This window comes from Mus caroli, unplaced genomic scaffold (genome assembly GCF_978045245.1).
Source record: "Mus caroli unplaced genomic scaffold, Mus_caroli_1 scaffold_7, whole genome shotgun sequence".
NCBI lineage: Eukaryota > Metazoa > Chordata > Mammalia > Rodentia > Muridae > Mus > Mus caroli.
Genome location: NW_028227262.1, coordinates 26354453 through 26498631, shown reverse-complemented (window position 1 = coordinate 26498631; position 144179 = coordinate 26354453). Strand labels below are relative to the sequence as shown.

The window sequence follows — 144179 nt, the reverse complement described above, 5'->3', positions numbered from 1 at the left end:
CATGCAGGAAAATCATCCATACAGAAAGTAAAGATATATATGCGTGTGTGTATGTATGAAAAAATAACAAGTAAGTATGATCACAATTTCCAAAATCAATTTCCAAAATGTCTGGGACATAAGGACACAATCAAGAGATAAAATCTTGCATCCCTAGAAGAATGACTTAAACTAAACTAAAATCATAGTAAATCTATTCAACAAAATTATAATGAAGATTTTCCTAAGTCTAGAGAAATATATCAACATTCAAGCTTAAGAGTTATATTTTTAACAGTAAAATACCCACATCAGATTTTATTATTACCAAAGGAAATGAGAAAATGCATTCTCTCAAAGACAACATGATCTTTTCATAACTTTAATTTATATAGCCTAGTCTCTAATCTGTTCAGTTTCATTAAGCTCTTTGCTGTTAGGTATCATGTGTGGTGGTTTGAATACGCTTGGCCCAGGGAGTGACACTATTAGGAGGTGTGGCCTTGTTGGAGGAAGTGTAACGCTGTTGGGGTGGACTTTGAGACCCTCCTCCTAACTGCCTGGAAGAGACAGTTTTCTTCTGGTTCGCTTCAGAACAAGATACAAATCCCTCAGTTCCTTCTCCAGTGCTATGCCTGCCTGAACAGTGCCATGCTTCCTGCCTTGATGATAGTGAACTGAACCTCTGAAACTGTAAACCAGTCCCAATTAAATGTTGCCTTTTATAAAATTTGCCTTGCTCATGGTGTCTCTTCACAGCAATGGAAATTCTCAGACACCATGTGTGTTTAGTGGGAAGTGGGGACTGGACTCTCATTATTCCTTTGTACTCTGTGTGTGCGTCTTGCCTGATAGAAAGACTATCCATCCAGCTCACAGGAGAAGGAAACAGGAGTCAAGGGAAAACAAAACCAAAAACTAGGATGTGTTTTAAAATAGACTTCTCCAGTTGCATTTTAAATAGCTAACAATTGTCCCTAACCCTTATCTGGTTTCTTCTCTCTGGCACTCTCTTGAGACTTTCTGAGACTCAGGTATCAGCACAAGACATTATATCCCCAAAGGGAGAAGTGTTAGTTAACTTTCTACTGTCCATTCTGAATGCAATAGACAGATCCTCAAGCCTTTATATTACTCTTGTTATGATCATTAAGGGAAATTTAAATCAAACTAACAGGTTGAAAATAATGAAAACACACAAAAAACCCTGTAGATAGTATCGCTGATCTACCTGTTTTAATCAAGCCCAGTTTTAGTCACTGGTAACAACCATCCAGTCCATTTTTTCCTTCTGCACTGATCCTTGTTTGAGCAGCTGCTGGATATGTTCTCTAACTTCCTGTCAGCTGTTCTTTTGGAAAATCCACATTGATTATCAAGGAGCCCCGTATGCTTGCCAGTGTTGGGAAGCCCTTCCCCTTTATAGAGAAATTTTAATCCAGCAACATAGCTGCTCTGATCATAGCCAGAGGTTTTCTAGAATGCAGACACACCTTTAATCGCCCTGGCTAGAATCCTTTAGCATATACCATTAATCCCTAACAATAATGTCTAATTGAGGGGGTTGGAGTCCATCAAAAGACCCTCACTCACAAAGACCACAGAGACCACCATCGCCGCAAACCACATGAGAATTTTTATTGATCTGACACATTGGGGACCCCCTCACCCCCCAGCACGCAGGCAAGAAGAGAGACCCAGAACAAACAAAGAACATACTTTTTATACCTTGTAAGGGGTAGATTTAAGCAACAGGGCTAGCTGGCCTATTCTAATTGATATAGCAAGTAACCTTTTCAGGCATTGGTTGGTTTGCATAGGGTGACTACCTTTGGTCTAGTGACTCACTCTGCCTGCCCTGATGGTGGGTTATTATGACTAGTCAGCAAAGCAGCAGTACATTTTGAACTTATGGGCTAGCTATTAATGTCACAAGGAATTCTAGCAAGGTCAGGGCAGTTTGTGGTCTTTCTCAGAATTCAGTGTGGAGCGGGGTAGGGGAATTCCTCCAGGAATTGCTAATCTTGTTATGGTTATTTTTCTGAGAACAGTTCATTTTGTTTTGGCAGCTGTAGACTTAGTCATTTTGACCGCTATGTTTCTGAAAGTCCCTTCGGGGTGGGGGGAGGGCTAAGTGGTCTTGAATTTATTTTGGATTCTACAAGGGCAGACAAAAAGACAAATCAAAGAAAGATCTGATAGAATAAATCAGAGATGGGACATGCCCAGCTCTCAGGAGAAAAGCAACTTAAGAGCAACTCAGGGAGAAAGTCAGTTCAGTTCTGTCGGTTGAGTTCATTGAATTGGAGCTGAGTTTGTTCATGGGTTCATGCAGTACAGTGCTGGTCAGCAGAGTTAGTTGAAGCCAGAGAACAAGAACGAGCCAGAAGATTAGAACAAATGCCAGAGTTAGTTTGAGGCCAAGCAGAACAATTCAGTGAGAAGCTGAGAGAAGCCAGATTGAATCAGTCATCTTGGAGAAGAGTTTGAGCCAGAACAGCTGAGTTGAACTAGCCAGCCTGAGTTTAGAAAGAACTAGAAAGAGTGAGCAGTAAGACAAAATTTCATTAGGAGAATAAAAATTACTTTTGCATCTGGTGCCTAACTTGATCAGAGAAGAAGAAAGCCCACCAATGTTGTGGAAAGCTGAGGACATCTGACAGAATTATCACAGAAGACAGGAGACATCTGACAGAAATGTCACAGAAGACAGGAGACATCTGACAGAAATGTCACAGAGGACAGGAAACATCTGACAGAAATGTCACAGAGGACAGGAGACATCTGACAGAAATGTCACAGAGGAGACATTCACCTAGGACCATTTCCAGAGAAGCATCAGTTTTTCAAATTTGGCTGTACTACCAGAGAGACTTCAGAGACTCTGAAGCAGTGGGAACCTCAAGCCCAGAGCAAGAAATAATGGAGGGGCTTCAGAGACAATGAATCATAGTACACCACCCAAAAAAACAGTTTTAATTATATAGATAGACTTTTCCTGAAGTAAAACTCCATTTCAGATCCCTTAACACCAAAGGTAGGAGTTAAGGGGATAGAAAGTTTATTTGGAAAGGTTATTTGGAAAGATCATCACAGGAGGATGGAGAGATGGCTCAGTGGTTAAGAGTGCTGACTGCTCTTCTAGAGGTCCTGAGTTCAAATCCCAGCAACCACACAGTGGCTTACAACCATCTGTAATGAGATCTGATGCCCTGTTCTAGTGTGTCTGAAGACACTACAGTGTACTGACATACACAAAATAAATAAATCTTTAAAAAGAAAAGAAAAGGCTATCACAGTACTCATTGCAACTTCCCGACTTTCAATTGCAATCCTTATATATTTCTTCTAAAAAAAAAAAAAGGTTGAAAAAATAGCTGTACAACAAGAAAAATTAGATATGATTATACAAAGTCTTGAGAGATAAGAAACAGAGGAAAAAAGAGAACAGGATACAAACAAAACGACAACAACAACAACAACAACAACAAAAAAAAACCCAAGAAATGCTTATTTCTTGCTAAGCATTCCTAAGGTACCTAACAAAATTAAGGATCAAGACAATCCATTGAACCTATGGCACCACCTCTTAATGAAACTGAGGAAAGGCAGCCACTCCTACTGGCTTTTCCCAGTTACCTGGGAACAAAAGCTAGAAAATGGTAAAAATTTTAAAAATGAACTAGTCTAGAATCCCTTTAAAACACAAGATCTTAAACATTTTAAAGAAATAATAATAACTTATAGAATGTGAGGTAGATGTTAAATACCTGAGCTACCTAAAACAAGATTATCCCCCAAGACTGGAAAGACTTAGCAGCAGCTGTACTGGAAGCTGGCTCTCAGTTACAATAGCTGATATGGTGGCAAGAAGAAGCTTCAATTATAGAAAATTATGATAAGTCTAAAGGTATTAATACTATGAAAGATCAATTGTTAGATGAAGGTCAATTTTTGATTTATCTATTATTATGCAATGTACTTTAGTAGCTTTAACAGCCTAGGATAATGTGGAGGAACAAGGCAAAGGGTCTATGTCATTCACAAAGATTATGCAAAGCCCCAGAGAGACTTTTACTGACTTCTTACATAGACTAATGTGAAATGGAAATTTCTGGTTTCTTTGGAGACTCAATTGTGTTAAGTGATTTTTTTTTTGAAACTGTCTTATGAAAAGATGTTGTTGCTGAAGCAGAAACATGGGAGGATGTTTTGCAGAAAACAGAGACATGGTGTTTTTCTGGAACTGCCTGGAAAAGGGGCATGTGATGTTTTTGCTAGAGCAGATACTTGAGAGAACATGTGCTGTTTGGAAAGGGTATAAATATAATCCTACAGACAATGCTGTATGGCATTGGTTCGCCTTGCCACTCTTTGCTGACTATCGTTTATTGTGACTTTATAGAGAGAAATGCATCAAAAAATTTCTGTTGGTGTACCAGCATCTTCTTGCTGCTTTTGAGGATTTAGGCAGATTGGAAGAGCCTCTCAGTTTCTTCTGGATCAAACTGCATTTGCTGACTCATAAATTGTGTTTGCAAGTGGATTGAGCTGCCACTGCTAATTCATGTGAACTGAACTGCTGATATCTGACAACACAGATTGGATTCTCCCCAAAGAACTATTTTTAAACAGGTCCACAGGTCCACCTCCTCCTTTGCCTTATTAACCTTTCCTTCTACTACCTCTGGTGGGTAGTGGGCCAGAAGGGAGGTTAAAACATTTAAGTACACTTATTAAAGTAGGTTTTGAAACATATAAACCTACATTAATATCCACTATAAACAGGGAAATACCAGATCCAAATTCAAGGCAGATATTAATTGTAAACAGTAGCTTTCAAAAATGCAAATGCAGAGTGTAAAAAAGTTCTTAGACCTATAAAAGCTTGATCAGCACCTAAGGATGAATGGATTAGAACTACTGCTGATATCGACCCTAATGACTATGTAATTGGACAAGCAATGGCCAATAATCTTAGATACCAAAAAGTTCATTGTTTTATCTGTGGGAGACAAGGTCATTTGAAAAGGGATTGTAGACAAGGCATTCTCAGAGACTTCTCTAGGAAATCTCAGCCTTCTGGGATTTGCCAAAGGTGTGGTAAAGGTAGGCATTAGACAAACGAGTGCAGAACACCAAGAAGTCTGTGAGGTAATCCCTTACTGACGGGGAAACTACTTATGAGATAATCCTATAAATGTGGTAAACTCCCAAAGGGGGTTTGTTTGTACCCTGGCAATAAATAACACAACCCAGGTATTTCCTGACAGCAATCCACAGAACAACTAGAGAAAACTAAATTCAGTATTGGAGACCCAATGCATGCTACAGAAGGAAAGAGGTGCCCTAGACTTAGCCACAAGTAAAGATCTCACTCACACTATCACTAAAAATTCCATGCTATAAAATACCCACTAGAGTTCATGGACCTCTACCACAAAGACAGTAGGGATGGTTTTAGAAAGAAGTAGCCTAGCATCTCAAGGGTTCATTGTGCATCCAGGAATTATAGATGAAGACTTCAAAGGAGAGATTGAAATTATGCTTTATATAAAGAAAAACATGCAATTTTAAGCTGGAGACAGGATTGTTCAGTTGCAACTGTTTCTATTCCTCAAAGGTAAAGCAGCTCCGATGGAAAGAACAAGAGGATTCTGAAGACAGGGATTTTTTTTCTTTCTTTCTTGTAAACTGTTATCAATGGCCGGAGACCAAAATTAAAAGTAAATGGTATTGAAGTTAAAGGTTTTGTGGACAGGAGTTGATGTAACTATAATTTCATGAGAATCTTAGGGAACCACACTGGCCCCTTCAGAAGGTATCTACACAGTTTGTTGGGATTGGAACATTATCCCAAGTACAATAAAGAGTAAGACAAATTAAATGTGTGGGGTCAGAATGTCAAATAGGACAATTAAAGCTTTATGTTGTATATATAGCCATAAACCAATAGGGAAGAGACCTACCACAGCCATGGGGAGCTCAGATTAGTACTCTCTCACTCTCAGAAAATGGATACCTATTTTAACTGACACTGTATATTGACATCTTATGTAATATGGCTTGATTATTTAACAATCTTAATAGATACTTAAATAGGTAAGATGCTCAGCTCAATGGCACGGAGCCAGGCATAGAATGTGAGTACCTGTATAATTTAAAAGGTAAAAAGTGCTAGCTTTTGATATGTATGGATTAGTAAAGATCTAGTTGCACCTTGATAAATGGAAAGGGGGGGGGCTAAGATTAGCTAAACAAACAAACAAAACTGCTGAGTTAGATCAACCTGTACACTGTAAAGATGTTTTAACATCAGAATGGAAGTTGGGGAATGTGTTATGTTGGGGAAAAGGTCTTACCTATATTTCCACAGGTAATAAAAGACTATGGGTTCCATTAAAATTTGACGTTAGGAGTCTCACTGCAAGCCACCCCTGGAGTCATTTGGAAGCACCCCAGGCCCAGCTGTGTTGTTTATAGCTCCTTCCTGTCAACAGTTGCATTTCTGTTTCCCAGGAGCCTGTCTGGCTACTGACCTGTTTCTCAGTACTTCCACAAAATCTCCTCCATACGTTTCTCCCAAAGTGGCTCCTAGATCTATGATGGTATCACTTCCTTTTACACTATTTCTGTCCTGAAGAAAAGGGTTCCTCTAAGCATAAAGAAATATGGAAATAGATGTATCCATGGGAGCATGGGGGGTCCTGATGACCATTTGTCAAGACTTCTTCACCACAAGGGTCACACTGTTGCCATTTTTCACTATTTGGCATGAACCTCATGAGCAGAGCCCAGATTCTAGAACTTTCCCTGGGCTTGGGGATTATCAGGGCTTTGATGAGGCTGTAGAACTAATTTCTCTATATACAAATACACACACACACACACACACACACACACACACATGTATATATACATATATATAAATTATCCTTCAATAAAGTACACAAAATTTTAATGAAGTTTTTTTTTAAATAGCCACTCAATTATTACTAACACTCCAGAAGACTTTCATGAAAATAAAACATAAAATAGGAAAGAATTTTTAAAAAATCAAATGAATAGGCAGAGAAGACAGTTTTTGGTCAGGCAGTGGTGGTGCACGTCTTTAATCCCAGCACTTGGGAGGCAGAGGCAGGTGGATTTCTGAGTTCGAGGCCAACCTGGTCTACAGAGTGAGTCCAGAACAGCCAGGGCTACACAGAAAAACCCTGTCTTGAAAAACAAAACAAAAAAATAAAACAAAAGACAGTTTCTGACATCTCATTTGCTTCTGGGCTTTCTTTCTGGTTTGTGAACCCCTGTGGTCTAGACTTAGCATGTCTTGCTGCAATTCCAAACACTACTGCCTCCTTGAATGAGTCTGTGTGGCCTCTTGCACCTGTGTGTCTGAGCACTCCACGTCTTCCACAGTACACACCGTGCTTCCCTCTGCGCTTTTTTTTTTAAGATTTATTTATTTATTATATGTAAGAACACTGTAGCTGTCTTCAGACACTCCAGAAGAGGGAGTCAGATCTTGTTACGGATGGTTGTGAGCCACCATGTGGTTGCTGGGATTTGAACTCCGGACCTTCGGAAGAGCAGTCGGGTGCTCTTACCCACTGAGCCATCTCACCAGCCCTTCCCTCTGCTTTTTTCTTCCACTTCTTTCTTTGAGGCTGGTTTTGTCTTCACACCTCTGTTCTCCACAGTACTAAAATCCAGTTTGCCATCGTCTTTATTTCCTATAGCTTTAGTCCTTACAAAAGGATGTCACAGAGGTTCTGATAAAGAGGTTTTTCAGCGTAGTTTAGTTTCACAGACTCCATGTACTTACCGATCTCACCTGGCTTATTTTTCTCAGGAAAGCATTTCTCCATCAAAGCTGCGACACTGTCTCTGTATCGAATTTTGGAATCTCTAACGTAGTTAGGATCTTTCAAGTTATCCTCCCAAGGAAGACAGCCGCTGAGCCACTTGATCGTGCAATAACCAAGTATTTCCAAATCTCCACGCCGTGATGGGGTCCTGTCATTGTGTGCATCGATGCAGGTGAACTCCAGGGTGCCGATGTGGTACCTTTTGGGATCTTCCATGTACTCTCATCTGGGCAGTACCGATAAGCAAGTCCTTAGTCTACCAAACACACCTGGTCAGGGTTCTCGTGACTCAGAAGATGGTTGGAGGTCTTGCACGTACCCGTGCTCGTACCTACTCATGCTTGTGAATGTACTCCAGGATAGCCAGAATTCTTTTCTTTTTTTTTTTTTTTTTTAAGATTTATTTATTATATGTAAGTACACTGTAGCTGTCTTCAGACACTCCAGAAGAGGGCGCCAGATCTCGTTACGGATGGCTGTGAGCCACCATGTGGTTGCTGGGATTTGAACTCTGAACCTTCGGAAGAGCAGTCGGGTGCTCTTACCCACTGAGCCATCTCTCCAGCCCCAGAATTCTTAAGCTTAGCAGCAAGACAGTTTTCCTACAAAACCTTTTGACATTTGCTTCATATATTTTCTGAAGGTCACTCCCAAAGTGGTCCATTATCATAGACCTCTAACCTTTTCCATTTTTATCATGTAGACCAGATCCCCAATACTTAGGGACACCAAGGTACTTCAATTTATGTGTATGAATCCATTTCTGAATTTGCTCTGGTTTAACTCTGGTAAAACTTTAATTTAGTGAAAAAAGGTCCATTGTCACTGGGTTCCACTTTCACAACACAGGGCACATCACTGACAACCAATTTGGAAGAATTTTTGTCTGCCAGATAGTTTTAGCCAAAGTCACCTTGGTCAATAGGCAATCCTAATTTCCATCCCTTTCAAGGCACGTCGGTTATGATCGGCAAACTGCTATGCAAGGCGCCTCTTTGCAGGTCTTTGTCTTCAAGCTTAAGCTGCTTTTATACAGGGCATTTTCACCAGAGCAGCCTACTCACTGTCCACAGCTTAGTACGAACTTCCCTCCACTTTCCTTGACTCTAGACTAGCCCACTCTAACGTTCATTATAGTATGAGAACTAATTACTTATGGGCCATTTTAATATCCTTGATCGAGGTACTTCCAAGATCTTACAGAAATCTCTCCTGGTAGCCAGTGCCTGTGTGAGGTACAGCAGCAACAGAAAGTATCCAGGCTATGCAGAGCCGTGGTTCTATGCTGTCTGGTCCACACACTTCCCAGCCTCTAGTCCTGCTATCAGCTGGCCAGTCCTGGAGAAGAACCTCTCCAGGACACATGGTCAAAATGCTATCATGGCACAACAAAGAATCAGCATTAAAAACAGGAAGAGAAAAATGCCGATTCAGGTACTAGGGCAAACCCAGCAGAAATACTAAAATTGAGGAGGACATGGAGTGATACATGGAGTGAGAACATGGAGTTTTGAGATGTAAATAGCAGTAACTGAGAATTACTGTGTCCAGTGAAGTTATCTTTTTTTTTTTATTACATATTTTCCTCAATTACATTTCCAATACGAAGTTATCTTTTAAAATCAATGTAGAAATAAGAACATTTCAGACAAACACAAACTGAGGCGGTCCATGAGCACCAAGCCGGCACTGTAAACTATACTTAAAGGAATCCTAAGCAAAGAATAAAAGACAGTCGCAACCACAAGAATGCAACAGAGAAAAATTTCTGATAAAGAATAGTCAAGCTCTTCTGGCTGGACCAGCACCGGGGTAGCTAGAGCACAGGGTCGGCTGATACCCGCCAGCTACCCACAACACCCGCTACAGGATCTTAAGACTTCTGGTGAGTGGAACACAGCTTCTGCTCCAATCCAATTGCACGCGGGACCTGAGACTGCATTATTTAGGGAAGCAGAAAACTGGCCTGAGTAGGACCACAGGCCTCTTCCGGCCAGACCAGCACTGGGGCAGCTAGAGCGCAGGGTCGGCTGACACCCGCCAGCTACCCACGACCCCCGCCACAGGATTTTGAGACTGCTGGTGAGTGGAACACAGCTTCTGCTCCAATCCAATCACGCGGGACCTGAGACTGCTTTGGTTGGGGAGGCAGAAATCCTGCCTCAGTAGGGCCACAAGCCTCTCCGGTCAGAAAAGCGCCGGGGTAGCTAGGACCACAGGCCTCTTCCGGCCGGACCAGCACCGGGGCAGCTAGAGCGCAGGGTCGGCTGACACCCGCCAGCTACCCACGACCCCAGCCACAGGATTTTGAGACTGCTGGTGAGTGGAACACAGCTTCTGCTCCAATCTTTAAACAGTGACAACGACAACAACTAACCCCAGAGATTACCAGATGGCGAAAGGTAAATGTAATAATCTTACTAACAGAAACCAAGACCACTCACCATCATCAGAACCCAGCACTCCCACTTCGCCCAGTCCAGGGCACCCCAACACACCGGAAAAGCTAGACACGGATCTAAAAGCATATCTCATGATGATGGTAGAGGACTTCAAGAAGGACTTTAATAACACACTTAAAGAAATACAAAGGAACACTGGTAAACAGGTAGAAGACAGTAAAGAGGAAGCACAAAAATCCCTTAAAGAATTGCAGGAGAACACTGCTAAAGAGTTACAAATCCTTAAAGAAAAACAGGATAACATAATCAAACGGGTAGAAGTCCTTACAGAAAAACAGGAAAACACATCCAAACAGATGATGGAATTGAACAAAACCATACTAGACCTAAAAAGGGAAGTAGACACAATAAAGAAAACCCAAAATGAGGCAACACTGGAGATAGAAACCCTAGGAAAGAAATCTGGAACTATAGATACGAGCATCAGCAATAGAATACAAGAGATGGAAGAGAGAATCTCAGGTGCAGAAGATTCCATAGAGAACATCGGCACAACAATCAAGGAAAATGTAAAATGCAAAAAGATCCTAACTCAAAACATTCAAGAAATACAGGACACAATGAGAAGACCAAACCTACAGATAATAGGAGTGGATGAGAATGAAGATTTTCAACTCAAAGGACCAGCAAACATCTTCAACAAAATTATAGAAGAAAACTTCCCAAATCTAAAGAAAGAGATGCCCATGAACATACAAGAAGCCTACAGAACTCCAAATAGACTGGACCAGAAAAGAAATACCTCCCGACACATAATAATCAGAACAACAAATGCTCTAAATAAAGATAGAATACTAAAAGCAGTAAGAGAAAAAGGCCAAGTAACATATAAAGGCAAGCCTATCAGAATTACACCAGATTTCTCACCAGAGACTATGAAAGCCAGAAGATCCTGGACGGATGTTATACAGACACTAAAAGAACACAAACTCCAGCCCAGGCTACTATACCCAGCCAAACTCTCAATTAACATAGATGGAGAAACCAAAGTATTCCTCGACAAAACCAAATTCACACATTATCTCTCCATGAATCCAGCCCTTCAAAGGATAATAACAGAAAAAAACCAATACAAGGACAGGAACCACGCCCTAGAAACAACAAGAAGGTAATCCCTCAACAAACCTAAAAGAAGACAGCCACAAGAACAGAATGCCAACTTTAACAACAAAAATAACAGGAAACAACAATTACTTTTCCTTAATATCTCTTAATATCAATGGACTCAACTCCCCGATAAAAAGACATAGACTAACAAACTGGCTACACAAACAAGACCCAACATTTTGCTGCTTACAGGAAACTCATCTCAGAGAAAAAGAGAGACACTACCTCAGAATGAAAGGCTGGAAAACAATTTTCCAAGCAAATGGTATGAAGAAACAAGCTGGAGTAGCCATTCTAATATCTGATAAGATTGACTTCCAACCCAAAGTCATTAAAAAAGACAGGGAGGGACACTTCATACTCATCAAAGGTAAAATCCTCCAAGAGGAACTATCAATCCTGAATATCTATGCTCAAAATACAAAGGCAGCCACATTCATTAAAGAAACTTTAGTAAATCTCAAAGCACACATTGCACCTCATACAATAATAGTGGGAGACTTCAACACACCACTTTCACCAATGGACAGATCATGGAAACAGAAACTAAACAGGGACACAGTGAAACTAACAGAAATTATGAATCAAATGGATCTGGCAGATATCTACAGAACATTCTATCCTAAAACAAAAGGATATAACTTCTTCTCAGCACCTCATGGTACCTTCTCCAAAATTGACCACATAATTGGTCACAAAATAGGCCTCAACAGATACAAAAATATTGAAATTGTCCCATGCATCCTATCAGATCACCATGGACTAAGGCTGATCTTCAATAACAAAATAAATAATAGAAAGCCAACCTTCACGTGGAAACTGAACAACACTCTTCTCAATGATACCTTGGTGAAGGAAGGAATAAAGAAAGAAATTAAGGACTTTTTAGAGTCCAATGAAAATGAAGCCACAACATACCCAAACTTATGGGACGCAATGAAAGCATTTCTAAGAGGAAAACTCATAGCTCTGAGTGCCTCCAAAAGGAAACTAGAGAGAGCACATATTAGCAGCTTGACAACATACCTAAAAGCACTAGAACAAAAGGAAGCAAATTCACCCAAGAGGAGTAGAAGGCAGAAAATAATCAGATTGGGAAAGGATCTTTACCTATCCTAAATCAGATAGGGGACTAATATCCAATATATATAAAGAACTCAAGAAGGTGGACTCCAGAAAATCAAATAACCCCGTTAAAAAATGGGGCTCAGAACTGAACAAAGAATTCGCACCTAAGGAATACCGAATGGCAGAGAAGCACCTGAAAAAATGTTCAACATCCTTAATCATCAGGGAAATGCAAATCAAAACAACCCTGAGATTCCACCTCACACCAGTCAGAATGGCTAAGATCAAAAATTCAGGTGACAGCAGATGCTGGCGAGGATGTGGAGAAAGAGGAACACTCCTCCATTGTTGGTGGGATTGCAAGCTTGTACAACCACTCTGGAAATCAGTCTGGCGGTTCCTCAGAAAATTGGACATAGTACTACCGGAGGATCCAGCAATACCTCTCCTGGGCATATATCCAGAAGATGTCCCAACCGGTAAAAAGGACACATGCTCCACTATGTTCATAGCAGCCCTATTTATAATAGCCAGAAGCTGGAAAGAACCCAGATGTCCCTCAACAGAGGAATGGATACAGAAATTATGGTACATTTACACAATGGAGTACTACTCAGCTATTAAAAAGAATGAACTTATGAAATTCCTAGCCAAATGGATGGACCTGGAGGGCATCATCTTGAGTGAAGTAACACAATCACAAAAGAACTCACACAATATGTATTCACTGATAAGTGGATATTAGCCCAAAACTTAGGATACCCAAGATATAAGATACAATTTGCTAAACGCATGAAACTCAAGAAGAATGAAGACCTAAGTGTGGACACTGTGCACCTTCTTAGAATTGGGAACAAAACACCCAGGGAAGGAGTTACAGAGACAAAGTTCGTAGCTGTGATGAAAGGATGGACCATTTAGAGACTGCCGTATCCAGGGATCCATCCCATAAGCAGCTTCTAAACGCTGACACCATTGCATACACTAGCAAGATTTTGCTGAAAGGACCCAAATATAGCTGTCTCTTGTGAGACTATGCCGGGGCCTAGCAAACACAGGAGTGGATGTTCACAGTCAGCTATTGGATGTATCACAGGGCTCCCAATGGAGAAGCTAGAGAAAGTACCCAAGGAGCTAAAGGGATCTGCAACCCTATTGTCGGAACAACATGATGTACTAACCAGAACTCCGGAGCTCTTGTCTCTAGCTGCATATGTATCGAAAGATGGCCTAGTCGGCCATCATTGGAATGAGAGGCCCATTGGACTTGCAAACTTTATATGCCCCAATATAGGGGAATGCCAGGGCCAAAAGAATGGGAATGGGTGGGTAGGGAAGTGGGGGGCGGTATGGGGGACTTTTGGGATAGCATTGGAAATGTAACTGAGGAAAATATGTAATAAAAATATTAAAAATTGAAAAAAAAAGAATAGTCAAGTAAAGGGGAGCTAGGAAATAACCAGCTGTTCTCTTCCAACCCCATAGACCAAAACCCTCAACACTGATAGGGGTGATGTAAAAGAACAGACACTGATCTAACCAACCAATAAGAAAGCAATTAAAAACAAAACCATAGGAATCCAGAAACAGTGCTACACTGTTTTAATCCCAGAATTGGGAAGCAGAGGCAGGCAGATATCTCTGAGGCCAGTCTGATCTACTTAGTGAGTTTGACAGGAATCAGCAAATGTCTCTAAAGAAATATTTAAAAGTCAGCAAAACCCCTCAAAATGTAAAAGGGATTACTGGCTTAATAACAACATCCAACTGTTTGCTGGCCACGTAAAACTCACCACACACCTACAGACTAAAAGTAAAGGATAAAAGTACTATACCACGAAAATGGAAGCTGAAACCAAGTCAGAGTGGTTATGCTGTTATCTGATGAAGTCGTCTTCACTAGAAAACTATTCAGGGGAGAGAATTTTTTAAAGAAAGGTCATTACACATTAATACAGAGAACAAGATATATAACAGATATAATGGCTGAGCATGGTGGCACATACCTTTAATCCCAGCACCTGGGATGCAGAGGTGAATCTTTGTGTGTACAATGCCATCCTGGTCCATGTAGTGAGTTCCAGGCCAATCATGACTACATAGTGAAACCCTGTCTAAAAAGTAATAATTATGTCTTAATTAGGGTTTCCATTGCTATGAAGAGATAACATGACCAAGACAACTCTTATAAAGAAAAACATTTAATTGGGGCTGGCTTACAAATTCACAGGTTTAATCCATTATCATCATGGTGAGAAACATGGCAGCATCCAGGCAGACATGGTGCTGGGGAAGGAGCTGAGAGTTCTACATCTTGATCCACAGGGCAATAGAAGGAGACTATGCTCGGCACTGAGCATAGTTTGAACATAGGAGACCTCAAAGCCCTCCCCAACAGTGACATACTTCCTCCCACAAGACCACACCCACTCCAACAAGGCCACACCTCCTAGTAGTGCACCTCTCTATGGGCCAAACATATGAGTCTATAGGGGCCAGACCTATTTAAACCACCACATTACACTCCCTGGACCCAGAAGTGTGTAGCCACAACACCATGCAAAATTTATTTAGCCCAACTTTAAAAGTCCCCATAGTATATCACAGTTTCAACAATGTTTAAAACTCAAAGTTCAAAGTCTCTTCTAAGATTCATACAATCTCTTAAGTGTAATTCCCTATAAAATAAAAGTAAAAAAAATATCACATATGTCCAACATACAATGGCACAGGATATATGTTACTATTCCAAAAGGGAGTACAGTAAGGAGATACTGGACCAAAGCAAGACTGAGAACCAGCTGGGCAAACTCCAAACTCTGCATCTCCATGTCTGATTTAAGATGTTTTGCAGATCTTCAACTCTTTTCAGCTTTGTTGACTACAGCATACGTATTTTGGGGGGACTGGTTCCACTCCCTGTTGGTAGCTTTCCCACAGCAGGTATCCCACAGCTCTGATATGTCTAACATCTTGGGGTGTCCAATGCAATACAGGCTTCACCTGTCACCTTCACAGCTTCACACAATGGCCTTTCATAATTCCACACTATGGCCGTTCTGGGCCTCTATGCAAGGACGCCCCTGCCACATGCTTGGCCTCTTGGCCTCAGTGGATTTCTTTAGTTGTAGATAGAGATTCTTTTTTTCTTTTCTTTTCTTTTTTTTAGGTTCAAAAAAAAAAAAAAAGCTGGGCGTGGTGGTGCACGCCTTTAATCCCAGCACTTGGGAAGCAGAGGCAGGTGGATTTCTGAGTTCCAGGACAGCCTGGTCTACAAAGTGAGTTCCAGGACAGCCAGGGCTATACAGAGAAACCCTGTCTCAAAAAACAAAAACAAACAAAAAAAAAACAACAAAAAAACAAAACAAAACAAAACAACAAACCAAAAAATATGAGTACACTGTTGCTCTCTTCAGACATAACAAAAGAGGGCATCAGATCCCATTACAGATGGTTGTGAGCCACCATGTGATTTCTGAATCACAGGTGAACTCAGGTCCTCTGGAAGAGCAGTCAGTGCTCCTAACCACTGAGCCATCTCTCCAGCCCCAGACAGAGATTCTATAACCCTTTTCTTCTATTCTTGACTCTAAAGCTAGAGCCACATGGGTGAAGCTGCCAAGTTCTGCTGTTTGCTGGAGCTGGAACATGGCCCCCTTGTTCAATTATATCTTCACCAGCTTTCTGTTTTCAATAATTTCCTTTACTGCCTAAGCTTGGCTTTCCTGGAACTTGTTCTATAGACTGACCTTGAACTCAGAGATCTGCAAACCTTTGCCTCCTGAATGCTGAGGTTAAATGTAGGTACTACCACATTTGCACCTAAGCTTTTCTTTAATTCCTTTTCATAAGATGGAAACTTAGCTGGGTGGGATCTTATCTCGAGGTTACTACTCCCTTCATTCCATTTAATATCTTTAACCTATTTATTTCCTTGAACACAGGATTTAGCTCCATTCTACTTCCTGGTGCCCATTTTCTCCTTGAACCATATATTTTATAATTTTCCTTGCTCAGCTTGCTTTAGCACATAGATATCAAAAACACTTTTCATAAGAGCAAACCACAGGACAGAGTCTACAGTAGGCTGTTTTGAGATTTTCTTTGACAGTGTAATTAATCTAAATCTTTTCACCTTAGCCTCAAGCCAATTTTTTTTTGTACAAGGGCAAAAAGCAGCCACATTCTTCACCAAAATATCACAAGAATGATCTCTAAGCAACATATTAAAATTCTTCTGCGCTGAAACCACTTGAATCGTGCCTGCACAGTTCAAATCACCCTCAGCACCACTGTCTTCTGTGCTTCTATTAATATGGCCCATTAAGCCCCATTTAAAGCATCTTGCTGCCTTCTTAATCCAAAATCCATATTTCTCCAAACAAAAGCATGGCTAGGCCTATTACAGCAATACCCCAGTCCCTGCTCCCAACTTCTGTCTTAGTTTTATTGCTGTAAAGAGACACCATGACCACAGCAACTCTTATAAAGAAAAATACTTAAGTGAGGCTGACTTAGAATTTCATAGGTTTAGTCCATTTTCATCATGGCAGGAAGTGTGGCAGCATCCAGGCCAACATGGTGCTGGAGGAGTTGAGAGTTCTACATCTTGATCCACAGGCAGTAGAAGGACTCTGTGCCACATTGAGCATAGCTTGAACATAAGAGGCCTCGAAGCCTACCCCCACAGTGAAATACTTACTCCAACAAGTCCATCCCTCCTAATAGTGCCACTCCCTGTGAACCAAGCAATCAAACACACGAGTTTATGGGGGCCATGCCTACTCAAACCACCACAGCTTGCAAATATATATTCAGCAGGTTCTGATGTACTCTGTGTCATAAAACAAACATTACTCGATGTAAAGGAACAGATGGGGTCATAAAAATTATAGTGGTGATTTTAGTATTCTATTCTCTGTAATAGATAGTATGTGCAAAAAATTAAAACAAACCAACAGACTAAAAAATTTAGCATTGATCTGGACTATGGATCAAATTAACTTAACAAATACCTATAGAATATTCTATCTTACAGATATGGAATCCATATTTTTATTAGCTGGCTAAGGAACTGTGAAGTGGAAACTTCTAGTTCTTTGGAAAGCTACTTATGTCAAATGATGTTTTACAGGGGCACACAGGTGAAAGGTGAAACAAGCAAGTGAAAGACTGTTTTTCCTGAAGCAGACACAGGTGAAAGGATGTTTTGGATATAACAGACACATGAAAGGACGTGTGTGCCCTCCCCAGCCTTGAGTAAGCTAAACAAACCCATGGTGGTTTTACAACCTAACTAGAATCCTCTGGCCTCTCCACATTTGTAATTTCCTACAGGAGATTTGCATTGTTGACCGCCCACTAAGCTTGCTTTGCAACTCAATCCACCTGAAACAAAGGATGGGTCTATGGGCTTTCCCTATATAAACACGGTGCTAAATATTAAACTTTGAGCCTTGATCAGAAACTTTATCTTGGCTTCATCCTTCTCTTGCACCCATCCTTTTTCATTGCCAGCTCCCCCACCCCTCCTTTCAGGTAGATCAAGTTCATCCATGGCTGCTGGACAGCTACAGACTCTTGATGAAAGAGTATAAATATGACCCCACGGACAGTGGGAAACGAGCACTGAGCATTGGTTTGTTTTGCTCTGCCTCACTATTCTTCTCTAAAGACATGTATGTATTGGTTCATCTTACATGGATGTTGAGCTTACCTTGTGATAACTCCAACACTGGGAGAAACTCAACCTAAAACTGCTCTCAAGTTTCCTGTGGCAGCTTCAGTAGCCTCACCTCAGGCTGGTTTGGTGAGGTTCTTCAGGATTGCTGGTTTGTGCCTGATGTCTGCTCTCTGAAAGGCCTGGACTGTAGCTGCTGGTTCGTGCCTGGTGTCTGCCTGCCTAGAAGACTGGTCTGTACCTGCTAAGTTGTATTTGGTGTTTGCTATGGGACTGAACTGTTGCCAAAGACAACTGAGCTCGCCCCAAAAGCTGAACAGGTTCACTTCCGTCATATCCTAATAGCTTTTCTCTTCCACTTCCTCACTCAGTGATGGACTAGAGGAGAGGTTGAACCCTTATTAAAAGCAGGTTGCAAAAACATTTATGCCTACAGAGTTGTCCCTAAAACAGATCACATTGTAGACTGTAAAAGAAATATTTTTAAAAAATCTGATTTCTATATATATATTTTTTTATGGTTTGGAGATGATTTATTCTCTACAAAATGGATTTTTTGTAGGTGATAGTTCCTTTTTTTAAATTTTTTTATTAGGTATTTTCCTCATTTACATTTCCAATGCTATCTCAAAAGTCCCCCATACCCACCTCCCCACTCCCCTAACCACCCACTCCCCCTTTTTGGCCCTGGCGTTCCCCTGTACTGGGGCATATAAAGTTTGCAAGTCCAATGGGCCTCTCTTTCCAGTGATGGCCGACTAGGCCATCTTTTGATACATATGCAGCTAGAGACAAGAGCTCCGGGGTACTGGTTAGTTCATATTGTTGTTCCACCTATAGGGTTGCAGTTCCCTTTAGCTCCTTGGGTACTTTCTCTAGCTCCTCCATTGGGGGCCCTGTGATCCATTCAATAGCTGACTGTGAGCATCCACTTATGTGTTTGCTAGGCCCCGGCATAGTCTCACAAGAGACAGCTCTATCTGGGTCCTTTCAGCAAAATCTTGCTAGTGTATGCAATGGTGTCAGTGTTTGGAAGCTGATTATGGGAAGGATCCCTGGATATGGCAATCACTAGATGGTCCATCCTTTCATCACAGCTCCAAATTTTGTGTCTGTAACTCCTTCCATGGGTGTTTTGTTCCCAATTCTAAGAAGGGGCAAAGTGTCCACACTTTGGTTTTCATTCTTCTTGAGTTTCATGCCTTTAGCAAATTGTATCTTATATCTTGGGTGTACTGGTTAGTTTTGTGTCAACTTGACACAGCTGGAGTTATCACAGAGAAAGGACCTTCAGTTGAGGAAATGCCTCCATGAGATCCAACTGTAAGGCATTTTCTCAATTAGTGATCAAGGGGAAAAAGGCCCCTTGTGGGTGGAACCATCTCTGGGCTGGTAGTCTTGGGTTCTATAAGAGAGCAGGCTGAGCAAGCCAGGGGAAGCAAGCCAGTAAAGAACATCCCTCCATGGCCTCTGCATCAGCTCCTGCTTTCTGACCTGCTTGAGTTCCAGTCCTGACTTCCTTTGGTGATGAACAGCAGCATGGAAGTGTAAGCCAAATAAACCCTTTCCTCCCCAACTTGCTTCTTGGTCATGATGTTTGTGCAGGAATAGAAACCCTGACTAAGACACATGGTGTACTGGCTATTTTTGTGTCAACTTGACACAGCTGGAGTTATCACAGAGAAAGGACCTTCAGTTGAGGAAATGCCTCCATGAGATCCAACTGTAAGGCATTTTCTCAATTAGTGATCAAGGGGGAAGGCCCCTTGTGGGTGGTGCCATCTCTGGACTGGTAGTCTTAGGTTCTATAAGAGAGAAGGCTGAGCAAGCCAGGGGAAGCAAGCCAGTAAAGAACATCCCTCCATGGCCTCTGCATCAGCTCCTGCTTCCTGACCTGCTTGAGTTCCAGTCCTGACTTCCTTTGGTGATGAACAGCAGTATGGAAGTGTAAGCCGAATAAACCCTTTCCTCCCCAACTTGCTTCTTGGTCATGATGTTTGTGCAGGAATAGAAACCCTGACTAAGACAAATTGGTACCAGCAAAGTGGGGTATTCCTGTGACAACCTGACCATGTTTTGGGGAGGACTGTGGAAGGACTTTGGAACTTTGGGCTTGAAGATCCATTCGTTGTTAAGAGCTCTGTCAGATGTTGTGTAGGAGCTTGGAAGATAATGCTGAGAACAGTGCAGAAGATGGAGGCCTAGTTTGTGAAATTTCAGAGGGAAAATTAAAAACTCTCTTCAGGGCCATTGCTGTTTTTATTGTGAAGATTTTGTAGTTCTGGTTAGCTGGGGCTGAAGAATCAGCTGTGATTAACAAGATACCAGAACTACTAAAGCAAAAACTTTGCATTACTGGGACTATTGATGCTGGTTAGCTGGAGCTAAGAAATTAGCGGTGATTAAGAAGAGACCAGCATCGTTGAGGTGACATCTTCTGGGAAGTGTTTTCTGAAAGCAAAAAGAGGCTGTGTTCCAGAGATAGGCAAGGTTGTACTCCTTCTGCAGTGGGACTTGGTAATGTGTAAGGGTCACCCAGGTGGTACTGGTTTTGAAGGCATGAAGGGGTCACACAGAGCAGCTGAGGCTCAGCACTGTGAGAGGCCATGGAAGGCCATTGGTGAAGGTGCAGCCTCAGCTGCAATTGACGGCCCAGGACTGAAGGGGTCATGCAGTGTTTTGGAGATGCCAGTACCATGAGATGACCACCAAGAGCAGCAGCAGCAGTGGAGTACAGGCATCTGGAGCCTAGAGGACGACGTGTGTGCTACAAAGGGCATGGCTGGAGAAGTGACCCAAGCCCTTGGAGGAGCCCAGAAGATTGTGAATTGGATCCCAGACGTTGGATGGTTGGAGATTGATTTTTGCTTTGATTGTGACTGTGCCCTGATATTTTCCCTCTTGAAGAAACTGTTTTAGTAGAGCCCACAGTTAAGAGACTTTTAATTGTAAAAAGACTTTGGATTTTAAAAGAGATGGATATTTTAAAGAGATTGAAATTTTAAGAACATGTAAAGACTGTGGGACTTTTAAAGTTATTTAGATCTTGGGGATGAATACGAATGTAAAGGTTGAGGCTTACTAGTGATGTGTTTGTGTGTCAAGTTGACAAGGGGTCAATTGTACTGGCTATTTTTGTGTCAACTTGACACAGCTGGAGTTATCACAGAGAAAGGAGCTTCAGTTGAGGAAATGCCTCCATGAGATCCAACTGTAAGGCATTTTCTCAATTAGTGATCAAGGGGGAAGGCCCCTTGTGGGTGGTGCCATCTCTGGACTGGTAGTCTTGGGTTCTATAAGAGAGCAGGCTGAGCAAGCCAGGGGAAGCAAGCCAGTAAAGAACATCCCTCCATGGCCTCTGCATCAGCTCCTGCTTCCTGACCTGCTTGAGTTCCAGTCCTGACTTCCTTTGGTGATGAACAGCAGTATGGAAGTGTAAGCTGAATAAACCCTTTCCTCCCCAAACTGTTTCTTGGTTATGATGTTTGTGCAGGAATAGAAACCCTGACTAAGACACATGGGAATGAACAATACTGTCTTGAATAATCAGTGAGTTACTGAAGAAATCAGAGGAAAATTTAAATTCCTAGACTAAAATAAAATGAAAGCACAATTTGTCAGAACACTGGGATGCAGACACGACAGCTCTCGGAGTTAATGTGCAACTGTTTGAATCTGCAATGTCTCACAAGGCTCATGTGTTGAACACCAAGTCATCAGGTGGTATGATCTTTCAGAGATGTAGCTTTGGCTGGGCAGTAGTGGTGCACACCTTTAATCCCAGCACTTGGGAGGCAAATGGAGCTCTTTGTTTGAGGAGTTCCAGGAAAGTCAGGGGCCAGGGCTACATAAGGAAACTCTGTTTTGAAAAAATAAAACAAGAAAAGATGTGTAGCCTTGCTGGGGAAAGTGAATCACTGGGCAACGGGTTTTGAGGATTATTGCCAAGTCCTGTTTCTGGCCTGAGCTTTTTGCTTCCTGGTCTGTTGAAATGTAAAGAAGCTAAGTCACAACCTAGAGCCACTGTGAACTCTGTCTTACCTGCCCTGATAGACGGTATTCCTTAAACTATGAACCCTAAATAAGCCCTTTCTCTCTTAAAGTGCCTCTTTTGGATAGTCTGTCACAATGATGAAGATGTGATCAATAGAAAGGTTTATGGCTCTGCTTGCCTTGAAAAGTCAGAGAGATCGCAAGTAAACAGTGTGAGGACACCCCAAGGGCTTAGGAGAACCAGAGCAAACCAAAGCCAGCCTTAGCTGTGGTCAGGGTTGGACCAGAGAGAAGGCTCGGGGGTTAAGAGTATGTATTGCTCTTCCAGAGGATGCTGGTTGACTCTTAGCACCCATATCAGGCAGTTTACAACTACTTATAACTTGAGCTCAGGGAATCTAATACCTCTGGCCTTTATGGGCACCTGTGGTTCACACACATGTTCCCGTACACATGTATGTGATACTTTTTTTTTAGATAGTCAAGGCATGAGTTAACTACACAGAGACTAAAAGAATATAAAGACTCAATGAAATGGAATTGCCTCTTTGGAAAACCTAAGCAAGACCAACAAACTCTTATCCAATTAATAAAAGTAAAGCTGGGAAGTGAGACACAGCTATGACCCACTTGGTTTTAGGATAGACCTGACTGAAGCAGGGTGGAATGAAGACACACAGCCATGCGTATAGAAAAAGCTGGGATGGGGGACCTTTGTGCTCTGATGGAAACACACCAGCAGCCCAGAACCCTTATATACAGCTGAAGGAAGTGGTAAGTTTATTATATACACAAGAATGAGAAGGTGAATTAGCCGACCTCAGTAGGAAGTCTCTGTAGGAGAGCAGTCTCAAGCTTCGGTCATCCAGGAGGACAAAGCTATGGTTCATATTTTCTCCACACACTCACAACATATAGACCTGGGCCAGAGGATACCTAGCCAGCCACATGGGTCTGAGGCATTGAAGTCCTTGACATGGCCCTGGTCATGTCAGTGATACACATTCACTCAGGACTCCATCTACTTCCCCATAGGACATTATAACAGATACCAATAAAATTCAGAGGGCCATTAGGGCATCAAAATCCTCCAACCATCCTCAGTACACTCTCTGCTTCTTCCGGTTTATGGATCCAGATGTGAGTGCACAGCCTGCTCCCATGCCATGCCTGTCTGCCTGCTGCCACACTCCATACCATGGTGGTCATGAGCTCTAACCCTCTGAAACTGTAAGCCCAAGTAAATGTTTTTTAAAATAATTTGCCTTGGTCATAGTGTATTGGCACAACAATAGAAAAGTAACCAATACAAACCTAACAAAAGCTTACACAACATAATAAAAACTTACAAGACAAAACTGGAGCCAACGTTATACTAAATGGGGAAGGTTTCCTCTAAAACCATGGAAACAGAAAAACGTCCACTCTCTCTATTCTCAGTCAATGCAGTACATGAAGTCATATCTACAGTTACAGCTCAAGAAAAAAAAATGATACAAATAAGAGGAATGGATACAGAAATGTGGTACATTTACACAATGGAGTACTACTCAGCTATTAAAAAGAATGAATTTATGAAATTCCTAGGCAAATGGATGGACCTGGAGGGCATCATCCTGAGTGAGGTAACCCAATCACAAAGGAACTCACACAATATGTACTCACTGATAAGTGGATATTAGCCCAGAAACTTAGGATACCCAAGATATAAGATACAATTTGCTAAACGCATGAAACTCAAGAAGAATGAAGACCAAAGTGTGGACACTTTGCCCCTTCTTAGAATTGGGAACAAAACACCCATGGAAGGAGTTACAGACACAAAATTTGGAGCTGTGACGAAAGGATGGACCATCTAGTGATTGCCATATCCAGGGATCCATCCCATAATCAGCTTCCAAACGCTGACACCATTGCATACACTAGCAAGATTTTGCTGAAAGGACCCAGATAGAGCTGTCTCTTGTGAGACTATGCCGGGGCCTAGCAAACACATAAGTGGATGCTCACAGTCAGCTATTGAATGGATCACAGAGCCCCCAATGGAGGAGCTAGAGAAAGTACCCAAGGAGCTAAAGGGAACTGCAACCCTATAGGTGGAACAACAATATGAACTAACCAGTACCCCGGAGCTCTTGACTCTAGCTGCATATGTATTAAAAGATGGCCTAGTCAGCCATCACTGGAAAGAGAGGCCCATTGGACTTGCAAACTTTATATGCCCCAGTACAGGGGAACGCCAGGGCCAAAAAGGGGGAGTGGGTGGTTAGGGGAGTGGGGAGGTGGGTATGGGGGACTTTGGCGATAGCATTGGAAATGTAAATGAGGAAAATACCTAATAAAAAAATTTAAAAAAATGATACAAATAAGAAAGGAAAAGTTGAAATTATGTCCAGATGATACGACTCTATAAGACCATAAAGACTATAGTCCTGAAAAATACTATTGGCAAAGTAGCAGGATACAAAATCAACACACGAAAATTGCCAATTTTTCTATGTACCAGTAACAAACTCACAAAGGAAGATGTCATGGGGAAATGTTGTTAACAAAAATGAAAGATATATGTTCCTACATCTTCATGTTCACATATATCTGAATAAACATAACTAAGAATGTGGACTGGTTCTGCCATGAACACGGTGAGGCCATGAAGAAAGGAAATTGAGAAAACCACTAGCAAATGGAAAGATCACTCGTACTCAAATTAGAACTCAAATTGTAAAAATGGTTACTTTACTTTAGCCAATATATAATTCAATATAACCACCATAAAAATTCCAACAATTTCTTGTCAATCTAGAAAAAGTATCCTAAACGATATGGTGATTCTGCGGAGCCTTGCTGTTTCTGTTGGATGAAGCCTGAGCTACTGATTCATGCTTGGTGTTGCTATTGAACTGGACGGCTGGTATTCTGGCAGAGAAGAGGGAAACTGCCCCAAGGAACTACTTCTAAACAGGAACTTGCTCAGTAGATCAGGCTGGCCTGGAACTCACAGAGATCTGCTTGCCTCTGCCTCCCAAGTGCTTGGATTAAAGGTGTGCACCAGCACTGCTGGGCAGTATCAATCAATTTTAACCAACTAAGACAACTCCCCAGCCCCAGCCAACCACCTTTCAACAGAGGTCCCTAAAAGCACACACTGGATATCAGCCAATGTCGTGGGGAAACTGGATATTCATCTATAGGAAACTGAAACTAGTTCTCTAGTTTCTCTGAAACTAGTTTCAATCTGTTCAAAAATTGATGAGAAACGGGTTGATCACCTAACCACATAACTGAAACTGACAGGGGAGACCAGGGGATGCGCTTCAAGGAAGTACTCGTACACAGGGGATTTCTGAGAAGAATTCCAATAGCTGATAAGATGATAGCAAAAACTGAGAAATGAGATCGAATGAAATTAAAAAGCTGCCACACAGCAAAGCACACACACACACACACACACACACACATGAGACAAACAATCCAACCTATAAATGACCAAATGGATTGAACAGGCAGTTATTTTAAAGAGAAGAAGGAGGAGGAAGAGGAGGAGGAAGAGAAGAAAGAAGAAGAAGAAAAACTACAAATAGCTTCTTTCCTGATAGCTTTGAGCAACCTTGGCCATCGAGAAAATGAAAATTTAAAAACTGATATTCTATCTCACCCAGACAGAATGGCTATAACCAAGAAAATAAACTATGACAAATATTCCCCAAAGAATGTAAGCTGGCTTCCCACAGAGGTCACTGTACAGCCATGTTTGCTGCAGTACTTTTCACAACAGCTAAGACATGGACTCAGTCTAGATGCCCAACGGATGTGTGGATAAGAATGTGGCATATATTCACATCCTAGGATGAGAAATATAATTATGTCTCCTGGGGAAGAAGATGGGCAAAACTGAAAGTCATCATGGTAAACAAAACAAGCCAGACTCACACACAAAAAAAGAGATTCTCTCTTATGCAGAATCAAGATTTACACACACACACATTGTAATACAGACAAACACACACACACACACACACACACACACACACACACACTGTACTCTGATCCAGTTTCCCTCATTCTATCTCCTCCTCCCACTGAAGCCCTTCCTCTAACAAGCCACTCTTTCCTAGTTGTTTTCTGTTCCTGTGATAAACACCTTGACCAATAGCAACATAAAGGGCAAGGGTTTGCTTCAAGTCTCTTGTCTCAGCTCTGGCTCTCCATCTATCAAGAAGGGAGGGCAGGGCAGGACTGAAGGCAGGAGCCTAGAAGGAAGTACTGAAGCCGAGGCTGTGGCAAAACAGTGTTTGCTTGTTTGCCTCTTGGCTTGCTCAGTTTGCCTTTTTATACTCCTGAGAACTACGCTCCCAGGAACAGCATTTCCACTGTGGCCTAGGCCTTTGTGAATCAATTACCAATTAAGAAAGTCCTCACAGGCCTGCCTACAGGCCAGTCTAAGGGGAGCATCTTCTCAGTGGAGGGTCCCTCTTCTCAGGTGACTTCAGCTTGAGTCAAATAAACTAACAAAAGAACTAACTAGCATATTCTCCTACAAACATGCCACGTGCATGTGGCGTGTGTGTATGTGTGTGTGTGTGTGGTGTGCATGTATGGTGTATGTGGTGTGTGTGTAGTGTGTGCATGTGTGGTGTATGTGGTGTGGGGGTGTGTGTGTATGTGTGTGTGTGTGTGGTGTGCATGTATGGTGAATGTGGTGTGTGTGTAATGTGTACATGTGTGGTGTATGTGGTGTGTGTGGGGGGGGGGTTGTAGGGTGTTTGTATGTGTGTGTGTGTGTGTAGGTGGGGTGGTACGCATGTATGGTGTGTGTGGTGTGTGTGTGCATGTATGTGTGTGTTTGTGTGTATTGCATTTCATTTGGGTTGCTTGTTTGAGTATACATGGAGGCTTATTTACTTTCATGATCTTGAAATTAGTACCAGCCACCAACTGTTGACTCTAAAGAGATTAATTTTAGCTTATATAATAGGTTATATCTGTAATCCAAGTACTTGAGAAACTGAACCAGGAAAGACCCTGGATGGGCAAGGGGAGAGGAGGAGAGGGGGAGAGGAGGAGAGGGGGAGAGGGGGAGAGGGGGAGGGGGGAGGGGGGAGGGGGGAGAGGGGGAGAGGGGGAGAGGGGGAGAGAGAAAGGTCTTTATCACTTCTAGTATCTTCCTCATTTTCTTTCTTCAGTGTCTCAGGGGGCGGGCGGGGGGTGAGTGAGAAACTATTTTTTTTTTCTTATCCAGAGTGGTCCTTCTGGACTGAAGCTACAGCTCTATAAGTAGACCACTTGCTTAGTACTCAGATGCATAAAAAAACATACAAACAAATAATAGTGGTCTTCCTTTTAGAAAAAAAAGTGAGTGTTACACACGCATGCACGCATGTACAGTGCACTGGGTATGTGAGGGTGTGGTACTTTATGTGTGTGTGTGTGTGTGTGTGTGTTTACTGAGATTTGAACTCAGTGTCTTGTGCGTACTAACAATCACTCAGCCACCCAGCCCAGTGGTACTAATCTTTATCAATGTAACTAAAATAAAATGGCTTTGTTCAAAGCAGTGGTTCTCAACTGTCCCAATGTTGCAACCCTTCAATACAGTTCCTCATGTTGTGGTGACCCCAACCATAAAACTGTTTCATTGCTACGCCATAACTGTTTACTACTGTTGAGAATTGTGATGTAAATATCTGATATGCAAAAACCTCCCAAGGGGTCGAGACCCCCAGGTTGAGAACCACTCTTCTAATGTATTCCTCTATCTTTGCGTTATCCTTGGTTTCTGGACGTTGAATTTGCTTCTCAGTGAGGATGGTCTCTATTCCCGAGCCTCCTGGCTTCATCTCCAGAGTGTTGAGATTACAGGCAGGCGACACCACACCGAGTGTTATGTATGCGCTCCTTTGTGCACTAAACCAACAGAGCTATATCGCCAACCCTCTATGTATTTTGTATATTTTCTTCTAAAGTGTTCTGCTCAGGCATATTATTTCCTCATTTCCCCCAACTCTTTCCACTTCTCACATATACCATGGCCTTATGCCTGATAATCTTTATTTTCATTCTCTGTGATGTGGTTTCAGTACGTTCCTAATCCACTTCACTTGGTGGCACCCCAAGGACACCCTGGTACCTTCTGCCAAGGGATGGAACTCTTTCTTGGTAGCCAGGTTTTTATTCTCTTCATTTTAGCAGAGACCAGAAGAGAGAGGCCTCTTTCAGGCTCCCTCTAGCAATGCAGACTCAAGACGACAACCAAATCACAATGCAAGGAAAAGAGAAGGAAGAGCTGGTGACACTTGGCCACTTCCTGATCTCTCTGTGTCCCCTCCATCCTTGAGTCACTGCAGGCTCAGCTCTGTTTACTTTTTCTCTTCAATGTGTCAAAGCTCACCAACAAGTGCACTGGAGCAAGAGAGATGGCCGGGCCACCCCACCCAAGCTTAGATAGTGGTGTGAGAACCAACACTGAACTCCCAAATGTAAGAAAGAAAAGGAAATTTCTGCTAAAAGACAGAAAGAGAAACAAGGAAATCACAAACGCAGGTTGTTCTATGAGAGAAAAATTCTTTGTGAATGAACATTTCTTGAACAGTGTTGTGGGTGAAGTTATGTTTCCTTCCCCAAGTTCACACTGAATCTTAACCACAGCTATCTGATGGGATGCTGCACCTGCACGCGGGTTCAGCCTGGTGGCTTGTCCTGCAGGTTGACTTTTTGAGATTGTTTCTTCCATGTGTGAAAAAAAAAAATCACCCTGGAATTTTTATCGGGATTTCATTGCATCTGTAGATTACTTTAGATACAATGGCCATTTAAATGGTATTAATATTTCCAACCCATTAGCATGGGAGGTCTTTCCAGGCTGCTCTTGAACTCAGAGACCCTCCTTGCCTCTGCCTCCTGAGTGCTGGGATTAATGGTGGGCAGGCAGGCATCCACCACCGCTGCTCAGTTGTTTCATATTTTGAATGGACTCTCTCATTTCATTCAACTTGGGTTTTGCTCTCTGAGGTATGTTCATGTCTTCTTTGAGTTGTCTGAGCAGAGTTTAACTCATTCTTTTTAATTCTTCAGAAGTTCTTCAAAGTCATTTCCATTGGGTGTCATTACTGAGGAGTTAGGAATTTGGGGGAGAGACATGTTACTGTAGTGTTCCATGGCACCTTTTGTTCCTGGGCTGGGGCTTGCACATCTGGGGCACTTTGTTGGTTGAGCACTTCTGTTCAAATCCCTGTTCATGTCCTTAAGGTTTACAACTCTTAGACACTTGCATGAGTCTTAGTTAGGGTTTTATTGCTGTGAAGGGACGCCATGACCAAGGACAAAATCTAATTGGGGCTGGCTTACAGGTTCAGAGGTTCAGTCCATTATCATTATGGCAGGAAGCATGGCAACAGCCAGGCAGGCATGGCACTGGAGGAGCTAAGAGAGAGTTCTACATCTTGTTCCAAAGGCAAACAGGAGAAGACTGGCTTCCAAACAGCTAGGAGGAGTATCTCAAAGACCCCCTCCCCAACCCCCATTGACACACTTCCTCCAACATGGCCACCCCTCCTAATAGTGCCACTCCTTGGGCCAAGCATATTCAAACCACCACAGCACGTTTTATTAGAGCTCAGAGAAATGTCATGTCCTCATAGCTAACTGAAGTTACAGGCTATTGAGAGCCATCCCACACTGGGAACCCGTATGAAGACATCTGCAAGACATCTCTCCAACCCTCACATTTCTTCTCTCGGTGGGTGTGTAATTGATGCTTAGAAGACCAAGTTGCAGGGTGGTTGAAATGTTATTTTCTGCTGTGGGACTGAGGGTTGCAGTTTCACCTTCTGAGACTCTGCTGTGGGTCCTCAAAATCCTGTCAGTACAAACCTGGACCTCTCATCCACTGAATTCTGGTAGGACTTTTCAATCTGCTCATTTAATCCTTGGTCTATCTACCTCTCACATCAGGTGTAGTTGATTGGAAACCTAAAAATATTACCAATTCCCCTGAGTCTAGGGCTTTCCTTCTGAGTTTTGAAAATCCAGCTTATGTGTACTCTCTGTCCTAGCCCTGGGTCCATGACCCTGTCTAGCCAGAATGTACCCCTGTCTCAGCCCTGACCTTCTCTGGTCTATAGCGGCTTTCTGTGCTTTATATACCTTTACATTTAAGTCTCTGTTACACTCCCTAAAACCCATTTGTTTTTTTTTAAGCCGAACTATATTAATTTATCAGACCAATAGTAGTCTTTAGGGCAGAATTTGGGTCAGTAGACTGTTGAGAAATGAAAAACAGGGACTGTAGGGAACTTCCTATGTCACCTCCTTAAGCATTGTGCCAGAAGCTCTCTCCCAATTTGACTGATAACCCTTGGGAGTTAACAGAGCATCTGGTCCTCAGACTTCTGGGAAGTTTTGTACTGGGCATGTGGGTACAAAGTCAAACAGTTCTCTGAGTGGGCGAGCGAGGATGCTTACAAGAAAGACAGAAAGAAGACCCAGAGACAAAGGTTAGAAATCAGGAGGGCTGCAGGTCAATACCACGCCAGCCTCCCGTTTACTTCTCTCAGCCTCTTTATACTTTACACTGCCATGGGAAACAAAGTCACGAGCTAACAGAGACCATGGCTGACGTACATAGGATATCTGTTCCCATCCAGAGGTCTCCATGTTCGTTCCACCAAGATTAACAGAACGTTCAGCCCCTCGCCCTGAGCCTCAAATGTATCCCATCTTAGCATTTCCTATGTCAGCAGGCCAGGAAGTCTGCCAGCAGACACTGACCTGCCTTGACTCTGTCTGACAGGCAGGTTTTCACAGAAGCAGGCAAAAAATGGCTCCCAACATCATTTCATCTCTGTAGATGAAGGTAGAACACGGATAATATCTGCTTCCATTTTGGGGACGTGACTTTATACTACCCTTCATTTTGAATTAGGGACAAAGAGAAAGCACTGGGCAGAGGCAGTGCTCATCTTGGGTTATGATCCTCTTTTTTCAATGGGTGGGAGTCTTACGCCAATGCAGGAAAGTTTCTCTTCCTTTCTCTAATCAGAGTTCTCATGAAGTCTCTCGAAAACAAACATACAGGGTGTAGTGTTGAAGCGGGACTGGAAGGTGCAGAATGAGGCCAGTTCTGCCCGTGAACAGACACTGGTGAATCCCCTGCTTCCGCTTCTCAGTCTGATGAATTCAGGGAAGGCCAGGGCAGAGCATCCCACTGTAGGCTCTAATCACAAGTAGTGTCTCTCTCTCTCTCTCTCTCTCTCTCTCTCTCTCTCTCTCTCTCTCTCTCTCTCTCTCTCTCTCTCTCTCTCTCTCTCCCTCCCTCCCTCCCTCCCTCCCTCCCTCCCTCCCTCCCTCCCTTCCTCCTTCCCTCCCTCCCTTCTCTCTCTCTCTCTCTCTCTCTCTGTTTTTGAGAGCTTACTCAGTAGACCAGGACAGGCTGAACTTGGAGATCCACCTGCCTCTGCCTCCCAAGTACCGGGATTAAAGGTGTGCCTCACTACCACCAGGCTAGTAGGTAATGCTCTTGATCTCTCCCAGCACCCAAATGGCTGCACAGAACCATCTGTAATTCTGGTTCCAGGAGATCTGATGCCCTCTTATGGCTTCCTCAGACACTGCACACGTGAAGTTTTCAGACACATGTAGTCAAAACACTCAGAAGAAATAAGAGTAATTGATTTCTTTTCTTTTCTTTTTCTTTTTTTTTTTTCTTTTTCTTTTTTGTTTCTCGAGACAGGGTTTCTCTGTGTAGCCCTGGCTGTCCTGGAACTCATTTTGTAGAACAGACTGGCCTCGAACTCAGAAATCCACCTGCCTCTGCCTCCCAAATGCTGGGATTAAAGGTGTGCACCACCACCGCCCAGCAAGTAATTGATTTCTTGTAATAACATTTTAATACAGAGGGAGAGGTGGAAGGGCATATTGGTGACTAATCATTAGCATGATCCAAACAGAATTTTTGTGTCATTGCTTCTGCAAAACTGCACTTCTCTTATTTTCTTTCTTTAAATCTATGTCCCTTTAACTCCAGAATACAGTGAGTTTCTCACTGGTCTTCTACAAAGGTGTGCCCAACTTTCTAACTCTTGTTAACCCTCTGTATGCCAGTTATCATGTAGCTAGATCCATTTTTCCTGCCAATGCCTCTGGTTTTATTATCTTAGATGTGTATGGGTGTCTTGTTTATTTTTCAGACAGGTTCTCACCATGTAGCACACTGACCGTTCAAGCACTTACTACTGGAGATCAGTCTGGCTTTGAACTCAGAGATCTGCCTGCCTCTGCCTCTGCCTCTGGAGTGCTGGGATTGAAGGTGTGCCCCACCATGCCCAGCTACAAAGCTGAAATTTAGATTTAACTCTAACTGAAATTTGCATACTACGTCTGTCAAATAATGAGGTCAGATAGTAAAGACTCAAGTGCAGAGACAGCTGGTAGCTTTTTCTGGCTTCGTGATGAACCCCTCAAGCTGGGACACCTGCATAGATGTACTCTGAGAATGACATATTTATACTATATATTTATGTGGCTCAATCAGACCGAGAGCCATTGAGCTCTCCATATAGGAAGTGGTCTAGAATTGTGGTGATCCCTAAGCTAAAACACAAACTGAATCTGTTCCTTGTGGCCAACATGTATTTAACACAAACACATGTTGCTTTATTATAGACTAGCTAATATTAGCGTTATGTTTTCATTTAAAGAGATTATCTTGTAGATTTAGGAATGAAATAGGGGAATACAGTGAAAATATTTAAGACTATAGAACATGGCTTTGGAACTGAGCTGTACTGAATTCTTGGCAGACTCTCTTCCCTTCAGGCTTCTCCTTATGATCTCATATGCTCGTTAGCTAAACCCGAGGTTTGATTATATTTCCCAAGTGTGTGTTCAAATATTCAACTGATTTTATTAAACAAGTGCAAATGACTTTGCTCCTTATGTAGGTCCTTTACAGGCCCCAGATGTTAATTGGACCTGGCAGTTCCTTACTCCTGTCACGTCCATTATCCTCCAGCTGTCTTAGGCCAGGTCCCAGGAGAATTCCTGACTATGTTGGTAGAGAAAAGCAATTTTTTTAACTCATGTTTTTTCTATTGATTCTGATAATTATGACCACATTTTGAAGTTCCCTTGAGACCCAACTATAGTGTGATTCCACAGCCTTCCAGGTGCTATTTTTTTCTTGTATGTAGCTTTGGCGGTCTTGGAACTCATACTATAGACCAGGCTGGCTTCAAATTCTTAGGGAACCACCTGCCTCTGCCTCCTGAAGACTAGAATTAAAGACATGTGTCACCACTAATTGACCAGGTGCTCATTTTCAAACACAAGTATATAGATTCCCAACCCCAAGGATTACTTACTTTTCCAGGAATAGTAATGTGTTAAAATAATTTTCAATTGGTCACCCTAATTAAAGATGCTAAATAAATGTCCTTTCTTATATTAGAATTCTTCGACTGCATCTAAAAATAACAAGATGTAGCAAAAAGGGAGATTTCTTTTTTTTAAATATATTTTATTACGTATTTTCCTCAATTACATTTCCAATGCTATCCCAAAAGTCCCCCATACCCTCCCCCCTCTTCCCCATTTCCCTACCCACCCATTCCCATTTTTTTTTTTTTTTTTGGCCCTGGTGTTCCCCTGTACTGGGGCATATAAAGTTTGTGTGTCCAATGGGCCTCTCTTTCCAGTGATGGCCGACAAGGCCATCTTTTGATATATATGCAGCTAGAGTCAAGAGCTCCGGGGTACTGGTTAGTTCATAATGTTGTACCACCTATAGGATTGCAGATCCCTTTAGCTCCTTGGGTACTTTCTCCAGCTCCTCCATTGGGAGCCCTGTGATCCATCCACTAGCTGACTGTGAGCATCCACTTCTGTGTTTGCTAGGCCCCGGCATAGTCTCACAAGAGACAGCTATATCAGGGCAAAAGGGAGATTTCTTAACACAGAACCAGTACTCTCTCTATAGATAGCTACACCCAAGTAAATTATAATAGAAGCAAATATGGACTACCAAATGCTATTTTAAATGTTGAGAGAGGGCTGGAGAGGAGGCTCAGCAGTTAAGATGACTGTTGTTCCAGGGGTACTGAGTTCAATTCCCAGCAACCATATGGTAGCTCACAACCATCTGTAGTGGGATCCAATGCCCTCTTCTGGTGTGTCTGAAGATAGCTACAGTGTACTCACAAACATAAAACAAATAAATCTTTCAACAAATTAAAAATAAAAATAAATAAAATGTTGAGAGAGCAGTATGATTGCTTGGATGACAAAACATCAGGATACAAGCTACAGAACACTGCTTCTGTTATGACCCAATTGGGTTAAGATGTACTACATACAGGTAGTATGGGGGGCATACCTGCAATCCCAGCTCTTAGGAGACAGAGGCAGGAAGGTAAGAAGTTGAAGTGCATCCTTAATTATATAGGGATTTGAGGCCAGCATTGGCTACATTATCTCCTGCCTCAACAACCCCCTCCAAGTAAGAAATAATTATAAGTGAGCCAGACATGTCATTCTAGTACCTAGGACATGGAACCAGTTGAATCAAGAGTTCAAAGCCAGCCTCTGCTATTTAGTGAGTTCAAGACCAACCTGAGATGCAAGAGATACTATCTTTAAAAGAGAGAAAAAGATAAAGAAATATAAATATGCCAAAAATATGAAAGAAAATGCCAAAAGTGATTTCCTCTAGAACAGTGGTTCTCAGCCTTCCGACTGCTGCAACCCTTTAATACAGTTCTTCTGGTTGTGAGGACCCACCCCAACCACAACATGATTTCTGTGGCTACTTAATATTACTACTGCTAGGATTCACAAAGTAAATATCTGTTTTCTGATGGCCTTAGATGATCTCTTTGAAGAAACTTCTACTCTCAAAGAGGTGGCAGCCCACAGGCTGAGAACCACTGCTCTAAAGTACGACCAACAGGAGGCAAGTAGCAGCAAATTGGTTTTAATATATCTTCTCCTATGGAAAACTGTCTACCATAAACACTGACGACCTCCTGTAACAAAACTCACTGAGAAATAGTGGGGCTACAATGTAGAGTCCCCTCCCCAACTCCCATATTAAAAATACAGCTACTAAACGACCCAGAAATGGCACCACCTTAGGGTATTTATCCAAAAGAACTGAAATCAATTTTTTAAAAAATATCTATGTTTTCATGTCTCTTGTACAATCTTTCAACATAGCTATGGGACCAGCTTCAAATTCGTTAACAGATAAGAATTTCAAAAAATTGCTATATTCATGGAATGAGATGAGAGGTGATTACGCTTTAACTTTTTTTTATTGTTTGTTTTGGGGGACAGGGTTTCTCTGTGTAGCCCTGGCTGTCCTGGAACTCACTCTGTAGACTAGAATGGCCTCAAACTCAGAGATATGCCTGCCTCTGGCTGGTGAGATATGATTAAGTTTTTTTTTAAAGATTTATTTATTTATTTTATTATATGTGAGTACACTGTAGCTGTCTTCAGACACCCCAGAAGAGGGCATCAGATCTCATTACAGATGGTTGTGAGCCACCATGTGGTTGCTGGGATTTGAACTTAGGACCTTGAAAGGAGCAGTCAGTGCTCTTAACCACTGAGCCATCTCTCCAGCCCATAATATAGCTTTTAAAAAAGGAAATGCTTGCTGGGCTATCATGGTGGTGCAAGCTTTTAATCTCCACATTCAAAAAGGCAGAGGCTGGTAGACCTGAGAGTTAGAGGCCAGCCTGAACTGCAAGGGAGTTCCAGGCAAGCCAGGGCTACATAGAGAGACCATGAATCAAAATAAATAAATGTTAAAAACCATGTGCACACATATGCACATATACACACACATGTTCACACACACACACATGCACATGAAATGCTATGACATGAAACACGAAAACCTTCTAGATATGCTATGAAAAAAGATAAGGGCAGAGTCAGGTGGCTGAGGTTGGGGCAGTGGTAAATGATCTGACAAGCAATGAATGAATATATACATTTTAGTTCTACAGGATAAGTTTTAGAAATCTGCTACACAGCACATGCATATAGCTGATACAATTGTTAGATGCACAAAAGACCCACAGAAATCTCATGTCCTTGTAAGACCAAGTTAAACACATAATTAAAAATTTTAAATATGTGTGTGTGTGTGTGTGCGTGCATCTGTTGTACAGACGTGCGTGTCGTCTGATTCTGCGGAGTTGGGAGTCACAGGTGACTGTAAGCTACCTAATGTCTGCTAGAAACAGAACTCAGGTCCTCTGCACAGGCTTCCATTGCTCTTCACCACTGAGTCAGCTTTTCCAACCGTTTATTTTTAAAATCTTGACAAAAAAAAATTAAATTATGCAAGGAACATTGGTGCATACCTTTAATCGAAAGACTCTGGAGGCCGATCTCTGTGAGTTTGAGGCCAGCCTGGTTTGTGGTGCCAGTTCCAAACCAGCCAGACATGCACCGGGAGACCCTATCTCAAAAAGAAGTAATTAAGAAATGTAGTTGGCTAGCTGGCCTCCATCCGCCACTTTTGGGATCCACCTCAGACCCAAAGAAATTTGTTGATATCAGACATCAGACCAGGTAATACTGAACAGACTAGGTAATACTCAGTTATACAATACATATATAATCTCTGATTTAGTAAATCTGGGTTATCTTTTTCTTCTATCAAGAAAGAAAAACAGAAATGTCCCCATCCCTAGGGAATAGACAACATTTATTTTTGCTCTGGGAATGGTTTAATCTTTGATATTCAAGTATGTCCCACAGAATACCCCTCAACCATCTGGAGTTTTAGTTAATCACAATCAACTATGGTCTGAAGGTATGAAATGGAATATTCGAAGAGTCAACAGTTCCTAAGTTTATTTTATTTTATTTTATTTTATTTTATTTTATTTTATTTTAGAGTGTTAAGGTCCTTGTACAAGATAGGTGTGGGCTCTACTACAGGACTACACTCCAGGCCCATTTCCAAAGGTTTAAGTAGCACACTTTTGTGTGTACCAAGTCAGAATTCTGTGTTCTTCTGCTGCCCAACCTAGACTAGGGCTGGGCTGTCCCTCCGACCTGCATATCCACACTGCGTTCTGCCTGTTTGCTCTGGTGGTAGCTATCTTGGTTACTAAGCTGACAGCTTTATCGTTCACTGGTTGTGTCTCAGTAACCTTTATTTCACTTGAGAATGGCCCAGAGCACAAGAAAGGTGCACGGAGGTATTATAACACGAGACACAGAAAAATAAAATTAACTCTGGTGCTGGGGAGCATCCCATTATACACAAAGACCAGAATATACACAGTAATTAGAACTATCTGCCGTTTCAGGCACCCACTGCAGTTTGTGGGACGTAATTAAGCTGCTTGGATAATGTACTACAAAACCCATTTCATTTGTGAAGTGCTAACTGGGTAGAATGAGCATAAGGTAGCCACTACAACAAAACCCTGCTACGATGTATTCTTAGAAGATGTAAAATCTACAAGGATGTAGGATTCCACCAACGTTCTAATATTTTAGGAGGCCAGTGGTCAAGGGTGTGCTGGGAGATGCCTTACAAAATGCAAGAAACATGATTACACTTTTCATCATGTGCTATTAGGGAACAAACACTACTTGGTGATCACTCCAGGTCCAGCGGTAACAGTCTGCCCAGGAACAATGCTTCAACCTTTCTTTGTGCTCAGATTAGAAGACCTGGCTAAGTCTAAGAAAGGGTCGAGAAAGACCAAGGGGAAGCTGCAGGAGATTCTAGGCGAGGTGCCAATGGCTTTGCAAATTGGACTGCATGCCGCAAATCCTAAGAGCATGAAAAGCGACCACGGTAATGGCACGGGGAAATTTCAGAGTTTTATGAAACCACGGAGGGGTTCCCTAAGTGTGTGAACTGTGTCTGTGTAGTACTAAGGCGTGAAACATTGTTGACATGGGCATGTGGCACCCACGACTGGGACTAACACCTGGCTGACAGCCTCTAGCACTCTTGACCCGATGCACCTGTCAGATCAGGCTTCCTAGGGCACACCAGTCAGGCCATTTCTACGTAAGCAGTACTAGAGCACCCTAATGGCTAACCTGCTCAGACTGGCAGGCTTGCGTGCAGATGAGGTCTGTTCTCTCTGCGCCCCCCAAAGCATTCCTGTCTGCTGCTTTTCCCTTTCTTTGTATCTTTTCCTTAAAACTCTCTTGACTATTCAGTTTTTGAGTTTCATTTATCAGCTCTTACGTCATCTACATACACTATGTATGGATTTTATAAACAAGGCTGAGTGAGGGCTGTTGCTGCTTATTGAAGGAGCTGACTATAGGGAACTACCAAAACCAAAAGCAAACAAATCCCCCTGATCTGTCAAAGGTCATGCGTTTCTAATTAAGGTGACATCTACTCAATGTTTAGATTTGATGTTTTGGTACCGTTTCCTTATACCTGGGCATCTTACTATGAAGGGTGGCTTCCTATTTACAGGTTGGGTTGGACTAACTTCATGAGGCATCAACTCTTACTCCTCTTAGACTGTGCCAGAGTCTCAGTTTGTAGGTCATTCCATGAGACATTCAATCTGCTCATTCTTCAACAAATGTTTTATACAAAACAGGACCTAAAAGTTTTGCACTTTCTTGCAGAAATAATTTCAGTGCCATGATATTGCTGGCTTTGGGATACTTCTCATTGGACTGATAATGGCCTGCTACCTGAGGGGTACACTATATTGCTAAGAGTGACACTTTGTAGACCCGGTTGGCCTTGAACTCAGAAATCTGCCTGCCTCTGCCTCCCAAGTGCTGGGATTAAAGGCGTGCGCCACCACGCCTGGCTTACTTTCTTTTGAAATAAATGTTATGGAGACAAATGTGTCCAGAGGCTGTATAACCATTGCTAGGTGTGAAATCCGAGGCAGTATTCCTCAGAGATTACCATACAGCAACAATTAGTCAGCATGAGCACTGTGTGCAGAAAGGGACGGGAACCATCCAGGACTACTGTAGTGCTTGCCTACGTACCAAAGGAGTGCTCACTTCACTGCAAACAGCAGTTTGTTGGAAAGAATGGAAGGAACTCTGGCTGAGTCTAGAATCCTGGACTGAGGGGACTGACACATAAGACAGAGTGGGTACAAATGACAGCTGCTAAAAGAACAAATCACACTCCAACTTTATTTCCATTCAGTGTTTATTAAGAAAAAGAAAACCCACACTGAATGCAACAAGATATAAAGAACCGATTCTTTCTTATTCTGCATTCTTTTCCCCCTCTAAAAGGTGACAAAGATCTATCTTCATCCAGAACATCACTGGTTACATCGAGAGAACCTGGGGGAAAACCAAAATTCATCAATGGGGAAAACTGGAAAAAGAGAAAAGGACAAAAAGCCAACCAGCAATATCAATGTTACCATTCTTTGACTTGGATTAATCTTAGTTAAGATATTTGATGGTCATAATTTTTTAAAACTAGAATCACAGGTCGAATTATAGTATTTTTTAAAGAATGCTATTATAAATGAATGTATCGCTTCAAAAGGAAGCAAAATGAAAATTCTTACATGATAAAATTACTGAACGTGACCCAAAGCCAACATACTTTAATTCTTTAATAACTTTAATCTTACTCATGTCCTCTACGTTAAATTTTCATTACATGCACAATGAATTTTATTTCAGATTAATATTTAAGTTGGTCATCTTTTTCAGCCTTAAAATCTTTTTAACATTTCTATAGTTGGACAAACTGTTATTTTTCAACATTAGGACATCCGGACAGGCGGGTGTCCCACTACTGTGTTACTATTATTACTCATCCTGCTGACTCTACCTGTCCCTCTTAGTTTTAAAATCTTCCAAAGAAAAACCTTCAGAAGAGTTCATCACTGTGACAGACTGACTCATTTTCTAAAACAGGAATGGACTGTGCAACAGAGGCGGGCTTCATGGTATGAATGTGTTCTCTTCAACAGATAGTCTGCAGAGCATCTTTCCTTACTCAGAAGATTTTGTTTTTACTCATGCATATGCATGTGGGTGTGTACGTATGAATGTAAGGCTGGTGAAGGCCCAAAGTTCAGTCTCTGCAGCCAGAGCTGCAGGAGCTTGTGAGCCACCTGAGTTTGCAAAGAACAGGAAGCACTTTCAACTGCTGAGCCAAGTCCAAGTGCACATAAACAACAGACACACATGCCAACAAGCAGAGGCATATGAGCAGTAAGCACACCAAGGTGGTTACCTATGGATTATTTTAGCGAACTTTCTGAAAAGACCCACCCAGGCTTACACTGGTTAGGTACAGCTCCCATTGCAGGGCATGTGTCTGGTAACTACAGATATTAAAGAATGCATGGTGAACAATGTAAACAACATTTTAAAATAGAAGAAAAACAGTGTTAGCTCTGTCTCTATACACTGGGAAGTCTTTTCCTAATTTAAATTATTGTGTCCTTTGTGCAAGTGCATCAAAGGCCAACTCTCTCCGAAGCTGCTTCTCTCCTCCCACCATGAGTTCTGGGGATGAAGCCCAAGTGCAGAGATGTTGCCTGGACTTGCCCAGGACTTAAGAAACCGCTTAGCATGTAAAAGTGCTGGAAGTGCAAACCTGAATAACATAAGTTTGAATCCAATACTACATTTGATAATGTAAAGGTCCATAGTAAAGTGTTTGTGGACCAATAACTCAATCTATTACAGAGCTTAGTAGGAGCCATTAACAATCACCTATCTCTGGATATTCTATTTCTAAGCATGTATATTTGAAAACAATTACTTCCATGTAACACCTAACAAATATGCTTCTGAGAAACATTTCCTGTTTGGGTCAATTGTTTTGGCCATTTATCTGTGCTGTTCAAAGTGTGCATGTCTGCACTCATTGGTAGAAAGCAAAGGATCAGGAATTTGAGGGCAGCCTGGGCTTTAAGACACTGATAAAAACAAGACGTCAAGAAAATGCAAATCAAAATGACCATGAGACTCCACTTTACACCAATCAGAATGGCTAAGATCAAAAACTCAGGTGACAGCACATGTTGGAGAGGCTGTGGAGAAAGATGACTATTCCTCCATTGCTGGTGGGATTGCAAATCGGTACAACCACTCTGGAAATCAATCTGGTGGCTCCTCAGAAAATTAAAAATAGATCTACCTGAAGACCCAGCTATACCACTCCTGTGCATATACTCAAAGATGCTCCACCATCCCACAGGGACTTGTGTTCTATTATGTTCATAGCAATTTATCAGTGATAGTCAGAAGCTAGAAACACAGATGTCCACCCAATGAATAATGCATACAGAAAATGTGGTTCATTTACACAATGGAATACTATTCATCTATTAAGAACGAGATCATCATGAGTTTTGTAGGCAAATGGATGGAGCTAGAAAATCTGAGTGAGGTAACACAGACCCAAAAGAACATGCATGGTGTGTACTCACTAATAAGTGGATAGTAGCCAAAAAATACTACAGAAGATCTAGGATACAATCCACAGAACTCAATAATCACTGGAGACAGAGGGGGGGGGGGCTGGGTAGGAGGGAGGGGAAGGGGGGAAACATGATCAGGTAAAGAAAGAATGATAATGTACCAGTAAGGTCAGACTCAACCTGAAGCAGAAAATGACAGGCATCCAAGTTTTCACATCACCAGGATGTGACAATACAACTTACACAACAGGCAAATATTCCCTCTGGGTTGGAAATACCTTACCATTCAGTAAAGAGGCAGCCTTCCTGAGTCCAGTTTTCATCTGTGCTGCCCCTCGCTCCACTTGGTACGTCACATGCTATCTCTTCTCCTATGTAGGTTTAAGGTCAACAGCCATCAGTCTGAAGAATTCCTTTCTCTGCTGCCACCTACCAGTTTATCTCTCTGCTGCAGCAGAAGGGTATATAGAAAAAGCCCTTGCTTACTGTTCAAATCAAACAAAAGCTTTAGCATTACATTTTCACGTGTGAATCAACACTTTCATATCTTGCCCATCCCACCTCAATAATCAACAGAAAAAAACCCAGTCACAGAAAATCAAGTAAGTAACATATGGTCAGTGTTCATGCTAACCTAGGAAAATTAAAAATGGTAAGAAAGGAAGAGGAACGTCTGTCCACTCTGCAGTCATCGTCTCAGAGCCACCGTCTATTCTGCTGTTTCCTTCCTTACGTATTCCTAGGAACTATGGATAGATATATGATGGAAAATTTATCTAGGTAGTCTACAACTCCTACAAATTTCCTACAACTTCAAATTCAGAGACTGCCTAAAGAACACACACTATAAAGTATTTAAAGTAACTCTAGAAGCTAAGGGTATTGGGTGCTTTACCTGCTTTCAATGTTCTGGACTGCTTATTGCCCAATGGCTCTGAATACATTAAAGCACGAACTCATACGCCACCTACATTTAAAATAGGGTAGCATTTGTATGCCCAGATAAGCATTGGGTATTTTTTTGCAAAAGAGTTAATATTCAATAAGTCCCTTAAAAGGACTGACCATGAATGTATTTGCCTTAAACTATTTACAAACACAGCAAAACTCAGGGTAGGGAAAAACAAACGTGGTTCTAAGAAGACAGAATGATGTCTTCTGCCTTTAAAAATCTAATCCTCATTTCTATTGCCATTCTTTGCCACTGGAGTCTACACCTGAAATTTATTTGAAATTACACACTGAGGAACTATTCCAAGACTGACTAGCAATAATAATGGCTTGTTTTTCCACCCTCCCAAATAAATGTACAGACTTGCCAACTTAAAACAAGCAACACACTGACAGAAGCACCAAAAGCTGGTCAACAGCAGCACTGCAATGCCATAGCCTATACGTTCTCGTTCCTTCCCCCATCTCAAGCCCCACCCTTTTGACCTCTGCATATGGGATGAGCCTGAGCAGGAGAAGCTGGTGATGCCAGGACTGCGCCTTTCCCACGGATGCTCCTAGAGGCCTGCTGTGCTTCTGGGAACTGAGGCGCAGGGATGTCTGTCTGACTGAAACCTAAAACAACAACAGTTCACCCCACCCCTCATGTTCCCCAAACCCCATATTGCAGCCAGGTAAACATACTATATAAGGTCCACCTAGTAACTTTGAATACAATAAAATCTAAAGCAAGATTCCTTACAAGTCAGCAGTATTTAATGGGGCAGCAGAATGGAGGTTGTTTAAATAAACTCTGCACACCCGGTGCTATGCAAACATTGTAATGATGGCCATTCTCATCCAGAGAACAAGAGTCTCCTGAAGGACTCCTCAGAACACTTCATACATCCCTCAGGAATGCAGCTGGGATGGATTCCTTGACAAGTACATTTCAGTTCAGTTCAACAGATAGTTATCAAAAGATGCTAGAGGATGTCCCTATCTCATGTGTCAACTGAAGCACAGAATAGGCTAATGATCATTTATTACACACCTCTATTTAGGTGTAGAAAGCACCAAGGGCTAGGGTTTCTTATGAACTAGTGGTTTCTAAATGCTTACACTCTTTGTGTAAAACATAAGATAGTAGATAAAAAGGTGCTAGCTAATGTCTCTGAAATCCTCTATTATAGATTGCTGCCCCAAATGTAAAATACAAGGACTGGCTTTCAGAGTGAAAACCTTAGAAAGGACGGGAAAGGAGGAACCAGTAAGTAGACAGGGATAGACGAAAAGGGAAGAGATAACTAACAGAAGACTATCAGACTGTCCAACTATACCTCTATTCTGCCTCTAACTTTGCTTTATGACCCTGGCTAACAAATCTGGGTCACCATGCTGTGCTTCAGAAATATTCCTTTACATATTCAAATCTACAATGTGTATGCTTTAGAATCTGAGTCCATTCACATTTATCTCTGTAGGACTAGTGTATCGGGCCACAGCAATTACTTCTGTATACATTCAGTAATGTATACAGAGGTATGCATGATTAAAGTGCTTTCTACTGTGCTTCACAAATCCCTTGACCTCACTATGGCCAAATAAACACTACAGAGTATTTTAAAACCATATATAAACCTAAAACCTAATTTACCTTTACACACCTCTAGTTTTCCATACCTGTCAACTCCTAATTGATGTCTTTAAACTGTGAGCTCACTGTGTATTCGGAACACCAAGCCCTGAAAAAGCTTAAGCCAGAGTAGCACAATGGAAGAAACAAACAAACCCACAACAAAACAAAGCCAAAAAGTCACACTGGGAAAAACTTAATTATAGACATATATGCAAGGAATGGAGACTCTAAATGGCTGAACAAATTCCCACATCCTGAGTTCAGCCCAGCTGACTCAACCTTTTTTACCCCCAAGTCTTCATATTACTTGCTACCATATTTATGCATTTGTAAAAACCAAGATATGATAAACTAATGCTTGCAGATGTTACACAAAGAAAACATTTTTTTAAACTTTTTTTTTAAAGTAAAATGTTAGCCTTCTGATAAAAATTAAGGAGGAATCAATTACCTGCCAGCAGGCTGGGCTGGGCACGGTCCGAGCCACTGCACTGAGCACGCACTGCGCAGCTGCGTTACTGGGGGAGGGGAAGTTTAGAAGGGCACTGACCCCAAAGCTCCCAAAACGTCTCACTCATCAGCAGGAAGGGGGAAGAAGGAAAGTATTTTCTCTGAGTATTTTTTGTTTGTTTGTATTTGTATATTTTGGCTCCTGAAAAGGCTGGCAAAGAACAGTAACAGTGCAAAATATTAGAATACTTCTTTAAAAAACAATTTTAAAAAATGTAAACATTAAGGAAATTTTAGAACCAAACTTTTGTTATCATAAAAAAAAATTCCCTAGAGTTAGGCAGCCACCCCAAAAGGCATGGCAAAGTGTACTGGGATAAAGGAAATAAAATACCACAGAAACCCCAAAACAAAATGAAAACATTTCAAATCTAATCTGGAAGACTAGATGATTCCAACAGCAGACTTCTGTCCATCACTAAAACATTCCAAGGCGCCTATATTATATTAAGTGAAATTTTTTTAAGAAACAAAGCAAAGCAGTGAACCTGGTTATGAATCCTGCAATATATTACATTTTTAAAAATAATCCTAGCACAAGGAAAGTAAATTTTAAATAAAAGCCAACAAACAGACAAACAAACAGCAGCAGAGGTTACCTGTCTGAGCACCTACATGTTCTTAGGAGGGGATCGTGTCTCACCAGCCAAATAGCCCACAAACCTTCTCAAAAACAGCGAACCAGGAGAAAATATAACACAAGACTTGATTTCACAGTGTCTCTAACCCCCCAGCCCCACACTGGGGTCACTGAGTGAAGAGCATTTGGGTTTCCACTCTTCTCCTTCTTGGGTGAGATGATTGATGGTCAGGGACCTTTTCCAGTGCCTCCAATGCTTGTCTTAAAGTCTGATAAAGTGCTTGATGAAAGCAAGTCTCTTGCTGGATTTCTCTAACATGCCAAGTAGTTTCTTATTGATAGCATAGAGAAAGATTTCAAAGTTCATTGGAGAAAAGCCAGCAGAAATGAACAAAGTATCAAAAAAGCTTACTCAATTAGAAAGTTTAAGTGGCATAGTTCATAATGCATGGATCTATGAGTTCAATTCTCATCATAAGTAACATAAAAACAAAATCAGAATCATTAAAATACAATTAACGATTACAATTTTAACAGTGTACAAAAAATTTACAATAATTCAGATATTTGGCACGATTACACAAATTTGATACATTTTGTCACAGTAGTGATGAAGACTATATAAAAGTTATGAATATAAGTCAACTCTCACTTGTTTTGAGTTCTTCCAGAATGATCTGTTCTTATTGTTTACCTTAATTTGAGAGAATTTAAGATGAGCACCTTCCCTACTTACAGTCTGCGTGTGAGTGTGGCACCCGAGGGTGGCTGATGAGAGCTGCACTTCAACACAGTGGCTGTGTGACCAGGAGTGAAACTGCTGGGAAAGCATCTTAGAGCAATGCTTGCATTAAAAAAAAACTATAATTTTCCTGTTTCTTTATTACCCCACCATAAAAAAGTGAATTTTTCAACAAGTGAAGATGTTCTATTTGTTTTCAAATGCATGAACTTACATACATGTATATCATAATGTAAGTGTCAACCAGATGGTCTTAGGATCTGATTACACAGTTCATTTATTTGTCTATACCAAATAGCATGCACCCTGCAAAATATGATCATTGAGCAAAGTACCAAGTACTTTTATTCTGTTAGTGAAGCAGAGGTACGTATGACTCCCAAATAATCCTGTGCAAATCAGAACGTGCAGATGCAATTAAAGTGCCCTAAAGATAAACTCCTTGTGAGGCTTGAGGTGAGATGAGAAGAGTGCACCGGTCACAGGTACTATTCTAGTTGTCAATGAAACCTTTCACTCCACTTTAATACTTAATTCTATGGGGGAAAGCAAGTTTTATTACATTCCTTTTTTAAATGGGAGAACTATACAATTAAGCATGATCAGACCTCTGTTAGAGCTGGTTAATGCTGATGTTTTATTATTGCCTTGAAGTCTCCTTGAAGTAGTGTCCAAGAAATTAGGTTAAAGTCCATCTGAAGAAAAACAGCACTGGGAAGCAAGAAAAGCTTAGGGAAAAATTATGTTGACCCCTGAAGCATCTCCACTTCTTAACACATCTTCCAGACTCATCACTAGATTGTTTTATTCCTTGACTTAAAGGCTCATTTTATATGCAGTTTGGGGCTTTCATCAATTAAAAAAAGAAACAGAGTGGTCAGTACTGAATGAAGACTTAGGTGTGGGGCTATATGAGACTCAATACTTAAATAAATCCCCCCAAAAAACATCCACCCACCTCCCTCCAGATCTTTTAAGCATAAAGAAAATGCACAGCCATAACATTAAATAAAAGCCTGTAGCCTTGAATAAATCATACACCAAGCAATCTACAAAAACAAACACATACATACACACAAAAAAGCTTAAGGAACATCTACTTTCCTGTTGTCTTTAGGGGATAATCTCTATACTATCGAGGTCTAAGGCAATTCATCAGTAAAAAAACTGCTTCCCATCATGCCATTCACTAGAATATATTCTGTTTGGTGTAAACAAAGAATAAAACATGTACACTTGCATGCGACATATATACTCCTTTCTAAAATGTGAAAAATGCAAACACAGAAAGCTAGCATTAAGAAATTGACTTGTCTTTTATATCCTTTAAATGAGAAAAAGAGGAAGGCAGGGAGACTTTTAAATGTGTATGTTTTGAGTGGTGTCTTGTTAACCAAAAGTAGCATTTTGTTTACTTTGGCCATTGTTAAAGATGCAGTCATAGAGCAAGGGTGTTACCAGCATGTATTAAAAATGCAACATTAACAGAGCATATATCCTTCAAAAAAAGACTAAAACACTAACAAATACAAGTCAATGCACAAACTTTTAACTAGTATAACTTTATCTACATTGAGTAAATGTTACTTTGTATACCAGACATTGCAATACTGTTCATTTCCCTTTCATCATGCAAACATGCCAATTTTGTTATTAAAAATCTTTATTGGATTATAGTCACATTACCCTCCCACCCAAATTAAGGGGAAAAAAACAAAGACAAACATGAAAATAAAGAAATTCCAGTCAGAGCCCCTTAGAGTTCATAAACAACTATGCGCTAAATGCTAGCTGAGAGAAACGGCACATTTCAGATTATTTAAAACACTTCTGTATTTTAAATGGATGTTTTCCTCTTTACAAATCTTGAAACTGAAGTCATGCTACTAAGTACTTGGATCAAAACCATTCTACATAAAAACAAAAGCAAGAGACCATGGGGAGAAAAAAAAAAAAAACCTCTCACGTTCCTCATGGCCTATGAGCAGGGTTTTCATTCGTAACTGAAAAGGTTACCATGAGAGCCTGCCATTTCTCTGTGTGTCACCTAGTATTCCTCTGTGAAATCCATAAATGAATCACTACCAGGGGCCTCATCTATTTTCCTTTCTTCTAACCAATCTTACTGTATCTGTAACTCAACCTTCTGAACATTCTCCATGAACAGCATTGCAAGTTGGTTAAAGGGAAGGGGTGGGGTGCAGGGAGACAGTTTTACAAGGGTTTTGTTGTTTAACTATTTACCAGTGGAGTCACTCCACCAGGAGTTTGATTTCATTGGCTAGCAGCTGGTTCATGTTGAACAGCCCCCCTGGGAGCTTGGTGAGCATCTCTCGCTCGGTGGTGCTTTCAGGGTCGCTATCAACAGAGCTGGAACTCGCGCTCATGTTGTCGACAGCAGCGCTGGCAGGGGGACCAAGCTCCGGCTCACTAGTCTCACTGGCAGTGGACACCACAGAGAGCAGGGACATGCGCCGGGTGAGCCGGCCAGCGGGCAGAAGGGAGGCAGCATAGTCTGCTATGATACCAGCTACATCTAGATTACAAGCCTTATCAAAGGCGATGAAACCTACATTTGCATTCGCCTCGCAGACACAGAAGGAGCCGTCATCTTTCATCAACAGGTCAATACCACACACATCCGTGCCCAGGATATTAGACACTTGGATAGCCAGCTGCTTCCCTTGTTCACTCAGTGAGCACATCATCCCCACGCCGCCTGGAAGGGAAGAGGTGGGAGTTTTAGAGGGGAAGCAATACAGTTCTAATGTTTTGCCCTATCAAGACTAGGTAATTATCAGACTACTAATGAACAGAGTCTATAGTGCTTACAACCTGCTCAGGTCTAGAGTGCAATGCCTGATATAATGGAAACACCAGAGTTGTTAAGATGTTATTTTACAATGCAAAAACAACCATTGTAGTTTCCAGTCCATAAATTCGAAACAGTGCCAGGACAGGATGGGGATTCCAGGAGGCTAAAGGAGAGAATGGCTATTTCTTGACTCCTATTGATTTAGCATAGTGTTTGTTTTTAGGAACACTTAGGAAGCAATATACATAGAGCTCTATTCACCTTACTTAAACCACTTGAACCCAAAGATATGGAAGGTTATATTAAAAAAAAACAAACAAAAAACCCCACAAAAAACCCTTTGTATAAAAATAGACCATCTAACTTAATTTAACAAGCCAATCATGTCTAGAGTACAATCCCAGTGGATCTGGGATTTGAGGTCGCCCTGGTCTAGAATACATTCCAGGCCAGCAAAGGCTTTATAGTATGACTGTCTTAAAATAATTTAATACACACATACTAGACAAAGTAGATTGGAGAGAAAGCTCAGCAGTTACGAGCACAGAAGAAATGAAGAGTTTGGGAGAGTGGTGTGTGCTAAAGAGACAGTCAGAAGCAAGTTCAACAACAACCTAGGCTACAGTAAACTCAAAGCCAGTGTCTCAGAACCCAACAGAGCTAAACAAGTACACTCAATGAAATCAAATACAAAACAAAAACAAAACCCCAAAACCTTAAAATCATAAAACAAAGTTGGAAATCTGGGAAATTGTACATAAGTATGTAAGCCATTGAATGAGGAGAGGGCACTGGAGAGATGGCTGGGGGGTGGCAGGACTAGTTGTTCTTACAAAGGACCTAGACCAGCATCCATATGGTAGCTTATCACTTGTAACTGCATTTCAAGGGGACCCAGTGCCCTTTTCATGCCTCATTATTTATGTGTGTGTGAACAAAAAGAAGAACATTTCTGGAAATTTTCTGTCTCCTGAGAGGCCCTTCCAGAGTCAGACATATAAGAGGCAGACACTCATAGTCAATCATTGGATTGATTACAGGGTATCCAACGGAGGCATTGGAGAAAGGACTGAAGGAGCTGAAGGGGTTTGCAAGCCCATATGAAGAACAATATCAACTAACCAGAGCTCCCAGGGACTAAATCACCAACCAAGGAGTGGGTACACATGGAGGGACCCATGGCTCCAGTTGTACATGTAGCAAAGGATACCATCAGTGGTAGAAGAAGCCTTTGATCCCATGAAGGCCCTATGCCCCAGTGTAGGGGAATTCGAGGGCAGGGAGGCAGGAGTAGGTGGTTAGGTGGAAGCACACCCTCATACAGCAGGAGGAGGGGGGACAGAATGGGGGAATTCTGGAGGGGAAATTGGGAAAGGGGAAAACATTTGAACATTTGAAATATAAATAAATAACATATCCAACTAAAAAGTTAAAAGCACCTGTTGCTTTTAAGGTGACAAAGAGACCAGTGGAAGAGAGGCAAGAAAAGCAAGAGTGGCTGAAGACTATGCTAAACATACAATATATAGAAGCATGAAAAACAAAAATGGAAAATTTAAGTTAGCACAAAATAGAGAGTAAATTCATGACCAGTGAAACCCAATTCACTAGCAATGATGCTAGACCTCTAATTCTCATGTGGAAAGCACACTCAATTATAAACCAACAGAAAGATGCTGCAGTATCTTTACCTAGGGAACAGTTGCTTTGCATCCTTCCATCTGTGGAACAACGCAGCATGGTGCCAACTACACGGCCGCCCACAACAATGACTCGTACATCCCTTCCATGAGACTCTTTAATGTATTTCTGGAACAAATATGGAGCTTCATGACGAATAAGGTGGCTTAGATCCGCTAAATGGTGTTTATCTCGTGCCAAGAAAACAGCTTTGCCTAAGATTTAAAAAGAATAAAAATTTACAATACATGCAAGTCATGAAACTGGGTCCCAATATACTCATTCAGAACCAATTATACTTATATGTTTTTATAGTATTCTTTGACTAAAGTGGTTTAGTTGGATCACTGAGATAATAGAGTTAAACTATGATTTTCCCCAAACAAACTTATGGTTAATCATTTACCTTAAGATTATAATGTAGAGGACCTGCACTGTATTCTCCAAAGGTTAGTCAATTTAGCTCATTCTTTAGCAAGCCCCTTTCCCCTGACTTATTTAACTATTACATATTAACAATCTATTACAACACAGTAACATAGCAATATCATAGATAAGTTGTTTCTTAATTGTCTAGTCTGGCCCATTGCTTTGTTTCTTTATGCCAGCAGAAGTAGCTCTTTTTAACATGTGGCTATAATTCTTCTCTGGGGGAACTGATTCTATGTTCCTTTTTGCTGACTCCTAACACTAAGTCGCAGACAGTACACAGCTTTTTTGTTTATTGAGCATTCATCATAGGAGGTCCCAGGTTCTTAACTATCTATCATATTAGAGAAGGCAGAGATAAACAACAAACGCCATGGCTTTAGCGGACTGAATATTGAACCACATGTCCCAGAGTCAAGGTATGCATCATATCCTTGTATTTACTATACTTTCTGCTTAAACCTCAACAGTACCTACCACAGCAATAGGAATCAGAAATAGACTAGAAATAGCTGCTGTCCCAAGCTCAAAGCCTCGCCTAGGAAAATACTCAGAGCAGAAAAGTGCAGTAAGTACAGCAGCATCGGATGGATCCATTGCTGATATGGAAAGAATGTCTAACAGTTGGGATAGGTAGAATGGCAATGTGGCATATATAAAAAGCTGGCACTTTTGGCACAAACATTAGATCTTTGGCCAACCTACTATCACAGTGCAAGTTTCTGAAGACCATATTCTTCAAAAACAATGTTAATATACTGATAAATATTGGGGGATTACAACCCAGAGAAAAGACCTAGTAAAACATCATTCTCAAAAGAATGACTCAAGAAAAATGCATTGCTAATAAAGTAGCACTCTGGGGCAGACAATAAAAACCTACTCCAAATATGGATGCTTGGGTCAAGCATTTATCAAAGTAATGGAAAAACGACTAATACAGAACACTGGTTTTTATACACTTTACACATCGCTGAGGCTGCTCTTCATGATGCATGTGGAAAAAAAAAGAGCACTCTTGACTGTTTCTGTGGGAGTTTGGAAACATAGGAAGCTATATGTTTATTACGCTAGCTCTAGAGATACAACATCAGGTTTCTGGCGGCAATGAAGACTGATATTCAAGTTTTCCAACTAGATAACCTGAGGGGTAGGGTTGATTCAATTATTTATTGTTGAAGAGTATTATTAACTTGGGACTTATTTATGTATGCTATAACACCTCTACCATAACCTCTAAACAGAAGCAGTCATCTTGCCAAATGCAAGTTTGGAGCAATTTCAAACTAAATACTATTACCACAAGTTTTACCCACCTCTATGGCCCCTTGTATTCTTCACTACCATTGGGAACTCCAGCACTTCTGCTTCATCAATCATCTTAGCAAAGTTTTCATGGCCACCTGGTTTGAGGGAAAAAAATTAATTGGCTAATAGCAAAAAAAAAAAAAAGGGGGGGGGGACACCACTTTTAAGCACAACACAAGGAAAGTAGAGACTGGTGGCTAATTTCTGTTTTTCTTGAAGAAAATATGTATTACTATCTGTTGAAAAACTGCACTTTGGAGGATAGAGAGATGGCTCAATGAAAGCACTGACTACTCTTCCAGAAGACCTAGTTATTCCCCAGTGCCCACATGGCAGTTCTTAACTATTCAAAACTCCAGTTTTAGAGGATCTAATGTCCACTTCTGATCTCCACTGGCAGTGCTCACTTGGTGCATACATACATGCAAACAAAACACCCATACACAAAATAATAACTGCTATGTGTGTGTGTAAATTTATATAAATAAAACTATCCACACTATATCTTAAGTGTTTTCCTCTAGTGGTTGCATAGTTTCAGATCTTATACTGAGATTTTAATCGCCGGGTAGTAGTGGTGCACGCACACCTTTAATCCCAGCACTCAGGAGGCAGAGGCAGGCGAATTTCTGAGTTCGAGGCCAGCCTGGTCTACAGAGTGAGTTCCAGGACAGCCAGGGCTACACAGAGAAACCCTGTCTTGAAAAACCAAAAAGAAAAAGAAGAAGGAAAAGAAAAAAAAAAAGAAAGAAAAAAGAAAAAAGAGTTTTTAATCACTTCTGAAGTTACTTTTCTGCTGGGTGAGAATAGGGATTTAGTGTCCTCTACTGTGGCTACCCAGCTTCCCCAGGCTGTATCTATTTTTTACTGTAGAAAAAGTTTCACTAGTTGCCAAAGCTGGCCTAGAACTCACTCATAGTCCAAGCTGTGCTTAACAAATGTGTTTTTACCACCTCTATCTACCTCCTGAGTAGCTGGGATTACTGGCCTGTCCAACTTGAAATTTCCTTCACCATTATATGTCTAGTGAGCAGTTTTCTCCTTCCCAAACTAAAATGCCAAGAGCATTAGGAAATCAGCCTAGGAAATTAGGAAAATTAATGGTTCACACTAATTTTGTATTTTTGTGTAAATGCTAAAAGCAGTAACTGTATGGACACATGGGTATGGGATTCCGTTCTTTATAGTAAGACAAGGAATTCATTTTAAAACCTCACTAAATCATCAAGCATTCATTCTACTGAGCATTATTTGAAGAAATGCTTTTGTAGAAAATTATAGTGTATTTAATCTCAATCTAAGTTCAAGGCCAGTCTGGTTTACAGAGGCCAGGGCTACACAAAAAAAAACCCTGCCTCAAAAAAAAAAAAGAAAGAAAGAAAGAAAGAAAGAAAGAAAGAAAGAAAGAAAGAAGAAAAGAAAAGAAAAAGATACTTCTGTAGAAAGCTGGGTGACATGGCATGATCCAACTGTCGCAGCAGAGAAGCAGAGGCTGGAAGGCTTGAGGGAAGCCTGGCTCCAGAGCAGGCTCAAGGCCATCAGCCTTACACAAACACAATCAACAATCAACATGGTGATATCTATTAGCAGTGCCACTCAAATGTGCCTCTCTGATGTCTGCTGTGGGCAGGTGATCAAGTACAAACACCAATTCAGGCTTATTATGGCTGTGATATTTATATTTCACTTTAGTGATAAAGCACATCAATTTGACAGAGTTGAAGTGCTGCTTTAAAGCATACCGCCCATCTTTAATAAGGTCATCTTCTTAAATAGTATACAAATATTAAGCTATGAAAAACCCAAGGCCTATGGGGTATTTCTGACCTACTGCTTGATTTTACAATAAAGTTTTACTTGAACACAGAAGTACTCATTTGTTTAAGCACTGTAGCTAGCAGCTTTTACTAGTAGTGAAAGTACTAGTAGTGTCCCTACAAAGACTTTATAGAAAACTTGTGCTAAACCTTTTAAACCTCATGTCACAAAGCTAATCTTAAAATGTGATTAACAGAGCAGGAGAGACAGTTCACATTGGTTAAATTCCCAGCTCCCACATGACAGGCTCAAATTCCAGCTCTAGGAAACCCACAATGACCTCTTCTGGCTTCTATGGGCACTGCATGCATGTAGTACAAATGCATACACGGAGAAGGCATTCACTCATAAGAAAACTTCTTGCTTCCGATGTTTCTGTGGCTTGCTTATAATCTAGGCTGGCCTAGAACTCAAATCTTCCTGCCTTTACCTCTTTACCACAACCATCTTGAAAGTTACTTCTATAAGATAAGCTCTTTCTGATCCAATCATTTGTCTATTAGTTAAATATGGGATACTAAACACTTTTTTATTTGTTTCTATGTGTATGTGTGACACATGCACTAGTCCATGTGTATATCCTAGAAGGATGCTAGGGGGGGCTGGAGGATGGCTCAGGGGTTAAGAGCACTGACTGCTCTTCTGGAGGTCCTGAATTCAATTCCCAGCAACCACAACTGGTTATACGGAGATCTGATGCCCTCTTCTGGCATGCAGGTCTACATGCAGATAGAGCACTCATAACCATAAATCTTAAAAAAAAAAAAAAGTATGCCAGGTATCTTATTCTATCACTAGAATGTGCCTTATTCCCTGAGACAATGTCTCACTGAACCTGGAGCTAGACTGGTAGCCAGTGATCTCCTGTCCACCCTGCACAGCACTGAGGCTACAGGATACATGAACACATCCATCTTTCACAGAAATGCAGGCTATCTGAACTCGGGTTCTCATTGATAAAGTAAGCACTCTAACCTACAAAGCCATCTCTTCAGGCCCCCAAAAGATACATTCTTCTTATCTGTTAACTCACCGTAAGAAAAAGTATCTGGTAGAGGCACACCATGGCCAGCTAACTCTTGGAATGTCCAGAATTTATTAACACAGTTAAGGATGGCTTGAGGTCGGTTCATCAAACGGCATCCCATCTTCTCTAGGTGGCGCAAAACAGTAATATCACTGTCACTCTGCACCCACGGGGTTGGAACTCTCACTACCACCACCTGTGGGTAGGCAGAGATTAGCTCTCCACTGATCCGAAGACCTAAAAGAGAATAGTGAAGGAGTGTTATTAACAAAAGGACATGGTGGCTCAATCCTATAATCCACTCATGAGACTGCTGGGTCTCAGTCCAAGGCTAGGACTTTTTCTTTGCAAGTTCTTTACTATTTAAAACGTGAGAATATATTCAATGTAATTCCAACCCAAATCTCCATCTCATTCACAGAAGGAAAAAACTAGCCTCAAATTCTTATGAAACCACAAAGATCCCACACAACCAAAACAATAAACAAACCACAATGCTGGAGTGATTACCATTCTAGATCACAGTAATATGGTTACCAATGAGCATGATACTAGCAAAAAAATAAATAGTGCTGGGAAAACTGCATGTGCACATGCAGAAGAATGAAATTAGACCCCATCTAACACCTCACACAAAAACTAAGTCTAAATGGATCAAAGACCTAAGCCTGAACACTGAACTGCTAGAAGACACAGTATCCAGAGCCATATGGATATTTGGAAAGGACTATCTAAACAGTGCTCCATTTGCCCAAGAATTAAGACCAAGAACTGACAAGTAGGATGTCACAACTAAAGAAACAATCAACTTAAAGGAAGGGGGGATGTGCTGGAGAGATGTCTCAGAGGTTAAGAGAACTGACTGCTCTTCCAGAGATCCTGAGTTCAATTTCCAGCAACTACATGGTGGCTCACAACCATCTGTAATGGGATCCAATGCCCTTTTCAGGTGTGTCTGAAGATAGTGACAGTGTATTCACATACATAAAATAAATTCTTAAACAAAAAGAGACTGTCAGCTATGGACACCTGCACCCTGGCCACAGTTGAAAGCAGTCAGGGTAATTATTTAAAAGGAAAAAGAAAAAAAAAAAAGTGAAGAACCCCAAAGAATCTTGAGCTATACATTTATGACAAAGAAGTAATAATTAGAATATAAAAACAAAACAATGGGAAACAAAAAAAAAAACAAGTAACCTATCTGAAAAATGGGCCTGGGGACACTGAACTTGGCCATGGAAGCACATGCCTTTAATCGCAGTACTCAGGAGAGAGAGGCAGAAGCAGCTCTTGTGAGTTTGAAGCCAGTCTGGTCTACATAGCAATTTCCAGGACAGCACAAATAGAACAGCAAAAACAAAGTAAATGTTTATTATCCCAAATCAAAACTTTGTGATTCTTATCCCAGTCAAAATGGCAAAGAACAAATGCTGAGGGGTGAGGGGAAAGAAAGGAAGCCACTACTCTACTACAAAATGGTCTAAGCTCTCCTCCAGTATGGAGAATTCTCAAAAAGCTAACCATAGCTGGGCAGTGGTGGTGCATGCCTTTAATCCCAGCACTTGGGAGGAAGAGGCAGGCGGATTTCTGGGTTCGAGGCCAGCCTGGTCTACAGAGTGAGTTCCAGGACTGCCCTGGCTATACAGAGAAACCCCGTCTTCAAAAAAACCTAAAAAACAAAAATCAAAAAAACAAAACAAAAAAAGCTAACCATAAATCTGCCATCTGATCCACTCCACCCTCCTAACACCAGCTTAGCTATGTCCCTTGGCTCTAACAGTCAGAGAACAGAAACAGTCTGATGTCCCTCAAGAAACAAGTAGTTAGTGAGATGTGGTGCATATACATTGTGGAGTGCTGCTGGGCTACAAACACCCAAAAGTGAAAGCATGGACTCTGTGGGCAAATGGATGGAATTATAAGATATACTGAGAGAACACTGCATGTTCTCATAAGGGTCCTAGCCCTGCATCTTACTCTAGGAAATGTAACTACAAAAACCAGAAGTAAAAAGGAACCTCTGCCAAGGTGGAGGGTGAGGTAGGGGAGTAATAAAGGAGGGAATAGCAAAGTAGAGGTGACTGGATGGGGGATCAGGAAAGAGCGCCATGGGGACTCTAATTAGTAATGCCTAGAGGAGGAGGCAAAAGAGTAAAGATGTCTGAAAAGGCCATAAGGACTCACACTATTAATTACCTACTTAAGAAAAACCTACAGGGGCTGGTGAGATGGCTCAGTGGGTAAGAGCACCCGACTGCTCTTCCGAAGGTCCAGAGTTCAAATCCCAGCAACCACATGGTGGCTCACAACCATCTGTAACGAGATCTGGCGCCCTCTTCTGGAGTGTCTGAAGACAGCTACAGTGTACTTACATATAATAAATAAATAAATAAATCTTTAAAAAAAAAAAAAAAAGAAAAAGAAAAACCTACAGACCTGACTGGCAGCTGACATGATCAGCCTGCCGGCTCTTCCACAATGGTACAACCAGGGCAAGCACAAGTCTGGCTAGCCCAACCAATGCCATCACTGGCAGGAGGTAGGGTCAGCTCAGCTCACCCACACCACTCTCTGTGTTGCCCAGTCAAGGTATGGGAACCACGCTCCCAAGTGCTGGAGCTGGCAAGGGGCTGGGCCAGCTCTCCTGCTTGAACCCCCAGGACTGGCTCACCCATGCCTTCACCATTATCTTGATGGAAAACACAGCAGCCTGCGACATGGTGCTGGTCTCTAGTCTTCGTTGAGAGAGGCACAGCAGAGAACTACTGGCATTGCAGCTGGTCCTGGTGGCTCCCGCTGACTCATGCCTGGACTGATGGTATCCTGACACTATTGAATTGGACTGCTGGTATCCTGGCAACAAAGATTGGAATCGCCCCAAAGAACTTCTAAACAGAGCCACATTCCCTTGTCCTATTTACCATTTTTTTCTCCCCTACCTTTGGACAGTGGGCTAGAAGCAGGGCAGCTGCATTTGAGAACCCTTATTAAAGTAAGTTTTTAAAAATCTAAGCCTACAACCCAGTTACAATTCCCAGTACCCACTCATTTAAGGAGAAATGATCTACATTTTTCAAAGGAATCTTCCCTATCTTAAGTATTTTAGTTACAAAAGGGAAACATTTTTTTAAAAGTTAAGCAAGCAGAAACCAGCTTAAGATCACTGGTGGTGATAATGACACCCTGCTTCACGTGCTGTAGGGAGAAGGCATATGACTTCTGTATCATCCATCCCTGGAGAAATGGCTAGATAGCAAGAAGCACTGGCTGCTCTTTCTAGAGGACCTGGGTTCAAGTTTCAACACACACATAGTGGCTCACAACCATCTATAAGTCCAGTCCCAGGAGATCCAACACTCTTCTGGTCTATGTAGACACTTGGTGTATGTGGTATACAGACATACATGCAGGCAAAACACCCATATACACCATATATACAAAAATATTTTTATTTTTATTCAGTGGACTAGAACACTCTTTGCTCTTATAGAGGACCAGGGTTCAATTCCCAGCACCCATATGGTAGTTTACAACACGGCTTCTAACACCCTCTTCTGACCTCTTTTTGCCCCAGGCACACACACACATACACTCATACATACACACTTGTGGGTGCTTATACATTTTTACTAATTATTCAGACAAGCATGTCAAAATTACTATTCTGTATAAGTTAACTCAAGAGAGGGCTGAGCAGTTATGTGGCTGCTCTTCCAGAGAAGCGGTGTTTGATTCCCAACACTTATGTGGCAGTTCTGTCTGCAACTCCAGTTCCTAGGAATGGAACACCTTCTGGCCTCTTCAGGAACCAGGCATTAAAGTCATACACACATGCAGGTAAGTAAAGTAGCCATGCACAAATAAAAAAAAAAAAAGAAATCCTGGCATTGTGTGGCATACCTATAAATCCCAGCACTTGGGAAACAGGAGCAGGGGATCCTGAGCCAGCATGGTCTACAAAGTAAGATCCAGGCCAGAGCTACACAGAGAGACTCAAATACACCAATAGCCATTCTGGAAACAAAGGGTCAGATATGTTGGAATACTCCTGTAAACCTAGCACTTAGGAGGTAGAGGGGAGGATCATCAAAAGGCTCAAGGCTAGCTTCAGTTGCATAATGAATTTGGAAGCAACCCTGCTAACACCAGACCCAGCCTCAAAAACATAAAGCAGATTCATGGAATCTTTCTTATCTTACCTGTGCCCTACATCCCCCTTCCTCAGAAGAGGCACTGTCTCCTACAGAACTTGGCATCACAATAACTCTCCCTAGGAACTGAAAGTAATACAGATCCTACTTGCAAGGTTCTGATCTAACAGGGTACTGCAAAAGAACTGATTCCTGTGTCACCTAAGGTTCCCAGGTAGGAAAGATAAAGGCACTGCTTTTGAAAGCTACCTGAAAGTTACCTGAAGCAAGTTATTACAGGAACACAGCAACAACCTTGGCCCTGTGGCTAAGATGCAATGAATAGCTAGGAAAAAGAGACACCCAAAACCAGAAAGGAAGTCAAAATACATACAAACCCAAGTAAAACATACTCAGAAAAGACCCAAGTTCTTAAGAACTCTCCTCAAGCCAATGTAAAGGACTTGAATATGTGTTTCTCCAAAATACCATTCTCCCTTGAAAGGATACTCAACTTTGATCAGTTACCACTGTATCAGTTAGATTTACTTAGAGAATGATTACTTGCTGATCTTGCTAACTGAAATGATATTCAACACTGATAATCAAAGCCATAATGAGCCAGTATTTCATATCCATTAGAACAGCCATTATCAAGTAAGTTAAGACTGGGCATGTAATCAGTGGTATGCATTTTTATAGCAAGCACAAAGCCCTAAGTTCATTTCCAGAACCACAAAAATAAATATGGAAACAGACAAGTTGACACAGATATACAATACTGTGCACTGATGATATGAATCCAAGTAGATAAAATGTAGAGTAAAACAGTAAATTAGTACTTGGCTTTTAGAAGGAAAGTTGGATGTGTCTATATTACGAGATGGATCTCTGCTGAAATCATGCAGCTAGCCAGGCTGTCACTCACACTGTGATCACAGCACCACCCGAGACCCAAATTCACAGCCAGCCTGCACTGAGGTCCAGACCAGCTTGGTTTACACTGAGACCCTTCACCACCACCACAAAACCACGCTGCATGGGACAGACAAGACACAAAGGTAAAGATGCCAACTTGACACAACCTAGAGTCACCTGGCAAGCTGACTCTATGGGGGGCTGTCTGTGAGCATGTCTGTGGAGAACTGTCTGACTTACCCTAATCAGGGTGAGAAGACTCAGCTCACTAAGGTCAATACCATTCTCTAAGCAGAATTCCTGAGCACATGCAAATGAAGCCATGCATTTACTCTACTGGTGACTAGCAATCGAAGTTCCTCGCTTGACTTATCTACAATGCCAGACTCAGCAGTAGGCTGAAATAAATCCATTTCTCACCTATGTTATAAGTTGGGTTTTGCTGGGGTGTTTTATTACACCAACAGAAGAGTAAACTGAGGGAAGCGGTGTGGCCACATGGGCCAAGATGGCGCCCTGGTCCACTGCCAGGACCCGTTACCCCACATGTTTACTGCCTTGCCAGACAGAACATGCCCAGTGAAACTGCATGAGTAAGCTGCCTGCCAAGCTAGACTATTCCTCGTGATCTGTCAGCCTATCTGTGACCGACCTGAGCTAGTGCCTGGAGCATGTGTGATTCTGATTGGATGAGGTGGTGTGGAGTGAGATGAGGTCAGTTGCCTCGAGTATAGGAGAATTGCCCTTGCCCTAAGTGGAGAGAGCTGTAAGTGAAAAAGCTGCAAGCAAAAGAAGCTGCTGCGTGAACCCAACTTGGTGTCCATGTCATTCTTGTCTCTGTAGGTCAGACACTGCGGCAGTAAACAATAGTTTGAAGAAAGCAAACAAGCGGAAACAGTCAGAAACAGGGTCAGATGTTAAATCACTACTAAGCTGGGCACAGTGGCTCAGGCCTCAGTGGCTCAGGCCTCTGATCCCAGCACAAGAGAGGCCAAAACAGGAGTTCCAAGTCAGCCTAGACTACAGTGATGGGTAGCATAAGACCTTCTATGGGAAAAGCAGATGGGATACAAGAACAAACAGAAACAGACAAAAACGGTACATTCAAAACAAAAGTGCCTCTGGGAGAAACTTCACTACACTGGACTTAACTAGAAAATTAATCTCAGAACTTAACATGACAATCGTCTAGAAATGAAAGGTAATTTTTTTAAAAAAGAGTATCCAAAAGCTAAAGGGTGACAATAAGAAATATAATCCATATGTAGCAGATATTGTATTTTAAACTATGAATTTTCCTCAAATTAATGTCAGGTGTCATTTCAGGGCAGAAAGCTCATCTTGAAAAATATTAATGCCATTTATAATTACATTCAGGAGAGCCACATGTGATACCCATACCACTAATTTCAGCCCGGAAGGGTAGGAAAAGGAGGTCATTAAACATTTGGGGCCAACCTGGGCTACATTATAAGCATGCAACTTGGAAATCTGCCACTTATTTGATGAAGGCTGTTTCATTATCTTTTCTACAGGTCAAATGACAAGAGCTTGACCCAAGTACTCAATTTTGAAAACAAGGAACCTTGCTATCAAATTGGGTGGCTTTGAGATGAAGCAGGGAGCCTGAAGTCAAAACCAGTCAGGAAAGCTAAGAGATAAGCAGGGATACTGGCAGCCCAAGGACAGAGGCCCTCGGGCCCAACCTGGGTGAGTCAACCGACTCCATTTTAGTGTAACAGTATAATTTGGTTTTGCTCTGTAATTAGGTATATACTGATGAAAATCTTCCAAAGAAAAAGAACTTGAAAAACATTTTTAATAAAAAAGAGAAAAAAGGGTCTGTGAGGTGGCATTTAGTATACTATACAGGGCTGAAGAGTTGGTTCAGCAGTGAAGAGCACACTTGTTCTGGGGGAGACCAGGGTTTGATTTCCAGTACCCATATAATGGCTCAAAATCTTCCCAGGGGACCCAGTGCACTCTGACCTCCACAGAAACCAGGCACATACATGGTGTGTGTACATTCATGCAAACGGAACCCTCATGCACATAAGGTAATGATCTAAATGCCTAGATCCACAAGAGGTACATTGATGAAGGATCCCTGTCAAAGAACTGTCCTGCTCACAAGGTGACTTTTACCATGTGAATTAACCTAGTCAAGATGCCTCACAAGAATGCACAGAAGCACATATTTTAGGTAATCCTAGATCCTGTGAAGCTGACCATCATCTATCTAGTCATGTGGACTAACCATCACAATGAGTGATATCCTAGTCTATCTCCCAAATTTTGGTTACCTAGCAGTCATCATGGTTAGAAAATGAAAGGTGCCAGGTGTGGGAGGCAAATACCTTTACTTCCAGTGAGAGGTAGAGGCAGACTGGTCTACAGAGTGAGTTCCAGGACAGCCAGGGCTACAGAGAAAACCTATCTTGGGGGTGAAAAAATAAAAAGAGGAAGAAGAGGGAGAAAAGGAGAAAGAAAAGAAAAAGGAGGAGAAGAAGCAGCAGCAGCAGCCAAAGGCTACCTGTTGTATACCGGCCTGCAGCCTACTTGAACCAGGTACACCTAGGAGGCAGGCTGGGGCTGAAAAAGACTTAAGACAGCGAGAGAGATAATGGAGCCAAGACAAAGGTCCTGATCAAGGCCCATGATTTTACTCAGAAACTGTGCTTATAAAGGGGGGCCCATTCTCCCCCCACCCAACCCCCCACCGCCAGTCCATTCTTGGTGTCTGGAGCCAGCCTTTGGGTGATGTGCAGGATAGGATATGCCTCCGGAATATCTCAGGGGCCTCTCAGTAGGTAGCAGTGTTTTGGAGGAGAGCAGTGGCAGGTGACAGAACAATATCTAGGTCGGAAGGCTCCACCCTAGGTAATCTCCTTCTTAATGGCAGCAAGGTCAAAGTCTGGATCACCCTGCTTCAGGCTGGGGGAGCCTACAATTCCTCCCTGATTATATAAAAAAAATAACCAGCATAAAATTTATTTATGCTCCATAGTCCTGCCTGGGAGTTATGGTGGCTGGCGGCCGAGCCTGTTAATAATTCTCAGATTTTCCCGAACCATTCATATCCGTTAAAGAGGTTATATGCAGCTTGTTTGTGTGCTACCCCCAGGTTTGTTTACTCATATTTATTTTGTTTGTGGCAACAAGTTCTTTACCTCATAGCGGTCTGGCTATGATCTCCAGCCATGCCTCTACTGGCATGAACCACCATATCCATTATCTTTTGAACACATGTGAGACATTAGAAATGTATTTACCACCTGAGGCAGATGATCATGAGCCACATCTAATAGGTTATTTTAATTAATGCTGCAGATATTATCTAAAGGGATAAGAAAATCACATTAGTTAAGAAATTAGTTAACTTATTCCCATTAGTTAAGAAATTCCTTAAGAGGCTTAGAAAAGAAGAAGAAAAAAATTCCTTAAGTTATTTAAATTGTGTATATTTAAATAACTTTTCACCGTGTAGTCTTTGCTGTCCTAGAATCACTCTGTACACCAGACTGGCCCTGAACGCAGATCTCCAGCTCTTTCACACATGATACAATTAGAAACTATGAGAGCTCCTAAGTCTTCTATAAACAGAGTTGCTCTGTCAGGGGCAGTACTTATGATAAGGCTGGTCCTCGGTTGTAGAGTCTTACCCAGATTTCCTTGCTCGACTGTCAGCACCATCTCATCCATCACCACAGCCCGAAAGTCCAATTCCTCTTCACAACATTTGGCCTTCAACGCTCGTAAGATCTCTTTCTGTGGGTAGTCTTCCCTGATGCGACGATCTGTCAAGAACCACAGCTTACCAGTCACTGAGCTACACATCTCGGTCTGCTTGTTCTTCCTTTTCTGGATTAGTTGATGTCAACTTTTATCTGGGTGGGAAAGGAAATACACATGAGGTTGATGAAATTTGATCTCACAGATAAAGTTCTATGTGAACTGAACACAGAAGAGGAGAGGACATCTCCCGCTCATCTGATGACATAGGCACAGGAGGATGAGGAACTCAGTGTCATATTTGGCTGCATAAAGAATCTAAGGCCATTAGCAAAAACATTTCTCAGAATTTGGCTAAGCATCAACAGAACGCTGTGCCCAGTGTACTAAAGGAATCCTGCTTAGGTCTCACTCTCGTGGTGTCTAACAGAGAGACCCTAGCTAATTTCACTCGGAGCAACAGGCAGAGACTGGAGGCCAGTTCAGGACTGCCAGAGCTACAGAGAGAAACCCTGTCTTGGGAAAAAACATTCCCTTCCCTTCCTAGTATGATTTTATACAAATTGCTTATACAAATACAAATCGTTGGCAATATCCTACTTCCCCATCATTAGATAACCCATTAAGTTTGTAGTTTTATATTTAATTTTCCCTTGCTCTTTTACAATAATAATAATAAATAATGAAAAACTTGTATTGCTACATAAGCAAAACCCAGCATCTTAGGTAGTAACTTAAAAGAGAAAAGACTTTCATAACAAAAGGAGTTCCACATAATGCAAGCAAACACCCATGCCCATCACTGTACATCACTACTCAGGGACTGCACTGTTACTCAGTGTTTAGTTTAGTTTGTGTACCTTCTTTAAATAGAACATTTGAAACATATTTTACTAGAGTGTAAAAAATGAGGTTGTCTTTCCCACAGAGTGCCATTTCTCTGAGTCTGAATCAGACAAAAGCTGAAAAAATTGTCTTCCTGAAAAGCAAATAGTTTATCACTCACAGTTTGATAATAGAGAACGTTTTAAATGCCTATTTTAGATAAGTTTGAGGCCAGCCTGTTCTCTATTATCTATGTATCTCTACAAAATGAGACCTTTTCGCTCCCTTCGAAAAAAACAAAAAATACAACCATAAACATTCCCTTGCCCACAGATGCAGAGCATGTGAGCAGATGGAACTGTGACTTTATCATGCCAGACGACATAGATTTCAACCCAGAAACAAAGGTCAAGATCAGAAGGAAGCAAAGACAAGGCAGATCAGCAGGTTCCTGAGTAGCAAGACAGAACTGGTCCTTCAATGGACCCTTCCCCACTTTCCCAGATATCATCTTGAGGAGGACTTTTTTCACAAACCCATATGGTAAGCCAACAGTATGGAGCCTCAGTATTTTGGCTTGCCAAGCCTAGCACTAAAACATCTACTGATGCTAATTCTCCTACATCACAACCATTTCTATCACAAGGTAAGACAATGGTTTTATGCCAGAGGTTAATCTCTGCTACATACAATAATAGCTCAAAGCTAAGAAGAAATCCAGCCAATGCCATCATTCCCAATTTTGGAAACCTTTAAATTACAATGATTGTGTACTTTAAGATAATTAAATCTCATTAGAAGATAACTTTAATAGAAATAAAAATGTTTTTATTTTCCCGATATCCTATAGAGCCTACAAGATACAAACTTATGCTCCCTTGTTCTTGGACAGAAAGCTGTTTTTGTATGTGGCGATTTGTTTTGAGACAAGGTCTTACCTCCAGCCTCAAATTTCTTCAACAAGCACAACACCATGCCTAGCCAAACCTTTTTTTCTACAAAGCTTTTCCTCATAAAATTTTTACTTTAGCCGGGTGTGGTGGTGCATGCCTTTAGTCCCAGCATTCAGGAAGCAGAGGCAGGCGAATTTCTGAGTTCGAGGCCAGCCTGGACTACAGAGTGAGTTCCAGCCAGAGATACACAGAGAAACCCTGTCTCGAAAAACCAAAAAGAAAAAAAAAAAAAAAAAAAAGATTTTTACTTTAACCATAGTTGTGGAAAACTTAGAAAAACTTTAAGAAAGCAAGCCTGCACTTCTTCCCTGGAAGGGACAAATGTTTCTTCTGAGGGCTAATGCTGTACTCACCTCCCTGTGGACAACCATAGAAGGCGAAATTGTATACCCAACCAGGTATAGATATTGAATGTTAGTGAGAAGTAGGTTTTGACTTATTGAGTATGAGTGTCTGTCTGCATGTTTGTTACGTGCACCCGGTTCATATCTGGTGCCTATGGAGGCTAAGAAAGCAGACAGCCTGAAAATGTAATTATAGATGTTGTAAGCTACCATGTGGGTGATGGGAACCGAACTTGGATCCTCTGCAAGGGTAGCAAGTGCTCTGAACATCTGAGTCATCTACAGGTTTGACAATTTTCCCTTGCAAAGTTCAGCATGAGCATGCCAATAAAACTTACAAGGCTAAAAATAATAAAGTTCTTTTAATCAAGTTATTGCTTTCAGTGTTTAAGTCTAGATCGTTTTTTTAAGAGTCTCAATATGTAGCTCAAACTGGCCCTGACCTTACACCCCAACCCTGCTCCTGCCCCCACTACCAGTGCTGGGAATATAGGCAAATGTCACCATACCCAGCTCTATATTCTTTAGACTACAACTTTATCTCCTCATATTTCTAATTCTCATACTACTCTAAAGCTAAAAACGGTTACATTTTTTACCTTGCAAATAATTTCAAAAGCTTAGGCACTGTAGTTCCTATTTCCAATTTCCGTAATAAAAAATATTCTCAAAACTCAAAATCCTTGAACTTTATGAAGACTTAGAATTTTCAATGAGCTATAACTATCCATGGCAGAATAATAGTTTTCAAAAAAAAATAAAGTATAACATCAAAAAATAAAAATGAAAAAAATTAAGGATACTATGTATGTTCCCCTCTGCCTCTGAATCTGTGGTCTGAAGGGTTAAACAAAACTTCCTGTTACTGAGACCTAATATAGCTTTGTCCTGATTCTTCCTTTCTCTAGCAGTCTCTAATATACTAAAGATGCCCTGTCTACCATGACACCTGTACTCTAGCACTATCATACTATAATTTGGGGAGTGTGTTTTATTTATTGGGGGGGGGAGGAATACTTATGTGCCAGTGCACTAATACAGAGGTTAAAGGACAACTTAACCTAGTCAGTTCTCTCCATCACACAAATTCTGAGGATGAAACTCAGGTTGCTAGAGTTGACAGCAAACACCTTTACCTACTAATCCATCATGCCAACCATGGTTTTGCTGTTGTTTTTTGAAACAAGGTCATACCCTGTAAGTCTGAGGAGTCTGAATCCTGTTATGTAAACATGGCTGGGATTAAATGCATGTGGCACCATAGCTCCTACACTTGTTATATAACTAACGAGTGGTCTAACATCAAATGGTATGCAGAAGTTCCTTAATATACTTAACCCTCTGTATCTGCAAGTTCTATCTAGTGAATCTAGTGGCTCAGTCCTCAGTTGTGAGGACTGAAATCATTAATAAGAATAAAAATCCAGGGCTGGTGATAGAGCTCAGCAGATTCAAGTTCCTATAAACTAGGACCTTCCACTGCTCTAATAATTCTTAAGCCTTATGTTTTTATAATGTAGGGAAAACTTAATTAAAAGAAGGGGATGGGCCGGGCATCAGTGGTGCTCGCATTTAATCCCTGCACCTGGGAAGCAGAGGCAGGCAAATTTCTGAGTTCGAGGCCAGCCTGGTCTATAGAGTGAGTTCCAAGAGAGCCAGGGCTACACTGAGAAACCCTGTCTCGAAAAGCAAAAACAAAAACAAAAACTACAAAAAGGAAAAGAAAAAAGAAAAGAGAAAAGGAAAGTTAAGAAGAGGGGGAGGATGGCTCAGCATGAATTGTTCTTACAGAGGTTGTAGGTTCAGTTTCCACTTCCCACATGGTGGCTCATAACCATCCTTAATTCTGTTCCAGAGGTTCTGATGCCTCCAGGCCTCTGCCAGCATCCAGCTATAGATATATATGGTGTAATATACATACAGCCATACACTCATACATATAATGTATGAGCTAATGAGAGACCCTGTCCCAAATAAAGGGGGAGAAGAAAGGGGAACTGAGGACAATAGAAACTACTTTTGATTCTGTCTCCTCAGTCAGGATGTTTATCAAGTGAAGATAACAAATAATGCCGATGAGGAAAGGAGAGAAATGGTTATTTGCTATTGTAAGAACACTAACAGGTACACTAATTACTGAAATTAGTGTGGAGATTTCAAAAACAAACAAGCAAACAAAAAAAAATTGTACCATATGACCTAGCTATACCACTTCTGGGTATATACCCAAAGAACTCTAAACCCTACCAGAGGTATCTGGATATTCATAACTATACTACTGTTCAGAAGAGCTAAGAAATGGAATGAGTTTAGAATAGATAATGAATTGTGATACACACAATGGACTTTTATTCAGCTTTAAAAAATGGCATTTATAGAAAAATAGAACTGGAAATTAGAGTATTATATAAAACAAACCAGACAAATATTGTTTACATGTGTGCACATAAATGGAAGGAATCATGAAAAAGGAAGAGGAAATCTTAAGGAGAAGGAAGAGAGGGCAAAATATATATGAGATAGGAGGGGTGGGGCTAAGAAGAAAGCAGACACTAGCAGGGGAGCTGAGCAGGTGACAATTCTGTCTTGAAGGACTAGAGAGATAGCTCAGTGGGTAAGAGCACTGACTGCTCTTTCAGAGGTCCTGGATTCAATTCCTTGCACCCACAGGACAGCTCATAACTGTCTGTAACTCCAGTTCGGGAGAACCTATAGCACCCTCCACACAGATGTACAACAGCAGCAGCAATAATAACAATAAGATTTTTAAAATGCCATATGAAGCCCATTACTTTGACTGCTGGGTTTTCCCCCCATATTTTTATTTATGTAGGGTGTGTAAGTATATGGGCTCATGTGGAGGCAGAGGACAACTTTTAGAAGTAGTTCTCGAGGAGAGGGTGGGAGCTGCAATTGGGATGGAAAGTAAATAACAGAAAGTTAGCCTCTCCTTCCACCCAGGGATAGAGCTCAAGCTGTCTCACTCCGTGGCAAGAGCTATGTCTCTGGCCTATAATGCTAATCTAAAATTCTAATAGGAAAAAATTTGGACTAGAGATATAGCTTGGCTGTTTTGAGTGCTTGCCCAGCATACCCAAGTCCCTGGGTTCAAACTCTACACATAAACCAGGTGCACACCAGTAGTTCCAGGGCTCAGGATGTAGAAGCACAAGTTCTCCATTCAAGGTTATCCTTAGGCTACATGAAGACTGAGGCTAAACTGGGACAATGAGACTCTATCTGAAAAGTCAATAAGTGGGGGAAGCCTAGGGAGACGGCTCTGTGGTTAAGGTGTTTGCTTTGCAAGCACACGTATCTGAGTTCAGATTCCTAGTATAAAAGCTGGGTATAGCAGTCTATAAACCTGGTACTAGCAGGAACTGAGATGGGCAGATACTGACCAGCTAGCCTATCTACTTGGAGGAGATCCCAGCACAAAAAAACAAGATAAGATACCCAGACTTCATACAAATACACAGACAAGCACACAGACAGATAAGCCATATAACACACACTATTAATTTCATGTTAATTATGTTTTTAAGTGTAGAAAGTCTACCCCTTCAATCTTTCAAGGCCAGCAGAACTACACAGCAATTTTCAGGACAGCCTGGGTTACAACAGTTAACACCCTGACTCAAAAAACCAAAACCAAAACCAAATTGGGCCAGAAACAGCTCAGCAGGTAAAAAGCCTAAGTCTGACACACGAATTCATTCTCCAACTTGAGCTTGATCCAGGGACCCTGAGTAAAGGAAAACTGAAAGTGTCCTAACTCACATACTCACACTACAGGCAGCATTTATCTAACACCAAGGATGCCTCTAACACCTGATTGGACTGTCTACCCTTCCCACTTCTGGCTCAGCAGCACACAATAATTAAATGCATTTGATTTAATCAGGTTCTGGGAATGAATGAACCTTACCTATCTGTGGCTCTAAGGAATACTTTGCATACACTATTTCAACTCAGTAGTATAATAGCCATCACAGATGAAGAAACTTCATTAAAAGAGCTAAAGATGTAGCCATGTGATAAAGGGCCTGGGTTAAATGTCCAGCACACAAGGAAAGAGACTGAGACTTCCCTCTCCATCAAATATAACTTAGCAGCAGAGCCTACATCTTCAGAGAATTTACTCCCCTAAGTGTCAAAGAGTCTGTCCTAATCACACTATGTAGTAATATAGTTATTTACCCCAGCACTTGGGAGGCAGAGGCAGGCGGATTTCTGAGTTCGAGGCCAGCCTGGTCTACAAAGTGAGTGCCAGGACAGCCAGGGCTACACAGAGAAACCCTGTCTCGAAAAACCAAAAAAAAAAAATATATATATATATAGTTATTTACTTGATAATAGTATTATCTTTTACACTTTAGATGTGGTGGAATCTGTTTATCAAAGCTTTTTCTCCCTAATTCAATAGATCCTAATGTCTACAAATCCTTTCAATCCAGAGAAAATACAATTTAGAATTCACATAAAATTAGACTGATCATATATCACAGATATAACTCTGAGTATGTATTTGCAATGGTGAAGTATTTTCACTGTGCCTAATATGACTAAAGGTGTTGGGTGCACTCTACAGCCCCACCTCCCAAAGGCAGATATGAATTTCTGTTGAAAAGGAAAAGGGACTTCAAAATGAAATAAAAAATATTAATAGAAATAGATATATTTCTTTGTAATTCATTTGAGACAGGACTTCTTTGTGTAGCCCTGGCTGCCAGGAACAAGTAAGGTTGGCCTCAAATTCAGAGATTCACCTGTGTCTGCTCTTCCTCCCCTAAGGGCTGGTGTGCCATCACCACCCTTCTTTCTCATTCTTAATAAAACAGCTAGAGTTGTGTAGGAAAACTCACACCATCACATCAGACTACCCAACCATCCCCTCTATCTGCAGATGATCACAAAGCCAGAAAATAACATCCTGACTTAGGGATTCCTACATATCCTCACTCCTAAGATCACTGCTTCCATGTCCTGAGGGACAAGCCTCAACCTCATATACTTCAAGGCAGACAGATACCTCTTTTCATGACACTAAAAAGGTTATTTATTTTATATGTGACCTTTTTTCTACCCAAATTCAATATAGTCCCTCTATCAAAAAGACTAAAATCTTTATTAAAACCACAAAAGGCAACTGAGATCTGGCAAAGGCAACACTTGTATACACAAACAAGTACCTGCTCTTTCCTACAAGATGTGATATAGGTAAAAGGTTGAAAAAACTTTCACTTACAGTTCACAAAACACTTTTCAGACATTATCTCATTTAAGCTACATATGATACAGATGAAAAAGGGCATGTATTATAACAAGAACCTATCCAAGATGCTACAATAAAATAAAGCGAGGAATAAAGCCACTATTGTGCCTATTCTTCCCTTACACACCCTCCCTGAAAATCCGATTTCTCTTCACGTTTTACTATACACAAATGTTATCAATGAAAACTTGGATAAAGGGAAAACTCACTTAGGTTTTTAAGCCAAAAATGGTTATATATACCAAATACAATGCTAGTTTACAATTTAATCAACAAAACCATTCCTCTGACATAGTACTGATGGTGTTTAGCAGACAGGCCCAATAAATAATCTACAGGGCCAGACTGCCATGTAAACACAGCTATATACTCTAGGCTTTCATGGAGCCAGAGTCCCACTTTTTGACTGAATTTTTGGGTTGAATGAGCTGTAGTAGTACTATAACTTCTCTAAGTCATCCTTCAGCACATGTTCCTCCTCTAGCCCCTCCTTCATCAAGCATCCAGAATACGGACACTGGGGCAGTGGTACAGGTAGGCCACTGAATGAAAAAGAGAGGTGAATCCTTACAAGCCACAGCTTGACCCTTGTCAACTGGGTAAATAAAGCCAGGGCCCAGGAGCCTCAGGAAAGTTGATCTCAACCTGTAACCTGTAGATTGTGATCCCTTTAGGAATCAAAAGACCCTTTCACAGGGGTCACTTAAGATCACCAGAAAATAGATAACAAAAAACAGTAGCAAAATTAGTTATGAAGTAGCAACAAAAATAAATTTTATGGCTGGGTTACCAAGTATTAAAGAATTGCAGCTTCAGGAAGGTTGAGAACCAGTACTCTAGCAAAGAAATATAAGAAAGAAATATACTCTTATCTCGCTGACAATGATATCTGGAAATTCTTGTTACAGGATACTATAGCTTTCTTGTTTTACACTACCCCTGTTCAGTTTTAGAAAGTTATTTCCTTGACCATTTGTGCGGTATGGTTATCAAGCATTTATGGTTCTCTTCATATAAACAAAACCATTAATTTTCTTTATGTTGACATTTACTTTGAATGGCATCTGAGCAAAAAATACTACTAAACCTTGACATGGTGCCTTGCATCTTTAATTGTTTTGTTTTTCTTTTTTTTTTTTTTTTTTTTTTTTTTTTGGTTTTTCCGAGACAGGGTTTCTCTGTATCACCCTGGCTGTCCTGGAACTCACTCTGTAGACCAGGCTGGCCTTGAACTCAGAAATCTGCCTGCCTCTGCCTCCCAAGTGCTGGGATTAAAGGCGTGTACCACCATGCCTGGCCTGTTTGCTTTTCAAAACAGGGTTTTTCTGTGTAGCCCTGGCTGTCCTTACTCTGTAGACCAGGCTGGCTTCAAACTCATATCTGCCCTGAGATTAAAGGTGTATGCTGCTGCTGCTGCCCCTGCCACCACCACAAACACAGCCACCACTATCAGCAGCAGCAGCTTAAATTGTTCAGTTTCAAAAAGAAATTAAATGTGGGGGCTCAGTAGTTAAGAGCACCTGGGGTTCTGGGTCCAGTTCCAGGGAATCTGGCACTCTCTAATTGTGGCCTCCAAGGAGAACCACACACGCATGCAGGACACATACATACATACATGTAGCTAAGACAAGTCTTTATAAAACATGAAACTTTGATAAATGCTGTAAGTTGAATGAACACTGAGGACATATTAAATCTAAAAGGACAATTATAGAAAAACAAGGCGTGGTTTTACTTGTATGAGTTACCTATACAAGTTCCAGGACAGCCAGGGCTACACAGAGAACCCCGTCTCGAAAAACCAAAAAGAAAAAAAAAAAGAAAATGTATACTTAGCTTTGGTGAAAATGGTAAAGTGTTTATTATTGTAAATACATGAAAATTAGAAAAAATAAAAAATAAAAACTTGAAGTGCAAGTTTTAGCACGCTTCCAACACTAATCAGAAAAACGTTACCCTTTACTAAAACTGTATGACACTTTAGTTATTAAATTGCCAGCCTTTGATCTATCATCTATAGCTAACTAAAAATGAATTGTTAGAGGGTTGTTACAAAGTATCTCTACAAGATGGTACAAAGTTTGAGGTACAAAGTACAGTGTAGCTCAAAGTGTCAAACCTCCCCAGATTTCCTTTCCAGACATTACTGTCTCTGATAGAGGAATCTGAAAGCCACTCATTTACTGGAGCCCAACAGAATAGGAGAATTACTATTACTGTTGGGGGAAATTTACATAAGATTCCAAAATGTAGCTTTCTGATAAAATACAAAACTGAAATACTACCCAAATTGGGAGAGCAAAGCAATATAAGACAAGTGGCCTTATATTACAAAGCAATGCCATGTTTTGTTTCAGACCTTATGTCTAAGTATTAAGAGCATCGATTAGCTAAGCAGAATCAGAAGAGGGTTAAAGGTACAGAAGCATTTAGGTGATGAGTACATTTTTAAATTTTTTTATCATAACTCATGACATGGAGAGATGGCTGGAGAGATGGCTCAATGGTTAAGAGTGCTGACTGCTCTTCCAGAGGACCTGAGTTCAGTTCCCAGAAACCACATGGTAGCTCACAACCATCTATGATGGAATCCGATGCCCTCTTCTGGTGTGTCTGAAGAGTGACAGTGTACTCACATATATAAAAATAAATTTTAAAATATATATATAAAAAAAAAGAAAATAACTCATGACATACTGACATTTTGTAGGAGAAAGGGTATAAAATTAATCCACACATAAACATAAGGTTGTCTACCAGCTTTTTAACTGAGTTGGTATATATCATGAGTATCTGATACTTTTACAGACATTGCTGGGAAATCTGGCAGATTAAAAAATACCTTGGTCAGCTAGTTGGGTTGTGGTGGCAGAGTCAGAGGCCAGCCTGGTCTAAAGAGGACAACCAGGACAGCCAGGGCTACAGAGAAACCCTGTCTCAAAAGAAAACCCAGAAAACCTAGTACTGTGATCAATGAAACTGGACTGCAAACTCTGAAGACAGAATCACATCTGTTTTACCCTGCTGCTCTCCCGAATAGGGGACAGAAAGCATAATACATAGTAGACTGGTAAGATTAAGAACTGGCTACGGAATTAAGGTGCTGGAGCGGTCAGCAGTAAGTTTGGATATATCCCAGTGCTCATGCAGGAGTGGCTCAGAACCACCTGTAACTCCAGCTCCAGTTCTGACACCCTCTTTGGGTCTGAGAGCACCCACACTTGCTACACCACACACACCATAAGACAGAACTGAGAAGAAATGTTTTGAGCTAGCTATGCCAAATACCAGACAAATGTGTGTCGCATAAAATTCCATTGTAACCTAACCATCTTTGATGGTTATTCTTGTCAATTTGGATTTAGAATCACCTTGGAAATGCATCTCAGTCTATGAGGATGTTTCCAAAAAGGTTCACCTAGAGAGGGAACTACCCTGAGGGAACATCATGAGTGAATGAATGAATGTTTTATGGAACTCCATCTGAATCAGGACAAAGTAAGCTACCAGCATTCATCTCATGCTGCTTCCTGACTCCCCCCTTCCCCCCTCTCCCAACACACACTATCCCCTTACCTCCATACCATGAGGGACTGTATCCCCTAGGGCAGTGGTTCTCAACCTATTGGTTGTGATCACTTCGGGAGTCGCAACAGATATTTCCATTGCAGTAAAACTACCGAAGTTTTGAAGTAGCAATGAAATGATTTTATGGTTGGGGGTCACCACAACATGAGGAACTGTATTAATGGGTTCCAGTATTGGGAAGGTTGAGAACCACTGCCCTAGAACTATAAGCCAAATTAAACCCTTCCCTTAACTTGCTTCATGTCAGGTATTTGGCCAACCTTAACATTGGTAGTTCAACTGCCAATGTACATTCTTTATTTTCCTTAATGAAGGGGTCCACATAGTGAGTTTGGAGCCAGGGTTGTCTAGTGATAGCCCGATGTCACTATCCATTGTCACCTCTCTATCCCGAGATAGTTTTAACAGTTAAACTTGGAAGAACACAAAACTTTAGTAAAAGGGGTGGGCACTTGTGAGGTTCCACACACTCCAGCCTCAGGGGCGGTAGGGGTAGATTGTAGCTTTTGTGTCTAAGGCAATTTGGAGAAGGGGAAAATACTGGAAAACATTAAAAACACCAGCCTAGCATTTGTTACTATGAAGTCGGAAAGTCCTTTCTACAAACTCAAACTGCACAAATATACAGCACATGGCTCTAAAATACACATGTACAGATATTTTTGGAGGCTCCATACTCTTTAACAATCTTAATATGACAAGCAAGAAAATGCCAAGTGAAGACAGTTTCTCTACTTAACCTTACTCAGCTTCTCTTGGAACAACAACTGTGTGTCAGCACAGCTAACGGTTTTTCCCTCATATTTCAAAATAATGTAATGACTAATTTCTTCAGCTTTTAATGTTTATGACCTGAGATTACAAAACACTGTGAACTCACCTGTCTCTCTAGGAAAGTGCTCACAGCGACTTACAATAAAACCCATCCTCTCTCTTTACATAAAATCGTAGTCCTTCCTCCACCCACTTTTCTTCCAGGTTAAGATGCTATGCCCTGAATAAAGCGACTCCTGCTGCTTCTTTCTCTGAGTGAAGAACCTATTCCTTGTCCTTGGTCCCTCCTGCCTCAATCTTCAGGGCCCAGCAGTTCAATGGCCAAAGAGGAAATGGGGAGTAAAGGGGAGAGATAACTTTGTCATTCTAACCCCCCATGCAACTACTGAAGTGTATATTCAATAGGGGCTCAATTTTTTTTTCTCCATAAAACTTGTCCAGTATAAACTAACAGAAGCCAGATGGTAGCTGGTGGGCAGCGGGCAACAGGCTAAATGAAGTTTAGGCACCGAGCTCTTTATGAGATGTAAAAAGAAAGGGGACCCAGGCGGTTCTTGACTGGGTTGACTGGGTGACTGGTCTAGCTCATAGCTTTTTTTTGTCAGAATTGGACAAAACACTCCCCAACACATGGACTCTAGTACCTTAAGGAGCTGCCAGAAAATGGAGATGGAAATAGTTTGACTAACTAAGAAGCAATGACACAAGGGACTAGAAGAGACCTACTATGAAAGACCAACAATGGTTTGGGCTACAACTCCGACTGAAATGTCCTTGTTTTCTTCCAAGTATCTTTAAATATATATTATCAACTGTTTTAAAACAGAAGAAATAACCTCCAACGTACCCATTATGAAGGAGAGGAGATTTAAATGGCACTTAAATCTTTGGGATTTTGGTTAATGATTTAAGAAAGTCCAGAAAGAAAAAAAAGCCAAACAACGAAAAGCCCTCCATATTCGACCGATATACTTTCCACATAGATTTGGAATTTAACCCAACTTCAGGCATTGGGAAAACTGCAGGCAATTGTTGGGAAAATAGCATTGAAAATTCACATTCAAGGTACATACAGGTTGGTTAGTAAAAAACCTCATTGATTTAACACTCCGACTCTATTCGTGAATACAAATCTTACAGAATTACAGGGATTACAGACCTGGGATGAGAAACATTAAATTAATAGGACTTAAGTTGTCCTCTATCTGGATGTGGGGGATCTACTCTAGTCAAACATTCAATTTGGTAACCTTCTTCCTTCTTGTTCCAAAGGTTGTTAAAGAAAAAGAAAATAGAAACAGCCGATCGCTACTCTAAATTGTACTCCTTGGGATGGACGTAGTAACATCAGGGTGAGGCTCGTAGCATCCTCCTGCCTCGGTCACGTCAAATTCTTCAGAGGAAACAAGGACAGTGGTGACAACCACACCCCTGAGGACAGCGGAGCAGCCGGCAGGTTTTACTCTAAGCAGCATCCCCAAGCTTACCACACCCCCTCGGCGACACGGGCAACCAGCCTAATTTCACGCCGCGACCGCCGCCTCACGCCCCCTCCCGCACGCAGCCGACTCTCAGCTTCCGCCGACTGTGGTACCCAGCGACCACCGGCCTCCGGCGCCCGCCCCCGCGCAGCGCCGCGCCGCGCCGAGCCCAGTCCGCTCCCGCCGCCGAGCTCGGCTCCCGGTCGCCGGCCGAAGCCTCTGGCTCGAGGGCGCGCCCCCGGCCCACGCCCCCGCCGCCGCCGCCGCCGCCGCCGCCCCGGGCGGCCCGCCGCTCACCTGGCCGCCGGCTCCTCCCTCGCCTGCCGGGCCGGCCGCCGCCTAGGAGCAAGCGCGGGCCGCGGGAAGTCCGCTGAGGAGGGGGAGGGGGCGGGATGCCGGGAGCCGCCTCCTTTCTCCTCGCCGCCGGCTCCCGCAGCCAGGCCGCGCGTCCTCACCCACTCGCCCACTTTCTCACGGCCTCGCGGTCCGCCGGCCTCTCCCTCCCTCCCCCCCTCCCCCCGACGCCCGCACTCCCGTTCCTACACACTCGCTCACACCCGGCCGCCGCTCGCTCCCTCCCTCCCTCCCTCCCTCCCTCACTCGCCTGTCGCTCGACCGCGCGCGCGCGCGACCCCGCTCTCTCTCTCACACACACTCACTCACACACAGCGCACGACGCCGGCGAGGCCGCCCCGCGTCCCCCAGACCGAGGCGCCGCGCGCCCCCCGCCCGAGCCGAGGACCCGCGCGGCCCCGCCCCCGAGCGCCGCACTCGCGGGCGGGGGGCGGCGGCGGCGGGCGGGGGGCGGGGCGGCGAGCGCGCTCGGCCGACTCGTGACACCTGCGAGGAGAGCGCCCCGCCGCCGGAGGGGCAGCCGCGGGGCGCGCGCTCGCGAGGGGGAGGCACGCGGGCGCTCCAAGGACGCGCGCCTCGCCCCCCCCGCCCCCCAAACCGTCCTCTCGGAGCCCGGAAAACGGGTAGGGGGCGAGGTTTGTTCCGCTCGGCACCGCGAGAGTAGGCCCTGCCGTTGTGCGCCCTCCCGCCCCGCGCAGCCCCTCCTTGGGCTGCGGCCGTGAGCGCTTTGATGCCCGCCGACCCCTCCGAGCCTCCGGCCGCGAGGTCTGGCCGGGGGACTTGCGCTGCCCGCTGAAGGGACCAGCCACCCTCCCTCCCTAGCGTCCTGCCTCACCAGAAGGCAGAGATTTGGGGACAAAGATGATGGTAACTGTAATAGTCCGGATCTGCGATCGCACCGAAGACAATACCTCCGTATGGAAAGGCGCGTTAACTGCAGCCTCAGGCGAGCTTGGTACACTAAGGGAGGCTGAGGCAGGAGGATCACAGGCAGGATCCTATGCCACAAAAATAAGCGATATGATAAATACTATGGGTTGGGCAGGTTCAAAGATAGACAAGGAAGCTAGAGCCAGCTTGGCGAGTTGATGTCAGAATAAACATCATATATTTTAGGAGCATTTTCTACATCCTGAAACCTAACAAATCATCCAAAGAAGAGGCGAAACATTTGACCACAGCCCACTAAACTCCCTTCTCTACACCATGAGTGAAACCAAGGCTGGGGAGTGATGTCCTTCTTTACAATGAAAATTCATTCCTAAATAAGTTCAGACATCAGAGGTCCCAGATATGAGCTACAATTCAAACATGTTGTACCCCGTGTCAAGTCACTTCAGTTAATTGGTCATAGCTGCTGATTTTGAATCCTGAAGACCAGCAGCACAGGTGGTTTTCTGTGGGTCACTACCCTTTCACAGAGGTCACCTAAGACCATGGAAAACAGATATTTGCAGTACGATTCATAACCGTAGCAAAATTACAGTTAGGAATTAACAGTTGGGGTGGGGTGGGGGTCCTCACAATATCAGGATCTGTATTAAAGCATTAGGAAGGTTGAGAACCACTGGTCTAGAGGGTGGGTGAAATAATTGCTGGAAGGATAAGGCACCTACCTGTACACCTCTGCCAAGCCAGAAGACCACTTCCCACACTTCCCACAAGTGTGTTCTAGCTCTGCCTCTGTCTCCCCGCGTGTGAATACTCTGTATTCATTTTAAGAGCTATACAACAACCTAGGATTGGATGACTGTTCCTGTTACCTCTGTGGTCTTCTGAAGAAAATTTGCCTCCCTAGTGACTTTAAAAGGGAGTTCCCTGCTGTATTAGGGTTCTCTAGAGTTAAAGAATTTATGAACGTCTCTATATATTGAATTTATTGTGATGACTTACAGTCTGTAGTCCCGAAAATGGCCAGCTGTGAATGGCAGTCTAGTTAAGAGTTGCTTGGTCCCACGAGGCTAGTTGTTTAAGCTGGTCTCCTGTAGAAGATGGTTCCAACAGACGTGTTGGCAAGAAGAGTGAATCTTCCTTCTTCCAAAGTCCTTATGTAGACCTCCAGCAGAAGGTGTGGCCCACCCAGATTAAGGTGTACACCACCACGCCTGGACCTGGGACTTGCTTTGTCCCAGGTTGATCTCCTTGCCTCAATCTCTTGGGATTAAAGGTGTGTACTACCTTGCCTAAACCTGAGTTTTTCCTGGCTACTTTACCTCAGGATCTCCACGTCAAGATCCAGATCAGAAACCTGTGTCTTCCAGCCTCAAGATCTGGATCACGCCAGGGGGTGGTGGCACACGCCTTTAATCCCAGCACTTGGGAGGCAGAGGCAGGCAGATTTCTGCGTTCAAGGCCAGCCTGGTCTAAAGAGTGAGTTCCAGGACAGCCAGGGCTACACAGAGAAACCCTGTCTCGGGGAAAAAAAAAAAAAAAAAAAAGATCTGGATCACAAGTGTGCCCTCCAATTCTGGATTGTAGTTCATTCCTGCTATAGTCAAGTTGACAACCAGGAATAGCCAGCACACCTACTTTATTTAGAATTGTCTTAAGGAGCTAGTAAGCACAGCTGTTCCTCAATATCCATGGTAACTGGAGCTAGGACTCTTAGGGATATCCAAGTTACATATATGAAATGGTAGGTAGTGCTTGCATAGAACCTACACACTTCCTAAACCATCTCCAGGCGATGCCATACTGAATTCAACAAATATACAAACGGACAAAACACCTGAACATGTTTTCAATTGTTTTTAATCTACAGTTGGTGAAGTCCAAAGAAGTCACTGACACAAAGCACCTGCTAATTATGAGTGGCTATGCTATTCTTTCTTATATCATTGAGAGCAACCTAAGCTAACCTTTGTGAAGAGGGTTTGAAGAGGAGCCAACGTGAAGTATGATATACTGCCTTAAGAAACGGGGAAGAAGGGCTGGAGTGAGCTGGGCGGAGCAAACGGGGAAGGAGCTCCTCTGATAGCCAGCCCCCTGGGACATAAAGCAGGGTCCACCAAAGCCTATGCCTTCTAAAAAGCATTTTGTAATAAAGAGACACTTGATCACAAATACATGCCACAGACAAATTCACATGTACATACACACGAAGAGTTTGGCAGAGAGAGAAGTTGCACAGAGCATGAACAGCTTGTTCTGTTGTAACAGAATCCAACTGATAGTAACCGTATACCTTCCAGAAAAAGTAGGTTGTGCAGGTGAAGCTGTAGGTGTGCTATCAACTCACTGGCCATGTGCAAGTTTAAAACGCTACCTTTCACCCACCATATTAGGCTCCCCGCAGGAACTGAGTGTATGCAATATTGGTTTGGATGTATGCTAACAGAAGGGACATACACACAAAAAACAAAGCCAAAGCCTGTTGTTTATGTGTTTAGCATTAAAAAAAGAACCAAGGCATACATTAGGGACCTGGAAAGACTGCAGAATAAAGTAAAGAGCATCCCCAAGCTCAGTTCTAAAAGAGAATGCCAGAATTCTAGTCTAAATCCATTGAAACTTTTCCTTAGTCATATCTGAACAGCAAAATATACTATGTTCATTTAAAAAAATTCCTTTGAGGGTTAGATAAAACAAACATAGCCCTTAAGCTTAACATATTTAACACTTCTTATAAGCTGGTACCCAGCTTTACAACAGTCAGCTCTCAAACTGGATTCCTAGAGCTTCTTTGTGGAATGTTAGAGATTATGGTGACTCGGGTTTGACTAAGGATATAGCTCATTTTAAACTGTGGCTAAGCGCTAGATGACATAATTGTGATTAAATCTCCACCTTTTCTGTCTGCAAACTCAATGCTAAGAATGACCACACATGCCGGGCGGTGGTGGCACACGCCTTTAATCCCAGCACTTGGGAGGCAGAGGCGGATTTCTGAGTTTGAGGCCAGCCTGATCTACAAAGTGAGTTCCAGGACAGCCAGGGCTACACAGAGAAACCCTGTCTCGAACCCCCCCCCCAAAAAAAAAGAATGGCCACACACGGAGGCTTCATGGTTGGTATAGACAGCTCTCATCTCAGATCTTCTTTAAAATAAGACTTCATTATAAGTATTTTGGCTTGGCTTAATTATATCCCCAATGATTTGTTTTTGTTTTTGTTTATTAACTATTGTGTGGATGTCTTGCCTACATGTGTACTACCTGAGTCCCAGTGGGATGACAGATAGTTGTGAACTAAAGTCTGGGTGCTGGGAATTGAACTCAGGTTCTCTAGAGGAACGCCCAGTGCTGTGAGGAGCAATGGCTCACCAGCCTCCGAGGGTGAGCTGAATCCCCTGGAAAGTCATACTATGCAGGTGAGATGATATACCCTGGGGGTGAGAGAAGTGGGTGACATGACAGCTTTACTTACTAGCTTTCTGGGACTGTTGCTTAATATCCATAAACCTCATTTTTTTCATCAATAAAGATCTTATTAGTACTTCTTTAATTAATTATGAGGGTTAATGAAGTTACCCAAACTTAATGCACTTTAACATAACTCAAACATAGTAAGAACTCAAATATTGGCCAGTATTCACGTTGATACCAAATAGTAGAGCAGCATTCAAAGAGAAATTTGTTTAGCTATGTGTGACAGTAATACAAATAATTACATTTTAATGTATGCCCTGGGCTGTGAAGCCATTAGTAAGTTTGGAAGTTCTTGGTCAAAGGAAAGATGAACTTTGAGTACACCTCAAAAATATTATGCCAGGCGTGGTGGCGCACGCCTTTAATCCCAGCACTCGGGAGGCAGAGGCAGGAGGATTTCTGAGTTCGAGGCCAGCCTGGTCTACAAAGTGAGTTCCAGGACAGCCAGGGCTATACAAAGAAACCCTGTCTCGAAAAACAAAACAAAAAACAAAACAAAAAAACCAAAAAGTATTACCCATAGAATTGGATCTCTCTAATTATCTCTTCATTATCCAATAAGACTTCTCTGCCCAGACCCCACCAACTCTTACTACTGTTTCCTTGTTTCTATTGTTGATGCTTTCTGTTTGAGACTTAGTCTTACTACTAAGTAACCTAGACTGACCTGATCTTCTTGCCTCAGCCTCCAGAGATTACAGGGGTGCCTCAAAACACTGGGCTCTTTGTTGTTTTGTTGTCTAGTTTGGCTTGAGGGGAACAAGGTCTTACATAGCCTAGGCTGGATTCGAACTCCTTGTGAGTAAGGATCACCGGCATGGACCACCACACCCACCCAGATCCTGGTAACTCCAGGTTCTACTTCTCTGCATTGTGTATATTGATATGAACGCGTGCGCGCACACAAATACACACACACACACACACACACACACCCCAATCTACACACCGATCGACAGTAATTTTGTGGGTTCTTTTTCTAGCTTGTAAAACAAGGGAAAAATCCTAAGTGCCCCGTAGGCACCATCTGTTGCAAATCTTCTCCTTCTGGGGTTCAGGACAAGGAAACACAAGCTGGGATTAGATTAAAAATGAAGATAGTAAAGGAGGGCTGCAAAATAGCATACATTCTCTGAATCCTAGTGTGGCTACCAGCACCAAAGTGTTTTCTTTGCGGCACATCGAACTGCAGAAGTCACGTGGCTAGAGAAAAAAGTGCTGAGTGCCTTCTGTCAGAACCTCCATTGGCAAACAAGGAGTTGCTGAATCCCCTTCTCCGTGCGACTTCCTCTGCCAGAGTCAGCCGGCTAGAACCAGCCAGGCCGACTTCGCAGTTAGAATAGCTAAACACTGGTCAAGCCTTGCCCCGCCCACACCCCCGCCTCCTTTCGCTTTTCAGCACGTTAAACTGTGCACCTCTTTCTAACTATGCTAATGCTCAGAGCGGACACAAAGGGATGTGTGGGTCGAGAAAGGAAAGAGAGCTCCCGTAGTCGCAGAATCTCGGAGTGACGGAATGATAAAGTTGAAAGGATGGAAATCTTAGTAGGGTGAGCGCCCCCCCACCACCTTTCTTTAATTGCATCTGGCTGTGAGATTTTTTTTTTTTTTCCGCCCCAAGAGGAATCACCTGGGATGATTGCTTAAAACGGGGTTGTGTGGTCCTTACCTCCGACCCGAATCTGCGGCGGCGGCTAGAGCCACTAAAGCTTCTAAAACCATTCCCAATTCTGCATTATTATTATTATTATTTAAATAACTAAGCCAGGTGATTGGTACGCACAGGAAAAGTTGCTAAAGAGATCAAGGTAATGCTATTTTTTTCGAAAGCACTCAACATTTACTGGAGCCTCCAGCAACCTCATAAGGTTGAGTAAATATTACTAACCCCTCCCACAGGGGAAAGGTGAGCCGATGAGATTAAATCACTGGTGATAATTTCCTGTTCTCCTGACTGCTGGTGCTCATCCCAGGTATATTCTAGTATATAAATTTTGTGAGACTTGAGGGAAACAATAGGGTCAAGAAATCTGAAAAGGCAACATGCCTTCTCCTAGTAAGAGGTGATGCCAAGTAAAGGGAAAAGAAAAAAAGAAAACGGTGCCTCACTTGGTACAAGAAAACAGGGCTGACTTGGTAGACAATTCACCTATGGACACAGATTAGGTTCAAACCACTCAACAGCTGTAGCAGATCTGTCCCCGGTCTACTTCACCAGCAGCAGGCAATGAGCATATGCAGATTAATCAAGCATCCTTTAAGGACTGTTGACACTGTAATTTTACTTGTCTACTTCCCGTGTGTGTGTGTGTGTGTGTGTGTGTGTGTGTGTGTGTGTGTGTGTGTGTGTGTGTGTGTGTGTGTGTGAAGATTATGAGAGAAATACTGCTGGCTGACCATGATGTCTCTGTCTTTCATTCAAAGAAATTTTGTTCTGTCCAAGGTTGAAGGTCACCCTCCGCTGCCCACTGCCTTTGAGGCTAACCTAAACTACAAGATGCCCCGTGCCGAACAACAAACAAAGCAAGTGTGCATTAAATGGAGTAAAACGAAATAGGATTAGTCACACACCTGGAATCTCAGGACTCCAGAAACCCAGGTTCAAGGCTCATGTTTAAGAGCCCAGGCTAACGGTCCAGAAAAACAGGGTTCTATTCCCAGTACCCACAGAAAGGCTTAAAGTTGTCTGTGGCTCCATTTTGAGAGGCTCCTTCAGAGGGTGCCAGGTACACGTGGTACACAAACATCCATGCAGTGCAGACATCACACACATGAAATAATCTTAAATAAAACATTAGCTCATCTGGTGGGGTGCTCACCTCACATACAGGAAATACCGAGATAGCCACAATGCCCCCAGCATCTCCGTACTCCGGATGCAGAGACTGGCAGTGCAGGATCATCTTAAGCTCGTCTGAAGCTAGCCTGAGACACATGAGACTGTCTCCAAAAGAAAAGAAAATCAGAGGGCCAAAATGCTAGAAGTGCTAGGACACGTCTGTCTCCAAAACTTCCCTAAGCAGCTAAGCACACAAGTACGATACCAGCTCACTGTAGATGGAGTGCAGTCCTGGGCTTGTCAAGAGGATCATGTAAACATCTGGAATGCATAGCGATCCCTGTGCTCGGCATCACAATTTTAGGATGCGCAATCTTCTTCTAAGAACTTTTATATACATTAAGCCTTTAGGTCTCAACAACCCTACTGGATTTGAGTATCGTTTTGCAAATAATTCAAGACACAGAGATGTAGAGTATCTTGTCTAAAGTCACACAGCTGATAAGTGGCAAAGCCAAGTTAGATAATTTATCCCAGTTCTTTTTACCATCAATCCAAAGACTGCAAACTTGATGCTTTCAGGGTTTTTTTTCCCCACTTCTTTTTTTTTGTTGTTTTTTGTTTGTTTGTTTGTTTGTTTTGGTTTTTCGAGACAGGGTTTCTCTGTATAGCCCTGGCTGTCCTGGAACTCACTTTGTAGACCAGGCTGGCCTCGAACTCAGAAATCCACCTGCCTCTGCCTCCCCAGTGCTGGGATTAAAGGCATGCGCCACCATGCCCAGCTTCCCCAAGTCTTTTAATTTTAATTGTTTTATCAAGTGTAATGGCAGTTAAAAATGTGAAAGATAGTTGTATACATTCAAATTTTCCATAAGAGAAAAGAATCCATTAGCTAAGTATCACCTATAACAATTCAGCAAAAATTACTAAGTGCGTGGTTTTCCTGATATGTACAGGTTCTGTTTCAATGAAAGAGAAAATAAATCCATTTAAGTCATAAGGGGATTTGCTTTCATTTATCATTATGGTTTTTTCCTTTCAGATATGAAAAGTCAAACTTTTTTCCAGAGACTATAAAATATTTCAAGGTGTCAGGGGACCTGCTGACATGTAGGGAGGAAAAGGGGTTAAGCAGAAAATCCAGTTGAGTAGAAAAACCAGGATTTAGTGTCTAACAGACTGGCTGAAAGTAGGTCAGTGTCCCTGACAGTCACAGCTGGTGAAGAATGATGTCACGGGGTAAGTGGGGGGAAGGGTAGAATTTAAGGTGGGAAAATGGAGACTTGATGCACGTGAGACCTGTGACCTGATAGGAGGAGGGGATGGGCAGGATGGCTTTAAGTCAGCCTTTGGCAGGAGAAGGAGTTGAAGCAGAAATTTCCTCTTCTGCCTCCCAGGCCTGTTCCCTGCCTCTGCATTCAGTCCGCCGGAGACAAAGACACCGTGAAAGCAATGGGAGAAAGACAAGCCTGCAAAAGGCTGAGTTGTGGTTTAAAAAAAAAAAAAAAAAAAAAAAAAAAAAAGAGGAAGAAAATGGATTAGTTGATAACCCAGAAAATCAGGAGACTAGAAGAAGAGAGCTCAGGAAACGGTGGCCAAATGAGAAGAGGCAGATTAAGGAACAGTGCAAACCCCCGCTTGGGGGATGTGATTGTGCGATCTCTACTGTCAGGTTTGAACTGGAAGAGAAATTTGATAGTAGGGATATCGTTAGCAGCTAGCTGGGCGGGGTGGGGTGGGGTGGAGCTCACTTGAGAAGGAGAGGCAGGTGGATCTGAGTTAGAGGCTAGATTGGTTCACATGGCCTGTTTCAGACCAGGCAAAGCTACACAGTGAAACACAGTCTGGAAAAAAAAGGTAACACAGCAAAACTAGGACCTCCTCTCTGCCCGGGCAAAGGTCATGCCCGTGGTTACTGTGCGGTGTTAGACTACCTACATCTCCTTCCAGGTGTAGGAAGCATCCCCATTCCGGTTAAATTTAAATCAATTGCCGATAATAGCAATGCCACATACTGGATTGTAGAGACATTTCAGTATCTCCGCTTTTGAAATAAGCTATACGCCTCACACATTACCTGTCACCAGAACAATTCTCTCTCCTGATCAATGAGTCATAGATCAAAGTCAACACCCCTCCACTGTGTCCAATCTCTCCCTCCCATATCACCAACAGCAAAAAGACTTTTGAGACAGGGTTTCTCTGTGTTCCCCTGGATGTCCTGGAACTCACTTTGTAGACCAGGCTGTCCTCGAACTCAGAAATCCACCTGCCTCTGCCTCCCAAGGGCTAGGATTAAAGGCATGTGCCACCACTGGCAAAAAGACTTTAATCCCCTAAAACCTGTATATTAGCCTGAAGGTGGTGGTCCACACCTTGAATCCCAGCACTTGGGAGGCAGAAGCAGGTGGATCTTTTTTGAGTTAGAGGCTAACTTGGCCTCCAGAACAGCTAGGACAAGAAATCCTGTCTTGAAAAACAAAAGACCAACTGACCAACCCAACAAAGAACCATTTATACTCTTTTCAGAATAATTAAGACTTTAAACACTCGTTTAACCACGATATACGTAACAGCCCCATTCCGAGATAAACCATGGCAAGAAAGAAATGAGGGATTTGAATCCCCCGACCCCCAAGTTAGAAAACTTGAAGCTGTCCTGCTCTGGTATCTTAAGTGTGCAAAGCTTTTCATTCATTACCCTCCCCCTCGGAAATGTCCTCCCTTCCTACACACAGAGAACTGCTATTTATCCTCTGCCTTCTCGCTCCCCTTTCTAAGTCTCCTTTTCTTTCTTGTTTTGCACCAGCTCCTGTTTCCACCTCACATTGCCTCCTGTATTTTCTTCTAAATTCTGACTTTGTTGTGTCTTGGCTTAATCTGTTAACCGGCCACTAAACTTTCTCGGAGAGAGCTGGAACCAGTAACAGCGCATTTGGCAAAAAGCCAGTCACACATACCACACAACCACAAACAAGCACTCTCGGACTGCAAAATCTTTTCAACAATCCATTCCTGGTTTTTTTTTATGCGGTCAGCAGTTCACACAGAGCCATGATCGGAAAGAAACAACGCATACATTCGAATACACGTTGCCTACACAAGGCCTCTGCAGTCTGCTCACAAAAGGCACAATGTCTGCAGTAGGGTCTTTGCAGGCTGCAAACACAGGCTTCTCCACCCCTTCCTTAAGCCGTCCTGACTGGCTCTTTCTTCCAGACACCTCCTCCCCTCTTGCCGCCTGGCAGCGGCTCTGCTTCCCCATCGCGTATTTCCAAGTTCTAACTGCCTGCCATCCATCAATCTCCCGACAAATACTCAAACAAGGCAATAGTTGCTCAAAGTTCCTTTTGCCCGGACCAGGAACTTAACCTAGCAAAAGGACAGTCCCCAACAGAATCTGCTCTGGCTTATTTCTTCATCTTTTAATTTATTAAAGAGCACTTGGGGGTGGGGCCCGGGTGGAGCAGAAGGAAGAAAACACGAACTTGGAAAGATAAAAGCAGAGAGGGAGAGAGCGCCCTGATAGAAAGGTCACACTATTGAGATTATTTGGGTAAAACCTGAAAAACAGCTGGGTCCAGTGACCAGCCTGGTGCAGGCCAGTAATCCCAGCTACACAGGAGGCTGAGGCAAGAAGAGCAAAAATTCAAGGCTTGTCTGAATGACAGAGTGAGGCCAAAGTCAACCTGGGCAAGTTAGTGTAACCTCCATCTCAAAATTTTAAGACATACAAACGGAGGGTGTAGTCCTTTCCGTAGTCAAAGGTTATTCAGTACTGTGGAGGCCCTGAGTTCAGTCCCCAGCGCTGACACACACCTGCAAAAAGGTCAAGGGAAGAGAATCAAAAATTCAAGGTCCTCTTCAGCCTTATAGCATGGTCCAGGTCAGCCTGGGCTACATAAGACCCTGTCTCCAAAGGAGAGGGGAGCTGGTGATATGGCTTAGTGTTTTACGTATGCAACGCCCTGAATTCTATCTCCAGTAAGGTGTGAGGGTGGTCTAGAGATGGTCGGGGTTAGACTGCTCTTGCAGAGGACCTGAGTTCAGTAGCCAGCACCTGAGTTTAGTACCTAGCACTCACCGTTATCACACAAACACCTACATAAAAATGAAATATTTAATTCTGGAGGAAGAGAGGTACCACTTCTGTCCATAAGGTGGTGCTCATGAGCTGTGGATTAAAAAAAGAAAGAGGCAAGGCGGTTGTAAAAATTAAGGAGAAACAAAAGAATGGAACATGTGAAAGATTATAAATATTCTCCTGGGATTTTCGTCTGTGAGGCTAATAGAAGAATTAGCAAGGAAGAAAAAAATCTTCTAATACGATTATGTATTTTGAAATGTCCTAAAAAGACAAACTAGATAATCATCTCGAGTACCTGCCTCCAGGGAGACTGAAACCACTAATCTAAGGGTGTTTACTGATGCGTGGAAGGAAGGTACATTTGGTCTCAGATAAAGATGATGTCTCAGACACTACAGTACTTGAGACATAGTCTCCAAAATTACCTATTTATCTGAAATTCATTTAACCGATCATATTGTACTTATCTGGCAAGATTGTGTTTACCATGTCCTGGGGGTATTCAGACAGCTGCTCAAGTCTGAGAAACCATGCTGTCAGGTAGGGAAGCCTGCATACCTGAACAGTTACAGACTCTACATACCTTTATTTATAAAGGTCTTTCATTTTTTTATTGGGTGTTCTGGCATAGGACCAGAGCAGGGAGAAATCCCAGAACATGGAAGGTAGACACAGGAGGTTCAGGAATTCCTGGTCATCTTTGGCTACACACACTGAAGACCAAGCTAGGCTACAAGAGACCCTGTCTCAAAGCAATAACAAGGTTGAGCGGTGGTGAGGGTAAGGGCATGTGCCTCTAAGTCTGGGGACCTCTGTTCAGTCTCTGGAACTCATGTGGAAGAGACATAAGTCCCATGATGTAACCACTTGATCACCTCACTCAGACACAAATATTTTTTAAAAAGATTAAAAGGTTTCTAAACAAAATGAAAAGGAAGGGGAAAGAAGAGGAAAAGAAAAAAAAGGAAGATGGAAGATTCATCATACACCAGAGAACTTTGATGAACCGAAGTTTTAGAACCGATTCTCCACAAGTCCTCTCTGCAACCCTCAAGTCTACGTTGGATTCAACACTTCATTCTATGTTCATCTTCTTAATCATCTGTCATATGTAACGGATAGCACTCTTTCTTCTTGTTGCAAGATGCCAGATTTGTATACAAAGGGTGGTGCTCCCTTTTTTCTTCTCCAGACAGGGTATCTCTGTACCTACCCTCACTGTCCCGGAACTCCATCCATAGACCAGAATGGCTTCAAACTCAGAGACCCACCCCCTGGCCTTGGCCTCCCAGGATGTTGGGATTAAAGGCATGTACCACCCACCCCCACCCAGCACTAGGGAGGCAGATGCAGGAAGATCTCTGAGTCTGAGGCCAGAGTGTTCTACAAAGTGAGTTCCAGGACAGCCAGAGCTCCACACAGAAACCCTGTCTCAAAGGAAGGAAGAGGATAGGGAAGAGAGGAGAAAATGAAAAGGAAAGAAAAGGAAAGATTCTGGGTTATGGTTCAAAGGACTGTCTGCCCTTCCAGAACACCAGGGTTTCATTCCCAGAACCTAAATGGTGAATCACAATCCTCTATTACTCCAGCTCCAGGGGATCCGACCTTTACTGACAGTCTTGCCATCTAGGCTGGCCTCAAATTCATGTAGTTGTGAATTACCCTTAAAGTCCTGTTTTCTATCTGATATTACAGCATCCTCCCAGTACACCTAGTCTCACACAGAATACTTGACATCAGATACGCACTGTTCTTCTATTTTTCACACCTATTCCCATCAACTGGGGGTACTACAATTTGATACCAACCTTATCTACCTGAGTTGAGGTTAGATCCCACCCTTGAGTTAATGGTTCAGTCCCTAGACTTTGTCGCCTCTTTGGAGTCTTTCTGACTAGCTAGATGTATTTGGGACTCCCTTATCTTTGATCATTTGCTACCGTTCTCACAGAACTTACAAAGAAGCCTTCACTTGCCAGCTTCTTGCAGCTCTCTCAAAGATGAGCAGTTTAGTGGTACACGGGGCAGGCTGGGTTCTGGCAGAGTCAGGAACGCAAAGCTCTGTCTGCTGGGTACCAACCTCATTGAAGGCAGGTAGGACTAACCCAGAATTTATAGGTTCCTGAGCCTTTCATCCCAGCTCCCTGGAAGCCAATGGATGAGTCTACAAATCACAACCCTAACCTCTAAGTCATTGCTATAACTCATTCAAAGGCCTTCTTGCCTCAGGCTCTCCATAATCTCATTAGCATTAATCCAGGAGTGGAACATTGTGCAAGATCAGGAGCTCATTACACATGACAGAAGATACTATTAACACTCGTGAACTTTCAAGGACTTTAGGGGTAAAGCCAAGATATACTTACTCTATCAGGCTTTTTTCACCATGCGTTCACTGATCACAGCCCCCCTTCCCTCTTCTCCTCCCAGTCGCACCGTTACAAATTCCTCCCTTAATTAGTCCCTCCTCTTCATATTTATTCAATGTATCTTTTGTTTGTTGGCCCTCCTCCTTGGCCAAACCAGATCTGGGGTTCACCAGGATTCACTACCACACCCACAGTGTCTTTCTTTGGGGTGCACAAACCTTGTGAGCTCTTCGGTTTAGAGTATCTACATTGGACAAGGACATCTATCTACAGTAAGTCCGCATTGTAATGGGTTTCTAGGAAAGTAATGGGAAAAGTTCTATTCCCCAAGGGAGTTATAAAGAATAGGGAGAAATTAGCCACAGGCTAGACTGCACCTGCACAGTCCCGGGACCTACTTGACAATCCCAGCAAATACGATGCTCAAGAGTTTAGTCCCCAGCATAGAGACAGAGTAGGAGACTGCGTGTTCATGAAGTGATTCGTTCCTGTAAGCACTGGAGACAGGGGAAATTAAGATTTCAAGGTCACAAGGCCAATAGGCTGTAATAGCCAAGCTTTTAATCTAAGCAGAGGCAGGTGTATATCTGAGTTTAAGGCCACCCTGGTGTCTATAGGGAGTCCCAGGCCAATCAAAGAAAACCCAATCTCAAAAAAAAAGAAAAAAGAAAGAAAGGAAAGAAAAAGAAAAGAAAAGAAATTCAAGGCCATTTTTGTTCATGAGACTTAGACCTGAGGGAGGAACAAAGACTTGAATAAGTAAGTTACTGGCATGTGCATCATGTACCTATCTGATGGATATCCTTGAACTGGGGATATGGAAGTCTGTGAGCCACCCTCTAGGTCCAGGGAATCAAACCCACATCATTTCCAAAAGCAGCCAGTGCTCTTAATGGCTGAATCATCTCCGCAGCCTCTAAGCTTTGGGCTTTTAGGGTTTTGCTTTAGACCGTTTCAAATTTTGAATGTGAAGTAAAAATGTTATGGATTTTATATATAGACTGCTGAGGAGGGATAGCCCATGGATAATGAGGCTTTACAGTTTGGAGTTCTTATGTTTGTTTGTTTGTTTGGGTATTCGGTTTCTCTGTGTACCCTGGCTGTCCTGGAACTCACTCTGTAGACCAGGCTGGCCTCGAACTCAGAAATCCACCTGCCTCTGCCTCCTGTCCTGATGGGGAGTGGATCATGTACTCAGGTGGTTTCATGTGATCCTTCTCCCCATTTTAACTGGTCAAACAAAGGCCAGAGACTATGATTGGGGAGTGGGAAGGTAGAGCTGGACGTTTTAGAGAGGGGGGAAAGAGGAAGAGAAAGAGAGAGAGAGAGAGAGAGAGAGAGAGAGAGAGAGAGAGAGAGAGAACCAAGGAAACAGAGGAGAGGAAGGCAGAGGAAGAGGAGGTGGAAGATGGCCCAGAACCACGTGGCCTGGAGAAGCCACACAGAACAAGGGGTCTCGTAGCTGGGGAATAGAGTAGTGCAGTGGTAGATCTGCCCAATCTAGGCATGCAGCTTATAAATATTATAACTGAGTTGTGTGCCCAATAAAGGGGTTTATTGGGGTTGGTTAAGTTGTTTTTGTTTATTGAGACGGGGTTTCTTGGTATAGCCCAGGCTTTCCTAGAACTCAGAGACCCACCTGCCTCTGCTCAGAACTGGGATGTGGTGGGTGAGAAGTTTTTAAGGAGGTCATCTGAATAGGATTTAGAAATGTGTTAAACTTAGCAAAAACTAAGGCTACTCTGGCCAAAGCATCAATTTCTGGGCGGGAGGTAGTAGCACATGGCTATAACCCCAGCAGCCGGGAGGCAGAGGCAGCAGGGTTTTGAATGCCAGGCTAGCCTTTGGCTATATTACAACACCATGTCTCAAAAACAAATCAAAGTACCTTTTCTATGGAAACTAAACTAGGACAAAACAATTGGTATCTCAGTCTTATGATGTCTGGTCCCTCTGCTGACTCAACCTTTGAGTCAGACTGCTATGTTCTTCATAGAAACATGTTAACGATAACTGCTTTTGACCCACTCTTTCTCCCAGGGAGAGATAGACTATCCTTCTCTTTCCCTTTGATTGGACTGGACTCTGACTTATTTGGGGCAGGGGGTCCTGAGGCTGAGCTTCAGGAGCATCTGCCTTTCATACACTCAGCTGTCCCTTTAATGCACAGTGATGCTCTTCTGACGCCCAAGGGAGCCAGGCAGAGATACTGTGCAGAAGCGAACCAAGGCTCTGCCAACCACAAAGCCCCACTGGGACTGGTACCAACTAGCCTTTGAATCTAATTGCTCTTTCAGTCACCCCTGTAGACCAGTTACTGCCCTGTAAAGAATCCACCTCATCCACAGAAAATTGTGGCAAGTAATAAACTAATATTTTACCAACTGTCTCAGTTAGGATTTTATTGCTGTGAAGGGACACCCTGACCAGGGCAACTCTTATAAAAGAAAACACTTTATCTTGGGCTGGCTTATGTTTGGAGGTTCAGTCCATTATCACATGGCAGTGTCCAGGCAGACTCCTTGATTCAAAGGCAGCCAGGAGGAGACTATCTGAAACACTGGGCATAACTTGAACATATAAGACCTCAAAACTGCCTCCACAGTGACACACTTCCTCCAACAAGACCACACATCCTAAAGGTACCATTCTCTATGGGCCAAGCATTCAAACACATGGGGGGAGAGGAAAGAGACCAATTCAAACCACCGCACCATCGTTTATTGGATGTAACCATTAAGGGAATTGAAGAGAGGGATCTTTGAGGGGAGAGGAGCCAACATTCACAGTATACAACCAGCAGACTTTGAAATGGCAGCACTCTGGCTATCACTAAGAAATCTGCCTGCCTCTGCCTCCCAAGTGCTGGGATTAAAGGTGTGCACCACCAATGCCTGGCTAGGAAAGCTCTTTAAAAGTTAGCATTCCTCGAAAGTACAGGAGTTCTCCACCTTTAGAATACCAATCTGCTTTAGAATGATGTTCAATTCCAACTTTGTTTTGTTTTGTGGATGCTGAACTAAAGCCTCACCTCCCAACTTTTCATTCTTCCTCTACAAATATATCTAGGCCAGGTCATTGGAGTCGAAGTCTGTATATAAAAGAATCTCCCAATTCTTTCATTACAAACGTCAGCCGTGCCGGGCTGCTTGCTCACTCCTGTAATCCTACTACAAGGTAGGCCAAGAGTCTCAGGGCTTCAAGGCCAGCCTCAGTTCAGCCACATTCAGTCAATTCAAGGCTAGCCTGGGCTACATGGGAGTTAGGAACAGAGATGCCCTTAATGGGGTATAAAAGTGCTTCTCCCGTGAGCCTAAAGACCTGAGTTCAATTCCTAAGGATCCACAGAAAGGTGAAAATTTGCCTCTGATCTCCACAGACAAGCTATGGCATGCATGCATACACACTAAAAACAAACAAATGAAAAGTTAAACAAACAAACAAACAAACAAACAAACAAAAACGGGCTGGATGGTGGTGGCACACGCCTTTAATTCCAGCACTTGGGAGGCAGAGGCAGGCAGATTTCTAAATTCGAGGCCAGCCTGGTCTACAAAGTGAGTTCCAGGACAGCCAGGGCTATACAGAGAAACCCTGTCTCGAAAAAAAAAAAAAAAAAAAAAACCAAAAAAAAAAAAAAAAAAAAAAACAAAAAAAACCTGCAAGCAATATAAGCAAAATGTTGTGTGTTATTTCTCCTATCCTCCAACAAGGCTAGTGTATAGAAATTCTCCTGCTTATTAATTGAATAAAATAACTTTATTTATTCATCTGGGAGCTTACTCACTTCACTATAAACTTCACTCTGAAATAAATACCTCCACAATCTTTTCTATTTTTTCCCCCACTTTGTGTCTCTGTTCTCTTTGACCTTCTGGGAACTGTGTTTAGAACAAGCATAGCCCAGGACATGAATAATAATACTCTGTATTAGTGAGAGATCTCCCGGGTCACAGAACATCTCTCTATATTAAAGGAGTATAATTACTTATAGTCTGTAGCCCAACTAATCCAACGATGGGCAGCCGTGAATGGAAGTCCAAGAATCTCAGTCCCACAAGGCTGGTTATTTCAGCTGGTCATCTGTATAAGCAGGAATCCTGAAGAGTTAGGTTCCAACCGACGTGCTGTCCAATCAGGCGAACACCTGGATCTGGAGCTTGCTCTATCCCAGACTGGCCCTAAACTCAGAGATCTGCTTGCCTCAGTCTCCTGGGATTAAAGGTATATATATATATACCCTTGCCTGGACCTAAGCTTTTTCACGGCCACTATACCTCAAGATCTCCAGACAAGATCTGTTTCAGAAGCCTGTGTCTTCCAGCCTCAAGATCTAGATCACAGGTGTTTGCCCTTTGTTTCTGGATTTGTAGTTCATCCCAGGTGTAGTCAAGTATAATAATAAATAAATCTTTGGGCTAGAGAGAGCAGGGACTGAGCGAGCGGGGTTGACTGGAACGAGCAGAGGCCCTAAAGATTCAATTCCCAACAACCACATGAAGGCTCACAACCATCTGTACAGCTACAGTGTACTCATATACATAAAATAAAATAAAATAAATACATATTTTTTTAAAAAGAAAAAGCTATATAAGTACCCTGATGTCATTGATTGTAATTGCTACTATTACTTATTAATTATATACATTAAGCACCTCTCTCCCTTCTCCCATATTTTCAAATTCCAAATTTCTCTGGAGTTTTTGATCATTGCATAGTTGGGAGTAAGAAATTGGATTTTCTTTCTTTCTTTCTTTCTTTCTTTCTTTCTTTCTTTCTTTTTTTTAGTGGCTGGAGAGATGGCTCAGCAGTTAAGAGCACTGACTGCTCTTCCAGAGGTCCTGAGTTCAATTCCTAGCAACCACATGGTGGCTCACAACCATCTGTAATGGGATCCAGTGCCCTCTTCTGGGGTGTCTGAAGAGAGCAACAGTGTACCCACATACATGAAATAAATAAATAAATCTTTAAAAAAAGAAAGGAAATTGGATATTTTAAAGCCTGTTGAGATTTTTGTTTTATGCATATGAGTGTTTTGCTTAAATGTTTGTGTGCCATGTGTGGGCAGTGCCTTGAAGGCCAGAAGAGAGCATGCCCTGGGGTTGGAGCTGTAGATGGTGGTATGTCTGAGCTTAAATTCCAGAACTCCCAATGACAGTGTGTGCTGGGAGCTGAGCCTGGCTCCTTCAGAAGCCCAGCCAGCCCTCTTAACTGCTCCAGCCTCTGGAGGTCTCCCTTTCCTAAGGGAATCTCCATAACGTCTTATATTTGTTATATTGCCAGCTTTATCCAGAACTGCTTACATTTTTTCATATTGTTGAGAGTTTGGGAGTTGGTGGGTTGATCAGTTTTATGTTGCTTTCTTTGAGACTGGATCTGAGTGGCCTAGAACCTAGTGATCCTCTTGTTTCATTATCCCGAGTGCTAGGATTCTAAGCGATCATTATCCTATCTAGCTAAATTGTATGTCTTACATGAAATGATTCTGCAACCTCACTGACAAAATTCCGTGGCTTTTAATATAGCAGTTGCCTAACCTCTCCACTCCTTTTGGCCTGTTGGCTTCATACCACTTCACACATGAGCTACTTATTCCACTTGCGATCTCCCCACATCGTCTCAAATCGCTGCTTCCCTGAGACATTAGCCTCTACCCTCTGCATTTGCCTGAGACTTTGAGTATTTGAAGTAAGCCTTTCAAGCCAGCTCAGTTTAATTCAGTCAGGGCTCGAGCCCTCAGGTGCCAGCTATGACGTCAGCCAGGAATGAGTAAGGTGCCATCCAGGGACTCTCAACCTAATGGAGACTCGAGATAAGGGAATGAGTTTAATGAAAAGGAGGAGGTTTTATAAATAAACAAAGTTAGCTGGGTAGAAACACAGAGGGGACCAGAAATGGTTTTGGGGGGTGGGACAGCCTAGGCTAAGCTTTGATGGGGAAAAAAAAAATCTGTAACCCAGGTTTTCTGAGGACATACGTGTGCTGGCACCTAATTCTAATCTTACATTGGACTCTTACTTCATTGCTGGACACACACCACTCCCCCTCCTTCCCTTCCCCTCTACCCCGCCTCGTATAATTCGTCTGTCTTTCCCTGCCTTTTAAGGGAATTTTTTTGTGTGTATTTAGCCCCTGGATTTAATTTCACTGGATCGGACTGTAGTAATGTTTCTGTACATTTGCCCAGTGACCCTCTGCTAATGGGTGTATTCTTTATAGGCCAATAAACAAATGAATAAAGCCAGCTTGAAGGCCAACTCCCATCTCTGCCTTTTTTTCCCTCTCTTTGCGTTTCACCCATCCTCAGTGGTACTCTCTTTAAATGAAACATTTCCTGCGTGACTCAAATAGACGTTGCCTCTATTAAGCCGTAGTTACATTGGCCAGTCCATCCAACGTAGGGTTCTTTTTACTGGAAAATGTTCTTTCCCAGACAGAGAGCCAGCCAGTGTGGGATGGAAAGATGATCTGATGTCCAAAGATTTCTTCCCCAGGGCCAGAGAGAACCTCAGAGCAGTCTAGGCTTACATGGGGTGTGGTGGCATGTGACAGTAATTCTAGCATTTGGAAAGCTGAGGCAGGAGGGTCCTGAGTGCCAGGCTAACCTGGGCTCAGCAATAAAATTAGTCTCAAAAGAGACAACAACAACAAAAAGCTTATTCCTGTTGTAACCTCACACCAGCAGTCTGTTCAGATTTCCAGGTGCAAGAAGACGATGGTTGCCCCAGAGAAGCAGCCTCGTTAAGGTGAACCAGCCCTCTAAGTCACCAAGCAAGACTGCAGTACAGGTTACTGGAGTCGATTCTATTTCTGGGCAGGGAGGGTTTCCGTTGGGTCTGTGTGTGAGGATTACCATCACACACATGTATGAGGTCCAGATGCTCACCACATCTGGGATGAGATGCACATCTCCAAACCCTGGTAGTTTATACCAGAAACCTGTGGTTGAATCGTCTAAGAAGGAAATCAAAGATAGCCCCCCTGCTTCCCACTCCCAGAAACCCCCGAACGCTTAGGAAATCCTAGTGCCCCCTTCTGCTCACTACCATAAATGCTACTGGGAAGCCTACGACCAGATGCAGAGTCACCTCTCTAATATAATGGAGGTTTCTCTGTTGTAGCCCAGACTAACTTTAAACTCATTGCGATCCTTCTGGCTCACCATGGCTTCCAGTTGGCTTTATCTCGTTAGGAATGTGGAATTTTAAGATGACAAAGAGACATGCCACAGTGAGATGACTCAGTGGGTAGGAGCAGCTCATGATGAGCCACATGATCTGATATTGATCCCTGGAATAGACTAGAAAGAGACACATTCTGTGTCACAGCATATTTGCACTCACACACACATGATGCACAATCACACACATGATGCTCACTTGGGACACAAACACTCCCTAGATACCATTCACTCATTGCTGGTCATTGCTGCTAATTCTGACTTTAGGTAACCAAGGGATGGGGATTTAGCTCACTGGTAGATTCCGTGCCTAACAAGGATTCAGTCCTGAGCTCTGAAAAAGGAGAGGCAAAATTATCCTTAAAAAAAGGGGGGGGGGGGGGCTGGAGAGATGGCTCAGAGGTTAAGAGCACTGTCTGCTCCTCCAAAGGTCCTGAGTTCAAATCCCAGCAACCTCATGGTGGCTCACAACCATCTGTAATGAGATCTGACTCACTCTATGGAGTGTCTGAAGACAGCTACAGCGTACTCATATAGAATAAATAAATAAATTTTAAAAAAAGTTTCTGAAGAGGCCGGAGAAATGATTCAGTGGTTAATTAAGGTCCTGGATTTAATTCCCAGCCCCCACACGGTGGCTCACAACCATCTGTAACTCCAGTTCTACAGAATATGAAACCCTTTTCTGGCCTTGCCAGTTACTAGGTACACACCAGGTACACAGGCTAACACACAAACAAAACACCCATACACGCAAATTAAAAAAAAAAAAGTAACAACAAAAAACATTGAAATAAGCAAACAAAAAACTCAGCAACTGACTTGAAGTAATCAAACGACACATTGGTAGTATAAACGAAACAACGGACTTGACGCTCTGACCTGGAGATAAGACCTTGGGCCTTGAAAACAAATGAAAAGGGGGGTTACCAGGAGGAAAGAAGAAAGGGAGCTACCAGAAAGTAATGAAACTAGCTTAAAACTGGATTTTTGAATTTTTAGTAATTTTGTTTTGTCTTTTTTTTTTTTTAAACTGAGACAGAGTCCTGCTATGGAGCACAGGCACAAACTGAATATTTGTTTGTTTTGTTGTTAAGATAGGGTCACACTATATATAATGCTGGTTAGCCTAGCCTGGGACTCCCTAAACATGTAGCCCACCCACAATGTCCCCAAACCCTCCAAAATCCATCGGCATCACTTCATCAGTACTGGGATCAAAGGCTCAAGACAAAATGGATTTTAAAAAATGCCTTAGAGTCAGGCAGTGGTGGCGCAAGACAAAATGGATTTTAAAAAATGCCTTAGAGTCAGGCAGTGGTGGGGCATGCCTTCAGTCTCAGCACTTGGGAGGCAGAGGCAGGTGGATTTCTGAGTTCGAGGCCAGTCTGGTCTACAGTGTGAGTTCCAGGACAGCCAGGGCTACACAGAGAAACCCTGTCTCAAAAAAACAAAAAACAAACAAAAACAAACAAACAACCCTTAGAGTTGGGTATGGTGGCCCAGGACCTAGAACTCTGCAGGCAGAGGCAGGTGGACCTTGGTGGGCTTGAGGCCAGCATGGACTTCAATATGGTCCCAGGACACCCAGGTCAACATAATGATGAGAGACCATGCCTCAAAAAAAACTTTTTAAAAAAGATTTGTTTATTTATTTATTATATGTGTGTACACTGTAGCTGTCTTCAGACACTCCAGAAGAGAGCATCAGATTTTTGTTACGGATGGTTGTGAGCCACCGTGTGGTTGCTGGGATTTGAACTCAGGACCTTTGGAAGAGCAGTTGGTGCTCTTACCAGCCAAGCCATCTCACCAGCCCCAAAAATTGTTTTTTTAAATGTGTGTGTGTATGTGTGTGTGTGTGTGTGTGTGTGTGTGTGTGTGTGTGTGTGTGTGTAGGTATAGGTGTGTTCGAGTGCATGTATATACAGGAGCACAGAAGTGTGTGCATATATGGGAGAGAACAACTTTCAGGAGTTGTTCGTGTGCTTTCAGGATCTGGGTCCTAGGATCTACCTGAGGTCTTCAGACATGGCAACACATGCCCTTCATGCCTTGCCCTCTCACCAGCCCACAAACTGGATCCCCAGATGTCTATTCAGCCAAACAGCATATGGCGCTCTCAGCTCTTCTTTCTCCCTTGCCCACCTCTCCTTTCTCCTAAGGTGCTCACTCCTCTTTGGGAGCCCTCTCTCACAGCCTTGTTCTGAACATTTTGTTCTTGTTTTCACTGCCCCCGCCTCAGACTTCCTTCAGGGACCTGGGGACGGCACCCCCTCCTACAGTCTGGGGAGGCTCTCCTCAACTGTAGCCTCTGGGTAGGCCAGCATACTGAGGTCATCGCCGGCTCCGCCAGATGATTGGCTTGGGTTCAGTTTTCTCATCCATCTGAAGGGAAACAGAATTGTTCGCTGGGCTCTGCGCAATGCCTTAGATCTGTTTTGCATCTACTCCCATTTCTTCCTCATCCCCACCTCTTCCTTCCTGACTTTCCCCAGACCAGAATCACTTCTGTTGTCCAGCCTCTGCCATGTATGGAGTAGCGAAAAGGAACTCCAGACAGGGCCACCAGCAAGAACTGGGTCTAATAGGCAGATTTGCTGGAAGCACTAAATCTGGGTGGTTCCTTAACTCTCTTGGGAGTATGAGGGGGCTTATGGAGTGTGTCAGCATTTTCTTCTGATTATTTTGGTTGTTTCCCTTCCTCCCAACTAGGCTGACCCACCCATCTCTTCCCCTCCCTTTCACATTTATTCCTTCTTCCTCCTAGGCTGTCTCTGTACTCCCCTCTCACTAGCTCATCAAAGAAGTCATAATGTGCACACAGAAGACTGTCAGTGACATTATAGCAGAGTTACTACTGCTATAATGACACACCATGACCAAAAAGCAAGTTGGGGAGAAAAGGGTTTATTTGGCTAGGACTTCCAGATCATAATCCATCATTGGAGGAGGTCAGGACAGGAATTCAAGCGGGGCTGGAACCTGGAGGCAGGAGCTGATGCAGAGGCCATGGAGGGGTGCTGCTTACTGGCTTGCTTCCCATGGCTTGCTCAGTCAGCTTTCTTATAGAATCCAGGGCCACCAACCCAGGGGTGGCACCACCCACAATAGGCTGGACTCTCCCCCATCAATCACCAATTGAGAAAGTGCCCTTCAGCTAGAACTCATGAAAGCATTTCCTCAACTGAGGCTCCTTCCTCTTTAATGACTCTTGATTGTTTCAAGTTGACACACAAAACCTGCCAGTACGTCAAGCTTATCCATAATTGGTGTGCTTAAGAACTTTCTTGATGACAGGAGTGTTTTAGACAAGGTTTCTATTGCCCTGATGAAACACAGTAGCCAAAGGCAACTGGGAGAAGAAACGGTTTATTCCAGGCTACACTTCAGATAATAAAAAGTTCATCACTGAAGGAGACAGGGCAGCTACTCAAGCAAGGCCAGGACCTCAAGACAAGAGCTGATGCAGAAGCCATAGAGGAGTGCTGCATACTGGCTTATTCAGTCTGCTTTCTTATAGCGCCCAGGATCACCAGCCCAGCAGTGGCACTATCTTCAATAGGCTGGGCCCTCCCACTAAGAAAATGCACTACATAGACTTGCCTAGGGTGGATCTTACAGTGGTATTTTCTCAGTTGAGAGTCCCCTTTCCCAAATGACTCATTCATATATTAAGCTGACATAAAACTGGCCAGCAGAAAAAGCAAATATAAGTCCATTCAAATGACCAGATCAGACAGAATGATGTCTGCCTATTACATGATCTGAGGGGGGTGGTGGTGGTGAGAATGGACAGAAATAAGTCAAGACAAGTGAGTAACCTTGCTTCTCAGTTTTGGAAGGCTTCCTGTGACTCTGTCATTGATATTCCAAAACCCAAGATTCATATCACAAGTATAAACAAAACCAGAGGCAGATTTCTGTGAGTTCGAGGCCAGCCTAGTCTACGTATGGAGTTTCAGGCTAGCAGAGTTACTATAGCGAGACCCTGTCTCAAAACAAACAACAATATAAAAAACCACAAAACCAAAGACAAGATTAGCTGCCACCTTTTCTAGTGAAGCTCCTCCATATTTGAAAAGGGTTTGGAAACTTGTAAATGCCTCAACTTTTTATAAGGCAAAGCACTCAGCCTTTCTCTTGGGCAGATCTCAAGTGATAGCTTTTCACTCTTGGATGTGAGACTAAGTTGTTATTTCAATGGGAAAAATCAAGAAAGTAACAAGGATGGACCTTGGTGTTGGGTAGGGTGGAACACTCCTTTATCCCAGCATTCGGGAAAGCCCAGACAGGAGTTCAGGCAGGAGTTCCTGGCCAGTCAGGGCTACATAGTGACAACATACACTTTTTATTTGTTTTTTGAGACAGTGTTTCTCTGTGTAACCCTAGCTGTCCTGGAACTCAATTAGACAATGCTGTCCTCAAACTCACAGAGATCTGCCTGCTTTTGCCTCCTCAGTGCTGAGATTAATGCATGTGCCATCAGAGTCACCCGCCTTGACACCCTATCTTAAAAACAAACAAACAAACAAACTGGATGATGGTGGCGAATGACTTTAATCTCAGAACTTCCGAGGAAAAGGCAGGTAGATCTCTGAGTTGAAGGCCAGCCTGGTCTAGAGTGAGTTCTATACTTTAATGTGACAATGACTTTAATCTCGCAAGCACTGAGCAAATCTAGGGCGAAACTCACAGAAGTCAGTGCAAACAACTACAGTCAGAAGATCTCCACGCGGATTCTTCCCTGAAGTGACTGATAAGTATAAAAATGACATTAAACAAACAACAAACAAACAAACAACCAAACAAACCCATGTTTATATTAAAGGTTTCCCAACTGGTGAAGCTCTTTATGACATAAAAGAACAGCTAGACGATAAGGGTCAAATATCAAATATTCAGATGAGAGAAACTTTGTACAGAGCCTATAACAGACCAATATTTACTGTGCTATCGTTGGGGTGCACACCTTTAGTCTCAGCCCTTGAGAAGCAGAGGCAAGAGGATCCCTGGGAGTTCAAAAACAGTTTGGTCTGCCTAGAGAGTTCCAGGACATCCAGGGCTGCATAGAAAGACCCTGTCTCAAAACAGAAAACAAATTGATATGTCTGATAGTATCCAGCCTACAAAAAAGTTTGTAGAGAAACAACCCTCTATCCCAGGACACATATCCTGACAACACTTCTTGAGGAAGGGAAAGCAAAGCTAAAGAAAGCTAAGTCACACCAAACAAGACCACCATGGAAGACACTTCTAACTAGCTAGGCCTGGCTACCTCCCCAGGGGTGTACCCCAAACACTTGCTGTTTCTCCTGGCCAAGTGCTCATGTTCCATCTCCCCACTCCTTCTCTCTCCCAGTCCTTCCTCCTCCTTCTCCTCCTCATCTCTCCTCTCTTCTCGAACCAGGTAACTCCAAACCCACCTACCTGTAATCCCTCCAGTAACTGACTGTAGCCAATTTTATTTAACCAAAAGTCTTAAATTAAGGAGCAAGGTTTGCGCAACAAAAGCTTGTGAACCGGAGAAGCCACTCATAGGCCTAAACCTTTTGGTACAGAATTTAGCTTTACAATACATGGCAATAGACCAAACCTCAACAGCAGACCAAGCTGGCCTCACATCCTCCTGCCTCTGCCTCCTGAGTGCTGCCACTTTGCCATGATCCGTCCAGGGCCTCCCCCCACCCCTCCTTTTTGTTTATTTATTTATTTATTTATTTTGAGACAGGCTTTCTTTGTGTAGCCCTGGCTGTCCCGGAGCTCACTCTATAGACCAGGCTGGCTTTGAACTCAGAGATCCACCTGCCTCTGCTTCCCAAGTGCTGGGATTAAAGACCCTGCTGTCTTCAGAAGCTTTTAAAAGGAAAAGTGAATTAGGCCCTCATGTCACCTGTATGAAAGGAAGTTCTGGTTTGTTTCAGCTGTCTTCTCATTGTTGTTTTTCAAGTGAAAGTTTTCTTTTGTTTTGTTTTCAGAAGATGTTTAGTGTTAGGATGGCTCAAATATAAAAAGGAAGATTCTTAATCTTTTAAACATGAAGTTGTATTAGTAAAAACTTGTAAATTAGGTGCGAAATAAAATATCAAACCCACGAAGACCAGGGGCATGGTAGTGCAAGCCTACAATCCCAGTACATGGAAAGCTCAAGATAACCACAGTTGGAGGCTAGCCTGGGCTATATGACCAGTTCCAGGCCAGCCAGGAAGACAGAGGCTTGCAATGTATCTCAGTGGGATGCTTGCTTGGCAGGCATGGAGCCCTGGGCTTAATCCCCAGCACTTTACAAACTAGGCAAAGCGGCCCATGCCTGGGAGGTGGAGGCAGGAGGATCAGACATGCAAGCACATCCTTACACTACCAGCAGCATAGGGAGTTTGCAGTCAGCCTGGCCAACCTGGGCAACCCTAACTCAAACAAAGGAGAGGAGGAAGCAGGGAGGGGTGGACATAGGGGAAGAGAGGGAAACGAGTAATGATTCAAATAGAGAAGAATGCCAGAGAGAGAGAGAGAGAGAGAGAGAGAGACTGACAGACAGACAGACAGACAGACAGAGAGACAGAGACAGAGTCGAGTGAGATTAGGGGGAGCATGCTGGGGTAGGGGTGGAGGGTAGTTAAACAGGAACCCGAGGCAGAAAGGCAAGCTGAGCCCGGCAGTGAGAGGGAAAGTGGACTGATGGAAGGAGGACAGATGTGGCCTTGGGCCGGCCCTGGCCCTCCGAGGGACCAGTGAGCTCCCTCTCCAGTGTGGTCATAACCTTTGGAATGAGGGTGTGAGTGACTGCAAATTCCCATCTCCCTTCTCATTCCAGCCTTATTGTAACACTGCTTTCTACACCCTTCTCTCTCTCTCTCTCTCTCCCTCCCTCCCTCCCTGTCTGCCTCCCTCCCTCTTTGCTCTCTCCCCCTTTCATTGTTTTAGAATAGGCCAAATGTGAAGTCTTTCCAAGGGTGTGGCTGTGTTCATCTTATTCTCCAGCCCAAGTAGAACAGCAGAGAAGCGTGAGAAGGACAGGCACACTCAGCAGCCAGGGGCCACGGGCGGACAGATCGCAGCGCTGTAGACAGTGAGTTGTTTACAAAACTATATACATCGAGAATGTCTGTGTGTGCATGTGTGTGCTAAAGGGTGGAGAATGTCCCTGACTTAGAATTGAGCCCTCTCCCAGTTATGTGGGGAACTCAAAGGTGAAGGAACACCAAGAGGGGCAGATGATATTGGAAAACACACAGATACACCAAAGATAGCTTAGATAGTAGGAGTGAAAGAGGCTATGGGGCAGGGCCAAGGATGCCTTAATTAGAATACCAAAAATCCTCCCTCCTTGTTACATGCCTGCCTTCCAAGCTACACGGTGGATTGAGAAGAGTAGGGTGGGGGTGGGGTGGCAGGAGTGGAGGGTGGGAGAAGTGAAGTGAGTCCAGGAGTTCAAGACCAGCCTGGGTAGCATAATTAAATAACTCAAATTTAAAAAGACATTTTCTGTAGAACGATGGTCGTGACAGTCAGAGGGACATGAATGTCGGATGAGAGATAAGGAAGGGTTTGAGCTGTACAAAGAAAACAAGGCTTCCGGAGCGAAAAAGGGAGGGGGGGTGCAAGCCATCTTTCCCCAGACGTGAGATGTTGCTATCTCTCGACATCATGGTCTCTGCTTCTCCCCCATCCTCCACCCCTCTCCTAGAAATGCTGTTCTTGGGGCAGAAGGCCTTGCTGCTTGTCTTGGCAGTCAGCATCCCCTCTGGTGAGTTTTTCTGTCTTGACTCTTCTTTCCCTAACACATCATATTCTTGGTTCTCCATGCCCATGGGGTTATCTATGGGTTAGATGGGGGTGGGGCTGAGAGTGAAGGGGCGTGGCATTGGGCTATGGGTTAGATGGGAGGTTGAGACTGAAGGGGCGTGGCAAGAGATGTCTTGTGTTGACACAAAGGTGAGAGTTTGCAAGTGGTGAGAGCTAGCCTTGAACTTAAGGGTGGTTAAGATGATGTGAAATTATAATACAAGCACTTATTAATCCCTAGAAGAGAGTTGCATATTGATATATGACTCAGCAAATACCGAAGGAACAAGAAGTTACATACACCTACAGAGACCACCATACAGGAAACTGGATCCCCTTAAGCCCCTTGAGGGAAAGGCCACCTAACACTTGCTCCCGCAGACACACAAAGATTTACATACATGATGGAAGTATATGCTACATGTATGCACAAAAGGAGTGCAGTCTTCGCAGGTGGCATAGAATCCAGCTCAAGGATTGGCTATAGAAAGCAATCTTGGATGCTGAAGAAACGCTCCTCTTTCTGCCAGATACAATCCCACAATTGGCTTGCCCAATGGTGCAGCTGATTCAGGGGCTGTGGGCCAGGGCAGGTCACGCTAAAGAGCCTGCCGGGTTCCTCTGTGTCCCTTCTTGGGAATGAGATCAAGAGGGGGACCTGAGTCAGAGCAGAGCAACAGTGGGTTTTGTGCTCGATAACTTGTCTTTGTTGCGTGGTTTCTAATGCTTGGTTAGTTTTGTGCATAGCCTCGTGTTCTTGTGTGGAAATATATAGGGACAAAGACAAATCACAAAGATAATATGCAACAATATCTCCATTGTATTCTGGTTCATCTCATAAAAGTGTTGTGGTGGAGAAAGCTGGAGTTATATCCATTTTCTTTCTTTTTGACAGACTGGCTACCCCTAGGGGTCAGTGGTCAACGAGGAGGTAGGTGAAGTCTTCCTTATGGGTTCAATTGGGGTTCTTGCCAGGATTACATAAAACAGTACTGAGAATCTGTTTTAGGGCCAGGCAAGATGACACATGCCTGAATCCCAGCACTTAGGGAGTGGAGGCAAGCAGATGGAGTTCGGGGCCAGCCGGGGATTCATGAGACACAAACAGACAAGAATCCATTCTAGAGCCGGTTGTAGTGGCCCATGCTAGTAGGATTTGCTGACAGAGGCAGGGAGATCATGGTTTTGAGGCCAGCCTGGGCTATACACATTTTGCTAGGTGGTGGTGGCACATGCCTTTAATCCCAACACTCAGAAAGCACAGGCAGGAGGATCTCTGAGTTCAAGGCTGGCCTGGTCTACAGAGTGAGTTCCAAGACAGCCAGGGCTACACAGAGAAACCCTGTCTCAAAATACAATCAAACCAACCAACCAAACAAATCTGTTCTAGAACAGAGAGCTACACTGCCAAGGTGTGAAACGTGGAATCAACTTCAGTAGTACCCACAATCCCCTTCAGTAGTACCCACAATCCCATCATCCATTCATAAACCTGGTCTCCTTTTTCAGTCTCACTGAAACATCTGTGCTAAGATGCTTTCTATGCCAGCCTCTTCCTTTTGCTCTCCTCTGCACATTTTTTTTTACCCCATTCAAGACAACACAAATCAATCCTTATAGGAAACATTATTACTATATTATTATCTGCGATCTTTTTTTGTTTGTTCATTTGGAGATTTTTTTGGTTTTGGAGACAGGGTCTCTCTGCATAGCCCTGGCTGCATTGGAACTTACTCTGTAGACCAGGCCGGCTTCAAACTCAGAGATCTACCTGCCTCTGCCTCCCAAGTGCTGGGATTAAAGGTGTGTCCTACCATGCCTGTTTTATTATCTGCAATCTTGAAAACTGAACCCAGGTCTTTAAACATTAGGCAAGAGCCTTACAACTGAGCTACATCCCCTATACCTCTTTCTTTCCTTACTGACCAAGTAATTCTGCTATATTTTTTATTACATTTTGTGATACCAAGAATTGCACCACAGAAATGCTAGGAGAATGCTCTACCACTGACTGCACATTCGGCCTCCAGAAAACACTGTTCTACCATATAACAGCAGAAAACTCGGATGCAATGACAGGGTGGACAGTGATCCCAGGCTTCTCTCCCCCCCCCTTTTTAGAATTTCTCTGTGTAGCTCTGACTGTCCTAGAACTCATTTTGTAAACCAGGCTGGCCTCGAACTCATAGAGATCCAGCTGCCTCTGCCTCCCAAGTGCTGGGATTAAAGGTGTGCACCTTCACAGCTATCTTATCTCTCTATATATTTGTAAAATATTTATTTATTTGTTATATATAAGTACACTGTAACTGTCTTCAGATATACCAGAAGAGGGCATCAGCTCTTATTACAGAGCCACCATGTGGTTGCTGGGATTTGAACTCAGGACCTCTGGAAGAGCAGCCAGTGCTCTTAACCACTGAGCCATCTCTCCAGCCCTTGTCTCTATATTTTAAACTTTTGTACCAGTACATACAGCAATAAATACATATTAGGACCATATGTAAAACAGAAACATTATATGATGATATATGCTTGCAAAGCCCAGTGCATTCTGATAGACCGATCTTCATTCATTTTTAAAATGCCAGTTGAGCCAGGCAGTGGTGGTGCACACCTTTAGTCCCAACACTCGGGAGCCAGAGGCAGGTGGATTGCTGAATCTGAGGCCAGCCTGGTCTATCAAGTGAGTTCCAGTACAGCCAGGGTTACACAGAGAAACCCTGTCTTGAAAGGCAAAAACAAAACACAAAGCTGGGTGGTGGTGACCCACGCGTATAATCCCAGCACTCAGGAGGGCAAAGGTAGGTGGATCTTTGAGTCCCCAGCTATCTTGGTCTATATAAGGAGTTCCAATCCAAGACCAAGATTATGCAGTGAGACATAAAAGAAAAGAAAAAAGGAACAAAAAGCCTTTCCCTTTTCTTTTACTATTATACTCTGATCTGAGTGTCTGAGCCCACAGATTTTAGCGGTAATAAAAGCTGAACTGACGCCATTAGCTGGCTTCTCTGACCTGGTTAGGGTCGGGCCCTGGGCTGTGACTTTCCAGCAGAGTTCTAGAGCAACTGTCCTGATATTCCTTTTCAGTGACTTTTCAGCCCTAAGGGGACATTTAGATGGCTGTTCATAAAACGTTCTTCAAACTGTGATTGCTCCAGACACTGGGGAGCCAGCCCTGCAGTCTCACCGCCAGCCATCACACACTCCCAACTGCCTCACCGTGACCTCACTGCTTTTCTGTGTGTGGTTAGACTGGAATGTGGCCTAGCCTCTTGAGGCTGGATCCAGAAAGATTGAGGTCCACCCTGAGGAAGGCCAACCTCGGCTTCACGGCCACTACTTTGATGCAGTCAGTGACTTTTCAAATAGTCCCTGGGAATGGATAGACATGGACCGAGTCTGGTAATTCAGGTCAGCCTCTAAGAGTTATGGGGAGTTCAAGGACAGCCTGAGATCTATGCGTTCTCGGGGGGGGGGGGACGGGGGGTGTGTGTATGTGTCTCTGAAGCTTTCTTCTGGCCTTCTTGGCATCGGGCACACATGTGGTGCACAGTCACACATGCCCATAAAACACTCATACAAATGTAAAGTACAGTAACCCTTTCTCGTTACAAACTTTTTATTTTTGCATTTATTTATTTTGTGTTTATGAATGCTTTGTCTTGAGTGAATGTCTGGGCACCAAGGGTATGCCTCAGGCCCACAGAGGTCAAAACAAAACAAAACAAGAATAAAAACAAAAAACAAAACAAACAAACAAAAACCAATGATCCTCTGGAACTGAAGTACAAATGGTTGTGAGCTAGCATGGGTGTGCTGAGAACTGCGCACAGGTCCTCCGCCAAAACCAAGTGCTCTAAACTGCTGAGCACTTATCTCTCCATCATGGAATTCTTGGACATAAAATGGGGAATAACCAATATAAGCCCCTAAGCTACAAGTGGAATTTTAGGTTTCTTGCCTGCTTTTCCTTCCTTCCTTCCTTCCTTCCTTCCTTCCTTCCTTCCTTCCTTCCTTCCTTCCTTCCTTCCTTCCTTCCTCCTTCCTTCCTCCCTCCCTCCCTCCCTCCCTCCCTCCCTCCCTCCCTCCCTCCCTCCCTCCCCCTTCCTTCCTTCCTTCTTCCTCTCTCCTCTCTCTCCCTCTTTCTCTTCCACCTTCCTTCCCTCCTCTCTCTTTCTCTCTCTCTCTCCCTCTCCCTCTCTCCCTCCCTCCCTCCCCCCTCCCTCTTATACAGTGTATCTCATAAGCTGACTCTGAACTTCTGATCTTCCCGCCTACACCACCCAAGTGTTGAGTTTTCAGGCATGAGCCCCACAAGGGCCAGGTGGAGATAGATGTAGAACTCCTTACTTCCAGAGTTCAGTGCTGGCTCCCAAGGAGGACCTCAGACTGCGCTGAGGCTTCAGATGGCTTTGTCATAGCCAAAGTTTACATCTGAAAAATGACTCTGGTTCTGAGATGGGCTGTGTCAGCTCTAGCTTCTTTAAGCACGTTTGTTTGTTTGTTTGTTTGTTTGTTTGTTTGTTTTAATTACTTTCAGGAGTCCTGTAACCTTTTGCCTTTCTAAAACATTCTGAGGCCAGGCTTAGTGGCACATACCTGTGATAGCAGCAGCACAAGCAGGAAGATCTTTGCAAGTTCTAGGCCAGCCTGCCTAGTCTAGTGAGTGAGTTCCTGGATGGCTAGAGCTACATAGAGCCACCCTATCTCAAAAACAAGAAAACAAATCCAATTAACCAGCCAAAAAGCATTCTAGAAGATGGGTGACAGTTTTTGGGGTTTTTTACTATGCAATCCTTGGGTGAGTGTCACAATGTCTGGCTTAGTAAACATTTTCTAAAGAAACCATTACTAAAGCGGGGTGGGTGGGGGTGGAAATCTGATTTAGAATCGGAAGCTCGAGAAAATGAGAAAAAGAAGAAAGAGGCCAAGACAAATGAAATGAATTTGCTGCCCTCTAGTGGGGGAAAGTGGGTCTACAGCTACAAGTGGAATATTTCCTAAATAAAGTATTTTAAATATCATTATTGCCTCCTATATACAAAGGAGCTGAGTACATTAATCTGAATACTTGATTACAGTAATTATATCACTTTGTGTATATCAAAAGATCACATTGTACACCTTAACGTGTATAATAAAAATATACACTTTTTGAGCCAGACACATTAGAATATACACATCAGCACGTTAGAAGCCGTGCTTAGCATGTGTAAAGCTCTGGGACACTTATAATCCCAGCATCTGGCAGACTAAGGCAGGAGGATTTTGAGTTTCAGGTGAGCTTGGGCTTCCAAGTAAGACCCTGTCTAAAACTAAAAGTGAGACAGGCCTCACCCGGCCAGATCAGCGCCAGGGTAGCGGGAGCGCAGGGTTGCCTGACACCCGCCAGCTACCCACGACCCCCGCCACAGGATTTTGGGACTGCTGGTGAGTGGAACACAGCTTCTGCTCCAATCCAATTGCGCGGGACCTGAGACTGCATTAGTTAGGGAAGCAGAAACTGGCCTGAGTAGGGCCACAGGCCTCACCCAGCCGGATCAGCGCCAGGGTAGCGGGAGCGCAGGGTTGCCTGACACCCACCAGCTACCCACGACCCCCGCCGCAGGATTTTGGGACTGCTGGTGAGTGGAACACAGCTTCTGCTCCAGTCCAATCACGCGGGACCTGAGACTGCTCTGGTTGGGGAGAGAGAAATCCGGCCTACATAGGGCCACAACCCTCTTCCGGTCAGAAAAGCACCTGAGCAGCTGGGGCGCAGGGTCTGCTGACACTCGCCAACTGCCCACAACACCCGCCACAGGATCTTAAGACTTCTGGTGAGTGGAGCACAGCTTCTGCTCCAATCCAATTGCGCGGGACCTGAGACTGCATTAGTTAGGGAAGCAGAAACTGGCCTGAGTAGGGCCACAGGCCTCACCCGGCCGGATCAGCGCCAGGGTAGCGGGAGCGCAGGGTTGCCTGACACCCTCCAGCTACCCACGACCCCCGCTGCAGGATTTTGGGACTGCTGGTGAGTGGAACACAGCTTCTGCTCCAGTCCAATCACGCGGGACCTGAGACTGCTCTGGTTGGGGAGAGAGAAATCCGGCCTACATAGGGCCACAACCCTCTTCCGGTCAGAAAAGCACCTGAGCAGCTGGGGCGCAGGGTCTGCTGACACTCGCCAACCGCCCACAACACCCGCCACAGGATCTTAAGACTTCTGGTGAGTGGAGCACAGCTTCTGCTCCAATCCAATTGCGCGGGACCTGAGACTGCATTAGTTAGGGAAGCAGAAACTGGCCTGAGTAGGGCCACAGGCCTCACCCGGCCGGATCAGCGCCAGGGTAGCGGGAGCGCAGGGTTGCCTGACACCCTCCAGCTACCCACGACCCCCGCCGCAGGATTTTGGGACTGCTGGTGAGTGGAACACAGCTTCTGCTCCAATCCAATTGCGCGGGACCTGAGACTGCATTAGTTAGGGAAGCAGAAACTGGCCTGAGTAGGGCCACAGGCCTCACCCAGCCGGATCAGCGCCAGGGTAGCGGGAGCGCAGGGTTGCCTGACACCCGCCAGCTACCCACGACCCCCGCCGCAGGATTTTGGGACTGCTGGTGAGTGGAACACAGCTTCTGCTCCAGTCCAATCACGCGGGACCTGAGACTGCTCTGGTTGGGGAGAGAGAAATCCGGCCTACATAGGGCCACAACCCTCTTCCGGTCAGAAAAGCACCGGGGCAGCTGGGGCGCAGGGTCGGCTGACACTCACCAGCTACCCACAACACCCACCACAGGATCTTAAGACTTCTGGAGAGTGGAACACAGCTTCTGCTCCAATCCAATTGCACGCGGGACCAGAGACTGCATTAGTTAGGGAAGCAGAAAAACGGCCTGAGTAGGACCACAGGCCTCTTCCGGCTGGACCAGCACCGGGGTACCTTCAGCTACCCACGACCCCCGCCGCAGGATTTAGAGACTGCTGGTGAGTGGAACACAGCTTCTGCTCCAATCTTTAAATAGTGACAACGATAACAACTAACCCCAGAGATTACCAGATGGCGAAAGGTAAACGTAATAATCTTACTAACAGAAACCAAGACCACTCACCATCATCAGAATCCAGCACCCCCACTCCACCCAGTCCAGGGCACCCCAACACACCGGAAAAGCTAGACACGGATTTAAAAGCATATCTCCTGATGATGATAGAGGACTTCAAGAAGGACGTTAATAACACACTTAAAGAAATGCAGGAGAACACTGCTAAAAAGGAAGAAGACAATAAAGAGGAAGCACAAAAATCCCTTAAAGAATTGCAGGAGAACACTGCTAAAGAGTTACAAATCCTTAAAGAAAAACATGATAACATAATCAAACAGGTAGAAGTCCTTACAGAAAAACAGGAAAACACATCCAAACAGATGATGGAAATGAACAAAACCATACTAGACCTAAAAAGGGAAGTAGACACAATAAAGAAAACCCAAAATGAGGCAACACTGGAGATAGAAACCCTAGGAAAGAAATCTGGAACCATAGATACGAGCATCAGCAACAGAATACAAGAGATGGAAGAGAGAATCTCAGGTGCAGAAGATTCCATAGAGAACATCGGCACAACAATCAAGGAAAATGTAAAATGCAAAAAGATCCTAACTCAAAACATCCAAGAAATACAGGACATAATGAGAAGACCAAACCTACGGATAATAGGAGTGGATGAGAATGAAGATTTTCAACTCAAAGGACCAGCAAACATCTTCAACAAAATTATAGAAGAAAACTTCCCAAATCTAAAGAAAGAGATGCCCATGAACATACAAGAAGCCTACAGAACTCCAAATAGACTGGATCAGAAAAGAAATACCTCCCGACACATAATAATCAGAGCAACAAATGCTCTAAATAAAGATAGAATACTAAAAGCAGTAAGAGAAAAAGGCCAAGTAACATATAAAGGCAAGCCTATCAGAATTACACCAGATTTTTCACCAGAGACTATGAAAGCCAGAAGATCCTGGACAGATGTTATACAGACACTAAAAGAACACAAATTCCAGCCCAGGCTACTATACCCAGCCAAACTCTCAATTAACATAGATGGAGAAACCAAAGTATTCCACGACAAAACCAAATTCACACATTATCTCTCCACGAATCCAGCCCTTCAAAGGATAATAACAGAAAAAAACCATTACAAGGACAGGAACCACGCCCTAGAAACAACAAGAAGGTAATCCCTCAACAAACCTAAAAGAAGACAGCCACAAGAACAAAATGCCAACTTTAACATCAAAAATAACAGGAAACACCAATTTCTTTTCCTTAATATCTCTTAATATCAATGGACTCAACTCCCCGATAAAAAGACATAGACTAACAAACTGGCTACACAAACAAGACCCAACATTTTGCTGCTTACAGGAAACTCATCTCAGAGAAAAGGATAGACACTACCTCAGAATGAAAGGCTGGAAAACAATTCTCCAAGCAAATGGCATGAAGAAACAAGCTGGAGTAGCCATTCTAATATCTGATAAGATTGACTTCCAACCCAAAGTCATTAAAAAAGACAGGGAGGGACACTTCATACTCATCAAAGGTAAAATCCTCCAAGAGGAACTATCAATCCTGAATATCTATGCTCCAAATACAAAGGCAGCCACATTCATTAAAGAAACTTTAGTAAATCTCAAAGCACACATTGCACCTCATACAATAATAGTGGGAGACTTCAACACACCACTTTCACCAATGGACAGATCATGGAAACAGAAACTAAACAGGGACACAGTGAAACTAAGAGAAATTATGAATCAAATGGATCTGGCAGATATCTACAGAACATTCTATCCTAAAACAAAAGGATATACCTTCTTCTCAGCACCTCATGGTACCTTCTCCAAAATTGACCACATAATTGGTCACAAAACAGGCCTCAACAGATATAAAAATATTGAAATTGTCCCATGCATCCTATCAGATCACCATGGACTAAGGCTGATCTTCAATAACAAAATAAATAATAGAAAGCCAACCTTCACGTGGAAACTGAACAACACTCTTCTCAATGATACCTTGGTCAAGGAAGGAATAAAGAAAGAAATTAAGGACTTTTTAGAGTTCAATGAAAATGAAGCCACAACATACCCAAACTTATGGGACGCAATGAAAGCATTTTTAAGAGGAAAACTCATAGCTCTGAGTGCCTCCAAAAGGAAACTAGAGAGAGCACACATTAGCAGCTTGACAACACACCTAAAAGCACTAGAACAAAAGGAAGCAAATTCACCCAAGAGGAGTAGACGGCAGGAAATAATCAAACTCAGGGGTGAAATCAACCAAGTGGAAACAAGAAAAACTATTCAAAGAATCAACCAATCAAGGAGCTGGTTCTTTGAGAAAATCAACAAGATAGATAAACCCTTAGCCAGACTCACTAGAGGGCACAGGGAAAGCATCCTAATTAACAAAATCAGAAATGAAAAAGGAGACATAACAACAGATCCTGAAGACATCCAAAACACCATCAGATCCTTCTACCAAAGGCTATACTCAACAAAACTGGAGAACCTGGACGAAATGGAGAAGTTCCTAGACAGATACCAGGTACCAAAGTTGAATCAAGATCAGGTTAATGATCTAAACAGCCCTATATCCCCCAAAGAAATTGAAGCAGTCATTAATAGTCTCCCAACTAAAAAAAGCCCAGGACCAGATGGGTTTACTGCAGAGTTCTATCAGACCTTCAAAGAAGATCTAATCCCAGTTCTTCACAAACTATTCCACAAAATAGAAACAGAAGGTACTCTACCCAACTCATTCTATGAAGCCACAATTACTCTGATACCTAAACCACAAAAAGACCCAACAAAGATAGAAAACTTCAGACCAATATCCCTTATGAATATTGATGCAAAAATCCTCAATAAAGTTCTTGCTAACCGAATCCAAGAACACATCAAAACAATCATCCATCCTGACCAAGTAGGTTTCATCCCAGGGATGCAGGGATGGTTCAATATACGGAAATCCATCAACGTAATCCAGTATATAAACAAACTCAAAGACAAAAACCACATGGTCATCTCGTTAGATGCGGAAAAAGCGTTTGACAAGATCCAACACCCATTCATGATAAAAGTCTTGGAAAGATCAGGAATTCAAGGCCCATACCTAAACATGATAAAAGCAATCTACAGCAAACCAGTAGCCAACATCAAAGTAAATGGTGAGAAGCTTGAAGCAATCCCTCTAAAATCAGGGACTAGACAAGGCTGTCCACTTTCTCCATACCTATTCAACATAGTACTTGAAGTCCTAGCCAGAGCAATTCGACAACAAAAGGAGATCAAAGGGATACAAATTGGAAAAGATGAAGTCAAAATATCACTTTTTGCAGATGATATGATAGTATATATAAGTGACCCTAAAAATTCCACCAGAGAACTCCTAAGCCTGATAAACAGCTTCGGTGAAGTAGCTGGATATAAAATTAACTCAAACAAATCAATGGCCTTTCTCTACACAAAGAATAAACAGGCTGAGAAAGAAATTAGGGAAACAACACCCTTCTCAATAGTCACAAATAATATAAAATATCTTGGCGTGACTCTAACTAAGGAAGTGAAAGATCTGTATAATAAAAACTTCAAGTCTCTGAAGAAAGAAATTCTAGAAGATCTCAGAAGATGGAAAGATCTCCCATGCTCATGGATTGGCAGGATCAACATTGTAAAAATGGCTATCTTGCCAAAAGCAATCTACAGATTCAATGCAATCCCCATCAAAATTCCAAATCAATTCTTCAACGAATTAGAAAGTGCAATCTGCAAATTCATCTGGAATAACAAAAAACCTAGGATAGCAAAAACTCTTCTCAAGGATAAAAGAACCTCTGGTGGAATCACCATGCCGGACCTAAAGCTCTACTACAGAGCAATTGTGATAAAAACTGCATGGTACTGGTATAGTGACAGACAAATAGACCAATGGAATAGAATTGAAGACCCAGAAATGAACCCACACACCTATGGTCACTTGATCTTCGACAAGGGAGCTAAAAACATCCAGTGGAAGAAAGACAGCATTTTCAACAAATGGTGCTGGCACAACTGGTTGTTAACATGTAGAAGAATGCGAATCGATCCATTCCTATCTCCTTGTACTAAGGTCAAGTCTAAGTGGATCAAGGAACTTCACATAAAACCAGAGACACTGAAACTTATAGAGGAGAAAGTGGGGAAAAGCCTTGAAGATATGGGCACAGGGGAAAAATTCCTGAATAGAACAGTAATGGCTTGTGCTGTAAGATCGAGAATTGACAAGTGGGACCTCATGAAACTACAAAGCTTCTGCAAGGCTAAAGACACCATCAATAAGACAAAAAAACCACCAACAGATTGGGAAAGGATCTTCACCTATCCTAAATCAGATAAGGGACTAATATCCAATATATATAAAGAACTCAAGAAGGTGGACTCCAGAAAGTCAAATAACCCCATTTAAAAAATGGGGCTCAGAACTGAACAAAGAATTCTCACCTGAGGAATACCGAATGGCAGAGAAGCACCTGAAAAAATGTTCAACATCCTTAATCATCAGGGAAATGCAAATCAAAACAACCCTGAGATTCCACCTCACACCAGTCAGAATGGCTAAGATCAAAAATTCAGGTGACAGCAGATGCTGGCGAGGATGTGGAGAAAGAGGAACACTCCTCCATTGTTGGTGGGATTGCAAGCTTGTACAACCACTCTGGAAATCAGTCTGGCGGTTCCTCAGAAAATTGGACATAGTACTACCGGAGGATCCAGCAATACCTCTCCTGGGCATATATCCAGAAGATGTCCCAACCGGTAAAAAGGACACATGCTCCACTATGTTCATAGCAGCCCTATTTATAATAGCCAGAAGCTGGAAAGAACCCAGATGTCCCTCAACAGAGGAATGGATACAGAAATTATGGTACATTTACACAATGGAGTACTACTCAGCTATTAAAAAGAATGAATTTATGAAATTCCTAGCCAAATGGATGGACCTGGAGGGCATCATCTTGAGTGAAGTAACACAATCACAAAAGAACTCACACAATATGTATTCATTGATAAGTGGATATTAGCCCAAAACTTAGGATACCCAAGATATAAGATACAATTTGCTAAACGCATGAAACTCAAGAAGAATGAAGACCAAAGTGTGGACACTGTGCACCTTCTTAGAATTGGGAACAAAACACCCAGGGAAGGAGCTACAGAGACAAAGTTCGTAGCTGTGATGAAAGGATGGACCATTTAGAGACTGCTGTATCCAGGGATCCGTCCCATAATCAGCTTCTAAACGCTGACACCATTGCATACACTAGCAAGATCTTGCTGAAAGGACCCAAATATAGCTGTCTCTTGTGAGACGATGCCGGGGCCTAGCAAACACAGGAGTGGATGTTCACAGTCAGCTATTGGATGTATCACAGGGCTCCCAATGGAGAAGCTAGAGAAAGTACCCAAGGAGCTAAAGGGATCTGCAACCCTATTGTTGGAACAACATGATGTACTAACCGGAACCCTGGAGCTCTTGTCTCTAGCTGCATATGTATCGAAAGATGGCCTAGTCGGCCATCAATGGAAAGAGAGGCCCATTGGACTTGCAAACTTTATATGCCCCAATATAGGGGAATGCCAGGGCCAAAAGAATGGGAATGGGTGGGTAGGGAAGTGGGGGGCGCTATGGGGGACTTTTGGGATAGTATTGGAAATGTAATTGAGGAAATTATGTAATAAAAATATATAAAAAAAAAAAAAAAAAAAAAAAAAAAAAAAACTAAAAGTGAGTACAATGCCACTGATATTTTGCTTTAAGTAGATACCTCAGGGCTGGAACTGTAGCCCACCTGGTAAGGTGCTTACCAAATCTGCCAAGCCCTAGGTTCGATCCCCAACACCACACAACCAGGTGTGGGGCTCATGCTTACTATCTCAGCATTTGGAGTCAGAGACTAGGATTAGGAGGTCAAGGGCATTCTCTGGTACATAATGAGTTGCAGACCAGCCTGGAGTACCTGACACCCTGCCTCAAAAAAAGAAAAAAAATTTTTTTGTAAAAAATGTCACCAATTACTTAGTCATTTAGAGATATTTGTGTTTAATGGTTTAACTTATTTTTTCATTTCATTTTACTTCTTTACTTGTTTATGTATTTGATGATAAATCACTTTATTCAGAGACTTGAAGTGTATTCCAGACTTGAAGAAAAGGCTGAAGTGGCCAACAGGATTCTGTGCAGTGGAGCTTAGCAAGGCAAATCTCCCTGGCTGGGCAGCACTAAAAGCCCATTTCAGTTTTGATAGGCAGGCAAAGAAAAGCAGCCACGGGGCCTTTAGAGCTGAGCACTGGGTGCTGTGCTCATTAGAAGTGGAAGGGTGGGGTGCCCAGAAAATCTGTTCTATTTTTCAGATGATGTGCCTGAGACATTCACAGACGACCCTAGTAAGTCAGCCTGCTTCGAGGTGTTTACCTACTACCACTGGGGATGGAAAGGGTTGAGGGTGACGTCTGTCCAGAGAGGAGGTCACACAGCACCCTTGTGGCCACCATCAGCCCAAACATACCCATCCTTGCTGTCCCCTCTGTTTCTCTCAGGGATAGTCCCTGCGGCTGGTTTGCCTGAGTCCACCTGTCTTTACCCCTGCCCTCTCTCCTTTAGCTAATCAGCCCCATGTCCTGTGGCTCTGACCCTAACTCTTCACCTGTCCTGTTTTGTGTCTCTGCAGATCTGGTGAACGATCCCTCTACAGACGATACAGGTGACGTTTACTAAAGTTTTTAAGAAGCAGCATGATCTTGGAATAGTGACGATATTTATTCCAGCTCCTGGGTTAATCCTGTATTCCTAGCTCTGGAAAGACATGGTTGTGGGATCAGAGGCTAGCAGTGATGTCACAAAGAGAAAGAAGCTTGCTAGTAATCTGAAAGCAGGAAGCAGGGCTGACAAGGTGGCTCAGCATGGAAAGGTGCTTGCTACCACGCCCAAGGAACTTAATTTGACATTGGTAGAGGGAGAGAACAGACGTCCCAAACTTGTCCTCTGACCTCCATGTTCATGTGTTGTAACATGTGCATGCACATCTGTGTACATGTGGGCAAGCACATACACAGAATAAACAAATGAATGTAAAATAAAATAAAAAGAGAGAACAGTGTGCATGAATAGCTAAAATTAGAGGTGTACAGGGCTGGACAGATGGCTCAGTAGTTAAGAACACTGGCTGTCCTTCCAGAGGACCCAGGTTCAATTCCAGCACAGCTCACAACCATCTGTAGCTCTAGTTCCAGGGAAACTGATACCTTCACATAGACATGTGTGTGAGCAAACCATCAATGCATATTTTAAAAAGAGACCTGTACGTTAAAGATAAGTATGGTATTTTTTTTCGGGGGGGGGGGCGCGTTTTCGAGACAGGGTTTCTCTGTCTAGCCCTGGCTGTCCTGGAACTCACTCTATAGACCAGGCTGGCCTCAAATTTAGAAATCCACCTGCCTCTGCCTCCCAAGTGCTGGGATTAAAGGTGTGTGCCACCACTGCACAGCAAATATGTTTAAGAGCAGTAATATTCATTCAAAAATGTTCCCAATTACTCTAAATAATCCCCTTCCCCTGGGCGTATACCTTGACCCGCCCTGATATCCCATGCTCCCTCACACTGCTCCACCTTTCCCTTGCAATTCAAGGCCCTTCTCACACCCTACTGTTTTGTGCCTTTTCAGCTCTGGCTGATATCACACCTTCCACAGATGACCTAGGTGAGTTCAGATCCGGGATCCCAGGGCTACCAGGGCCACTCTGGGCTTCTCCCAAAGCCCGTACGGAAGGCAAGGCAGCTGCTGGAGTATCTGAAACAGATCTACAGTTTGTATAATACACTTTTCCAGTCATTTATTTGTAATCCATGGCAGTTTTGAACCCTGGCAAGCAGGAATTGTGCAGTTTGACATACAAAACACCGAGACGAGATCTGTCAATGTTTCCAATACTCACTGGTTAAAGGCAAGATTTAAAAGTGCAAAGCAGAGTGAAGGGCAAAGCAGAGGGTAACATATGGCGGAAACTGGGCTTTTTAGAGAACAAGAATTAGGAAGGAAGGAAAGAAGATAGAGGCTAGACTTCTTGCTGCTGTTCCTAGAGATGGAGATGGACCTCGTGCACATTAGACAAGCGCTCCACATGAACTGCCTTCCTGTTCCTAGGTTGTATTTGGTGGTTATTGCTTTTTGTTTTGTTTTGAGAAAGGATGTTCCTCTATAGCCCTGGCTGGCCTGAAGCTCACCCCGTAGACCAGACTAACTTCAGATTCACAGGGGTCCGCCTGCCTCTACCTCTGTCTCTGCCTCCCGGATGCCGGAATTAAAGGTGTGTGCCATCACACCCAGCTTCCTAGGTTGCTTTTAACAAAGTTTTTGAAAGCCAGCTGCCATGCGTCATAAACTTAGAAGCGAACAAAAGTGAATTTTTTCCACCAGGTATCTTCTGTCCAATAGACAACAGAATCCGTGTGGCTCCACGGCTCCACAAAAAGCGATCTGTCAGTGGGGTTAGCAAAGGGAAGTTGTGGGAGACAGGAAGTGTTCTTGAGTATGCTGCAGGGCTCCACTGACTGGATGTTTTCCTTGAAAGACAAGTGGAAGAGCCAATCACATGGGTAGGAGGGGACTCCCTAAGAGGGAAAGGCAACTGTGAGTGTAAAGGCTTTGGGTGGGAATGGAAGCCTGAGAGGAGGCCTTAGGTAAGGGAGGGTTTTAATCAGTTTTGAGCACGGGGAAGATCGTCCCCCCGACACACACCCCATTTTCATTATCCAGTCCACTTCTGCTCCCGATTTGGGCCAGAAAGCCGAGGGATTTAACCCCAAGCAGGCAGGATCTCAGAAGCAGGAGTCCTAGGAAAGGATGGCCTGAGCAGAGGACACGAAATGGGAGTGAAATGTCAGCAGTGTGGTGACCATGACGACAGCCAGTTCCCAGCCATGCTGGGTGACTGGTGATGCCGTTCAACTGCAGAGTAACTCCAGCTGGTAATGGGTTGTTGAGCTCAGAAAATCTCCCAAGAGGGCCATAACCCACGCAAGATACTGGTTAGTCCTGTGTACTCTGAGCTTCAGGAACGAGGGCGGAATTAGAAACACAGAATTGGGAATTAATCAGCACAGGAATGTGTCTGAAAACACACAGTAGGGGGATGGAGGGATGGCTCAGTGATTGAGAACTCTTACAGAGGGACCTGGGTTCTAGTTTCAGCATGCACATCATGGCTCACAACCATCTCTAACGCCAGTCCACGTTGTGGGGGTGGGAGTACAGTGCCCTCTTCTGGCCTCCTCAGGCACTGCACACATGCGGTATACAGCTAAGCATGCAGGCAGAACAACCCATTCACATAAAATAAAAACAAAGCTTAATATTTTTTTTTTCAAATAAAAAAAAGAAAGAAATCGTGCAGCAGACGTGGTTATCCGGCCTCCCCTTGCTCTTCTTTCTACTAACGGCTCTCCAGGGACGTCCTCCAGAGACTCTCCCAATGCTATGATTCCTTGCTGATTGAACTCCTTCCTGTAAACTAAGCACACATCAGTGTATGCATCAGTCAGTTTGGGCTATGAGCATGGTCCCTTCTATTCTTTACCCCAAACCTCTCACCAAAGAGGCAGTGATTCTGTACCTCGTCTCATAGAGAAGAGACCTTGTCTGGGGGAAAAGCTCTACAGAGCACTCGTCTCCTCTGCTCAGCTCTAGGAGCAAGCAGGTCTTCTGGGCACTAGGCCCTTTGCCTTGTGTTTCTAATAATTTTCACGTACTGCTGAGTATAGTGGTACCTGTGTGTAATCCCAGCCATTTGAGAGGCTCAGGCAGGAAAATCAGGAATTTGACACCAATCTGGGATGCATAGGGAGACCTCCCATATCTTGGGGTGGAAAAACAAAAGGTTCTAGATTTGTTTGGTTTTGTTGAGGCAGGGTCTCATTAGCAGTCCTGGCTGCCCTGGAGCTCTGTACAGACCAAACTGGCCTTGAACTCATAGAGATCCAACTATCTCTGCCTCTGGGCACTGGGGTTAAATTTAGGCACGCGAACCTGTGATTTCTATACACTAATGATACTTTAATTTGACAAATTCCTCAACTTGCAACTAGAGAAAGGTGAAAGCCCGGATTCCATCTCAATTCTTAGGTCTCTTTGTTGTGCAGCTGAAATCAGCCTGATGTGGGACTCCTTCTAGAAGTTACTAAGAGTACTTAAGTCCTTTGTTCCTTATTTCTGAGGATCCTGATTGGCTCCAAGCAGAGTGAACCACATGGTAGTTACACAGTTGATGACTTGTAGAATTGTTAACAACTGGATAAAATTTCTGCTTTCTATCCGCAGCTGGTGACAAAAATGCTACTGCAGGTATGGTTATTATTATTTATGTGTTTACTTATTCATTGTATGTGCATGGGTGTTTTGTCTGAATGTGTGTCTGTGTACTACATGCAGGCAGTACTTTTGGAGACCAGAGGATGGCGTCAGAGTCACTAATGTGGGTGCTATGAACAGGTGTAGAGTCCTGGAATAGCAGCCAGTATTCTTAATTACTAATCCATCTCTCCAGCCCTATGATATTCTCTGTCTCTGTCTCTCACTGTCTCTGTCTCTCACTGTCTCTGTCTCTCACTGTCTCTGTCTCTCACTGTCTCTGTCTCTCTGTCTGTGTCTGTATCTGTCTGTCTGTCTCTCTCTCTGCCAGAGGTATGTGCTGTTCAAGACAGGGTTTCTCTGTCTGTCTGTGTCTCTCTAAGATTTTGTTGTTGTTGTTGGGGTTTTTTTGTTTGTTTGTTTTTTGAGACCAGGTTTCTCTGTGTGGTCCTGGCTGTCCTGGAACTCACTCTGTAGACCAGGCTGGCCTTGAATTCAGAAATTTGCCTGCCTCTGCCTCCTAATTAAAGGCATGTGCCACCACTACTCGGCAAGATTTATTTCTTCTGTACTTTGTGTATATGGGTGTTTTGTCTGCATGTACATCTGTATCCCAGGAGATGCCATCAGATCCCGTGAGACTATGGTTATAGACAGATGTGAGTTGCCCTGTGGGTTCTGGGAATTGAGCTCAGGACCTCAGGAAGAGCAGCCAATGCTGTTAACTGCTGAGCCAGCTCTCCAGCCCCGTGATCATTTGTGTATATATATATATATATATATAGCTTTTCTTCCTATAGAGTCCTTTTGTCTCCTTGTTTTTTGAAGAGTATTGGGCTCTTTACTCCCCCAAATCCTTCTTCTTTCTTTTATAAATGGTCTTCTATCCTGAAAGTCACAGGGAAAAGAAACAGCCACCATTGACTGGTCCCCAAACCACCCTCTCCCTAAGCTTGAATTAGGAAATAAATCAGTTTGCCGCAGACTCCATGTTACCGTGAACATGATGGTTAAGATGGGTTCTTGTAACTTGCTGGTAATTCTGACCTGCAGCTATGGCTGAGAACAGAGCAAGGGAGGTGTACCTGAGAATTCTCATTCTTCAGAATGAGACCATCAGACTTCAGCATCATGTTTCATGCTGATTCCTGAATAGTCCTAGAAAGACTAATTTTTTTCCTAGACGACTGCTCAAAGATTATTTTACCTACTTCTGCTTCCAGGTAGGAAATGACTTAAGTTTCATGTGAGTTAGCTTCCTCGCCATCTGTTTTTGGCAAGCAAGAGAGACATGCCCCAAAATACACTGGTTTTTGCAATGACTACTCCATCTTCCTCCTTCCTATCTCCCTTCACGCAGACCGTTAATCCTTAATGCCTGTGCTATTTCTATTTGGACGTCCCTATTATTTTGTGTTGAGCAGAGTGCCGGGATGAGAAGTTTGCCTGTACAAGACTGTACTCTGTCCATCGGCCAGTCAGACAGTGTGTGCACCAGTCCTGCTTCACCAGGTAAGAGATCCCAGAATGCCCAGAGAGCACCTCCCATGGTGGTAACGCTTGTGTCAGTAACTAATGAATATTCTCCACAGAATGGCAGTCTTTGATGGGACAGAGGTTGTTAGTGTAACCTTTTTAGCCATCCCCAAGGTTCTGCCTAGAGCCTGGAGTCTGGGTTGAAGTATCCACAAAGCAATCTAATAGAGGCCTGTGGAGGTGAGGGCTATAGGAAGAGAGACCTCGAGAGATGCTCTAGCCGACTGAAAACTCTGAAGTGCAAAGCAACAGGCAGGAACTAAGATGTGAAGCGTGCAAAGTGCCACTGAGAAGAGGAGTCTATACTTCCCTTTGTTTTATCGTTGTCATTAAAACCATTTCTATCTCCTACATTCTGCCGAGGGAAAGATTTAAAAACAAAAAATCATATACTTAAGAAAAAAAATCTAGGGGCTAGAGAGGTGGTTCAGCAGTTAAGAACACTGGCTGCTCTTCCAGAGGCCCTAAGTTCAATTCCCAGCAACCACATGGTGGCTCACAACCATCTGTAATGGGATCTGATGCCCTCTTCTGGCATGTAGGTGTCGATGCAGATAGAGCATTCCTACATTTGAAATAAGTACATAAATAAATTTTTTAGAAAAGAAAAATCTAGACAAAGGGAGGACAGTGGAGAATAAGGGATTGAAGAGGTGCCCTGGCTAGACCCTCTCACCACCTTCTCTGTCTCCTTCCTTAACCATGACCTTGGGACTATGGCAGTTTACGGCGCATGTACATCATCAATAATGAGATCTGTTCCCGACTCGTCTGTAAAGAGCATGAGGCTATGAAAGGTAAGGCTGGCTGGCCAGGGGGCAGGGCAATAATGAGAGGTATATAGAGCGTGATGCTGTTGGACCTGAGGTCTGGTTCCTAAGGAGGTGCTGGGCACCCCCCACGAATTCCATCAGCCCCTATCAGAAGCAATACTAAATAAACTAAGTCCTAACTAGGTACCCCTTGATCCCTCCCCGGCCAGACTGCAACCCCCAACTCCCCCACAGTGAGAATTTCCTGAAGCTCAAGGTGTTTTAAAACTTCGGTGTTTAGATGTAAAATGTCTTTTGTGTATAAGGGTTTTGCTCATATGTGTGTATGTACACATATGCATACACCCATGGGGGGGGGTCAGAGGAAGGTATTAGGTATTAAGGACTCTGGAACTGGAGTTACAGATGGTTGTAAGCCACCATGTGGATGCTGGGAACTGAACCTGGGTCCTATGCAAGAGCAGCCTGTGCTCTTAACTCCTGAGCCATCTCTCTAGCCCCTCTCAGGCCGTTTTAAAAGTCATCTTTTGGAAGTTCTGGGGAGGAGCCAAGCCATCGGTACAAATAATAGACTCAATGGCCATATTGATCACGTCATATGCTCTACAAAGAACATATGTTTGGAGACAGTAGAGTTTGAATAGAATCCATAATAAGACAGGTGGGATGTTTAGAGAGTGGCTATCTTATAAACATTCCAACAACTCTGGAAATTCCATCTACATTGCTATTATCAAGCCTCCAAGGTAGAGGGAAGTGGGGAAGATGTTCAAAGAATACTTTTCAAGGCTCCAAAATGTGTGGCTGCAGACCGTGGCACGGTGGGAACAAACATTCTTCTCACCTTCCCCGCGGACAGCCCCGAGCGGCTGCTGTGGTTAGAGTCAACACCACAGACTGGGACATCTTTGACTCAGCCCCCAGCTTTGCTTTGGGTTCCTGAGTAAGAGCTGTAGTTGACTTCGCAGAAGGAAACTCGCTGCTTTTTCCCATTGGCTCTGTGCAAGCCACCTGCGAGGGAAGCACCTTGCCTTTGACTCTGAGTGTTTGGGACTCTAGGCACTTTCAAGTACCTCGGGGGATTTACTGCAGTTAGCTGTTGTAAACAACCAAATGCAGGGTAAGTGACTGGGCTTCACTTTTCTAGTTAGCAGATACACCACCTGAACGGAACCGGGAGCTGGGTACTTCAAGGAAGCTAATTTTGCTCCGGTTGCTTCATTTCAGCCCTCACAGACACGCTGTTAAGCCAGGAATGAATGCTTTCTTACAGAAAGGGAAAATGAGGCTCAGAGAAGGTTAGAGAAGGCTAGACACTTTCTAGAAAGTGACAAGTATCCAGCCAGGGGCAACACTGAGGTCTTCAGCCGCATCTTTTCCTCCTTCATTTTTATTATACCACACTGAATCGTCGTCTTCTCCTTCCCTTAAAACAAAAGCCTTTGTTACTGTCCAGCATCTTCCCATAATGCTCTGCTTTTCCTCTAGATGAGCTTTGCCGTCAGATGGCAGGCCTGCCTCCAAGGCGACTCCGGCGCTCCAACTACTTCCGACTTCCTCCCTGTGAAAATATGAATTTGCAGAGACCCGATGGTCTGTGATCACCAAGGAAGAATGAAGAAAATGTGGATGAAGGAATCGAAAATTCTTTCTCCTCCAACCCCTGCCATCTGTCCCGTAGACATGTATTTTTAAACTAAGCCCTTTGCAATGCCCAGGCTTCCTACCCTACTCTAATTTTCACTGGTGCTGGTAACGTTTGTCTCATTTTGCAGTACTGACAATACATTGTCTATATTGTGGTACGGGTTTGCTGATTTCTGGTGTTGTAGACAAGATGGATAAAGGATGGCCACTTGACTTAGGTACATTCAGCTCCAGCAGTAGAAAGGGGCTGGGGTGTGTGGCTCAGTTGGCAGAAAACTTACCTAATGTGTGAAGTCCTGGGTTTGACGGTATAAAACTGAGCATGGTGGTGCAGGAAGATCAAAACAAAGTTTATCTTTGGCTACACATCAAGTTTGAGGGCAGTATGGGCTATGTGAGACCCTACTCTCAGAAAAGATTTAAAAAAAAAAAACCTTTAGGTTAATATTTTTTTAATGGTGCTATGAATTGATCTCAGAGCCTCGTATATGCTCGTCAATGGTCTATCACTAAGCTACACCCCTATCTCCTAAGTTGATCATTTTAATTATTAAATATGCCAGAGACAGGAGCTTGCCAGAGGCTCGAGCCACAGAGCTTCCTTCGAGAAGTTTCCTAGGTTAACTCCTCATCGTTTACATATCCTTCTGTACTCACTTTCACCATGCTGCGTGGCTTGTCCTAAATTTTGCCCAGTAAGTCTTCATGATGGGAAGGTTGTGGGTGGGGCAGGAGAGATGGCTCAGTGGTTAAGAACACTGGATGTTCTTCCATAGGACCTGAGTTCAGTTCCCAGCCAGCAGCCACATGGTGGCTCACAATCACCCGTAAGTCTAGTTCCAGAGGACCTGAGATATTTTCTGGCATCCATGGGTACTGCCTGCATATGGCACACAGACATACATGTGGGAAACACACATAAAAATAAATCACTTTTTAAAAGGCAAAAAGAAAGCTCACGGGCATTTTTTTTTATTTTTATTTTTTATATTTTCATTTTTTTAATTTGTTGTCTCAGAAGATTTCCCAAGAGAATCAAGACTCACCTGGCAATCCAGAAAGACCCCAAATGCTGTCCCCTGCTAGACTCAGAGTCTGGGGCAGAAATAAGAAAGCTATAACAGGTATGAAACTTGGCCCATAATTTCCAATATAATTCCTTGGGCAAGTTGTTTAATCGGGAATTAGGGGAGGAAAGTAAATCTCATCTCATCCATTCCTGGCAGCCTGAGGACCTGCCCACGCCCACAGAGCAGCCACACACGCTCATGCGACATCATGGCCTTCCGGGGTTTTGTGGAGTCCTGACTTCCTACATGGTCTCTACTTACCTGGTTTGTTTGTAGAGTGTATTGTGCAATGGCTCCTAGAATATACCCTGGCTTGAGGTATAAACAAAAGCACTTCTAGCTGACCCTTAACACATCGGCGGGCGGCTTACCCGACGTTTAACATGACCAGGAGACAGAAACACCATGCCCAGACAGCACACATTCTTCATTGCTGCTGATTTATTTTTTTATTTTATTTCACGTCGTTTCATTTTATTTTATTTGAGATGGGATCTTGCTATGTATCCCTGTCTGACTAGCTTGAAACTCACTAGGCAGAGCAGCCTGGCTTTGGGCAGTCCCCCTGCCTCAGCCCCTGCTGGGATTACAGGTGTGTGCTACCACACCTACCTACAGACCACATGCTTATCCTCACGCTGTAGAGTAAGCTACATAGATAGCTATGTCACCTCAGGTAACGCTTTTCTCTTTTTGGATCCCAGATTAACCTCCTCACCTTTAACACAAGCAAACAGTTTAAATGTTTGTTAGTGTGATGTTTTGATTCAGTGGTTCTCTGGATGTAAACACATTATTTACATTGCTCGAAGCCTAGATATAGATGCAGTTCAAATCACAATAACCGTGTCTGTTTCATCCAAGACGCCCAAAGCAGTCCACAGTTATGCTAGAACTTAGCTAACTAAGAGGCAAAGCCTTGCTATTAAGAAGCAATTCAGTTTACTCAATTACTGAGTATGCAAAACTGATTAGAGAAAAAAGCTTGAAAAAAAACCCTAAGCATGCACCATCCTCCCGAGTTAAATATACTAGGATATATATAAATAGATTAAATGCATATTGCAGACACATTAGGGAAACCTGGGGCTGGAGAGATGACTCAGTGGCCTCAGTGGCTAAGAGCACTGACTGCTCTTCCTAAGGCTCCAGGTTGAAGTCACAGGATCCCAATGGTAGGCAGAGCAGCCTGGCTTTGGGCAGTCCCCCTGCCTCAGCCCCTGCTGGGATTACAGGTGTGTGCTACCACACCTACCTATACCTTCACAGCCATCTGTAACCCCAGTTCTAGGGTTTCCAGCACCCTCTTCAGGCTTCTACATGCACCTGCCACCCACATGACATACAGGCAAACATCTATGCACATAAAATAATAAAACAAATAAAAGCCAGGTTAAGGACACTTCCTCCTCTCTGAGTTCAGTTCCCATCCCCTTACTCCCTCTTCTAGCCTCTACAGGTCCCTGTACACACTTGCCATATAAATAAATAAATAAATAAATAAATAAATAAATAAATAAATAAAATACTTCTTTAAAATAAGACTCTTTTCATAAGGCTTTTAAACACAAAGTAACAATACAGACATTCTGATTTGAACACTGCATACCATTTGTATGTATTGAAATATCATATGTGGGCCAGGGAGATGGCTTAACCAGCAAGGGAATTTGTCACCTAGCCTGAAGACCTGTGTTCAATCCCCAGAGCCCATTTATCAGAAAGAGAGAATTGGCTCTCTCAAGTTCTACCTGACCTCCACTGGGGTGCACATGTGTGCATACACACACACAACCAATAAATAAAGTTTGTAAAGGGAAATATCACATGTGCTTCATAAATGTATATACACTTACTAGATGTTTGGTGGAACCTTTTAAAAGCGGGTTTAAGGAGAGGGCTGTACCGACTGCTTTGGTGCACACTGTACACGGCACATCTGAGTCAATTACGCTGTTACACTCCACAGATGTGTGTAATTCAAAATAATAAAGTGTCAGAATTTAATGTTTAGTCTAGAAGACATTCAAAAATTCACTTTGTTCCTGGGATCTTTGAAATATCTTTAGAGGGGATGGTCTCTTCCAGAGTTCAGCCCACCCCTGACACGTCTATCAGCTCATCCACCCCAGTATTTTGTCTATTGTAAAGTAAGCAGTTAAATAAATACATTTTTTATCAAATTTCTCAGAATAAAGTGGGGTTGGGTTTGGTCTGGTCATTGCTTTGTTTAACTTTTCTTTATTTCATTTGATTAATTTGACACAGCATCTCACTGTGTAGTCTTGCTAGACTGAGACTTGCTGTGTAAGACCAGGCCTTGACCTCAGAGTTCTTTTGAGGTGGGGAGGGGAGATAAGGTCTCATGGCTGCCTCTAGCTTCCAGGATCTGGAATTAATTAATGTGTCACCATGCCCAGGTTTTTGTTCTTCCCGGAGTGGGGAGGGGTGGGGCTCAAAGCTATGCTGATCAAGTCCGGGACACCTCCAGCCCCTGACTTGATCTTTATAATTTTGTTTGTGTTCGCACAAACAAAAACAAAGAAACAAAAACCAACCAAAGAAGTTCTTTGTAGCACTTTGAAAATACAGAGTCCATACTGGTCAAATGTTTCCATTCTCCATGATTCTCTCCTTTACAGCTTTATGGTCACCACATCTACATTCCACAGTTGTTAACTTGTCTGCAAATGTAGCTCCTTTGCTCTTTGGCAGTCTTCTGATTCTTACGTCTCTCTCGTTTTGTTTTTTTTTTTTTTTTCTTTTGTGTGACCAAATGCCTGTGTTTTGTTACTTCTCAGTGTTCTTCTGTTTGCCACATTTTCTGTGTGTGTGCACGCATGACTATGGGATGTATATGTGTAGTGTGCCCACATGCGTGTGTGAAGGCATGCACCCCTGAGCTCATGCAAAGACCACGAGAGGACATAAGAAGCCTTCTCTGTCCTGTTCCACCTGCATCTGGAGCCAGGCTTGGCCGTTCCAACTGTGAGGATCTCACCACATCAAGCATTGTGGTGATAGGATTTGAACTCAGGTCCCCAGTGCAGCAAGGACTCTTAGCACTGAGCCATCACACCAGGTCTCCCTTCCTATTTTGGTGCTGATGAGGATGGAACCATGGTCTTATACATGTTAGGAAAGCACTCCACCTTCTGGCTACATGGCCAGTCTCGAATTCTTTTTTTTTTTTTTTTTGGTTTTTCGAGACAGGGTTTCTCTGTATAGCCCTGGCTGTCCTGGAACTCACTTTGTAGACCAGGCTGGCCTCGAACTCAGAAATCCGCCTGCCTCTGCCTCCCGAGTGCTGGGATTAAAGGCGTGCGCCACCACGCCCGGCCAGTCTCGAATTCTTATTTTAATTTGAAGTAATAATGGGACATTGATGTTGGAATTAAAGGAATTAATAAAAGTGTTCTTCAGAGCTTGGCTGCTTTCCTGGTGTCCTGAGTAGAAGCAGCCTCCTCTAGCCCCCCATAAAATTCACTCTTACTTTCTCATCCCAAGTTGAGCTGATCCCATTCTATCCCTAACTTTCTTGTGCCATGCCTAAGATTAAAACATTCCCTTCCTCTTGAATGAACACAGTCTCGAAACTCAAGTGTGAACTCTGGAGCTCTGTGCACACTTTCCCTTGGTGATCTTTTGACTCAGAGGGAGCTGGTACAAATCCAGCTGGCGTCCCTGCCATGCCAGTTAATTTATGCTGACATCAAGCAGTACCTGTTGTTAACCACAAGCTCCTCCCACTTTGCTTCAGCGCGAATTTAGCCACAGGGAAGCCTCACCAAAGGTGGAACACAGGCCCAGGAGGCACAATCAGCTTGCACCTCCTTCTTACTGAAGAGGCTGGGACACAGTGAAGACTCTTAGAGGAAACAGAGGGGAAATGGAAGGGCATCGCAGACAGGCAGACACCAGGACAATGGTCCAAACCGCGGCGGGGGGGGGGGGGTACGGGGAGGGGGGTACGGCGCGCCGACTGGCGTTCTCAAATTCCAGATTCAAAGAGAAAGCATAATGGGTTTCCCTGAGAGATGTGGAAACTTGGGGTGAAATGGAAGGAGACCCAAGGCACAGGGGAGAGGAGGCAGGCCTGTCTGTGTGCTTTAGGCAGATAGATCCCTTAGGAGCCATTGGCAAAATGTTCAGCCATCTAGCCAGAGCTGGAGGGACAGCCTATAATCTGAACTCTGGGAGGCTGAGTCCCGAGGGATTTTAAGATTAAGTTTTGTTTGGGCAACTTAGTCAAATTTAATTTGTTTGTTTGTTTGTTGTGGTGTATTTTGTGGTTTTATTTTGTTGTTCGGTTGGGTTTTTTGTTTGTTTTGGTTTGTGTTTTTTCTTTGTTTTAGACAGAGTTTCTCTGTGTGTTTTTGTTTTGTTTTGTTGTTTGAGTTGTTTCTTTTTTGGCTTTGTTTAGTTTATTTTTGTTTTTGTTTGAGACACGGTTTCTCTGTGCAGCCTTGCCTGTTCTGGCACTCGCTTTGTAGACTAGCTTGGTTTCAACTCACAGGGAAGATCTACCTGCCTCTGCCTCCCAATTGCTGGGATTAAAGGCATGTGCCACCACTGCGGGACTTCAAAACTTATTTTTAAAAAAGTAAAAAGATGTCTAGGGTCATATAAATGCAATGCCCTGAGTACAATCCCCAGAGGAGAAAAACTTAAGAAACTAAGAAAGGGGGGGGGGGGGGAGGAAGAGAGAGAACTACCTTTGGGTAAAAATGGAGCCCTTATATTTTCACTAAGCAAACATCAGGGAAAGTGTCACGTTAAGTTTCTCTGTAAGAGAGTGACAGGTGGCCACAGTAGTTTTGAGACTCTTCCTCCTCCTCCTAGCCCCCCCCCTTTTTTTTTAAAAACCCAGTCAAGCATAGCCAAGGCAGCCCTTGGAGGCCAACTTCTGGGCAGAGACCAAGAAGGAAAGAGCAAATGCTGTTTATATAAATAGGCACACAGAGCCTGTCGCTTCCTGTTAACAAACTGAGCATGGTGTCACCTCAAGCCCTCACTTTTTTTTGTTTGTTTTTTTTGTTTTTTACAAGTAGCTGATAACTGATAAAGGTGTGCGCTTTTTTCAATTTGTCCAATCACTTTGAGTTAGGGTCTTGCTCGTCTCCTCAGACCCTGGTCTTGCCGTTTCCCTGTCTTTGATGATGCTAAACTACCTTTCATCCAAAATAATCCGAGTTAAATTGGGCATGTGCAGGCCTGTGATCCCAGTGTTTGGGAGATGGAAGATGGAAGGTTTTAGGTTATCCTTGGCTACACATCGAGTTTGAGGCAAGCCTGGGCTACATTAGCTCCTGTCTTACCACCAACTTCCAAATTAAAAACTTAACCTGAGTTAAACTTAAAAGATTGTTGGGTACCAGGTATCAAGTGCATCCCTAGATACCATCTCCTAGTATTTTTTTTTCCTGTCTCAATGGATAAACACAGGAGTTACCATGAACAGCACACAAAATTTGCATGTATATGTACACAGGTGTGCACAGGTACACTTGCCTGTGCATGCACATGTGGAGGTCAGAGATCAAATTGGTGTCAGCCTCTGTCTTTCTTCACATTAGATATCGAGGCAGGGTCTCTCTCTGAGCCAGAGCTCACTGTGTGAGCTAGGCTGGCTGAACAGCGAGCCCCTGCCATCCACCTATTTCTAATCTGAGTGCACTAGGGCTACAGGTGTGTGCAGCCACACCTGGGTTTCATGTGGACGCGGGGATCTGAACTCATACCTTCAGAGGGATCTTCCCAGCTGCCCATGTGTTCTTAGAAATACAGAAGATGTTGGGGGGGGGCGGGGTAAATAAAATAAAATTGATGCAAACTAAAGTTAGGAAATATACAATATTAGCATCAAATCATTATCTGATGGAAAACAAGGATTCTTGTTACTGTTTGCTTGCTTGCTTTGTTTTGTTTTGTTGGGGTTTTTTTGTTTTTTTTTTTTCATACAGGGTTTCTCTGTGTAGCCCTGGCTGTCCTAGAACTCACTCTGTAGACCAGGCTGGCCTCAAACTCAGAGATCCACCTGCCTCTGCCTCCCAAGGGCTGGAAAAGGACTCTTCTAATGTTCATGTAAAAGATGAAAGATTCATGTATGACCCAGAATGTAAAGGAATAAAAAAATAAAATCATGAGTGGCAATAACTTAACTTAAAGAGCAACTAGTTTGCCTGGAGAGATGACTTTGTGGTTTAGAACACAAACTGCTCTTAAGAGAGCATCGGTCCAGATCCCAGCACCCATGCCATATGACATCTTTTGTTTGTTTGTTTGTTTTGTTTGTTTTTTCAAGACAGGGTTTCTCTGTATAACTCTGGCTGTCCTAGAACTCACTCTGTAGACCAGGCTGGCCTCAAACTCAGAAATCTGCCTGCCTCTGCCTCCCAAGTGCTGGGATTAAAGGTGTGCGCTACCACTGCCCAACTTTTTTTTTGGTTTTTCGAGACACCCATATGACATCGTACAATTGTCCCAGGGTATCCAATCCTGCCCTCTGGGTTTTGTGGACACTGAAGACATGTGTTGAACAGATATACATGTATGCAAAAAACCCATAAACATAAAAATTAATAAATCATAAATGAAGAAAAAAGCATGAGAGAGAGAGAGAGAGAGGGAGAGAGAGAAAGCAATAGCCAGGCAGAGATGGCACAAGCCTTTAATCCCAGCACTCCTGAAGTAAGCCTGGCTCTTTCTTACTCTCTAGTCCTTCTCTCTCTCCCTTCCCCCATCTCTCCACGTGGCCATGGCCAGCCTCTCTCCCTTTTTCTACCTTCTCTCTTTCTCCCTGACTTTCTACAATAAAGCTCTAAAACAATAATCAATCAATCAATCAATCAATCAATAAGGCCAGCCAGGTCTACAAAGGGAGTTCTAGGACAGCTAGGGCCTTACACAGAGAAACCCTGTCTTGAAAAACCAAAAATAAAAATAAATAAAAATAATTTAAAAAACGAACAACTAGTTTGTCAGAAGGCAATTTCTACTTAGAGAAAATCAAACAACTGTGCCCCTGTGTATTATGAGCATCTGACATAAGCGGAGATTTAAAAGCTATGTGCATATTTAAAAGCTGTCTGTGCATATGTAGCTCATGCCTGAAAGCCCCAGCCCTTGAAAGTCTGAATTTTGAGGCCAGCCTACCTACAGAAAGGAAGAAGCTAGGGGCAGAATCTCTCAGTCTAATGCTTGGCTAGTGTGGGTGAAGTTCCAAATTCAATTTCCAGCACTGAATAGTGACTCTGATTGGTCCCTTCAGGAAGTGTAATATAAGAGTATTGTAATTACAGGTGTGAAACCCTATACCTGGCCACAATAAACACCCTTTGAATATCACCTGCCCTGTGAAGTGCTGGGGCTAGAACCCAGGACCCTGTGAACGCTAGGCAAGTGCTCCACTACTGAATCCCCATTCTTTTCAATTAAAAGATATTTATTTATTCATTTTATTTTATGTGGACCGGTGCTTTGCCTTCATGTGTGTCTGTGTGTCACAACTGTGCAGTGTGTGTGTGTGTGGAGGCCAGAAGAAAGTCTCTGATCTCTCTGAACTAGAGTTACAGATGGCTGTAAGCCACCATATAGGTGCTGGGACTGAAACCAGGTCCTCTCAGTATGAGCGAGTGTTTTGAATTGCTGGCCCATCTCTTCAGCCTCTGACTCTTTTTCTTTTCTTTTCCTTTTTTTTTTTTAAACACTATGTAGCTCTACCTGGCCTGGGACTGACCATGTAGGCCAGGGTGGCCTGGAACCCACAGAGATCCTCTCCCTCCTGAGAACGGGGATCAAAAGTGTGTGCTACCTTACCTGCCCTCCCTTTTAATGCTTTTAAAAATCTGGGTCAATTGCATTAGGTTGCAGGACTGATGTCAAATTTCTGCTTGAGCCTGGGAACCAGAAGTGTGTGCGGCCAGCGCCATCATTTCCTTATATCAACTTGGTTTCTTTTTAGCTTAGAAGATTATGTTTCGTCTCTTACAATGACATGCATTTTTAAAATCTTTCTTTTCAAGTTCTTACACATTTTCAGAAAATATGCCTTTGATTTTAATATAGATTGCTTCCCTCTGTTCCAGGGCAGGGTGACTCTTGGTGTTTTGGGAACCTGCCTGCCGTAGCCCTTGATGCGCCCAGAAGTACCTACTCCGAACTTTTGATGGACTGTGTTTCCCACTGTTATCCTGGGGTGTTCCCCTCCTACTTTTCTTTTTTTTCCCCTCCTCTGTCCTGGGGTACCCGATGACTCTGTCCCCCTGTTTACGGTCTTTCCATTCCGCCTGTGCACAGGATAACTGAAAGAAACTGACAAGTAACTGTCTCACTCATCCTTGTAACCTTTAAAGTTTGTTATGTTATTCAAGATTTTTAAAATGTTTAATTTTGTCATTTTAAATCATGTGTTTGTCTGGTTGTCTCTGTGTGGATGTGTGCTTGTGAGTGCAAGTGTCCACTGGACAGGTGGTTGGAAGTCACCTGACCTGGGTGCTGGGAATCAAATTCAGGTCATTTGGAAGAGCAGCCAGTGCTCTAAAGCACTGAGCCACCTCTTCAGCCCCCAGGATTTTTTTTTCTTTTTAAAAGAGGTGAAATTCATAAAATGTATAATGAATCTCTTTGTGGGGAGGGGGTTTCAACAGACTGGCAGTATAGCCGAGGCTGGCCTCGGTTTACAGTTTGCCTGCTTTAGACTCCGGAGTGTTAGGATTATAGGAGCATGCCACAAGCCTAGCAAAATGGATCATTTTGTTTTTTTTTAATTTTTAATATTTTTATTACATATTTTCCTCAATTACATTTCCGATGCTATCCCAAAAGTCCCCCATAGCGTCCCCCACTTCCCTACCCACCCATTCCCATTCTTTTGGCCCTGGCATTCCCCTATATTGGGGCATATAAATGTTTGCAAGTCCAATGGGCCTCTCTTTCCAGTGATGGCCGACTAGGCCATCTTTCGATACATATGCAGCTAGAGACAAGAGCTCCGGGGTTCTGGTTAGTACATCATGTTGTTCCAACAATAGGGTTGCAGATCCCTTTAGCTCCTTGGGTACTTTCTCTAGCTTCTCCATTGGGAGCCCTGTGATACATCCAATAGCTGACTGTGAGCATCCACTCCTGTGTTTGCTAGGCCCCGAAATGGATCATTTTGAAATGCACAGTTCAGTGCTTGAACCTGGAATGCCCCTCACAAGCTCGTGTCTCCAGCTGATGCTGTTATTTAGGGAAGTGCTGGAAATGTTGGGAGGTGGGGTTTGGCCAAAAGGAGATGGATTCCTGAGTGCAGGTCCTTGACGGTGCCATCCCTGCCCACTTCCCGTCTGTTTCTGATCCTGACGGACTTGTGATGTGAAACTCCTGGGCCACACACTCTGGCCACAGTGACGTGAAATGCTCTGCTCGCCGTGCCTTCACCGCCACAAAAGACTGGATCGCTCTGAAACCCTGAGCCAAACCATCTTTCCTTCTGAGGTTTCTATGGTTACAGTGGCTCAAAAATAACGACCATACATTATTACACACTAATGTGTACTCAGCGCCTTGATTTATTAAGACAACAGTTTCTTTATCCCCAAAGAAAGTCTCATGCCAGCTAAGCAGTTACCCTCGCCTCACCTCTCCCCCTCTCCAGGGTAAACACCAACCTGTTTTCTGCCTCGTGGACTTTCCAGTTCTTCATACATCATAGAAACGTAATTCTGTGTTTCATATACATGCGCTCTTCTATGTCTTTTTATTCAAGATTCTAGAATTATCCATATGGGACAAATGTAAGAATTATAGAGCAAGTCTTTCAAGCAGGAGAATTTGAGTTCTGTGTCTTTTTTTTTTTTTTTTTTTTTTTTGGTTTTACGAGACAGGGTTTCTCTGTGTAGTCCTGGCTGTCCTGGAATTCACTTTGTAGACCAGGCTGGCCTCAAACTCAGAAATCCGCCTGCCTCTGCCTCCCGAGTGCTGGGATTAAAGGCGTGCGCCACCACGCCCGGCTGAGTTTGGTGTCTTTTTATGGTGCAGCCATATTCCCTTTAAATGTAAGGTAGCCTGTATATATGGAAGGCCGGACCCCAATGAGTAAAATAAAATAATGCTGGAGTGTGCTGAAAGGGCTTGTGGAGTCTTTTTTAGTTAGTATCATTTTAAATTATTATTTATTATTATTGTTGTTGTTGTTGTTTCAATTAAGCTGAAGTGCTGGATGCTGCTCCTTCCTGCTCTGGTAACAAGGTTAAAAGACCCTTTGGTACTTTCAGTGCCTGCTGGTAGAGGAGCTAAAGGCCAAGGGTAAAGTTCATGGGGGCGGGCTGCTCACAGGGAGGAGAAACCAGGGTCGAGATTGTGCCAATCAACTGTCTCTCAAATCCTGCCAAGGATGCTGATTTACCTGCATGCACGTCTGTGACAGTGTCAGGTCCTGGAATTACAGACAGCCATTTCCTGCCATGTGGGTGCTGGGAATTGAATCCAGTTCCCATGGAAGAGCAGCCAGCGCCCTTAATCACTGAGCTGTCTCTCCAGCCCCAAGGATGCTGAATTTTAATAAAAATAAAAGTAATGGTTTGATGAGCAACACTTGAATGGATTATCACAAAAAAAATGGCAAGGGTTGTCACGAGTTCTGGAAAAGAGAACCATAGGAAAAGAATTTGCAATACAATTTGAGCTTCCCAGAGCAGATGGTGGCCTGATTTCAGTGACAGTTAGGGACAATTTAAGCAACAATATCCCCAGAGTGAATGCGGCAGCTCCGCATATTTCTACCGTGCATTGCTTTCTTTAGGAACCGCATCTTACCCTCACGGGAGCTGTTGTTGTCAGAATTTTGTTGATCACTCTCTTCACCATCCAGTACACGACACAGACACCACTGCATGGAGAGAGGTTGGGCTGGGTCTTTGGATTGCATTTGCCCACACAGAGAACAAAGACCTGTATAAACTCCAGAGTATATGGAAGCTTTCACTTGCCCTGGCATCTCAGCCTGTTTAAAAGCTCTCCAGGCCTGCGGGGATGGCTAAGCGGTCAAGAGCACGCACTGCTCTTCCTAGCACCCGTAGTCAGTACCTCACAAGCACCTGTAAAACAAGCTTCGTGGGGTCTGAAGCCCGGAGCTCCTGCACTCCTGTGTGAATACCCACACACCAGTGTATAAAGGGAAAGATCATTTAAGAAAGAGAGTATTCTAGTAATTGAAAAGATTTCCTAAACACACACACACACACACACACACACACACAAAAACCATGAACTTTATCAGTCAATAATTACCAAAGTTTCATTCTAACCTGATTATCTACTTTAGAAGTATCACACTGTCAAAAAGGTAGGGTTTGGGACACATTAAAGACTCCTTGAATCAAAATCAAAAGGGATCAGATACTGAAATCTGCACTTTATATGCTCACAAATATGGAACGTGAGTGTCTGGTCCTTCCTTACTTCCTAACATTTCATTACTGATAAGAAAAAAAAATTTTTTTTTGAGACAGAGTCTCACTATGTAGCCTGGGGTGGTCTGGAATTCACTATGTAGACCAAGCTGGCCTGGAACTCACAGAGATTCTCCTGTCTCTGCTTTCCAACTGTTGACACTAAAGACATGTACCACCACGCCTGGTGAGATCTCAGACTTTGATGACAAAGCCTCACTGTACAATCCCCAGTCAGCCTCAAATCTGAGAATTTCCTGCCTTGGCCTTCTCTGTGCTGGGATTGCAGGTGGTTGTCAGTGTGCCGCTGTTTTTTCTCATCTCCTAAATATATCTATTAAGTTAGCACTTATCTGGGCACTGCAGGGTAGCGCACAACACACACTGTTCTTGCAGAGGACCTGAGTCTGGTTCCAACACTGGATGGCTCACAACTGCCTGCAACTTCAGCAACTACAACTATCCGCTGCTCCTGTAACTACGCCCTCTCGTAGCTTCCACTGTCACTGTACTCACGTGCACAAACTCAGACGTATAAACATAGTTTTATTAAAAAAAAGTAATAAGCCGGGCGTGGTGGCGCACGCCTTTAATCCCAGCACTCGGGAGGCAGAGGCAGGCGGATTTCTGAGTTCGAGGCCAGCCTGGTCTACAAAGTGAGTTCCAGGACAGCCAGGGCTACACAGAGAAACCCTGTCTCGAAAAACCAAAAAAAAAAAAAAAAAAAAAAAAGTAATAAGAAATTTTAATTAATACTTAGACCTATCTGCCTCTGTCTTCTGCAAGAAGAAGCGTCTTCGTTGAGAGGTCAGAGCTACCCTAATCTATGGGTATAAGCATTTAAATGGCAGTTGAAACTTAACTACTTCAGTGATATGGTAGTCGTGGTTCCCCTCTGGGTCTTTGACCTCTCCAGTATGGATTCTTGGCTAGGTTTACAGTGAGTTCCTTCTAACTAAGTGGGCTCATGTTCAATTAGACAGCTGTTGGTTACCTCCATGATAAAATGCCACTAATGCACCACTGGGGCTGTCTCGCTGGTCTGGTCCTGGTCCTGGTTCTCAGGCTAGGATGGTTGATAACGCTCCCTCCCCGCTTGGGATTTAGCATAGCACCTTCTGACAGTAAGAGTGCTAGCCCTCAGGGATGAGGCTTCCTCCCCTTCCTTCAATGGTTCTTTTCTACTTTACTGGCATCTATGGTCACTCCAAGTTACATAGTCCAGCCCCAGATGGAACATCTATAACAAATCTCTGCACCCAACACTCAAAGAACACTGTAGAGAGATTTGTAAAAGCCTGGGGACCAGGATGGCAGCTACACACATGTGTGCTACCCCACCTCCCTCCTCGAAAAAACAAAACAAAACAAACAAACAAACAAAACAGTTAAAAGTTAGCATTCAGGTTTGGCGAGATGACTAGGCAGGGGAAAGTGCTTGCTGCTAGGCCTGAGAACTTGAATTTGATTCCAGGACCCACGTAGTGGAAGGAAGAACCAACTCCATTAGTTTTCCTCTGACCTCCACATGAGACAGGAATAAAGTAAATCATATAAAAAATTTTTTGAGACAGGGTTTCTCTGTATAGCCCTGGATATCCTGAAAGTTACTCTGTAAACCAGGCTGTTCTTGAACTCACAAACATCTGTCTGCCTCTGTCTCCCAAGTTCTGGGATTAAAGGTGTATGCTACCACTGTCTGGCATTATAATTTTTTAAGAAGATAATATCTAAAACATTTTAGATGGGCATGGTGGCTTATGGCTATAATCTCAGCATGTTAAGGACTGGAGCAGAAGAACTGTCATTTGTTTAAAGCCAGCCTGGAATATACTGGGAATTCCAGGCTAGCCTGGGTTACATAGTAAGAATTTTTCTAAAACAAAGAAAGCAAAGAATTCTCAAAATAATTATTTCAACATTCTGAGACTCAGTTTCCGTGTCTGAAAATTGCTGAAGTTCCTGGTCTTTTATTATCCCCGGTGCTAGAATAAAACTCAAGGCAAGTCCTCTATCACTGGGGCACATCCCAGGCTAAATCTGAGATACTACTTCGTACCTTCTGGGCTTAAGTGAGATGATTATACAGTGTACTTGACACAAAATTTGATTTAGAGTAGGTTCACAATACAGATACATACAGATAACCTATTACCATTTTGTTTGTTTGTTTGTTACCATTTTGTTTGTTTGTTTGTTTGTTTGTTTTCTTTTGGTTTTTCAAGTAGGGTTTCTCTGTATAGCCCTGGCTGTCCTGAAACTTACTCTGTAGACCAGGCTGACCTCGAACTCAGAAATCCGCCTGTCTCTGCCTCCCAAGGGCTGGGATTAAAGTCATGCGACACCACTGCCTGGCTTTTTTTTTTTTTTTTTAATTCACCACTGCTCTCTTTAGACACACACCAGAAGAGGGCATCAGATCTCATTACAGAAGGTTGTGAGCCACCATGTGGTTGTTGAGAATTGAACTCAGGACCACTGGCAGAGCAGTCAGTGCTCTTAACCGCTGAACCATCTCTCCAGCCCCATTTTTACTTCTTGTACATGGAAAAAGATGCTATTAGGTGGCCTTCAAAAAAAAAAAATTGGAAGAGAGGGGTATGTTGACCCCAGAACTTAGGAGGCAGATGTACCACAGTGAGCCCAAGGTCAGTTTTGGTCTGTGTAGAGAGTTGTGGGAATAATCTGTGTTCTGTGTGGAAGTACCACCTGTCAAGAAAAGGCTAATGGCCTATGAGCTTAGGCAGAAAATAGGAGGTGGGTGTTCCTGTAGGGAGAGAGGATTCTGGGAGAGTCAGGCTCAGGAGAAGAGATTTCACCTGGAATTCAGAGGACAGAAACACATGAAACTGAGGCAAAGTAACAAACCATGTGGCCCTCATGGAGTAGAATAAATGGGATAATTATGTTATGAAATAGCCTGGGAACAAGAAAAAGCTCATGGGCTAACCATTTATTCATAAATAATTAAGTATCAGAGATGTTATTTCAGGAACTGGAGTATGGCTGGTAAAGCCCGAGGTTACAGAGAGTTCCAGAACAGCCAAGAGTGGTGGTGGTGGCACACACGTTTAGTCCCAGCACTTGGGAGGCAAAGGCAGACAGATCTCAGAGTTTGAGGCCAGCCTGGTCTACAGAGTGAGTTCCAGAATCTCAGAGGCTACACAGAGAAACCCTGTCTCAAAAAATCAAAACAAAAAACCAAACCAAACCAAACAAACCCCATGATGAGACCCTGATCCCAAGGTATAAAAAGAACATAAGACTAAATTCTGGACGTGTTTGATTGTGAAATCTTTTATTTTATTACTGCATACTATTTCCTTCTTCTTAAAAAGATTTATTTTTTAAAAGTTTATTAGTGTGTGTGTGTGTGTGTGTGTGTGTGTGTACCAGGTATATGCTGTTGCTGTGGAGGCCAGAGAGGTAGTGGCATCCCCTGGACAGTTTTACAGGTACTGTGAACCACCTGACTTGGGTCCTGTGAAGAAACAGAAAGTGTCCTTAACCACTGAGCCATCTTTCCAGCATCTGTTTCTTAAAAAAAAAAAAAAAAAAAAAAAAAAAAAAAAAAAAAAAAAAATCCCAGGTGCTGGGATTAAAGGTGTGTGTTGACATGCCTGGCCTGCCTTCATATTTGATAAGTCTCTCCCCTTTTAAACGGAGATTTTGCATATGAGAGAAAGCATTGTCCTTCTGAGTCGATTTATCACACAAAACATGATGAGCTCCAGTCCCAGAACTGAAGACAGAACTGCCACAGAGCGCTATGCTGCTGGATGAACATGGAATCCTGGTCCTCTGAAGAGGAGCTAGTGTTCCCTACCACTGAGCCTCTCTCCAGCCCTGCTGTGACTTTTCTTGATGACAGTCATTCTGACTGGGGCAATATGAAACCTCAACACAGTTCTGGTTTGCATTTCTTAGATTGCAAAACAATGGACATTTCTCCATATATCTATTGATCATTTGTACTTCTTTAAAATGTGTTACATTTTTAGAGTGTGAGTATGTGTGTGTGAATGTGTGTATGAGTTATGTGAGTGTGTGTATGAATGTGTGTACAAGGTTGTGTGTATGAGTGTGTGTGTATGGGTGTATGTATGAGTGTGTGTGAGTGTGTGTATATGGGTGTGGGGGGTGAGGGTGTATGGGTGTATGTGAGTGTGTATGTATGGGTGTGTGTGGGTGTATGTGTGTATGGGTGTGTGTGTGTGTGAATGTGTGTGAGTGTGTATATGGGTGTGTGTATGAGTGTGTGTGAGTGCGTATGTATGGATGTGTGTGTGTGTGTGGGTGTGT

General features: G+C 43.1%; 2 protein-coding genes, 1 long non-coding RNA gene and 1 pseudogene across 9 annotated transcripts; 1 reads left to right on the top strand and 3 right to left on the bottom strand.

The window, feature by feature from the left end:
• Positions 1-7324: 7324 nt before the first annotated feature.
• Positions 7325-8885, bottom strand: LOC147003834 (serine/threonine-protein kinase VRK1-like; annotated as a pseudogene).
• Positions 8886-39347: 30462 nt separating this feature from the next.
• On the bottom strand, positions 39348-44573 carry LOC110297082 (uncharacterized). Its single transcript, XR_003836982.2, has 3 exons — positions 42462-44573; positions 41850-42014; positions 39348-39461 (listed from the first exon to the last, which is right to left on the bottom strand). It is a non-coding gene; the product is annotated as an uncharacterized LOC110297082 (long non-coding RNA).
• A 236-nt stretch (positions 44574-44809) lies between these two features.
• On the bottom strand, positions 44810-77742 carry Rimklb (ribosomal modification protein rimK like family member B). Of its 4 annotated transcripts, XM_085839968.1 has the most exons (7): positions 77728-77742; positions 77362-77434; positions 63755-63979; positions 55051-55281; positions 52208-52294; positions 50474-50677; positions 44813-48686 (listed from the first exon to the last, which is right to left on the bottom strand). In XM_085839968.1, exons 3-7 carry the CDS (start codon positions 63927-63929, stop codon positions 48220-48222), a joined length of 1164 nt encoding a protein of 387 aa, XP_085696094.1. In that variant the 5' UTR covers positions 63930-63979; positions 77362-77434; positions 77728-77742; the 3' UTR covers positions 44813-48219. The 4 variants fall into 4 exon arrangements, with proteins under 4 accessions (XP_021020529.1, XP_085696094.1, XP_085696095.1 ...); XM_085839969.1 differs by lacking the exons at positions 77362-77434; positions 77728-77742 and adding an exon at positions 77071-77092; XM_085839967.1 differs by lacking the exon at positions 77728-77742 and having other exon boundaries at positions 44814-48686; positions 77362-77587.
• A 27448-nt stretch (positions 77743-105190) lies between these two features.
• Positions 105191-128259, top strand: Mfap5 (microfibril associated protein 5). 4 transcript variants are annotated; one of them, XM_085839605.1, is made up of 10 exons: positions 105191-105269; positions 105888-105947; positions 106881-106916; positions 119424-119456; positions 119741-119773; positions 120735-120770; positions 123387-123410; positions 124841-124928; positions 125676-125749; positions 127214-128259. In XM_085839605.1, exons 2-10 carry the CDS (start codon positions 105890-105892, stop codon positions 127324-127326), a joined length of 495 nt encoding a protein of 164 aa, XP_085695731.1. In that variant the 5' UTR covers positions 105191-105269; positions 105888-105889; the 3' UTR covers positions 127327-128259. The 4 variants fall into 4 exon arrangements, with proteins under 4 accessions (XP_085695731.1, XP_085695732.1, XP_085695733.1 ...); XM_085839606.1 differs by lacking the exon at positions 119424-119456; XM_085839607.1 differs by lacking the exon at positions 120735-120770.
• Positions 128260-144179: the final 15920 nt, after the last annotated feature.

Coding starts and splice junctions, on each gene's coding strand:
- Rimklb (XM_085839968.1), bottom strand. CDS start 63,929: ATGTGTAGCTCAGTGACTGGTAAGCTGTGGTTCTTGACAGATCGTCGC. Junction 55,282..63,754: donor AGTCGAGCAAGGAAATCTGG/GTAAGACTCTAC, acceptor ATTCTCTTTTAG/GTCTTCGGATCAGTGGAGAG. Junction 48,687..50,473: donor GCAAAGCAACTGTTCCCTAG/GTAAAGATACTG, acceptor CTTCCCTTCCAG/GCGGCGTGGGGATGATGTGC.
- Mfap5 (XM_085839605.1), top strand. CDS start 105,890: ATGCTGTTCTTGGGGCAGAAGGCCTTGCTGCTTGTCTTGGCAGTCAGC. Junction 123,411..124,840: donor TGACAAAAATGCTACTGCAG/GTATGGTTATTA, acceptor TGTGTTGAGCAG/AGTGCCGGGATGAGAAGTTT. Junction 124,929..125,675: donor CACCAGTCCTGCTTCACCAG/GTAAGAGATCCC, acceptor GGACTATGGCAG/TTTACGGCGCATGTACATCA.